The sequence below is a fragment of the Urocampus carinirostris genome, chromosome 7 (assembly GCF_059441175.1).
Source record: "Urocampus carinirostris isolate Australia breed hairy pipefish chromosome 7, RoL_Ucar_1.0, whole genome shotgun sequence".
NCBI classification, from domain to species: Eukaryota; Metazoa; Chordata; class Actinopteri; order Syngnathiformes; family Syngnathidae; genus Urocampus; species Urocampus carinirostris.
This window is the reverse complement of record NC_142355.1, coordinates 37313403-37453698: the sequence shown is the minus strand read 5'-3', so window position 1 is coordinate 37453698 and position 140296 is coordinate 37313403. Positions and strand designations below refer to the sequence as shown.

Below are 140296 nucleotides of genomic sequence, written 5' to 3'. Positions count from 1 at the left end.
CCACGTCTTGCGGGGCAGAGGTTCGTTGACTGGCTGACAAAGGAAGAGTGAGAGCACTGAGCTTTAATAGAAGGGAAGCCAATCTGTTAAGGAGGGGGGGGGGGTAATTTGGCGCCATGGCAACCGTGACACTCCTTGTGATTAAGGGCCAAACGAATAAACGGGACTTGACTTAAAGCTTATGATTTCAAAAACAATTTAACGATCTGTATTCAATAAATTTATTCAGATTGCATAGGAGACCAGGGTTGTTTGTATTTTTGACGTTGATTGCTCACTGTTTGTATCATTGAGAATATTGGACAATCAGGTTGATCTTCTTTGATGTCCTCACCCTTTAGAAAAAAAAGAATGCGCTCCGGGGAGGACCTTTAGAACGGGTTGGAATTTGTGCATCTTCAAGGTTTTTTGTACAGTCCTCTCCTGTTCTCCTTGCAAGTTCAGAGTTCATTTTTGTCTCCCTATTTTAGTTGCCTACTAAACTATAAACTTATTAGATCTAGACACTGTATCAGCAGATCCTTAATATGCAAATATTGTTTCTCCTGGACCCTCTGCCAAATTTCAAAACCCAATGCGGTCCACCCGTCAAAAGTTTCCAGGCGTAAGAGAATGATGCTGCTCCTCCCGAATGTGTGAATAAAGCTTGAGTGTCTGTTGTCTTTGCTGTTCTGGATTGAAATTGGCCCTGCCGCCTTGCTCTGTTTTCAGACCCCGTTTCCCTGACGCGGTGTCGGTCCGTTCGCCAGCAGGGGTGAAATTAGCTGGCCGGGTTTATTTTGCAGTTATCTGTCAGCGCACATCATATCAGACCCACCGCCGGGGCCCATTTGCTTTAATGAAGTGAACTCATTCTGAAAATGTTGACAATCCCGGAGCCAACTTTGATCATTTTTTTTCGCTTCAAGAGACGCTGGTTGTGATTCTTGGCCCCCGCCGTGTTTTCTGTGTAAATGACACACAAAGAAAGCTTAAGAGGTGTTTCTCCACGATTGCTGTGGAAAAGCTGAACGCTGCTTCAAGTGCCGTATTAAGTGTGGTTTGTGGAGCGTGGAGTGCTGCATTCAGGAGCATCCCGGAGTTTTTCTTTTTTTTTCTTCACGCCGCAACGCGGCCTCAGACCGCTGTCGCCGCAACCGCACCGCACGGCTCAGCGAATGTCCCTCACCAAAGTTTCTCTGGCTCTTGTCTGTGGTTACGAGCACTCGAGTATGTTCGTTTGTTGCGTTCGATTGCGGGAATTCCCGTTCACGTCTCTTTTTGGGATCTGTAACGATAACAAAAAGTCAAATACGTTTTTGATTCACTTGCACGTCCGTGCAAAAATGTTCCATTGTTTCACAAATATCTGTCAGAACCAGAACAGACAGAGAACCCAGACGCGTAACATTTTCACACAAGTTTTATTTTACGGGAATGGGGCAGTCGTGCGCGTGAACACAAATGCCAGAGATTCGGCGATCGCTGGGCGGAAGAAGTGAGACAGAGAAGTCAGGCGGGGGAAAACAGGAAGTCAGAGGCAGACGAGATCGAAACCGGACAGGACAGAAGGGATCGATGCCGGACAGGACGGGGCAGATAGGATCGATACCGGATAATGGCTCAAGATATCGGACAGGAAAAGACAGGTGGGATCAATACCGGATACTGGAGACTTGAGCAAGATATCAGACAGGACGAGATAGATGGGATCGATACCAGATACTGGAGTTTGATATCAGACAGGATGAGACAGACGTGATCGATACTGGATACTGGAGCAAGATATCAGACAGGACGAGATAGACGGGATCGATACCGGATACTGGAGCAAGATACCGGACAGGACGAGACAGACGGGATCAATACCGGATACTGGAGAATGGCGCAAGATATCGGACGGGATGAGACAGGCGGGATCCATTCCGGATACTGGAGACTTGAGCAAGATATCAGACAGGACGAGATAGATGGGATCGATACCAGATACTGGAGTTTGATATCAGACAGGATGAGACAGACGTGATCGATACTGGATACTGGAGCAAGATATCAGACAGGACGAGATAGACGGGATCGATACCGGATACTGGAGCAAGATACCGGACAGGACGAGACAGACGGGATCAATACCGGATACTGGAGAATGGCGCAAGATATCGGACGGGATGAGACAGGCGGGATCGATTCCGGATACTGGAGACTTGAGCAAGATATCAGACAGGACGAGATAGATGGGATCGATACCAGATACTGGAGTTTGATATCAGACAGGATGAGACAGACGTGATCGATACCGGATACTGGAGCAAGATATCAGACAGGACGAGATAGACGGGATCAATACCAGATACTGGAGTCTGATATCGGACAGGATGAGACAGACGGGATCAATACCGGATACTGGAGACTGGCGCAAGATATCGGATAGGATGAGACAGGCGGGATCAATACCGGATACTGGAGAATGGCGCAAGATATCGGACGGGATGAGACAGGCGGGATCGATTCCGGATACTGGAGACTTGAGCAAGATATCAGACAGGACGAGATAGACGGGATCGATACCGGATACTGGAGCAAGATACCGGACAGGACGAGACAGACGGGATCAATACCGGATACTGGAGAATGGCGCAAGATATCGGACGGGATGAGACAGGCGGGATCCATTCCGGATACTGGAGACTTGAGCAAGATATCAGACAGGACGAGATAGATGGGATCGATACCAGATACTGGAGTTTGATATCAGACAGGATGAGACAGACGTGATCGATACTGGATACTGGAGCAAGATATCAGACAGGACGAGATAGACGGGATCGATACCGGATACTGGAGCAAGATACCGGACAGGACGAGACAGACGGGATCAATACCGGATACTGGAGAATGGCGCAAGATATCGGACGGGATGAGACAGGCGGGATCGATTCCGGATACTGGAGACTTGAGCAAGATATCAGACAGGACGAGATAGATGGGATCGATACCAGATACTGGAGTTTGATATCAGACAGGATGAGACAGACGTGATCGATACCGGATACTGGAGCAAGATATCAGACAGGACGAGATAGACGGGATCAATACCAGATACTGGAGTCTGATATCGGACAGGATGAGACAGACGGGATCGATACCGGATACTGGAGACTGGCGCAAGATATCGGATAGGATGAGACAGGCGGGATCAATACCGGATACTGGAGAATGGCGCAAGATATCGGACGGGATGAGACAGGCGGGATCGATTCCGGATACTGGAGACTTGAGCAAGATATCAGACAGGACGAGATAGATGGGATCAATACCAGATACTGGAGTCTGATATCGGACAGGATAAGACAGGCGGGATCGATACCGGATACTGGAGACTGGAGTCAGATATCAGACAGGACGAGACAGGTGGGATCGATACCAGATACGCGAGCTGATGCCGGACAGACAGGATCGATACCGGACAGGACAGACAGGATCGATACCGGACAGGATACACAGGCAGGAAACCGGACAGAGTCAAAATACACGTCTTGTGGGTGCAGAGGTTCGTTGACGGACTGACAAGGTGTGAATGAGAGCACTGAATTTAAAAAGGAGGGAAGCCAGTGAGGCAACGAACCGCAGCTGGCGCCAAACGGGCAGGCTAAGTAAGGGCAATGGGCAACCGTGAAAATATCGTCTCTAAAGCCCAAGTTTGTATCATATAATGACCGCCCAGTGGTGTAAAATATGTTTTCCCTTTAAATAAAACATGAATTAGACAATACGCAAAAACACATGTATGCTAGTTTTTCTAGTTTCCTTCTTTAGCCACTCATGTTAATCAGACTACTATACACAACTTGAAGCTAGCATGTTTGGTCACCATCTTTATTGTCCGAAAGCCTGTATGATCAGCGAAGCCAGCTAGTCCCACCGATGCTTTAGCATGCAACTGCCACTTGCCGCACATGGCCAAGGTCGCGTCATTCAGGCATCTTCCACTTTTTTCCACACCTTTTTATCCTCTAGCCACTCATGTTAGCCACTTGGCTACAAGCTATGGCTCACCGCTAGCCGTGATTGTTACGGTCAGCTCCACTTGCTTCGTCCTTTCGTGTTACTCGACTTTCACAGCGAATGTAGCCGAGTCCCGTGATTCAGGGATCTTCTACTTTTTTTCACTGTTGCCTTCTTTAGCCTCTTATGTTTGCCACTTGGCCTGCAGGCTATGACTAGATGCTATTGTTATGGTTAGCTGCTCCTGCTTCGTCCTACAGTGTCACTCAGCTTCCACAGATGTTTATGCATAAGAACTTCACTGACTTCTGTAATTCAGGCATCTCCCCCTTTTGCCGACGGTTTCCCTCTCTAGCCACTCGTTTTAGTCACTTTGTTTAACATTGAATTTTATTTTGGGCATATATTTACTTTTTATGCAAGAATGAATCCTCATTTCTATTAAAATACAACATCAACACAAAATACAAACTAAAATTGTAAAAACAATTTGAAAGAAATTTTGTCAACATTGATCAAACTAAAATGCAGAATTGCAGTTCAAGTTTAATTAATTTAAAAAATAAAATTGTATTTCATACATCTTAACACATGGGATGTAAAAGCAAGCGCGGCAGTCTCCGTGGAGGCGGCCATTTTGTTTAAAAGGGGACTCGTGCTGCCCTCTTAAGGTGAAAAGTCTGGACTGCAGCCATTCTCGTCGCATACTGTATACAAAAGAAAAGATGAAAAACGCTTCATGTATTCCAGCAGTGTTTTTATTTCCTCGTATTCGACGTCTGGAACCTTCGAGTTATCATCACGCTTTCGAAAAAAGATCACATTCGGACCGTGAACCGTTTTTTATTTTATTTTTTAAATGTTCACCTCTTTCTTTGTTGCTGTCCAGGCACGGAGCGTCGTATTCACGTCTACCCAATCACAGCCTCGCTTACTGGCTGCTTTCATCCAATGGCGTGGCGTCGTACTAGTCGGTGGGGCGGACAGACGAGAAGCGAGCGGGCCGATCTTAAGCTAACTGCTAACACCCCCTTTCATCTAAAATTAGCCTCAAACGGCCATTTTCTACCGTGAAAAACAGACTGAGCCCGATTTGAAAAATCTGGACCGACTTTCAACACGGAACAGAAGTGGCTAAGAGGTGAAGACGAGGGCATATTTGTTCATTAGCGCGGTTCCTGCTAGCATTAGCGGCTAGACGCCAGAAAACAACAGCGCGGTTCCGTTATTTCAAAAAAATCTTTCGAACTCTTCGAAAAACATGGCCGAATTTCTTGAAGACCCGTCACTGCTGACGAAAGAGAAATTAAAGTACGAGCTGGCCGCCAATAACGTGGCGCTGCCGAGTGGCGAGCACAAGAAAGAAGTTTACGTGCAGCTTTATTTGAAGAATTTGACGGCGCAGAACAGCAAGCGGAGCCTGCCGGGTCTCGGTACCGCCGACGGGTTCTCCAGCGATGATGAGACGCCCATTCCAGTCGTCTCCAATAAAAGCCGATCGGGAAGGGTGAGTGTGCGGCCGAGTCCTGTTGCATCACTTTGCATTGATTTCCTGACTGCGCAGAAAGCAACCAAGAAAACTGACAAACCCAGCGTGGAAGTGGAGGTGACGGAACTCACTGATGATGATCTGAGGGTGCAGCTCGCAAAGTATGGCGTGGAAGTGGGACCCGTCGTGGGTAGGTCGCAAAATGCCTCTTAACCTTATGTGTATTTAACTCGGAAGAAATCTCGCACCAGACCTGCAGGGAGATGAAACTCCTTTAGTTATATTAAATACAGTTGATTCTGGGCTACGACTTTCGTCCGTTGTGAGGTGGGGATAACAAAGTGGAATAGAAAAGGGTTTATTATCATTATAACACTTCAAATGCAAAAATACAATCCAGGTGTAGCTGGATAATCTACAATAAATGCAAGTTTAGGGTAAAAATATATAATATTCATCTATTTTCTGCGATACTGAACCGATTGCCAGAGTCACATGGTATACACAGACTCACTCGCTCATCCACACGATTAGGAATGGCCAACTCATTTGAAACCCACGGAGGCACTGGGAAAACATGCAAACTCCGTACGGAGAGGCTGCAGTAGCTGAAGTCGTACCCTGGACCGCCACACCGTGGTGCTGTGCGCTAACCATTAAGCTGCAGTGCCCCCAAAAATATATAAACAAATATTATTGAATCTTAAATAATGAACTGAATAATCCCTTGTCATGATTGCACAATCCACTTCTAATGCGTGGTTGACCAGTGTTTTATTTTGCAGCGTAAAGGGTTATTGCCTTTGAGTTGATGCTATTTTTAATTTGTTACTTCTTGACGTATCACTAGTCAAAGTCAGCTTTATAGTCAATTGTGCAGCTTAAACAGAGGATTAAAATTGCGTTTCAGCCCTTGGTGTAATAGTAATTAGCTAATGCCTTCTGTCCCAGATAAAAAATCAACAACATAGTATATTTTAGGTATTACCTACATGTAAGATACTTGCATATGAGTAAAAAACAACGTTATAAATAAATATACACGTGAAGGAGAATTGAAATTTGATTTACTTTCGGTTTGATGAGACTTGAGCTGCTAGCTTGCAGAAGGGGAGGAGAGTTATTGAAATTAAAACTATGATGATTGGCATGTCCTTAGAATACTACAGTATGTTGCTTCCTATCTCCTTATTCTCAATAGTTTAGTTTGAATTTTATTGACACTATTAACAGCAAATAAACAATGTGAGGTTTGAACAATTTTTCTCGCCAATTTAACAGCAATTAAGCATATTCACAATTTCGTTATATCTGACAATATGACGTTTTAACAACTTTTCCCGACATTTTTATCAGCAATTAAACACACAATTTCATTATATCATATCCCAACAATATGAGTTTTTAATCGAAACTTTTAACAGCAATTAAATACATTCACAATTTTATTATATCATAGTTAGTCTGATTGCCGAGTGATTACAGCCTTGGCGTGGGTAAATGTGTGTGCCTTCCTTGTATTTATTGATAATTGCTAGCTTCATTTCTATGGTTAGTATGTTTTTTCCTTCCCCTTTAGCATGACCTCAAGCTGGAGGTCCGTTAACCTATAAATACAGTAAAAAAAGACAGTGTTGTTTAGACTTTACAAACCACTCGTGATTCTAAACTGAATGAAAGGAGAAAGTGTTTGTGGGAAGTCTTTTAGCCAATGACTTATTGACATCTTCATGACACTGTGATACAAACCAATAGCAGAGCAGCATTTTACATAGTGTGGACCAAATACAGGCGGGCATCTTTGCGACATAACTAGTCATGCACAACAAGACAGCAATGTTTGAATTTTATAAAAGTTTTGGGGTATGCAAAATAAGTTGTTGATGTGGTAGTTGCAAAAACGCCAAAAAGTGGGACCTTTACAATCGTATGCAACACTGTAAAGTGAAAACTTCAAAAGGCGGGGGCGCTGTATCCCGGGTTCTTTTTTTTATTTACACTACTTGGGTGCAGTGTTTTGAAATGCTGTCAATGAAGTTTATATATTGTTGTTATTTAACTGCAATTATCTATGATTGTATTTCTTTTCTTGCAGCCTCGTCACGCAAAGTTTACGAGAAGAAGTTGCAGAAGCTTCTAGAAGAGCCCGTTGCTGAAATCCCAACTGATGTCACGGCGTTTCCCAAAGCCGACGCCAACCAGAACGGCAACACCAACTTGGATCAGTACAGCGACAAGGAAGATGGTGACTATTATTTATATTTCTGTGACTGTTCTTTTATATCAGGGTTCAGGAACCTTCTTGAACAATAGATCCATAAAAGTAAAAATATTTGGAATTTTTTTGTGTGTGTGTTTGTGTGTCTGTTGGTGGAGGTGGCTAAAGGGGCTGCTGTGTGCAGAAACCCGGCCACCTCTACCGCTGACCCAATCAAATTGCTCTAAATGGCTTCCTTGCTTTTTAGGGTGTTTACAGCTTTTTTTGTGGGTTTTCATCATAAATTATCTCAGCAATTAACATACATTGTCACATTAATTTCCATTCAATATATTTTATAGCAACCTACTGCGAGAATGGGGTATGTTGATGTGACACCCTGGCCGTAAACTGTAGTTAAGAATGTGTCTTTATATTTACTGGACTAAACCATGAGTCTCCTCTGTGGTTCTTTGGCCAAAGAGAAACGTGCAACAGGTCAATTTTATCTCTTGGTCAGATTTACCCCTGGTATATGAACTCAAAGGTCTCGCTTTGTTATTTCCCAGAGGAGATTACTGGCACCCAGCCAGAGCCGGTCCCTGTGGTGGAGAAGCCGGTGCGCAGCAGAGGAAAAACTCCAGTGACGGTGCGGACCAGCAGCAGACGGCAAACTAAGGTAAAGACTGGTTGAACGCATGCCATATGGTGGCGTTTTGCTGGCAAACGACATGTAAAGGATTTGAAATCCTTGCCAGCAGGTGGTGGAGGAGGTGGCGGTCGCTGAAGACAACCCAGTTAAGCTGAGTGAGAGCGTCGTGGAAGACATCCTGGCCAATGAGATCAGCACGCCCACAGGCATCAGGTAGATGGACATTTGATGACATAGGTATCAAGTCTTTGAAGAACACTTTTTTTCAATAACTATCAGTCGACGTGTTTGAGTGTTTACCAATTAGTAGATTCACTTTTTTACCATTTTATGTAGTTTGAGGTTTTTTTCCCTCCGCTTTTCCCTCGGATTTCTTTAAATCATCCATTTCTCTTTTTAGGTGTAGGGCGTCAAAGCTCGATTTATTTAAAAGCATTTTCAGGTTGTTGTTTTTAGATTTGTTCCATAAAATTAGATTTCAATTTGATTGAAATAATTGCAAAAGAGGCAATATAACTTTCTGTTTCAGCTGTTTACTTTACCGTCACGTTATTTTTCTTCTCCACTAGGTAGAGCTCTCTTTTTTCCTTTTCTCATTTCATCTTATTAGCTGCATCCTCAATAGGGTCGCGGGTTTTTTCCTTTTTTATTTATTTAATCTGTTAGGGTTTTTTTTTCCTTGTTTTTTAGATTTCTGACATTTTTTAGATTAGATCATTGGTTTCCTTCTCAGGTAAAAGACCAAAAGGCTGTCAATTTTTGCATACATTTGCGTATACTCTTGAAAATGTTCTCCTCAGATTGATTGCCTATATAGAAATATATGGGTTAAAGTCAACAAGTTAGTTTGAAAAAATTGCAAAGGAAGCAACAAGTCTGTTTCAGATTTTTAGTTTGCCTACACATTATTTGTCTTCTACCTTGGGTATAGTGATCCTTATTTTATTCTTATATACTTAAATACGCCCCATTTTACTTACCGTATTTTCCGCACTATAAGGCGCACCTAAAAGTCTTAATTTTTTTCAAAAGCTGACCATGCGCCTTATAACACAGTGCGCCTTATATATGGCTCAATATTAAATTCGCAAGGTCTCGCAACTTACTCAACAGCCGCCGACTCGATTTTACCCCGAACGTGGAGTAGTCCGCGGTGTATGCTGGGATTTATATACCGCCGTTTCATTGGCTAACCAATGTGTCAATCATCATTTGAATCGATCACTATTGACTGAAGTTATTCGGAGCCTCGGATTGGCTAGATGGCCAAAACAAACCCTGCAATCGGCCGAGTTTAGCAATGGCGTAGCAAGTCCGCGGTGTATGCTGGGATTTATATACCGGCGTTTCATTGGCTAACCAATGTGTCAATCATCCGTTAAATCGATCGCTATTGGCTGAAGTTATTCGGAGCCTCGGATTGGCTAGAGGGCCAAAACAAACCCTGCAATTGGCCGAAAAAGATGTGTCAATCATCCGTTAAATCGATCGCTATTGGCTTAAGTTATTCGGAGCCTCGGATTGGCTAGATGGCCAAAACAAACCCTGCAATCGGCCGGGTTTAGCAATGGCGTAGCAAGCTTGCTAAAGTACGCCATAAAGAAACATGTTTCATTAGTCTGTATTTGTAAATATTCTACTCTCTTGGATTTACTTCACTCACGGTTGTAAGAAGACCATGATTGCGTATCATTATTGAACGTGAGAACTTAGGTGAGTTTATGCGGCTTTATATTTTCCCGGTATCTTGTTTTAGAACGATCTTGATGTTGCTGTGATGAGTTGAGTGAATTAAACTCAATTCCAAGTGTTTGTCATATGCACAGTAAAGTTGTGAGCGAAAAAGAAAATAGAAACATAGAAATGTTTGGCATTTCTTGAATCCCAAGACTTCAACCTTCCGAATGATATTTGAAATGACGCATTTAAGTGACATCGTACGGACACCGCATCCGCACGTGTCTACGACACGTATTTAATTCTTTGCAAGCTTTGGGAATGTTAAGGGGGTAATCAGTTTGACTGAATCATCTGACTGTTTTGTCCACGTTCCCATTGTAGCGCCTTATAATCCGGTGCGCCTTATCTATGGAAGATATAGGACCTAAAACTATTTTTTGGGGGTGCGCCCTATAACCCGGTGCGCCCTATAGTGCGGAAAATACGGTACTTAAAATGTTTTTGTTTTCACTAACGTTTTTGGTTAAACTATTTGTATGTGTTCTGTGTATATATTTGTAGAATAATTTTGGTACAGTCGTATATTCTCAGTTGGTAATGGTGCCATCATGACGTAAGTTTGCCCCTTTGAGGGCTTTTATGAAAGTGTGATGTTACTTTGTGGACTTTCAATATTCGCGGTTGGTTCTGGTCCCCATTAACTGAGGGATCCCTTTATTTTTTTATGAGTGACCTGACTGTTATTGCTTGTGTTTCAGCGCCACCTGCAGACGTCCCATCCGAGGCGCGGCGGGAAGGCCGCTCCTCCCCAGCGACTACTGGCTGGACGAATCCCGCGTGCGCCTCAGCGTCCGCACCGAGAACCGCTCATACTCTGAGTCCTTCACCCGGGGACTCGGGGTGGCGCCCATCTCCCCCACTGGCAAAGCTCCGGCACGCCGTAGCATCCTCTCCTTCCTTTTCAAGTTCAGCCTCCTGGTGGTGCTGTTGGGTGGGGCCTCCTACCTGATCTACAACCACGAGGAGATGACGGGCCTCCTACCGGAGGGGCTGGTAGACACGTTACGGGACGCCGCCCAAAACGTCACCGCCTACCTGGGCCTCGGCAACAAGTGAACGGCGTGAGGTCTCCCTGGCCTTCCCTGCGACGCTCGACAGAATGAGTTCAAACCACACGGAGAAAAAAAACGGTCTCAAAAAGATTGTGACACAAACTGGATTCAAAGCACACGCTGTTAAAGCGGCTTTAAACTACATGGACTAAAACCGCACTTAAACCACGTCTAACAAAAGCGGATTCAAAGCAAAACCTGTCTCAAACCAATTTTGACAGAAACTGGATTGAACCCACATGATCTTAAACCGTACTCAAACCACTTTCAACAAAGTTGGATTCAAAGAAAAACTGGCTTCAAACCAATTGTGACAAGATCAGGATTCCAATCACATCCAAAAAAGTGCATTTTAAGCAAAACTAGCGTCAAAACAAAATTGACCCAAACTAGATTAAAACCACATGGACTAAAACCACATTTGAACTACATCCAACAAAAGTGGATTTAAAAAAAGAAAACTGGCATCAAACCAGTTGTGACAACAGCAGGATTTAAACCACATCCAACTCAAGTGGATGCAAAGCACAACTGTCCAAAAACCAATTGTGAAATAAACTGGATTGAAACCACGCGATTTAATACCGTACTCGAACCACATTAAACATAATTGGATTAAAAGAAAAAGTGGCTTCAAACCAATTTTGACATGAACAAGATTCCTTTCACATCCAACAAAAGTGGATTCAAATCAAAACTGGCGTCAAACCAATGGCGACATAAAGATGGATTCAAACAACATCAACTTAAACCACATTTGAACCGCGTCCAACAAAAGTGGATTCCAAGCAAAACTGGCTTCAAGCCAATTGTGACCCAAACTGGGTTAAACCACATAAACTAAACCCACTTTTCAATCACATCCAACAAAATTGGATTTCAGGCAAAACTGAACTCAAAACAATTGTGACACAAACTAGATTTAAACCACATAAACTCAAATCACACTTTGAACCATACAACTAAGTGGACTTAAACAAATTGTGACACCAACTGAATTCAAGGTACGGTAACTAAAACAGCACATAACCATATCCAACAAAAGTGGATTTTAAGCAGAACTGGACTCAAACCACTTTTGAATAAAGTGGGTTTAAAAGCACTTATTGCAACCCTCTAACAAAACTGGTTTCAAACTGTTTTTAACACAATTGGTTCCAAATCAATTCGGACAAAATTGGCTTTAAGAAAATTTAGACGTGAAAGTCTGATAAATGACGTCTTATTTGCAACGCCAATGTTGGAAGGATTCGCCGGAGTTTTCTTCAAAATGGCTTGAAATCAGTTTTACCATTTCAATGTAAACCGATTTCGAGCCACGCCTTCATCACCCGGGAAAGCAGAATAGCCGCTTTTGAGCCGTCAAGCAGAGCGCGGTAGCCGGAGACCCATTTTGATTGTTTTATTAAATCCTGTGGAGTGGAGAGGGCAAATTCGTCTCCGTGCACGGTTGTAGATGTATCGGCGGCCATCTTTTTAGTTTTTGTGACCATTTTGTCGATGAGCCTGCTGGCTACGAACGGCAACCGACCGGCGCTCTATTAGGGCCGACTTTTTTTCCGTGTGTGATCCTTTGTCTTGTTTTTTCTTCCATTTTATTTTGTGCTTTTATTTTTGTCTGCGTGGTTTTGAATTAGCTCTCAACTTCCGCCCACATCGCTCGTCACCTCGTTGTCGATTTTCGCCCCCAGGATTACAAAAACTTTGGGGGCCAATTGGCGTTCAAACACGTTCCAACACTCCAGCAAGAAGCTCACTTTGATATATTTTTTTCTAGCACCCTTGGGAGACAACGTTGAAAAAGCAATAGTAAGACTTTGAATCCTAATTGGACTTTTAACCCTTTCTGGCAGCTTCCCCACAATGGACACAAATCTTCATTAAATCATGTGGGTATGGAATTTTTATGCCTATTTATGATCAAGTAGCCTATGTCTTTTAGAATAAACCTCATCCTTAGCGATCTCTGTCTTGTATTTTTTTCCACGACTCTCGGGCATCAATTTGGAAAGTGATCCCGTTTTTGAAATGTGTGACTTTTTTTTTTAAATTAAGTTTGGAAATGCAGCTTTATGATCAAACAAACCAATTTGATGCCTTATTTTGAAGGTAAGATTTGGTCCACTGATAGCAAAGAGTTGGATTAAGATCAGAAAATTGCTGATACGGTTTTGTAAATTCAGCAAACGGCAGCACTAGTGGCGACCTGTCGCCTGTGACCAAGTGGCTAACGTGTGACTAGAGAAGAAAACGAAGTTGTATGAATCACAGAACATTCTCTTGTATCATCAGTTGTGAACAACTTTACATTGACGGACGATGCAAGAGCAATAACAATAGCGGCAAGCTATAGCTTTGAAGTCAGGGGGCGAGCATAAGTGACTAGAGAGGGGAAAGGTGGAAAAGTGATGAAGTTGTATGAGTCACAGCACTTAACATCCGCTTGCATAAACAATCCTGGAAGGCAAGTAGCACTGACAAAGCAGGCGCAGCTAACAATAACAATAGTGACTGGCAGTGAGCCATAGCTTGAGTGGCTAGAGAAGGGAACAGTAGAAAAGCGGATAATTCCTCAATGCCCAAAGAAAATGGCAACCATCACATGCCGTGCTCAGCTGTGTTAAGTGGAAAAATAATGTAATTAGCAAAATTGTCATTCTGGCCTGCGTAATGGTAAAATGGTGCCCAAAGTTTTCTGTTTCCTCAACAATATACCTAATCACGAATTCCTAAGCCCATGAGTCTGAAACATTTTACAACACGCGGCGAGTGTCACTATACTTTCACTATCGCTTTAAGAAAGTAGAAATCTAGTTATTGGTCAACTGCGCATGCGCAGTTTAGATGTACGCGCTTACGTCTTTACGTCATCCTCCACTAAAATGGCGGCGTCCTGACAATTGGTCTCGTATCTTGTTCTAAATAACCTTAACGTGGTTGTCACCAATCATTTGTTTGAATAAAATTAGGATACTATTATAAAGATAGTAATATATATGACCAAGAAGCGCCCTTAATCACGTAATCCCTTCCCGGTGGATTTATACTTTCTTGTCAAGTTTCTTTTGAACATTCCTTAAAAAAACATGTTATGATGAATTGATTCGGGAAATAATGTTTCAATACACTTTACATACATAATATTTTTTTCGCCCACAAAACATCTAATGTAACTACAACATACCCATCTGAGTTGGTATCTAAACTCCGGAACGATAGAGAGCGCACTAAACATTAACTATTTTATTTAAACCACGAAGAAAAAAAACGAACCAATCAGCGTCAATCTTTTTCCATGTTCTCTTGACACCCCCTTCGTGTCCACGTGCTACAACTGAAGGTAATTTCATAAAATTAAACCTTATTTCATCATTTTACGTCATTTAAGTTTGTCATCCTTTAACAATTAACGATTAATTTTGGTCCAGCGTTCGTGGTTTTAGGAGAAAATAGTGGAACTCACTCGTTCTCTCGGGCTAGCTCAAAAGCCGGTAGCCGGATGGACATTTGAAAGAAAAATTATTATTATGATCTACAGTTTACTCAGTTTTCTCTCCTTAGCTGAAAATAATCGTTGTGAATTGATGTTTACATTTCAGACATAGTAAAGTGCCTGAATTTCTGACTTATGTCTGTAATGACGTATGACTGAGCAAGAGAGGATAAAGATCCCAGGGTCTCCTGAGTGACGTCACACATATGATTCTACTGATAACGTCACAAAAACGCAAACAAGATTTTTGTTTTATCGCATAATTGAAATCAGTTTCAACTTTAGATGCGCTAAAATAAAATGAATTTGGGCCGAAACCGAACATGCAAAAACGATTGGCTGATAATGAAACTCCGATAACAATTGTATTATTTCTTTTGCAATGAATTGGTAAAAGCATGTGCAAAACAAAATACGTAACTTGCAGGGATATTTCTATGCTTATTTCAAGAGTTGCAGATATTGTATCCTCATGAAACATCAAATAAGCATTTATGTGCTTACACATCATCCATCTAAACGATATAGTGATAAATAAGGAGTGCCACGTTTGAGTGACCGAAAATGCTAATGGACGCTAATAATAAAAACAAATGTTTTATAGCTGCTACATTGTTAAATTTCTTCCTTTTTTTAATCCCATTTATTTTTAAAACATGTTTTTGGGGTATTTTAATGGACAGGAAAGTTAACAGTAAGGAAAAAACAATCAGGCCATTCATTAGGGCTGCAACAACGTACTGATTAAATTGACTAAAGCGTTGGCAACGACTAAGATAATCGATGTCTGTATGTCAATGCAGATAAAAACGCATGCTTATAGTACCCCCTTGTAATAGGCTTCAGATCAATTATGACGCATAGTTCAAATCCAGTCTATGTGGCTTAAAACCACATCCAACCGAAGTGGATTCAAGGCAAAACTAAACTCATACCGATCGCGACATAAACCGGATTAAAACCACATAGATAGATAGATAGATAGATAGATAGATAGATACTTTATTCATCCCCGAAGGGAAATTCACTTTTCCAGCAGCATCCCTAAGCTGAGAACAATCGAAAATAACTGAGAACAATCGAAAATAACACGGGAGCTGCTGGAGTGGCTGCCATTCGTGACGGCGCCGGAGAAACGATTCAATTTGAATCATGTACAAACAAACAAACAATTGAATCATGTACAAGAAACGAACAAATCTGCACTCGAACCACACCCAACCGAGGTTGATTCAAGCCAAAGTGGCTTAAAATAACTTTTGAAAAGAGTGCCTGCAAAAACACAAACTAGGTTCATGTTTGATTTTTAATTAAAATGACTCAACTAGAGTAAATTGGCTCTGCAGTGATAGCGATTAGAAATTAGCCAAATTCCGACTAACGGCTAACAAATACCTGGAAGCAGAGGGACACAAACTTTTTAGAAAATGTCATGTTGGTAAAAACTTGCTTTGACCTTTATCGCTTTCCTTTTTGTGTGAGAACTGAAACGTAAGCATCCTGGTCTTGCTCAATGAAGCCCCGCGAGTAAATGCCAGCTTCGCAGGACTCGCATCACTTGAAAAAATAATCTTGTTTCCGAGGTCTTGTTTCAGTGTTATTTATCTCCAGCCTTAATGATGCAATTTTTCGGTAGAAAATACTTCAGTGTCGAAAATGTTGTGTATGACCTATCTTAAACCACCACAAAGAAATATATGTTATAACCGTTTTCATTTATATCTCACAGCGATGACGTGGATGATGCATCATTCAATGAAAAGCACCAAGGGTCTTCTGAAGAATTACGTGTAATGTTTCCTGCCATGGACACGGAAAGCAAGAAATCCAAGCGAGGGACGAAGAGGAATAGGACTGACTGCCACAACGACAATCTGGCCAAAAAGTCCAAAGTCAGTGACGATCCCCCAAACAAAGATTCAACCCCGTGGGACACCTGGGAGGTGGACAGCGGCTTCTCAGAGAGCAGCCCGCCGGCCAGCGGGAGAAGTTCACCTTTCCCGGCTTCCTCCTTGCCAGTGGTGGCCCTTGACTGCGAGATGGTTGGCACGGGCACCAGGGGACGCTTCAGCGAGCTGGCCCGCTGCAGCATCCTGGATTATTACGGAAACGTTCTCTTCGACAAATATGTCCGACCGCAACGGCCCGTCACTGACTACAGGACGCCGTGGAGCGGCATTCGGCCCCATCACCTGAAGGACGCCACGCCCTACCGCCAAGCCAGGAAGGAGGTGAGGATCGAGCCACCTACAAACTAACAATGATAATGAAACGCTCCATGTAGACAAAACAAAAAAATAGGCTGTGATGGGACTTTTTAGGTAAAATGAGGGGATTCACTCACTGGGCATTGCTGTCATGTTTTTCGAAGGAACCATATTGAGTTGAGGAAGTTCATTTAAACCAGGGGTCACAGACACAATCCCTACTAGCTAAAATATACTTTAAACCGAATGATATTGTCTCATATGGTGGATAATTGTATTTAAATATTTGAAATAAGCTAGATTTTCTGTTTTTAGCCATATTTTTTCCATTTTGAGTATACTTCCTTATTTTGCTGGGGAATAAACAACTGGGAAATATGGCACAATATCAAGCAAGGTTATTTCCCAATTGGGTAGGAACTCTATATTGTATTTTTGTATTGAATCGTTATTTTCTTTGTGGTCATTTTCATAAAAAAATAGGATCGTGATACTTAAAAGCTTTGCTGTTTTATTGTTAAAACATCAGGGGTGAATTTCATGCGAATTGAAAAAACTGCAACATGACAAAACCTTGTGGCCTCATTATGCAACTCAAAGCATGTTTTTAGATAAATAATAAACGGGTTTCAGATCATGGCATGTAATGCTTGTTTGTGATTTAGAGCTTTCCAAATACATATGACCTGACTTCCTTTCTAGATCTTGGACATTGTGGAGGGCAAAGTGGTGGTGGGCCATGCGCTGTCCAACGACTTTAGCGTGCTGAATATGGTCCTTCCGCGTCATTTGGTGCGCGATACGGTATCCACGCCCCTTCTGCGTCAATTGGCCTGCAGCCCCGGCCGGCATTGCGTCTCCCTTAAAGGCCTGGCCGCCAAGCTCCTTAACAGGCATATACAGGTATGCTTCATATAAATATAACGTTTTTTTTTCCGATAACTGATGAATCTCTGCCTCTGGAGAACCTATGGATTTATGTACATATCTGGATTCTATATTTAAGACAAACCAAAAAACGCAAAATGCAATTGCTCTTATGTAAGGTCTTTATTTTTTTTGACAATTCCAACAAAGTCTTGCATACAACTTGCCTTAAGCTGTAGGAACTCTATACACATAAGAGATGAATAGGCATTCAATTTTATCTTCATCTCTACTCGCGGTGCTAGAGTTAAATGTCAAAAATGGAGTACCATGAGAAAGTAAATGAGAAAAAAACCTAATTCCTTTTTGTGTATGAAGTACATCACAGGTCGTCTAGTGATTAAGATTCAGCACTTTCACCACCGCAGCCCTGATTGGATTCCTATTACTTATGAATTTTTTTGATTGAATAATAACTGCACAAATAGGGTAGTATACTTTAAACCTTGTGTATTACCCCGAGGTTTCTTCATTTTCCTCTTGTTAAGGTTTTGAGTTTTTTCTCGTGTAGGTTTTCGATCAGGGGATGGTGTCATAATAATCTGTAGACTTAAAACACACTTCTATTCTATAGCATATGAATAACCTACAGTGCATCCGGAAAGTATTCACAGCGCTTCACTTTTTCCACATTTTGTTATGTTACAGCCTCATTCCAAATTGTATTAATTTAATCTCTTATCTCAAAATTCTGCACAAAATACTCCATTATGACAATGTGAAAAAGTTTTTTTTTTTTTTTTTTTTTTTTTTTTTTTTTACTTTTTTTGAATTTATTAAAAATAGAAAACTAAGAAATCACATTTACATAAGTATTTACAGCCTTTGCTTAATACTTTGTTGATCCACTTTTGGCAGCAAATACAGCCTCAAGTCTTTTTGAATATGATCCCATAAGTTTAGCACACCTATCTTTAGGCAGTTTTGCCCATTCTTCTTTGCAATAAGTCTCAAGCTCAATCAGGTTGGATGGGAGACGTCTGTGCACAGCCATTTTCAGATCTCTCCAGAGATGCTCGATCAAATTCAAGTCTGGACTCTGGCTGGGCCACTCCAGGACATTCACAGAGTGGTTCTGAAGCCAATCTTTTGAGATTTTGGCTGTGTGCTTTGGGTCGTTATCCTGCTGAAAAATGAACTTTCGCCCCAGCCTGAGGTCAAGAGGGCTCTGGAGCAGGTTTTCATCAAGGATATCTCTATATATTGCTGCATTCATTTTTCCTTCTATCCTGACTAGTATGCAAGTTCCTGCTGCTGAAAAACATCCCCACAGCATGATGCTGCCACCACCATGCTTCACTGTAGGGATGGTATTGGCCTGGTGATGAGCGGTGCCTGGTTTCCTCCAAACATGGCGCCTGGCATTCACACCAAAGAGTTCAATCTTTGTCTCATCAGCCCAGAGAATTTTGTTTCTCATGGTCTGAGAGTCATTCAGGTGCTTTCTGGCAAATTCCAGTCGGGCTTCCATGTTTCTTTTTATTAAGGAGTGGCTTTCGTCTGGCCACTCTACCATACAGGCCTGATTGGTGGATTGCTGCAGAGATGGTTGTCCTTGTGGAAGGCTCTCCTCTCTCCACAGAGGAACGCTGGAGCTCTGACAGAGTGACCATCGGGTTCTTGGTCACCTCCCTGACTAAGGCCCTTCTTCCCCGATCGTTCAGTTTAGAAGGCCGGCCAGCTCTCGGAAGAGTCCTGGTGGTTCCAAATGTCTTCCATTTACGAATAATGGAGGCCATTGTGCTCATTGGGATCTTCAAAGCAGCAGAATTTTTTCTGTATCCTTCCCCAGATTTGTGCCTCAAGACAATCCTGTCTCGCAGGTCTACATACAGTTCTTTTGACTTCATGCTTGGTGTTTGTGCTCTGACATGCACACTCAACTGTGGGACCTTATATAGACAGGTGTGTGCCTTTCCAAATCATGTCCAACCAACTGAATTTACTGCAGGTGGACTCCAATTAAGCTGTAGAAAGATCTCAAGGATGATCAGTGGAAAAAAAGATGCACCTGAGCTCAATTTTGAGCTTCATGGCAAAGGCTGTGAATACTTATGTAAATGTGATTTCTTAGTTTTCTATTTTTAACAAATTCAAAAAAAGTAAAAAAAAAAAAAAAAACCTTTTTCACATTGTCATAATGGAGTATTTTGTTTAGAATTTTGAGATAAGAGATTAAATTAATACAATTTGGAATGAGGCTGTAACATAACAAAATGTGGAAAAAGTGAAGCGCTGTGAATAATTTCCGGATGCACTGTATATTTTATGTTGACAATATCTGTGTATTATCTGTTATTGCAACATCCGTTGCAGCTTGGTCATCCTGGAAGGGGGATTAACCTCATGTGCGGTCCCTTCTCAAGGTTTCTTCATTTTCCTCATGTTGAGTTTTTTCCTTGCCCTCATGGGGGTTTTAGATCAGGGGATCGTGTCATAATAGTCTGTTGTTTGCAATAATCTATGGTCTGTGCAGCCCTTTGAGACTCTTTGTGATTAAGGGCGTGACAAATATGCTCATATTTTCAAAAAGTTGTTTCATCTGATCCAATAACATTGCATGGCTCCCAGCGACTAATAATTTGTCTGTGATGGAGGGCTGCACGCCAGACCAGTTGTGCAATTCCGATGCCATTTTCGATTTTATAAAAAATGTGCGCTTTTTTTTTTTGAGTATTAAACCTTCCTAATTTCCCTATTGTGCTGTTAAAATCCTCTTAAATTATATTTTATTCAACTTGAAATGTTATGACATTTTAGATTAGTCCCAACGGTAGAAACATTTGGTTTTTATTCACGTTTCCAGTACATAAGTGGTCCTTAAAATGAAGACAATGCGAGGGTTAATCATATTGACATCCTTTAACCTCAATAAACAGTGCCCTCTTCTGGGGAGCGTTGTTATGGTCGCAGTCTTCTCACACGAGGCTCACTTGTGGATGTGTAGCATAGTGTGGCGTTAAAACTTGCCTCTGATTGGCCGGTGCTGTTAGAACCCGCTCTTTGACAATTCTGGTTGGTCAAACAAGATGGAACTGTAAATGCTCAAAAAAACCCGCAGTGTCTTGCGATCACACAATCACACGACGTGACATCGCGGTATCAATCCGATTTCGGTTAATCACGCAGCTCTCCTGTGATATCATACTTGACTGTTTTTGATATATTTGGTCATAATCTTGCATCTCTAATAAGTATATTGTCTGATACTGTATTCTTTCAAGGTGGGGAGGAAGGGTCACTGCTCAGTGCAGGACGCCCGTGCAGCGCTAGACCTCTACAAGCTGGTCGAGTTTGAGTGGGAACACAAACTTAAGAGCCCGCTGTCAGGAAACTTCTCGGAGGCAAGATACATGGAAGACCAGTACTGGCCCGACGAAGACCAGTCCGATGCCGAGGAAAACCATTCCTAATTAATTCTTCTCGAGTTGCTCGTTCGCCACCTTTTGTGTACTTCCGGATGGAGATTTTTCAGATTGGGGATCCTTGGGCCATTTGAGGACTCGGTGCCACATCCGGAAGTACCCCCGTGAACGTTACGAGTTGTTCTGGTGTCAGAAACGGGAAGTCGCCTCTGCGCTTCCTATCGGGCTTTCGCTCGCTGTTCTGCTGCTCGTTGACGTTTTCATTAAAAAACTGTAACGGTATTTGACAAAGTCTGTTTTATTAATTGTCATCGCTCGTATGTACTGGACTGTCTCAGAAAATTAGAATATTGTGATAAAGTTCTTTATTTTCTGTAATGCAATTAAAAAAAACAAAAATGTCATACATTCTGGATTCATTACACATCAACTGAACTATTTCAAGCCTTTTATTATTTTAATATTGCTGAATTTGGCTTACAGCTTAAGAAAACTCAAAAATCCTATCTCAAAATATTAGAATATCATGAAAAAGTATACAAGTAGGCTATTCAACTAATCACCTGAATCATCTAATTAACTCGAAACACCTTGCGAGGGTTTCCTGAGCCTTAAAAACACTCAGCTTGGTTCAGTAAACTAAATCACTGCTGATCTGACTGCTGTCCAGAGGACAATCATTGATACCCTCCTGATGGAGGGTAAGACACAAAAAGAAATTTCTCAAAGAGCAGGCTGTTCACAGAGTGCAGTTTCAAAGCATATCCACAAAAAGTCTGTTGGAAGGGAAAAATGTGGCCGGAAACGCTGCACAACCAAGAGAGATGACCGCAGTCTTAACAAAATTGTGAAGAAGAGCCGCTTCCAGAATTTGAGGGAGCTTCAAAGACAGTGGACTGAAGCTGGAGTCCAGGTATCAAAAGCCACAGTTCACAGACGTGTCCGGGAAATGGGCTACAATAGCCGTATTCCCATGGTCAAGCCACTTCTGAACTCAAGACAACGGAAGAAGCGTCTGACTTGGGCTTTGGAGAAGAAGCACTGGACAGTTGCAGAGTGGTCCAAAGTCCTCTTTTCAGACGAAAGCAAGTTTTGCATTTCATTTGGAAGTCAAGGCGCCAGAGTCTGGAGAAAGGCTGGAGAAGAGCAAAATCCAAGTTGCTTGAAATCCAGTGTGAAGTTCCCACAGTCAGCAATGGTTTGGGGAACCATGTCAGCTGCTGGTGTTAGTCCACTGTATTTCATCAAGTCCAGAGTAAATGCAACTGTGTACCAAGAGATTTTAGAGCACTACATGCTTCCATCTGCTGAAAAGCTCTATGGAGATGAGTATTTCATTTTCCAGCATGATCTGGCACCTGCCCACAGTGCCAAAACCACCAGTAACTGGTGCACTGACCATGGCATCACTGTCCTTGATTGGCCTGCTAATTCCCCTGACCTGAACCCCATCGAGAATTTGTGGGGTATAGTTAAGAAGAAGATGAAAGACACCAGACCTACAAATGCAAATGAGCTGAAGGCCGCTATCGAAGCATCCTGGGCATCAATAACACCTCAGCAATGCCACAGGCTGATTGCCTCCATGCCACGCCGGATTGATGCAGTAATCCGTGCAAAAGGATTCCCAACCAAGTACTGAGTGCATCAATGGACATTTTCAAATGTTTGATTTAGTTTTGCTGTTATAAAATTATTTTTTTTTACTTGGTCTGAGGAAGTATTCTAATATTTTGAGATAGGATTTTTGAGTTTTTTTCAGCTGTAAGCCAAAATCAGCAATATTCAAATAATAAAAGGCTTGAAATAGTTCAGTTGATGTGTAATGAATCCAGAATGTATGACATTTTTGTTTTTTTAATTGCATTACAGAAAATAAAGAACTTTATCACAATATTCTAATTTTCTGAGACAGTCCAGTATATTGTGTCGTTGTCAAATGATATCAGTTGTGCTTTTCAATATCTCTTTAACATTTTTTTCATTGATGTTTGAGTCAAAGTGGAAACATCATTAAATGACCCCAAGTATAAAATATTTGGCAGATAACGTGTCTAATTTTAAGGATACGTTTTCTTGATTTCTAATACTTGATTTCGTAAGTCATACTCTGCTCAATATTTCGATTCATCGCTGTTGATGTCTAAATTACCGGATAGCACTGAAAAGGGCTTTTGGTGTCAATGGCAGTGAATGTGTTAAGCATAGATTATTTTTCTGATCAAATATCTTCAAACAAGTTAGGATTTTTCTTAAAATGGGTACTTTTTTGCCATCATTTTATTACTTTAACTTATTCACTGCCATTGAAATCTAAAGTCGTCACAAAATTTGTGAAGTTTAGGATTTTGAGTTTTGCCTCGTCTTCTTGTAGGTTTTAGATCAGTGGATGCTGTCATAATAGTCTGTGTTCTGTGCAGCCCTTTGAGACTCCTTGTTGTTAAGGGCCAAATAAATAAACAGGACTTGTTCTAAGGATTTTTCTTAATTTAAAGTATTTCAACTTGTGAGTCATCTTCTGATCAATGGTCCTTATATTATCTTTTTCCCTCCCAGTGGGAAAGAGATGCTGCCAGTCACTTCAGAATTTTTTTTCTCATGATTTACAATATTTGATTTCAACTGGTTCCTTTTCACCGTTGTCTCCATTCGCCTATGGAACTAAAAAGTATTCATGCCAATGACATCTATAGCTGTCATAAAATGTGTCATCTTGAGGATTTTTCTTCATTTCAAACATTGTTTCTCTTAATAGAATGAGGCATTTTTTCTTCTTTTGACTCATTCACTGCTTCTGGAGTCGCTGATGGCACCGAAATGAGTGGATGCCAGTGACCTTTCTTGCCGTCAATGGCTTGGCTGTCAAATTCTGTTGGCCGCTGACTGTGTTAAGTGGTTTATTTTAACAGTTGAGTGAGTACGTTTTTACACCAGGACCAACTCACTGCGCTATACACGCTGATCACTGCCCTCTAGCGTCCAGAGAGAGAATTTGTTTTGGAATTTAGGAAATAAAGCACAAAGATTTATTTTTCAATACTCAGAAGTTTATGGTGGGCTGGATTAAGTCATCGAATGGTCCGAGGGCCGTTTCTTTGAGCCTGGTCTGTAGCCTAATGGCAAGTATGTGTCTGTAAAATGTCACCGGTCACTGAAATAAATCAGCCATATATCATTGGTAAGCTTTAAGACATGATGACCGTTTCAAAACATTCTCATCACAGAAACATCATCAATCTGAAGCAAGACAGCCGAAAACTATAAAGCCGGGTAGCTCATCAAAGACGTTGTCTTGCAGCCATCACATTCAATGGGAGTACGCAACCATGGAGTTGTTACTTAAAAGACTGTCCAGTGAAGCCAACCCTTCAAAATATTTCCTAACAAAACATGCGATAATGCTGGCAGATTTAAAAAAAAAAAAAAATCTGCCTAAAAGCATTTCTGCATCGTAGGGGGTTCCTCGTAATCCGTTCACCTCACCACATAACTTCCATTTACAAATAAAGTAGACTTGTAAAATTGTCCACAATATAGCTGTTCGCCTCCGTCCTTTTGATTGACACCACTCTCAACCAATAGCAGGCTTCTTTTCACTGTCCCTATCCCCCATTAGCTTACACAGGCCTGTATTGATAAAAACCGGATCAGATTGCCTTTTTTAACTTCAAATATCTTTAGCCAGTAGTAACCGGATGAAACGGTGGTTGACACATTGGTTAACCAATGACATTCCCAACATAAGTGTATGTCATTTTAGATGTGTTTTCAAATCAGTGCTGAAAATAAACGTGCATAAATGTATCTCAGGCTCCATTTTGACACACCATTATTACGCGGATGTGTGCACGATAGTGATAGAGACGCGGAAAGTGAATTCAAACATTTCACAACGTTTAAGAGTTCTACAAAGTCAAACACACGGTAGAAGAGGTTTTAAAGCTGTGCGCCTGTCGTCCCCAAACGGCCACTTTTGAGAACGCCTATACCTACTTTTAGAAAATGTGGAATATACAATGTTCAGTTTTTCAGATTGTGATCGGATTTGACAAGGTTCCAGGGAAGGCTTCAAGCTTTTGTCTCACCCGCTAAGATGCTCATACTACACTATTTCACAGGCAAATTATAAATGATTCTGTTTTTTTCTTTTTCCTCTAAATGCCGTTGCTTGAATGGCATACGAATATCGTTTTCCCGTCACCCAACTGTGTCCTTTAGATTGTATTCTTCACCAGGAGACTCCTGCTGATCCGCAGCTGATGTTGTGACCAGCAGGAAGGCACGAGTCCCGTGTACGGAGGCCCCCGCGACGGTTAAAACACAATGGTTGCATTGTGGTTCACAATCCGCATAACTTGGCTCCTCAAATCGCTTTCTTTCTTGAGCAGATTTGGCGGATTAGCGCTCGACAAGCGGCAAGGGAAAACGTGTGCAGTACCGTGAGTGGGGGACGGGATCAGGTTTTTTTTCAGAGCATAAAAAAGAAAGGGACCTTTTGGAAATCATTGATGGTTATTACATATATTGTCTTATGTGACCTGCAGTATAAAACTGAGAGAAGCACGGGAGAGAAATAAGCCAAACGATGACTTGCAGTTTCAAATATGTCCACTGTGTCACTACTTCCAAAGCTGTATTTGCTGACTACTATTAAACAACCAGAGAACATTAAGGAAACCCACCCTTGTATTGTTTTACTTAAAAGGTACATAGTGTATTAGCTGATCACTATTCGGCACTTTATTGTCTAATGCAAAGGAAAACCAGTCCCAAATGAGCTCAATGTAGCAGCAAGATGCCAGACAAACACGACAGCGACGACGGTATGGATTCTGCCATGTAAACAAAATTCTAATTTTTTTCACCTAGGAATTAACATTGACATGATAATTCATGTATTTTTTCCAAATGAATGTTTTATTTTTTACTGGATGAAGGTTTTTTTGTACTACTAGGAGGCACTTTTCTCTTTATTTTGCTTTCTTTCTTTTTCTCTTTCTCTCACTTTCTTCCTCTCTCTCTCTCGTTTGATCTCCCACTTTCTCTATTTTTTTTCTCCCTCTTTCTCTTTAACTAGTCTGGCCCAGTTTTTCTTCTACCATGTTGTCCCCAAGCTAAAATGAGTTGGACGCCCTTGCATTAAATTAAATCTTCTGTTTAAAAATGACGCCAACGCGCCTGCTCTGGTGGCTTCGCCTCATTTGACTATCGGCAGCTGGCAATAATTTGTTTTGCGTTGTCGTGTAATGTGCTATCGTCGCTCTGAAGGAGACAAGAATTGTTGAGTAGTGGAGAAAATGGAGAAACTGCTTTTGAAAGTACTTAAAAGTGCTTGAATGTGGCCATGAAAAAGTGTAAGAACCCACTTTATCTCATTTTTCATTAAAAAAATACATTTTGTAGCTTACTAAAAGCCTGTGCTTCTCAATTATTTTCCTTAGGCAGGGTTTGTACGGGTGCTCAAAATCCTTAAAAGGCTTGAACTTCAATGTTGTCTTTTCAAGGTTTGGAAAGTGCTTGAATTTTAGGTAAAGCGCTTGTAAATGATTATAATTCTTGCCATGTTTCTTTGGTTAGGTGTTGGGCTGGGGTTAGGAGCCATAGAGTTTGGGCTTTAAAAAAGGTTTAAAATACATTATGGTACCAAAATAGAATTGGAGCTAGGGTTAGAAATTAAGGTTTAGGCTCCTTTTTAGAGTATTGCACTGAATTTAGGGGTTCTGAAATAGGGTTGGGGTTAGGGTTTGAGCTCAGTATTAAGGTTCCAAACTGAATGTCCAGAATAGGTTTAGAGTTAGCATTACGGTTTGAAAGAGGGTTTAATGTAGAACAAGGGTTTGGGCTGAAATTTAAACCGATTTTAGGCTTCCAAAATAAGGTTGGGCTTAGAGTTGGGGTTTGAAACTAAGATTTAGGCTCCTGTTCTTTGGATCGACGTTGGATTTCTTTAATGGAACTGGAAAAAATGGTAAATGTGCTTGGAAAGGCCTCAAAGAGGACTTGAATTTGGCCATGAAAAAGCTTATGAAACATGGCCAGTCCAGGACACGTTGCAAAAGCTCCCTTTTCACAACTCTGTGGAGCCCTCGAACATTACATCACATTCGATGTCCATCGAATGAGGGGGGGGGGCGTAATCTGCGGTGACGCACTAATCCCATGCTACAAAAATCACGGCTGGATGCCCCAACCCGCACACGGACACCCGAAGCTTTCCTTTCCGGTAAGTTCGCCTGCTCCCATTCACAAAAAAAAAAAATCACTTTTTTATTTTTGCATACGTTTTCTTACAGGGTTCGTACGGGTGCTTGAAATCCCTAAAAAATGCTTGAATTTGACTGTTTCCAAAGTCAGGAAAATGCTTGAAATTGTTGCCATTGCCTTGTCTCTCGGCAGTCGGACATTATAGACCACGTAATAAACGAAGAAATTTGAATTTAAAAGTGCGTGAAAAAGATGCCGAAACGCCTGTTCTCACACATTTTGTCGTCGTCGTGTGAAGCGTCACCGCCCCCTCTTGGTCATACCCAAGAGGACAGCTCTATTTAGAAAACCGGCTCCGCAAAAGGGCTCTTTTGGCTCGACTCTTCAGATTTTGAAAACATTTTTTTTTCATGATATATTATCAATAATCATATAAATCACCAAATGATTTAGTAATTAGTCATTTCATGTTCTGCAGGGCTACGCATGAAATATAAAGTAAAATAATTTATCGGCAAAATACAAAACAATTATAGCATTTTGAACACTGAAGAGATTTAAACTGAAACAACACAAAAAAAATCTCAGAGAATGCAAACCAAAAACATTAAAAAATATTTACTATTCAGTGCTATAAGTGATCAAATGCAAAAAAACTAACGATTTACAATTTCAACCAGATTAGACACAGATCCTTTGAAAATAAAGTAAGTAAACCAAAAAGCAATAATAGATCAGCGGTCTCTGAGATTCAATATCATTAAAATGGGTCCAAATCTGGCTAATTTTTCCGCCTTTTATCCAAAAAGTACTTTTTTTGTCTTCCGTATGGAATTCCATTTTCACCCAACACCTATAGAGCCTTTTCCATCTTTGTGTGACATATGTCATGAACCAGAAGAGGATCAGGACCCAAACGCGTGACGTTCTCACACAAGCCTTTTATTTTACGGGAAATGGGGAGTCATGCACGTTAGGCAGCGGTCTGGCATGGAAGGACAGGAAGCCAGAGACAACTTCGATTCCAATTGCCAGAGTTGATATTGGACGGATGGGGTCGATACCAGACAGAAAGTGACAGACAGGATAGATAACGGATCAGGATATCGAAAATTAACTAGACGGTAACAAAAACTGGAGAAAATAATAAACAGGACAAAAACAGACGGAAACTAAACTGAAAACTGATATTAAACAGGACAAAATAAACGTTAACAAAACCAGACAGGAAATACCAACAGGAACAGAACCGTGTCGAAACCCACGTCTTGCGGGGCAGAAGTTCGTTGACAGACTGACAAAGTAAGAGAGAACACACTGAGCTTAAAAAGACGAAAAGCCAAATTGTTAATGAGCCGCAGCTGGCGTTACACGGGCGGGGCCAATTGGGCGCCATGGCAACCGTGACAGTGCAGTGTTGAGGTAGAAATGCAGAATTCATGTCAGTTTATAGCAGCTTATTGACACTAAAATATCATCGAAAGGAACAGTTTAAAATAGCACAAAGTATGTGCTAGCAGCAAGATAGCCGCTTTATTTTAGTCATCAAAGCCAACAACAGAAAAACGATTTCATTCTTTGAATGTACAGGAGAGAAAAAATGCAACATCGGCATTGAAAGTGCTTGATTTTGGCCTTGAAATCAAGTGTCGGAACCCTGTTATCAGTACTAGACCAAAAGGATGAAAATAGCTTTCCAGGATAGTGCTCATAGGTTGGCCTAAGGTTTTTAATTACTTAATCGGAGGCCGCAATTTATTCTCACGCTCAGTTTTAAAGTCGGTAATTCTCCGACCCCATTGTTTACAGCCCAAATCACGGAGCTTATGTCATTGTTGACCTGACAAATCTGCTTGAGCTAAATTTTAACTTTGGGGTCTTAAACTTGAGGTTGGCAAAAGAAAAAAAACATTGTTGTAATTCGATGGATGGATAGAGTTTATGCGTATTAAATGATTGAGGCAAAAGTAGCACACGACATATTTTCATTTTGTGGCAGGGGGGGGTCTTAAACTTCAGGTTAACAAATACAAAATGAAAACATAACCATCAATAAATGGTGGATGAAAAAACGATTGAATTTTACAATAACGATTGAGGCAAAGGTTGCACATGTTTTATACATATTTGAGGGGGTCTTAAACTTCAGGTTCCTAAAAGACAAAATTCAAAAAGCCTTGGATTGATGTTTGTACACAATAGCTGAGTTTATACAAACAACTGAGGCAAAGGGGGCCAAGGAGGTAGGGTGGGGTCTCGTCTTAAACTTGATTTAAGCAAAGATGACACATGATGGATTTGTCTTAAACTTTATTGATCCTTAACTTGGATGACAACAAAAACCATGATGGATAAAGTTTCTAGTAAACAAACGACTGAGGTCAAGATATTAAATGAAGGGGAATGACTTAAACTTTGGATCATAAAAGACCAAAGTCAAAAAGCAATATCAATAACTTGAAAGATAGAAAGGGAGGTTAAAAAATGACTGATGCAAAGCAGCACAAAATGATAGACTGTTTTAATTTCGAATTTTGGGGTCTTAAACTTAGGATCACAAACAACTAAATTCAAAAAGAATCATCAATAATTTGAATGATAGAAAGAGTGGTTATATTTAAAAAATGGCTGATGCAAAGTAGCACACAATAACAGATTTTTTAAATTTACATTTTGGGGTCTTAAACTTAGGATCACAAAGAACTAAATTCAAAAAGAATCATCAATCATTTGAATGCTGGATTAAGACAGTATTTCAGTTTTTATCAAGCAAACCACTGAGGCAATGGTGGCACCTGACTTTTTATTTTATTCATTTAGTCTGGGGTCTTAAACCTTTGGTTCCCAAAATATTCGAAAAGCATCTTCAATGACTAAATAAACAAATTAGGTAAAATGAGCAACAGATCTTTTATCTTTTTTTTTCATTTTTGACTTTCAGATTTGTATAACAACATGAATAATAATACAAAGGTTGAGCATAAAATAATGATATTTAATTTTTCTCTTTTGAAAAATGCAGCAGAAATTACAGAGAATATAGGGTAGCCTACCCCCAAATTATTGAATACAATTGAAAAATATATATTCCTAAATATAGATAATAGGGGTGGGGCAAAAAAATCCATTCATGTACCGGTGTCAGGAACCAGAACAGAAACAGGACCCAATCGCATGATGTTCTCACACAAGCCTTTTATTTTACGGGAAATGGGGAGTCATGCAGGTTAGGCAGCAGTCTGTCGTGGAGTGATAGGAAGCCAGAGGCCGACGAGTTCGATACCAATTGCCTGGACAGGACGGGACAGACAGGATTGATAATGAAACAGGATATCGAAAATAAACAGAAGAAACTAGACGGGAACGAAAACAGGAGAAAATAGTAAACAGGACAAAAACAGACGGAAACAAAACTGGAGACTGAAGGGAAGCCAATTTGTCAACGAGCTGCAGCTGGCGCCACATTGGCTGGGCCAATTGGGCGCCATGGCAACCATGACAACCAGTATATATTTTGATTTTATTTTTGGCGATATTTAAAATGGACATTTCTTCCCGGAATTTCGGGAGAAGTATTTTTTAAATATTGACAATAGTAGTATTGTTTTAGGACTTCAGTGGTATTTTTGTCATATTTTCATGGCAGTATTTTTGTATTATTACTGTAGTTGTATTTTCATAGTGTTTCAGTTGTGGTACTTCTGTGGTCGTATTTTTGTATTATTTTGATGGTATTTTTGAAATTTTCCGATTGAAAGCCAAATAAAACATTAGATCGCTGTTTCTTGACTTTCGAGGAATGGAAATGAAATCAGACCGTCACCGATATCGAATCGTAACACTTGTGGGAGCGCGATATAGAGAATGGCGATATCGATCGGCCTCGGTATCGTGATACCATTCAATTGTGACCAATGGTCTCACCCCTGATCAACATTGATAAAAATATGATCGAATAGGTTGAAATACTCTCAACGAAGAATATTGAAATGTATATGAAAGAAATGACCTATGGCAATGTTTTTTCTTTCAGACTTTCCACCCGAGAGTGAGCGGCCATGGCAGTCGTTGTGAGTAGCAGAAAACCAAATCGGCGACCCGGAGAAAAGACGATTGTTTGGGGGGGGGGCAATAATCGGCGTTCGCGGCCCTCGTGAGGCGGATTACGGCGACGCTCCGCTGCGGATTACGTTGCTTCGACCCAGAAATCGCACACGTGGCCGTCATACTTGTATACTTTGAAAAAAAATGGAGAAGCGGTTGCGTCTTTTGATTTTTGTGAACGTACGAAGCAGGAGTCGCCAAGCTTTTCCAAGCTGAGAGCTACTTTTTGGTGATTGATGAGCAGGGATGGAAATCACGCCCCTATAAATCACTTATTATTTCATATTATATATTGTCTGTGACAGGGACATCTAACTCGTTATTTTTTTATGCTGTTACAATGCCGTTACTGTACTAACGGTCATAAGCGGTGCGTTATATACGTTTTTGTACGTTTTTGTGCATGTTTAGTACGTTTTTATTTGGGATTACGTATGTTTTTGTCTGTTTTAGTGTGTTTTTGTGCGTACGCTTTTGTGCGTGATTATGTACATTTTGGTTCGTGTTTATGTACATTTTCGTTTGGGTTTAGGTACATTTTTTGTGTGGGTTTACGTACATTTTGTGTGTTTAGTACGTTTTTAATTGTGTTTAGTACTTTTTCATTTGTGAGTACGTATGTTTTTGTCTGTTTTCCAGTGTTCATTTTACCTCTGAAAAGTGATGGGTCCTGGGGACTCGCATGCTCAAAATTCTGTTGGTCCCAACAGAGATCTATGGGTCCCCAAAATTTAGTGCTATCGAGGTTGAAATTGTAAATCGGCGACAAATATATAATATAAATCTATATATTCAATCAGTTTTAATCATCACAGTTTATTGGTAATGCAAATCAGTTATCACTTCGAGTTTTTTCAGTTTACAACAATGTTGTACATTATACAAAAAATATTAAATTAATTATATTAATCTATATTTTTATTCAGTTTTAACCATCACAGTTAATTGGTAATACAAAGCAGGTATCACTTCAGATTTTTAAATTCACAATATTGTACATTATACATACTAATATTGCTGAAATATTAATCTCATTATTTCATTAGCTGCACTGCTTATCCTCAGTAGGGTCGCGGGGGTGCTGGAGCCCATTCCAGCAATCATCGGGCAGCGGGCAGGGGACACCCTGATCTGGTTGCCAGCCAATCGCAGGGCACACAGGGACAGACAACTCGCTCGCTCATTCACACCTAGGGACAATTTGGACCAGCCAATCCACCTGAAATGCATGTCTTTGGAATGTGGGAGGAAACCGGAGTGCCCGGAGGAAACCCACGCAAGCACGGGGAGAACATACAAACTCCGCACAGGAAGTCCGGTAGCTGGATTTGAACCCACACAGGAGGTTCCCAAGACCTTAGAACTGTGCCGCAAACACGCTAGCCGCTGTGCTGCCTGCTGAAATATCAATCTATATTTTCATTCAGTTCTAATCATCACAGGTAATTGGTAATACAAAGCAGTTATCACTTCAGATTTTTCAGTTCACAAAAATATTGTACATTATACAAAATAATATTGCTGAAATATTAGTCTATATATTCATGCAGTTTTAATCATCACAGTTAATTGGTAATACAAAGCAAGTTATCACTTCAGATTTTTCAGTTCATATATTCTTCGTGGTTTGCTGTCCCGCCACAGTTGTAATTCCTTCTCAAGGTCCAATCCATTATCATCCTCCTCATAGCGTAACCAGGAATATAATTTAGTCCATTTTGGCAGAAAAGTCCTTTTCTTGCTAGTAGCATTCTTTTGTTTATTTTCTTTCGTCGAGTCGTTCGCTTCAGCACGCGTGTTTTCCTAGTCTCCGCGATCTTCCGAAGAATTTCGCCGCCGTTTTTTCGTGCCGGAATTACTGCCGTTGTTATCACTTTCTGCATTATGTTTCGACTTATGACTGACACTGAAGAAATGACCAATTTCGTATTGATTTTCACCTTCCCTCGACGACAACCACCACAACAATGACGTAATCTCGAAGCAACGAGATCTCGTTTGCCGAGATCGGCGTGCAGACAAAAACTCGAACCGCGAGACCAAAACAACAATGGCGGATCTGCCTGACGAAAAGTTTGGAGTGCGGTAAATCTTTGTTTAAAAATAAAGTAATCGGTTAATAATGACAATTTTGTGTCAAAAGAGTTGCCTCCTGGGGACGCACGTTGATTTTACACTATGCGTCCCCGGAAAAAATGATGCGTCTAGGACGCAGGGACGCGGGCAAACGAGAACACTGGTTTTCACAAACACTTTTGTGTGTGTTTGGTACGTTTTTATCTGTGTTTAGTACGTTTTTATTTGTGATCATGTATGTTTTTGTGTGTGTTTGGTCTGTTTTCGTTTGTGTTTACGTTCATGTTTGTGTGTGTTTATTACGTTTTTTATTTGTTTTTAGTACGTTTTAATTTGTGATTACGTATGTTTTTGTCTGTTTTTGGTACGTTTTAGTGTATGTTTTAGTGTATGTTTATGTACATTTCTGTGCATGTTTATGTACATTTTCGTTGTGTTCACGCAAATTTTTGTTTGGGTTTAGTATGTTTTTATTTGAGTTTATGTACGTCTTGTGTGTGTTTTTGTACCTTTTTCATGCATGTTTTAATTTGGCAAATTTTTCTGCTTTTTTGTCTTATTACCCAACACCAATAGTCCTCTCCGTCTTTGTAAACAAGCGTGACGCATTGAAGCTGCGCGTGCACTGTTGAGGCAGAATTATGTCAGTTTATAGCAGCCCATTGACACAAAAAGATCGTAGATAGGAACAGATCAATGTGCTAACAGCAAGTTAGCAACTTTATTTTAGTTATCAACGCCAAAAAAAGAGCTTCTTTTTTATCGGGGTTGGTTTTCTTCCTTTGAAGGTACTGGAAAAAATGGCCTTGAAAGTGCTTGAAAAGTGCTTGAGTCAGGACTTTAAAAAAAGTGTACGTATCCTGAGCTGTGTCAATGGGAAATCAGCCGTTTTGAAACCTCCAAGTCACACATTTCCGGTCTGGATTTTTAATGCCGTTTAGATTTTGATCCAGAATCTGAGCATGATTCGATTCCTTCAATCTCTCCTTGGGTTTTTGGTGTGGAGCTTTACTCAATTCCTATTCCTTTCCCTGAATGTTTTAGAGCGGAACGTACCGGATGGTCTCCGAGGAGGAGCAGGCTCTCCGGGCCAAGCTGGAGCGCCTCACCGTCAAAGACCACGGAGCGGTTTTCGGACCCAGCTCCAGCCTGCCCGACCACACCCGCCAGAAGGTCCGGTTTTTCGGTTTCAATACAATAGAACCCCCGGGATACGGCATGATCTGTTCGGAGGGGGTAATCCGAAATGGAATTGCCGTATAGCGGGGAAGAGAAACCAATGCTAAATAGCCAAGACCTTCCAAACCTCAGTTACCCTGGATAAAAATCTCAACGTACCAAAGTAGTATAGAGTAAGTACTACACATGTGTAATATAGTTGCTGAGGATTCAACAACAAAAATGACATTTTATTTTTCTTAAGAGTTTGACGTTACTGAAGCTGGCACAGTAAAGTTACAGGGTGGATGCAGGTTCCAAATCAAACCGCAAGGATTTTCATGCCCTTAGAAGACTTGCTTTTATTGCCTCCTTATTCTTGATAGGCTTTGAGTTATGTATCTATCACTCGTCGATTGATTACGGCAGTACAACTTAGAGGGGTTAGCAAATCTTGTGCCTTCTCTGTTTTTCTCCATTTCAACGGTTATTGTTTTCTTCTGTTAGCATCACTGCAAGCATTGGGACCCATAGCCAATAAATACATTATTGGATAGTGTTTTTGAACTAAACGAAAAGCTAAAGGCATTGTGGGAGGTAGTTCAACCGCTAGCATATTACCATCTTAATAATGATGTGGAGAGAACCAATAGCAGACCTGCATCTTGTATGACATCGACCAATAGCAGACAGGGATCTTGGAGACGAAACTCTACATATGCACGAACACCACAAAGTTTGATTTTGTACGTTTTTGGGACCATGAAATAATTTGTTGATGTGTTTATGATGTTTTTGCTCCTCTCTTAAGCATGACTGCAAGCCTTAGTACCAGAGGCTAAACAAATTCAAGTTTGTTACACTCGATTCTGAACCGGATGAAGGGAGGCATTGTGGGAAGTAGTTCAGCTAACGATAGCTACCTAGTATCCTATATGATGTCGACCAATAGCAGACAGGCATCTACAAGATGTAACTCGTCATTGCACGGACACCGCAGTTTTAATGTCTTGCAGGGGGAAAATGACGTAACAAGGGGCCAAAAAATATCTTATTCCACACTGTAAAATAAAAGCCATGTAAACTGGGGGCGCTATATCCCGGGGTTATACAGTATTAAGGAAAAGCCACCTACAAGACCATGCTGAGAGAAACGCAAGACTAAAATGAGCTGCACTTTTAAATATGACCTTCTGATGTCGCCAAAGCCAGGCGCCACTCACAAAACAACCAGAGCTGTATTTTTGTCTCTCTTCCCCCTCTCTCTTTCTTTCTGTCTCTCTTTTCTTTTTTCTTTTCTGCTCTTTCTTTTTCTTACCCTGTCCTTTTCTTTCTCCAGCCCTTTTCCATTTCTCTCTCTCTCTCTCTCTCTTTCCCTCTTTCTCTTTTCTCACTTTCCTTGCCTTTCTCACACTCACTCTTTTTTTTCTCTTTTTTGTGTCTTTCTCTTTTTTCTCTTCTTTTATTCTTTGTCTTCCTCGCACGTGTCCTCCAAGCTAAAATCTGGCACGCCCGCTCCAGGCCAAAGACGAGCTGAACGAGACGGACGAGAAGCGAGTTTCCGCCGTCAAGGAGCTCCGCGGGATGATCAAGGAGAAGGCGGAGTCCGGAGACGAATTGGCCAAGGGGGTCCGGGACACTTTTGGGGAAAAACCGGACGCTCTCCTGGTCCGCTTCATCCGGGCCAGGAAATACGACGTTCCGAGATCCTTCGAGCTCATGAAAGGTACGTCCGAAACTCGGCAGGAGATCCGATCACGGGAAGGCCGGACGAGGTCTCGACCCGCACTGGGTCTCGACTTGGATGAGGTCTCGACCCAGACAAGGTCTGGACCAGGACGAGGTCTGGACTAGGACCTGCTCTTGACCCGGACTGGGTCTGGACCTGGACGAGGTTTCGACCCAGACGAGGTCTCGACCAGGATGAGGTCTTGACCCGGACTGGGTCTCGACCCGGACGAGGTCTCGACCCATACGAGGACTCGATCAGGACGAGATCTTGTACCCGACTGAGTCTCGACTCTGACGAGGTCTCGACCCAGACGAGGTCTCGATCAGGACGAGGTCTTGACCCGGACTGAGTCTCGACCAGGACGAGGTCTCGACACAGACAAGGTCTCGTCCCGGACGAGGTCTCGACCAGGACAAGGTCTTGACCCGCACTGGGTCTCGACTCGGACGAGGTCTCGACTCGGACGAGATCTCGATCCAGACGAGGTCTCGACCAGGATGAGGTCTCGATCCAGACAAGGTCTCAACCCGTACGAGGTCTCGACCTGGACGAGGTCTTGACCCGGACGTGATGTCGACCCGGACGAGGTCTCGACCCGGACGAGGTCTCGACCGGGACAAGGTATTGACCCGAACTGGGTCTCTGCCCGGATGTGGTCTCGACCCAGACAAGGTCTCGACCAGACGAAGTCTAGACCAGGACGAGGTCTCGACCCAGCCAAGGTCTCGTCCCGGACGAGGTCTCGACCAGGACGAGGTCTCGACCCGGACTGGGTCTTGACTCGGACGAGGTCTCTACTCGGACGAGGTCTCGATCCAGACGAGGTCTCGGCCAGGAAGAGGTCTCGCTCCAGACGAGGTCTCGTTCCGAACGGGAGATAAAACAGACTCGGACAAGGTCTTGACCCGGACGTGGCGTCGACCCGGACGAGGTCTCGACCATGACGAGGTCTGTACCCGGACGTGGTGTCGACCCGGACGAGGTCCTCGACCAGGACGAGGTCTTGACCCGGACTCCTTGCCCAAGGTTACGTGCGCTTCAGGAAGGAGTACCCTGAGTTGTTCGAGAACCTGACCCCCGAGGCGGTACGCAGCACCATCGAGGCCGGCTACCCGGGAATCCTCAAGAGCCGGGACAAGTACGGTCGTGTGGTTTTGCTCTTCAACATCGAGAACTGGGACTACGAGGAGATCACCTTCGACGAGGTGAGTTCGGCGAGCCGTCCGTCTTTCCCGACGGGTGACGGCTTTTTCTCTGTAGATCTTGCGGGCCTACTGCGTGATCCTGGAGAAGCTCCTGGAGAACGAGGAGACCCAGATCAACGGCTTCTGCATCATCGAGAACTTTAAAGGCTTCACCATGCAGCAGGCGTCGGGGATCAAACCCACCGAGCTCAAGAAGATGGTGGACATGCTGCAGGTGGGACTGCTTTGACTTGACTTTGATGCGGTGAAGTTTCAAAGCAGCTCTGAAATAACTCACGTTGAAGCAGATTTAAGTTGACTGTAGTTCAAGCTTTCTTTCTGCTTCAGCTTGACATTGACTTCTTTAAGTTATCTCGAATCACAGATGAATAAGCTTTGAGTTAACTCACATTAAAGCAGGTTCCAAATTTTTATGTTTAGGTTTCTCGTTGCTTCAGCTTGACATTGACTTATTTTTCGTTATCTCGCTTTAGAGTTTGAAATCAGCTTTGAGTTAACTCACATTAAAGTGGATTAACACTAACTCAAGTTTGAGGTTTCTTGCTGCTTTAACTTCACATTGATCTCTTTGAGTTATCCAGCAATAGAGCTTTAAATCAGGTTTGAGTGAACTCAAGTTCAAGCTTTCTTTCTGCTTTGGCTTAACATTGACCTCGTTGAATTATCTTGCTTTAGAGCTTTAAAGCAACTTTGAGTTCACTCGCGTTAAAGCGGATTCAAAAACACTCAAGTTTAAGGTATCTTGCTGCCTTAACTTTGCATTGATCTCTGCTTGAAAACAGAGTTGGGCTTGCACATGTAAAACTTTGTTCTCCCTAAAATAAAAGTAAAGGTTTTAAAAACCAACTCAATCACATGAAATAAAATCAAATTAAAGCTTTCTTGATGCTTTAACTTCACATTGGCCTCTTTGAATTAACTCAGATTAGAACTTTAAAGCAGTTTTGCGTTAACTCAGATTTAGAGTACGGTAGTTTTGATTGAACTTAGATTAGAGCTTTAAAGCATATTTGGGTTCACTCAGTGTAATACTTTTTGTAGTTCAAGCTTTCGTGCTGCTTCGACTTCAAATTGAGCTCTTTGAGTTAACTCTGATTAGAGATTTGAAGCAGCTGGAAGTTAACTCTGATTTTAGCTTTAAAGCAGCCTTCAGTCAACTCGCATCAGAGCTTTGAAAGAGTTTTTGTTTCACTCGAGTTAAAGCTTTAACTTGGATCTCCTGAAAATAAAATGTTATTAAAACCTACTCAATGAAATAATCGTTGTGATTGAAAATAAGTGAGCGCCCCGTCGTTGTTCCAGGACTCGTTCCCGGCCCGCTTCAAAGCAGTTCACTTCATCCACCAGCCCTGGTACTTCACCACCACCTACAACGTGGTCAAGCCCCTCATGAAGAGCAAGCTCCTGGAGAGGGTAACGTCCCCTCGCACTTAGCACAGGGGTGGGCAAACTACGGCACACGGGCCATGTGCGGCCCATCGGGCTTGTTCATCCAGTCTCCTAATCCAAAATAGTCAAAATATCATGAGAATATATATATATATATATATATATATATATATATATATATATATATATATATATATATATATAATAATGATAAATAAAGTACTACTAATATAGTTTTTGGGGTCCCAACGTCTTCCCCATTGTCCCTTTGTGTGTCTGTAACATAAATACTGCTACAAAAGTACTATAAAATATTATAAAATCACTACAAAACTAAATATATAATTGAGTGCTTGAAAACAGGGACCTAATACATGAAATTGTGTTTATTCTGGAAAGAAAGATGATAGAAAAACGACTACAGCAATACTATATTGCAAATACTACATAAATACAACCACAGTACTATTACAAAAATACTACATAATACGAGAAAATATGAAAATGCTACAAAAAATACTACTGTAGAAAGACTACAAAGTTACTACAGAAATACTACAATGGAATTATTCAGAAATACTTCTAAAGAAATACTACAGAAATACCACTACAATAATACTATAATACAAATATACTAATTCGGAAATACGACATAAATATAACGAAAATAATACTGCAGAATTACATAATTGCTACTACAGAAATATTATGTCAGAAACACTGCATAAATACAACTACGGTACTATTACAAAAATACTTAAGAAATACTATTGTAGGAATACTCCAAAAATATCCTAAAAATACAACTACAGTAACATTACAAAAATACGGAAACAGTACAAAAATACTACTACAATAATAGTACAGATTCTATTATTGAAATACGGCAAAAATACTGCTGCAGTAATACTAAAAAAATAAAACTACAATAAAACTAAAAAAATTCTACACAAACACTACAAAAATTCAACTGAAATCCTCAAAAAAATACTACAACGTCCACTCCTCTTTTTTCCCGTCCTTAGGTTTTCGTCCACGGTGACGAACTGGAAAACTACTACAAGGAGTTTGACGCCGACATCCTGCCCTCGGATTTTGACGGCAAAGCCGGAAAATACGACGGAAAAGCCACGGCCGCTAAATTGTTTGACTGAAACCATCGTTTTGCCAGACAAATCGGCCGCTTTTACCAAACAAAATGGCCGTCTTCCTGTACAATGCTCAGCCGTAAATTCGTCTTTTTTTTTTGTTTGTTTCACAATTTTGTGGATCTTAGGAACTGGGTTTGGATTTGATTTTGTGTGTGTGTGTTGTAGGGGGCGCTATTGCGTCATTTCAAAGAAACTGTCAATTTATTGTACAGTAAAATGTATATAAACATCAAGTTGTTTTATGATTATTTTTCTTCAACGTTCTTAAAATTGCTCGTATCGTAGAGTGGCAAACTCATTTAAGTTCAGGGGCCACATTGAAGGAAAAACACTCTCTCGGGGCCGGAACGCTTGAGAAGACAGAATGAGAGAGAGGGTGAGAGAGAGGGTGAGAGAGAAAGAAAAAGAGAAAGAAAACAAGAAAGAAAGGGAAAGGATATTAAATAGAAAGAGAAAGAGGGAGAAATGGGGAGATATACATAGAACATAGTAAAGAAAGAGGGAGGGGGGAAATAGCAAGAGAAAGTAGGAGAGAATGATGGGGGAGAGAGGGAAAGAAAAGAGAGAGGGAACAAAAGTCAAAAGGGAAAGAAAGGGGGAGAAAGCAGAAGGAAAAAAATAAGGAGAGAAAGAGAGAAATAAGCGAAAGAAAGAAAAGAGGGAGAGAAACAAAGACTGAATGAAAGAAAAAAAGAGAGAAAAGGTGAAAGAAAAAGAAAGAGAAAAGTGAAAGAAATCTGATAAACACAGTACCAAATTGTGCGCCCCTGTGGCCGATTTTTAGTATTTCAGAACAAAATTATATTCTGGTGAGAAAAAAAAGACAGTCTCGTCCCTGGGTGGGCTCGAACCACCAACCTTTCGGTTAACAGCCGAACGCGCTAACCGATTGCGCCACAGAGACCCGTCAATCCCACTTGAACGCGTACAATGACGTCACGTTCCCCACGGCAGGAATCGGGATATCTGCGTAACGGTCACTGCAACAAGACGATTTATCATCGTTGAGAAAAGTCCCAAAAAATATATTCTTATCCTTTAAAGTAAAGCTGATGAAAGCTCAAAAGGATTTATTGAACAAAACCACACAATTCCAAACACAATTCAAATAAAAATAACAAATTATTTACGAATATTCTTAGTTTTAATGGCTTTTGGTCGGGGGAAAGCTTGCTGGACAAATACCGTATATTGTATGATTTCACATTAAAGAGTGATTATATTTCTCTGCCATTTGAATATGCACTTTGAATGTAAAATGTAGATAAAATGGTAAAGTATTGCCAGTATATTGACCTGGCCTTGACTGACGTCATCTTCACGCGACAGCATTTGCCAATGGCCGACAGGAGACTTGGATCCTCATTTTACAACACCTTTTCATGCGGATGTCATTTTTTGTCAAGTCAAGTCATTTTTATTTGTATAGCCCTTAATCACTAAGAGTCTCAAAGGGCTTCACAGGTTATTACACAGACCATTTTTTCTGACTATTATTACACCATCCCCTGATCTGGAACCAACATGAGGGCAAGGAAAAACTCAAAAAACCTCAACGTGAGGAAAATGAAGAAACATTGAGAAGGGACCGCACATGTGGTAATCCCCCTTTCAGGATTACCAGACAACAAAGGATGTTGCAATCACAAATAATACACAGATATTGTCCACGAAAAGTATAGGTTATTCATATGCTATAGAGTAGAAGTGAGTTTTAAGCTTAGATTTAAACATTTCCACTGAGGTTGCAGATCGGATCTCAGGGGGAAGAGCATTCCACAGCACCGGTGCCCGGATGGAGAACGCTCTCGAACCTGCGGAACACTTCTTGGCTCTTGGGATCACCAGAAGACCGGCGCTCTCAGAACGAAGTCTTCGGACCGGAACATAAAGGGGAAATCAGATCTGAAAGATATGAGGGAGCAAGTCCATGTATAATTTTGTATAATACTAAGAGAACCTTGAAATCACATCTTAGGCTAACAGGGAGCCAATGCAGGTTAGCCAAAATCGGGGTGATGTGATCGTACTTTTTTGTCCTAGTTAAAAGCCTCGCTGCGGCATTTTGTACCAGCTGAAGAGACTTGATTCTAGACTTCGGGAGACCAGAGAGTAGTGCATTACAGTAATCGAGACGGGAGGTAACAAATGCATGAATTATAATTTCCGCATTAGACTGAGACAGTATTGAACGGATTTTAGCAATGTTACGAAGATGGAAGAAAGCGGTTCTAGTAATTTTCTTCATATGTGTTTGAAAGGACAAATCGGGGTCAAATATGACACCCAAATTTTTAACTGAGTCACTCTGTGTGATGTGACACGTGTCAATGTTCACAGCAGTTTTTGAGAATAAGTCGCGGCATTTGGATGGACCAATAACTAACATTTCGGTCTTTTCAGAGTTAAGACGCAAGAAATTGAGTGACATCCACTCTTTTATCTCACAATTTAGTGTGGCAGATTCCTCCAACGGAAGATATCGTTGAGTGTCACCTGCATAGCAGTAGAAACTGATATTATACTTGCGAATAATATCACCTAATGGAAGCATGTAAATGTTGAAAAGAAGGGGGCCAAGCACTGAACCCTGCAGAACACCACAGGTAACACTAAACACAATGCGTCCTATCTGAGAGGTAGGATCTGAACCATGAGAAGACGGTTCCTGAGAGACCAATCCATTTTTCCAACCGTTCTTATAAGATATTGTGGTCCACTGTGTCAAAAGCAGCACTAAGGTCCAGCAGCAGCAAAAGTGATGAAGCGCCAGAGTCCATTGCCAGTAGGAGGTCATTGGTTACCTTAATCAGGGCTGTCTCAGTAGAGTGGTTAGCCCTGAATCCTGATTGCATTGATTCAAAAAGATTGTTCTCGGATATGAAATCATTCAGCTGCTGTGCCACTACTTTTTCAAGTACTTTAGAAAGAAACGGTAGGTTGGACACAGGTCTATAATTACATAAGCTTTCTGGATCAAGGTTGGGTCGTTTCAGTGTGGCTTTAATAACAGCGGACTTAAAAGCCGCTGGAACTACACCTGAGGAGAGTGATATGTTTATAATATTTAGAACTGAAGGTCAAGGACGCCAAAAAGACCTTTAATAAGAGAACCTGGAAGCGGGTCGAACTGGCAAGTCGTCGGTTTGGCCGCATTCACCACCTGTTTAAGATTATCGAGTGACAGTTCACTAGATCGGGACCAATTCCCTGGACAGCCACCATGTTGTGCATCTATAGATTTCAGCCCTTTAGTATGTGTTTTATTAATACTGTCTTTAGCGATTTTTTTCCTGTATGCATTGAATTTTCTTAGTAAAGAAGACCATTAAGTCATGGGCTGAATGGGTGGAACTATCTGGGATAGTCTGTTGCCTTGTAAGCGATGCTACAGTGTCAAAAAGGACTTTGGGGTTGTTCTTTTGTGACGCAATCACCTTCGAAAGGTAGGCTGATTTTGCAGAGGCAAGGGCCGTTTTATACTTTAACAAGCTGTCACACCAGGTTTGATGGAAAACCTCAAGCTTAGTAACGCGCCATTTTCTTTCAGATTTCCTGCATTCTTGTTTAAGGGATCTAGTTTCATCATTAAACCAAGGCGTGCGTCTTTTAGGTCGTGATTTAAGCCGTATGGGCGCTACTGCATCCAGGACACTAGCCAGGGTAGCATTAAACTCATTCATGAGTGAGTCGATAGAGCCTTTGTATTCTTTAATTACAAAAGATAAAATTGGCGTTTTACATGTATCAGTTGCCTTGGACATACAGTGGGACCTCGCTACTTTGCGGTTCGACGTTCGCGGATTTAGAGCTTCGCGGTCTGTAATGTTAAAAAATAATAATAATAATAATAATAATAATATATATATATATATATATATATATATATATATATATATATATATATATATATATATATATATATATATATATATATATATATATATATATATATATATTCAGCACCTCTAGTACCTCACATGCTGACCACTTTTCGATGGTTTTTGATCTGTAAGTGAGTGCCAGTTCCTTGCATGGGCAGTTCCTAATAAACATGCGAGTAACCTCTATTTCAGGGTTGTCAAATGTTTTGCCCTGCTCACTCAAGCACTCAGAGGCAAGGTCAGCTGCTCTGTTTAGTCTCAGCCAGTAGTCATAGGGGTCTTCCTGGTCTTTGGGCAAAGTTGAATAAAAGTCAGCTAAAGGGACAGCAGAGTACTTGGTACAGCTAAAGTATTTCCTGAGAAGACTATAAATCATGTCAGGGCGGGTATAGACGTCTATATTACTGTTTCTAACGCCAAACCTAACTACATCTTTAGCTTTTCCTCTCAAATGTATAAGGATTTCCTCTGCTTGCTCTTCAAGTCTCACATTACTCCTTTTAATAAATGTCCTCATTAGATCTTCCCACTCATGTATTGTTATTGAGTCTGAGCCATCCCCAATAAATGACGGCGGTTCCTTAACCTTTCTCTGCGTAACCACCTGACTCAATCTGTTTGCTACATCTTGTGTGGCAGCAGCGTTAGGAGCTACTATATTATGTGACTGAATATTTGAGAATATGCTATCAGCCAATTTATGTCCTATCTCCTGAATAATATTTTTCATCTGATCAGCTACACCCTCAGAAATGTCACTCGTGCTCTGAGTAAACATGTTTCGAATATGTAAATGAGTCAAAATCACAAAATAAATCAGTAGCCTGAGTAACACGTCACTGTATAGCAATTTTAAATACTGTGAGCTGATGACTTCATGAAACGATGTGGCAGGTAGGACAGTCCTCGGTTCGGAGAGTTTGAATGAAGTCACGGGTCACGGCACCAATGTAACCGCGGTGTACGTGTCCCACCAAAGATCCACATTCACGCTGGACTGGATGATGAGGTTTTTATTATTACAGTTTCTGCAAATGGATGAGTCACAACATTAGCTTTTTCTGCTGGGTTTGATCTCTTTGATCTCTTTGTAGTACTCTGGTAAAAACTGACAACAAACCCCGCCTCCTGGTCACATGTTAGAAGCCAAAACCAAACCCCACCCCATACCAGCAGATGGCACTGTTGGACTCAGCATTGCAGGACATTTACCAAAAACTATACACATATTTTAGCAGGAATTTCAATAAACTAAAAGTTATTATTACACCCGTTACATACACCCCCCTGAAATTCTGCTAAATATGGGAGTGCTACACTAAACAGAAAAAAAAATCACATGCCAAAAAGGCAAATACTGATGAAAAAGAGGACACGAAAACTGGTACAGTATTACAAGGAACAAACTGAAGTGCATGTCAGTTCTAAAACTCTCCCAAAAAGGAGTGTGAAAAGAAAGGAGGCGATCAAACTCCTAACTAAGCACAGACTCAAAGATGCCTGTTACATCTCTGAAATATCAAACATTGTTCCTGTAGTTGTAAGTGCTCACATAGGCACAATTCTTGTTTCTTACTCAAGCTTTGTTACTCAAACTGAAAGTGCATCTCTACTGAACTTAAACTAGGAACTTGCAGATATTGCGGACAGAGGATTGTCACCTACCACATGGTCATTCATCTGACAAATAAGACGACTAGGAGGCCTGATGGACTGGCGGACCCTAAGACCATAACGGTTAGGTTGAGCACAAATAACCTGAGCTTGAAGGTCTGGGGCAGTCAAGTCTAAACAGTCAGTATCAGGGGAGTCTGCGTCCAGATGGTCAGTGTTCTTTTTTATATATATATATATATATATATATATATATATATATATATATATATATATATATATATATATATATATATATATATATATATATATATATATATATATATATATATATATTTTTTTTTTTTTTTTTTTTTTTTAATATATATTTTTTTGAAGGTGCGCCGCTACTTCGCGGATTTTCACTTATCGCGGGTGGTTTTGGTCCCCATTAACCGCGATAGCCCAGGTCTTACTGAAATCTGAAAGGACATTGAGAAGTTCGTAATTTTTTTCTACCAATGATACACACATCAGTACATGTCTCTGTGGCGCAATCGGTTAGCGCGTTCGGCTGTTAACCGAAAGGTTGGTGGTTCGAGCCCACCCAGGGACGGATTATTGTTTTAAGATCGTGACTAATTGATAAGATTAAAAGCTTTCCTCCTGGTGGCTATTTTATATCTTTCTTGTCATCTCAACGTCTTTTACGTTCGGTTCAATTGTCTAAATGTATCACTGCGTCATGCTAAACCGGCATTTAACCAACTAATTGGCTATTGACTCTTTTTTTTGAATTGATAATTATTATTTATATATCTTTTAAATGTGGTAATTTTTGTATTGTATTTTTGTATTTTTATATTTTTTTTGTGGTTGCTTTTGTTTTAAACTTCCCAGCCACCGTCTTCCGGGAGTGGGTAAAAGTAGTCCGCTTTCTCCTTTGCCGATTAAAAGTTTTGTTAGTCATAAAACATTATTATAACAATCTTATTTCTACTAAAATTACGTCATTAAAACATCTTTTGTGTTTTTAAATTTCACAAATTCTCAGTTTTGTAAGCATTATGATATCGCAGCTGCGGAAGGATACACGTGTAAAAATATATGTTGAACCTCTTCCGCTAGTGACACGGCTTGTGGCGCGATCTACGAAAATGCCCGACACAAACAAATGTGTTGGTCGTGTTTTGTTTCTCTTTTGGACGTAAAAGAAAGGAAGCAGCCACGCGTTTTACATTTCATTTTGTTTTTGTAATTTTCCGAAAGGAATACAAATGTTGCTCTCCAAATTTGGCTCTACGGCGTGTAGCTTGGAGCTGCCGCCGGTTAAAACACAACAAGGTAAATGGCCTCATTTTACATATTTTTGTGTTATAACTTCCGGAAGGGACTCAATTTCAGAATAGTATCACGCGAATGTATGTTTTTCTTCTTCTTCTTGTTTTGTTTTATTGTATTATTATGTATGTTGTTTGCCCTTTTATTTGTATGACGTCATGCTTCACAATAAAATAACTCTACGTGTTTTCCTCCGTCCATCCCCAGATAAAGACGAGCAGCCGCCGTTCGAAAATTTGTACCGACTGGACTCGGTTCTGGGCAGTGGCGGGTTCGGTACCGTTTATTCGGCGGTCCGAACCGCAGATGGCTCGCCGGTAAGCAGGAAGCGGCGCAATATTGCTTTTGTTTTGCTTGCTAGCACGTGGATTCAGTTTGAAAATCAGGTTGAGGGGGTAATTTCCGGTAAGGGATTTTCAGAATAAACTTAAAATATAGCATCCAAAAAGATCTTTCATTTAAATTACACATGTTTAATGTCGTAATGATTAGAACATGTCCCTTGTAAAGTTTTAAAGAATAACTAGCTCTTTTCACTGAATTAACCAAAATAGTTCTTTTGATGTTTTAATAAATGGCCGTTCTATTTCCGGTTAGGTCATACGTATGAAAACTTTATTAAACTAGCCCTTTGTTTAGACACTGAATTCGGATTTATACGACCATGGTTTTACAATGTAATGCAAAATTGAAAAAAAATCAGTGTCTTGCCAAAAGACATTTCAACATTGAACACGGAGGCGTCGGGAATCGAACCTACAACCTCTTGATCCTGAGACGAGTGCTCTACCTCCTGACCTACTAGTCTGATACTGTCCTCATGGATGCAACACTATGTGAAAACAGTACATGAAAACTCGATAACGAGGACTGGGGCCACCATTGGCGTCATTTTTACGCACTTTTAAAATTATTCTTTATTTTAACGTTTGGTCTGTCGATGTCAGACTGCCGGGCACGCAATAGAACAAACATTCTCTCGAGGGCTGGGATAGTAGAGGTGAGAGAGAGACGCAGAAATACAGGGAGAGACTCAGAGAAAGAAGTACAGCGTCTTTGTGAGAGGCACCTGGCTTTGGCAACATGAAGTTGACATATTTCTACCTGCACCTTGTTTTTCTCTTGCGCTTCTCTGAGCGTTGTCTCGCAGGCCTGATCTGTTCTGCGGGCTGCCTGTTTGACATCCCTGTCTTTAAAGAAGTGTTCTGCTGGTTCGAGAGCGTTCTCCATCCGGGCACCAGTGCTGTGGAATGCTCTTCCCCCTGAGATCCGATCTGCAACCTCAGTGGAAATGTTTAAATCTAAACTTAAAACTCACTTCTACTCCATAGCACAGGGGTCGGGAACCTATGGCTCGCGAGCCATATATGGCTCTTTCTATGAGTATCTGTGGCTCAGAGACCAATTTGATTGCATGCAAAATTTCTCCATCTTGTTCAAAACCGGAGTTGTCAATCCTATTCAGGTATACGTAAAGCCAAACAAAGCTAAATGCAAAAGTAACACTTCGCAGTATATATAGGGCGCGTTTTTCACTACAATTTACAGTCAAGGTGTCACACAAAAAAGGGGGGAAAAAAACTTGTTTTGGCTGTACAACGCTAAAGAATCCTTTATTTAAAAGTTCACTATATAATCTGTGTTCGGTGTTCAGATACTTTATGATGAATCCACAGAACTGTAAATACGCCAAAACACCGGAAGAGAACTTAGTCATTTGATTGGGTGAGTGGGAGGGATGGGTGGAGCTATGCAAAAAGTACAAGCATTCCCTCCCATCTCTCGCCAAAGGTAAGCACATAAGGCTCCCTATTCTCAGAATGTTGTGACGTTTTTACAAAATAAATGCTTGCATCTGGTTTTGAAACTAATATGTATAAAAAAAAAGGTTTAACCGATCTTGAGTCATTGCAAGAAAGAGACAAGTTTAAAGTGGTCTGTTTGTTGAATTTGGGACAGGGGCTCTGGCATTATTCTCTTTTCATAATTTTTATCAAATCATCAAAAATAAATGTGCTGAAGACTAAGCTTTTGTCTGGAGGGCGCGTTTAGCAATTTAGTAAATTTGTCTCATAATATATGGTGTGGCTCTTTCCCAAAATAAAATTAATATTTTTTGCTTTTATGGCTCTTTGAGTCAAAAAGGTTCCCGACCCCTGCCATAGCATATGAATAACCTACTCTTCTCGTCGTCTGAAAAATAGTCTGTGTAATATAGCGTAATAATCTGTGAAGCCCTTTGAGACTCTTGATTTAGGGCTATACAAATAAAAATGACTTGACTAGGCAGAGAGCAGGCCATGATTTTCTGGGCTGTGTTCATTACCTAAACAAGAAATTATTAGACAAAATGAATGATGTGTGATTTGATTTTTTTTTTTGCATTTGTTGTCCCCGTAGGTGGCTGTGAAACACGTGTGCAGAGACCGAGTGACGGAGTGGGGTTCCTTGGTAAGTTTGTGTCAACTGATGCATACCTGCCAAGTACTACGGTTCTGCCGTAATAAGTACGGTTTTCTTGAACCCACTACGGTATTACGGTTGCGTCCCAAAAAATACGGTTTTCAGATTAAAACAAATTTAAAAATAAAATCGTAAATAATCGACGGGCAAGAACATTTTTAAGATCGATCGGCCCCAGGAAAGTGTGACATCATCACTACTCGACACCAATAGATAGGAGTACGTCAATCCATTCTAGTCAATTTTTATCGTGCTATCATTGAATCCGTTTTAATGAGGTCAATCACAGTCTGGTTTGGTCGCGTCAATCAGAAAGAATTGTCAAAGATGGAATCAGTAGTGAGGACGGCAGAGGAAATAATAGGTACTGGCCTCCCGTCCCTGCAAAGTATCTACATCGATCGAACTAGAAAACGGACACTAAAAATGATAGACGATCCCAGTCACCCTGCTCGCAGGTACTTTGATTACCTGCCGTCAGGTTGCCGTCTTCGCTCCATTGTGAGCAAGACTACACGTCTTAAAGAGTTTTTACCCTTCCGCTATTCGTATGTTCAACGGGAATTGATATAGGTTATCATTTATTATGCCAACGGCGTTCCTCTGACCTATTCTATTCTACTCTAGTCTTGTTTTTTACTCTTTACTCTTGTTTTTTATGTATTATTTCATTTTAAACTTGTTATTGTATCAAATATTGAAAATAAATCTATGAGGGTTTTCTATGACTTGGTTATATTAAATACATTATTGAGCTTTTAAAGAACTTTCTTTGGATTATTTCCATCAGTACAGTTAAGGTAAATTGACAATAAACATGTGATTGTGAAAAAATAATGTAAAATTTGTTACTTCTTAGCTGCATTTTAAGTCCCGCAGCCAAAAGTTCGACGTCCCTGCAGCAGATGGAAATCTTTGTGCCCAGGGTTACACAACCTCGTGTTCATGTGGATAGCGAGTCCACCTCCTCTCCGTTTCCTGCAGGCTTTTGTGTCTCTGTCCCTGACAGGACTGAAGTAGCTCCACGTTAGCGTCCGGGATGCTAGACCTGAGCCACATTTCCGTAAAACATAGCAAACTCCCTGTACGCTTTGATGTTTTTCACCAGCACAGCCAGTTCATCTGTCTTATTTGGTAGAGAGTTCACATTTACCATGATTACGGACAGTACCGAAGGCTTGTATTGCTGCTAGCCGCTTATTCTTCACCTTAACTCTGGCTCTGCAGCCACGATAGGGCCCTTTCATCACGCCGGCACGAGAGTTCTTCAGGGCAAGGAGTTGATTCCTCGAATAAACGCATTTTTGTGCGTTAAAACCCATGTCCATAGGATAGAAGGTAATCCAAAGTGTAGTTGTCAAACGGGACGAAAAGCACCGGAGATAGCAGAGAATAAATACAATAAATCACAAAAAGAGCAAAATAACATGGAGGCTGCTGCTCGCGGCGGCGCCTATGATGTTGTATATATCTGTATTTTTTTAGCGACATCAAAAAAACATTACAACCTTGACCCCAACGTGATTGGCACACCGTGAGAAAAAAAGGGGGGGGGGACTGTTTAGCAAATGAGAATGCACAACTAGCGAAAGTAAACCGCGATACAGCCAGGGATTTTGTCGTAAATACTATTATAGTCGTACACCAGAATACAATAGGAGGCAGCCAAAAGATTCAACTGAGTTTCTATTTTTGTTGGTAAATATTTCCTTCCAGTGCGGCGCCGTGGTCCCATTGGAGATCGTCCTCCTGCAGAAGGTGGGCGGGGCTTTTGGGGGTGTGGCCCGCCTGCTGGACTGGCGAGAGCGCCCCGACGGTTGGCTTTTGGTCCTGGAGCGACCCGAATGGGGGCAAGACCTCTTTGATTACATCACTGAGCGCGGCGCCTTGGAGGAGGTGGTCGCTTGCGGCTTCTTCCGGCAAGTTCTGGAGGCGGTGCGCCATTGCTACGACTGCGGCGTCCTCCACCGCGACATCAAAGACGAAAACCTCGTGGTGGACCTGCGCACCGGACGGATCCAACTCATCGATTTTGGATCAGGTGCTTTGCTCCGGGAAGGCTTTTATACTGATTTTGATGGTGAGTTGTGCTTCTGATTGAACTAAGTATTTATAAAAAAATTATGCGACCTTTAGATGGAACAAAAAAGTGATTGATATGGTCTTGAAGCATTTAAACTGTAGCCATGTTTCTTAGGGAGGGTAACGATGGATGTGCCTTGTTCGTATTTCTCTATTATTTCAAGTTTTTATTGTTTCCATGGTTGTCATGTTTTTGCTTTTCCCTTTTTATCACTGCAAGTCTAGGGGCTCGTAGCTAAAGAAATTCAAATTTGATACACGTTTTTTTTCCTCTTTTTATTCTTCCCTTTTCTCCCTTATCCCTTTTTGTCACATTTTCCTTTTTTTTCTTTTTGTCATTTTCCCCTTTACTCTTTCCTTTTCCCCTTTATTCCTTTCCTTTTTTTGTTTTTCTCACCCTTTTTAGTATTTTTTTTGTTTTTCCCACTTTATTTTTTCCTTATTTGCTTTTTTCCCTTTGTCCTATTTTCCTTTTCATTTTTTTCCCCGCTTCTTGTCTTCCTCTTTCGTGTTTTTTCTTTCAGCTATTTTCCCTTTTGTTTTGTTTTCTTTTGTTTTTTTCTCATTTGTCCTTATTTTTTTCTTTTACCTCCCTTTTCATTTTTTCCTTTCCCCCCTTTTCTTGGTATTTTTCCTCTTCTGATTTTTTTTCTTTTTTCCCTCCAATTTTTCCATTTCTTTATTTTTTATTTTCATCTTTCCCCCTTTTTACTTTTCCCTTGGTTTTGCCTTTGTTTTCCTTATTCTTCTTGTATCCCTTTCTTTTTCCTTTTTTTTTCTTTGTCTCCTTTTCCTTTATTTTCCTCTGTAATTTTGAACTTGGTCACCCCTCTCGAGGAATTTGAACAGGGTAGATGGATAGAATTTTAAACTTTAATGCATTTTTCCTTTTTCTCTTTCTCCTTTTGGTCCAATTTTTTTCCCCCCTATTTTTTTCCTTGTTGCTGCATTTGTCCTTTTTTCTTTGGTTTTCATCTTTGTTTTTCCTTTTTGTCCCTTTTTTCTTTTTCTTCACTTTCTCCTTCCTTTTTTAGACAATTTTGTGACCTGAACTTAGAAACGAAAAGGCATTGTTTGAATTCAGTGTTTTTGGGCGTGCAAATGAATTTGTCATTGACGTTTTATACTGGAACGAGGGACCAAAAAACCCCCATCTTATTCCTTATCGTAACTCAAAATGTCATTTGACAGGGTTGTACAGTAATATATTGTTTTGTTTTTTGGTTTCCCAGGTACTCGAGTGTACAGCCCTCCAGAATGGATCAGTTTACGCCGCTACCACGGCCGCTCCGCCACAGTGTGGTCCCTCGGGGTACTGCTGTACGACATGGTGTGCGGAGACATCCCTTTCGAGCACGATCACGACATCCTCAGTCGGAGATTGTGCTTCCCCGCTGGAATATCTGCAGGTTCGGGAAACTTCCTTAATCCCACACAATCCCCGCTTGCAAGGTTTGGTTGTAGTACTATTAAGTTTAGACTTAAGTAGTGTTGGGAATTAAATGTATCGTTTACCAAATTGTTCGAATTAGTTATGACTCCATAAACCAAACACAACCTACATTCATCCAACAATTTATGCGCGGTCGTTTCTTGAGAGAAAAATGAACCGGAAAGCAGACATTTGCACAGCAGGGGCGGATTTATTTCCCCTAACAGAAGAACTAAGTGAACTCAATCGAAGACGGCCGAAGTGGCGTTAGAGTCTGTGTGAAGCCCTCTTCTGAAGTCCTTTAGCTTTTTCTTATTGGCCATCTTCTCCCTGCATAATGGTGTGCTGGCTCCTCCCATGGCCGTGCCAAGGAAGCACCCTGGGCTTCACAATCTCATCCATGAGTGCCTTGATGTCTGGCTTCTCAAAACAAGGCCTGCCCCCCTGCGTCAGCAAATGTTAACCTATAGCTGGGGTGGCAAACACGTTTGACACAAAGAGCAGACATTTTTAACTGTTGGAGTCAAAGAGCCACACCACGCACTGACCTTCCATGACAGACACACACAATTATAAACATATTATTTCCCATAACACATAATACGATTTTCGTTTCGCTTTGCATTTTGCCATTTTGACCATGAGTCTGCATGCTCATGAAATGTTTACTTAATTTCCCGGCATTACACGTAACCTACGCAGCTGATTGGCAGTCAGTTATGGGTCCGTAGCAGCACAAAAACAACAAATCTGCCAAATTAATTTCAAAATATTATTTGTTATTAACTCTGATAGATCCAATTGTGTTTTAACAGGGGGGGACATGAAATGAGGCAAAAAGCCACAGTATATAGAAAATATAATGAGGCAAAGAGCCGCATGCGGCTCTAGAGCCGCGTGCTCGCCACCCCTGTCCTAGACAAAATATTATGCATTTCGAACAGCCTGCCCTGACCTTGTACATTGAACTAAAACCCACTTAGTGAAATTCTTCATTGCATTATGAGTTAATCGCATAAAATCCTTTATAGTCAAATGTGTAAAATCCTTTAGTAGACATTCAAAATAGGGAGAGAGGACATCAATGAATTTTAAACTTGAAAGGAGACGAGGAAGGGAAGATTAGCCCTACAGGGTGTGGATTTCAAAGAACTGGAATGTGGCTGGCAGTCAGTGACAATGATGTAATAGTCAAAACCATGAAGAACAGAGCGCAGCGATGGTCAAAATAAGAAACTGGAATTCGAAAAGTCTTTGTATTTGTCCAATATTGAAATCCGAAGATCCAGTGGCCTACGAGGCCTGGTGTGAAGTGTGTTGCTTTTAAGAAGATTGTTATTCTTTAAAAAAAAATGGTCTGTGTTATAAATATAGCTCAAAGCTAAAAACAAAAGTAAGTTTAAAAGGAAGAGTTTGACATAAATCTTTTGTTTTGAAAATAATACTACTTCCAGGTCTCCAGCGTTATTCCGATTCTACAATCTCATAGTAAACAGAAGAATTGGCCGATACTTAGAGTATTGGATCCGATCCGAGGAAATACTGGGTGGCATGGATCGATACTGATACCATACCAATACATTTTGTTTGGAAATGTCATGATCAATGAACCTTTCCCACTTGAGTTTGTTGGTAATTTCGCTAGACGCAGCGCCGAGATTCTAGTCACTAAAAATGTTTTATTTTCATAACTACAACTTAAACTTGAATGGTATGCATTGTTTTTTTTAATATTTCTATTACAACTGTTGCAGAACAAAAGTTAAGAGTCAAATAAAAAAACAGTAATGTAACAGAAATGCACATACAACAGCATCAGCTGTACCTTCAATTGCACAATATTTTGAAAATAAATCCAGAAAGTTCTAACGGTCTAAACAACAAAATCTCTGAAAACATTTGGCAGTGTGAAAAAATCCTATACGTTAAGTACAACAGCTGTCACAGAGCAAAAGTCAAGATAGTCAAACCAAACAAACAAGCCCTTTTTACTCTGTTGCCATAGTGACCACAGATTTGCACGTTTTTGTTCAGGAACAGTAAGATCTTTACATCTTGGTTACAGAGCATTGCTCTGCAGAGTGAGCATTTTCATGTGTTCATGTCAATCTGTGGTGTTGACACGGTAGCAGACCCATTTAGCTCGCGAATGACCTGGCGCTGTCCTTTTCTGTAGTTGAAGAAAATTCCACATTACGCTGTATTTTCTGTTTGCTCATGTCATTTTTAGCCTCTGTGCAGATAGGTTTGGCCCTTTCTTTAGCCTGGTGGGTAGGATGCAGAAGCAGACCAGGTAGTAAGAGGTTCTAAGGGTGTGCCTGTCAGTCACAGTTCAGGAATAAACTTGCCGGAGGTGCTGGGTGAAAAAGAAAAGGTTTAACCAGGCATTGAGGAAATTAGAAGTGGAGGAAAGTATTGATTCCAGGACAATAGTATCAATATGATCGAAGTGCTTGCTTAGTATCATTAATATTTGAATCAATCTGCCCACGCGTCGTAAACGTATTGGCACATGCTCTCAATGCACTGTGTTGTACTGTTGCAGTTTTCACCATCCAGAGTAAGAAGTTTAAGCTTCAATAACATGGTCCTTCTTTGGTTGTTTCATTTTGTGTCTCATTGATAATTACACATCCTAGTGCCGGTTCTGACTTTTTTTATTTTTGTGTTCCAGAATGCCAGCACCTGATTGGCTGGTGCCTCAGCCTGGAGCCAAGCGAGCGTCCAACCCTGGAACAGATTTTCTTGCACCCTTGGGTGACGTCCAATGAAGTGGACGAGGACGGGGGTGTCTCACTGCACACGTCCTCTCAAGAAAGCGTCCGATAGGGCGAAAACATTTTAGAGGCGGGCGCAAATGATCTCAGGTTTCTCGTTGCTTTTGTCTCAATTTCTATGCACCAGCAATGCAATGATACTGTTTTTATTTTTGTCATATTTTTGTTTTTTTATGAGAATGGAACTTTATTTATAGGCTGAACATTCCATTTTATTTATACACGTTGTCATTCCGTCATTTTCTCTTTTCATTGTTGTGTTTTTGCAATGCTGTTTTTTTTTTTTTAATACTTAGACTACTGAAGTATATTGCAGCCAGTAAATAAAAAGTTGCCTACAGGGAACTCAAGGGAAATTTCATACGGAAATGACGACAGTGTTCTATATTGAGTCTCGATTTGACTTTATTTTTGTACTGTTTTTTATTAATTAAATATCTTGTATGAAAATTAATTTGTCTTCTTGGTTTTTACATTATTTAGCATTAAAACATATAAAAATTGCAAATACAATAGGAGATAAATGAAACCTAAAGACGTGAAATCCCTTAACATATTTCGACGTCATTATCATTTTGAACAGGCGGAATGGGACAATTTCTTGGGTAGGGGTCCTTATACTCGAAATCAAGTGGAGTTACTCACAGCTATAGCTCAGCGCGCCACGAAAGCCCACAATCTCGCGTGCTAACGTGGCGGCCACATTGGTGGAGTCAACAACCCTTTTAAAGCAATGTATGTAAATTATAAACAAATCAAAACTTGCTTATTTTACAACTGATTTTTCTGCATGTAACTTCTTTTGTCATGCGTGCTGTAATTATGGAAATTTAATCAAAATTAGCCACTGAATAATAATAATAAATAGAATTTAAAACATTTTTACCTGTGAAAGGTTATTCCAGCTTTCCGGGACGCTATGATATAGAAGTGAGTGCATCCACAGACAGCACATTCAGTTGTGTCTTTCCCCTCCGTGCTCATGTCCTGGAAGTTTCTGACAGTTTGACCTGACTAGTTTGGGCTCGCACTCGGCACGCCGCTCAGAGAGGTGCGCCCCAGCTCGTCTTCTGTCCATATTTGTGGAGTTACTTTTATCACCCGTATGTAACGTTATAAAAAGTGGTGGTTGGGCGAGAATACAACTAATGCAATATTTAGTCGAACTCATTGTTTTAAATAGTACATTCAAATGTTTTTGGATTTTCTACATCTCATAAATTCGACGTCATGATACATTTTAAACGGGCGGATTGGGGCGCACCTTCTGGTCCTAATACCGGAAATCATACAAAAGCTCTTTCAGCCGTAAGTATAACATTTTACTATTTATTTTTCCTCTTGAAACAAGGTATTATATAAAATACATTTATCCTAATACTTATATCTGCATCATCCTGTATTTTTAATTCGTATTTATTATTTAGTCACGTGAGGGGGAATCGAAGAAATATATTTCGTGTGCACACACGCACAGTACAATTTGATAAACGACAACAAACTGACGTCTTATGGAAATCGGATTTTGGACTTAAATTTGACCTGGCCCGTTTTAGACACTATACAAGAAAAAAATAAACTTCTGAAATCGGGTTGTGTTTATCCCATACAACGTGGACCAAATGCAGGGATGTGATTTTTCCGCTAATTCGCGGAATTCCGCTTTTTTTTATCTCCAAAAATAAAATTTTAAAATTTCCGGTGTTTTAATTGGTAAAAAAAAACGATTTCGTCTCGACAGCATGCCATTTGAGTGTTTCCGTAACTGAAATGAAACGTACTTGCGATTGGTTGAAGTCTCGTGTTGACCAATAAACGCGCTTGTTATAGGAGTGTGCCATTGTTCATTTCTCACACGTTTTTGCCGGGTGTTTAAAGAAAGATGTCCGTGATCGAACGCAAAGATGCTCCGCGAGCTAAAGAAATTGATAAGATTGTAAAAAACAAGTTTCGATGGGACTGGTTGGAGAAGGAATTATCTACGAATGTTGGAAAGAAGACTGTGACGAATTTGTTCAATGACTTTATTCGGAAGATCGATCGTGCCGGGAAAGCACTTTGCATTTGGTGTCATGATACCATCGACTATGGTGGGAGAGGTTTCAAAGCTCTTGAAAGTCACGCAAAGAGCAAAAAACACGTGAAAGAACTCCAGTCAAGAACGACAAATTATTCCATCGCTGGAAGTTTCGGTGCCCAAACGAAAACTCCAAAACTTTACGGCCTCCATCCCTTATTGACATCACAATCGGAAGCGGTAATAAAGAGACGTGATCCACCCCAACAACCTGTACCAGTTGCTGATAGAGTCGTGAATTTTGAGGTAGGTGGTAAACTTTTCAAATTTATTGATCCCAAAAGCTGGTGGCGGCACGCTTTGAGGCGGTTTCCTACAGACCTGGATCCCGTTAGCCGCCTGCAGTTGTAGAAAGATGCCGGTCGTCTAGGGTCTCCCTTGCCACTGGAACCATCTTCTTTACAATTAAGATAGTGGCGTTGGGGAAATGTTTTTTAATGTGACTGATTTTGAGTTGACTTAAACTGTAATTTTATATGGGATAGTTCAATATACATTGAAAATTTATGCTGTTGTCCTGTCTATTTCTTTGTCATCTGAGTGCATTGAAAGTACTTAAAAAAACCCATGAGCTCCGGGGGGGGGCTTCGCCCCACTTTTCCCCCCACCAGGGCACTGCCCTGGTCCTACCTGGTTCCCCCCCCCCCCCCCCAGCTAGCAATCACCCCCCCCCCCCCCCCCCCCGCTAATTTTCAGATAATTTCACTTTGGTCAAATCACATCCCTGCAAATGTCCCAAAATGATTTTGAATTCCTTCCTCACGTAAGAAATAAAGGTCAACTCATAAATTCGTTCTGGTCCAAATGAAAAGTCAATTTTTTGGGGATAAAAACTCTGACCAGCAATTTGGTCTGAAACTTGTACATTATTAGAACACTGATTGTTATATTTATTTGTAACAATAATAAAACCTTGATAGAACTCCATCTGCACCGCTTATCCTCAGTAGGGTCGCGGGGGTGCTGGAGCCCATCCCAGCTATCCTCGGGCAGTGAGCAGCAGACACCCTGAACTGTTTGCCAGCCAATGTAGGGCACACAGGGACAGACAATTCACTCGCTCATTCACACCTAGGGAAAATTTGGACTGGCCGATTAACATGAGATGCATGTTTTTCACGTGGGGGGAAAACTGGAGTGCCCGGAGGAAACCCATGCAAGCACGGGGAGAACCTGCAAACTCCACACTGGAGGTTCGATCTCATGACCTCAGAACTGTGCCGCTCACGCGCATACCACTGCACGCCGTGCTGCCTTCTGATCTAACGCTTTTGGTACGATTGACATACCTCTTAAGGTGACTTGTGATTGTATGTTTTTTCCTTCAGGGTAATGCATTTTCCTCCCAAAAAGACTGGCCTTGTCGCAATTAAATCATTTGTTTCATTCTACCCACTGGCATACTGCAGAACGAATACAATAAACTTCTTTTTCACTTTCAAGCACTTTATTGAAATAATTTGCAGTTCTCTGATAACTTCTCTCTCTATCCTTGTGTTTGTGTGTTTTCTTATTTTTTCTAGATAAAAACAACATATAGGTGGAACACTACCATGTTTTTCACAGATACAAGTTCTCGGATTTAACTTTTCAAAGCAGCCGCGACTGGCTCTAAAAGTAAACCCCTTTTAAACACATTCGATTGTTGCCCGTATCTGGACTTTTTATTTACCCGCTGACAACTACACTTTGGATTACCTTCTATCCTATGGACATATGGTTTTAACGCACAAAACGACATATGGTTTTAATGCACAAAAATGCGTTTATTTGAGGAATCAGCTCCTTGCCCTGAAGAATTCTCGTGCTGGCGTGATGAGGGGGCCCTATCGTGGATGCAGAGCCGGAGCTAAGGCTAAGCGGCTAGCGGCGTTATAAGTCTTCGGTACTGTCCGTAATCATGGTAAATGTGAACTCTCTACCAAATAAGACAAAAAACAGAAAAGCGTACAAGGAGTGCAGTTTGCTGTGTTTTACGGAAACGTGGCTCACATCTAGCATCCTCTGACGCTAACGTGGAGCTACCCGGCTTCTGCGCTGTTAGTCAGAGACACAAAAGCCCCCGGGCAGCGGAGAGGAGGCGGACTCGCTATCTTCGTGAACACGAGGTGGTGTAACCCTGGGCACAAAGATTTCCATCTGCTTCAGGGACGTTGAAAACACAGAACCCCGAGCCCATCCTGTTGATCTGTTAATAAACAACTAAAGGATAATGCTGGAAGTGTGAATTTCCCTACGGGGATGAATAAAGTATCTATGTTCAAAAGCTGAAATTTTGTTGAAAGTGAAGGCACTTTCTTCTAGAACATACTGGTCGGGGGCTGAACGTTCGAAAGCTACGTTACCACTGCACTTTTTCCCAGTTGTTGCCAGGTGGTACAATACATCAAATATTTGCCTTTCCATTCACTATCATGTCCATAAAGATCTTGATCTTGTAATGCGATTTTGTCCAAAAGAGGCCGATCAAGATGGGGCGCTCGTCCAAAGACAAACGGGACATTTACTATCGTCTGGCCAAGGAGGAAGGCTGGAGAGCAAGGAGCGCCTTCAAGCTTCTGCAACTGGACGAGGAGTTCAATCTCTTTGCTGGTATGTCAAACTGTGCATCTGTCTATCAAAGCATGTATCCTTAAATGTACTAACTTGGCTTTGCCTTTTTATTCTATTTTGTTTTTAATTATTGTAATATCAGGTGTAAACAGAGCTGTGGATCTTTGTGCAGCACCAGGAAGCTGGAGTCAAGTTCTCAGTCGGAAACTCAGGTGCAACTAAAGATACAATAGAGCCCCGAGATACAACATTAACCAGTTCCAAGGTGGGGATTACAAAGTGAAATAACTATAGTGGGGAATAGAAACCTCTGGTTGTTTGCTCCCAATCCCTGGAACTCCAGATAAGAACGTTAAAATAACAAAATTAAATAGAACAGAAGGGGTTATAGACACTGCCCTTCTTACGAACGAGATAGGTTCCCGACGATTATTCGTAAGTTGAATTCGTTAGTAAGTTGCTTCAGTGCTATATTTTGTCTGTTTAAGGTTTATAAGAGTAACCTGTGTTGTTTTGTACAAAAAATAAACATTTCATAAAATATTATGCTCTTTAAAGATAAATAAAGTTACGTTGAACTTATTTTTGGAAGATGAGCTTCAAGGGTTAGACGACTTCCTCCTCCGTGGTAGAAACTGGCCCAAAAAAAAGCAATTCAACCATTTTTCAACCGCATCAAGCTTTCTTATTCCACTTTCATTTAAAAATAAAATAAAGTCTCGCCTCTTCTTGACACTTTACACCAACCATATTGAATGGATGCACGAGATATTACACAATAAATATGTCAAAGTTCTTAGCGCGCTGGAGATACTGTATAGTATGTTTACACACTAGGAAGTGGAAGCCGGATTTCTTTTTCGGGGTGGATGCTGGGTGAGCTCTCACAGCGCCACACGCCTTTAGCGGCGGAAAGAAGCGCGACATACTGTGCTGTACTCGGAAAAAGGAGCACACAATACAAAATCTAATTTACAGCGATGTCCGGATATTTTTCCGCATCCGGAAAATAATTTTGTATCTACCGTTTATCCTAAGTCAAATGGTCCTAAGTAGGGGAGCGTCTGTGCTATGTATCCCGGTTTACTTCCTGCTGTTTCCCTACTTCTCGAATATTCATCATGCATTGTATTTTCATTGGCTAATCGATCACCCCACCCCTATTCTGCCTGTGTTTGCATGTGCGTCGACGGCATTGCGGTCTAAATGGTTCACGTATGTAAAACAGCTTGACAAACCTACTTTCCACGAACGCAAAAAACTTTCCCTGGAGTCGCAAGATGTCTGTTTGATGCTCTCTAGTGGCCCCCTTTTGTAAATGTTTGATCATTAAAAAACAATATTTTGTTTCTGTAGGAGAACAAACAGGACACATTCTTAACATTTTCCAATGACCATAAATGGATATAGTATGTGTTTCCTTCTCTATAAGGCTTTCATGTAATTTTTTGCGGCTCTACACCTATATATTTTTTTGGGCTAGTATTTTACATGATGTCAACAGATTTCAGACAGGCACCTTAAAGATGTAACTTGTCATATATACAAACACTGCAAAATTTTTGTTGTTGTATGGTTGGGAAATTGCTGTAATGAGAGGCCGAGAAAGCCTCTTATGTCACACTGTAAGGCGGGTGTCTCAAACTCACAGCCAATTGATAGTTTAAGGCTTTTGCCTTAATATGAAAGTTTAAAGGGACATTGTGTATTATTTAGCGCAGTTAAGTGGTAAAAAAAACATTTATTTTATGCATTATATTGATTAAAAAAATAAGCAAAATATTTAGACTATTATATAAATATGCATTTTAAGCACTATTTATCCTTTTTCATCTGTCATTTTTTTTTCTTGCTTCTTTTTTTCCCTTCCCTTTTTTTCTTCTGCCCTTTTTTCACGGGTTTCTATTTTCCTTAATTTTTCCTTGCTTTTCTGTCTGTCTTTTTACCCCTTTTTTACTTTCTCCTTTCCTATTTTCTTGTTTATTTTCTTTAGTTTTCTACTGTTCGTTTTTTTATCTCTTTTTTTCTTACTTTTGTTTTATTCTTTATTTAAAAAAATATTATTTTTTTTGTTTTCAGCTGGGCAAAAAAAAAACAAAGTTGTTACAAGTTTGTCACTTTGAGCTTCCATAGTTGATCGAGCTTTTTGGTTGCACTACACAATACAGCGACATCTAGTGGTCAAATATGACACACTACCCCATTAATGTACCTGCAGATCACACACCTTTTGGATTAATTTCTTACCGATTGGTTTTGCTTGCATATGAGTACGCCATATTTTTTTATATTTTGAACTTTTTTGAGAATTGCGTGATGTTTTAGGGAACACAGGATTTTTTTTTTTTTTAGACCTCAAGGAGAGAAGTCTGAAAGCGGCGAGGAGGTTAAAATCGTGGCGGTGGACCTCCAGGCCATGGCCCCTCTTCCAGGAGTGACTCAAATTCAAGGAGACATCACCAAGGTGAGGATGAATTCCTTTTTATTTTTTTTCCTAAGCGATCGAGAATCACGCCACCGATTCGCAGGTTTCCACGGCAGAGGAGATCGTCCGCCACTTCGAGGGCCGGCCGGCCGACTTGGTGGTGTGTGACGGCGCCCCCGATGGTGGGAAACTTACTTGACGATCTCCCCTTCGCCGCTAAACCTGACCTTAAACGCGTGTTGTTGTTGTCGCCACAGTAACGGGCCTCCACGACGTGGACGAGTACATTCAGGCTCAGCTCCTCTTGGCTGTGAGTTGCTAGAAGCGTGAGGTCATTTGTTCAGGATTTATTCCTTCGTATTTTTCTTCAGGCACTGAACATCACCACTCACGTGCTTAAACCAGGAGGAACGTTTGTTGCTAAGGTCAGTTCATTTTTTTCTGGATTTTATGGCAACAATAGGGTCAAGTCAAGTCATGTTTATTTGCGATGTCCTTAATCACAAGGAGTCTTAAAGGGCTGCACAGATCAAAGGCCATTGCAAACTACAGACTATTATGACACAATCCCCTGATCTAAAACCTACATGAGGGCAAATAATACACAGACATACCTGCCAAGTACTACGGTTCTGCCGTAATAAGTACGGTTTTCTTGAACCCACTACGGTATTACGGTTGCATCCCAAAAATAAGTTTTTCCGATTAAAAAAAATTAAAATCGTAAATAATCGACGGGCGAGAACATTTTTAAGATTGATCGGCCCCAGGAAAGCGTGACGTGACATCATCACTACGCAACTCCCATAGATAGGAGTCCGTCAATCCATTCTAGTCAATTTTTATCGTGCTATCATTGAATCCGTTTTAACGAGGTCCATCACAGTCTGGTTTGGTCGCCTCAATCAGAAAAAATGGTCAAAGACTGAATCAGTAGTGAGGACAGCAGAGGAAATAATAGGTACTGGCCTCCCGTCCCTGCAAAGTATCTACAGTACATCGATTGAACTAGAAAGCGAACACTAAAAATTGTAGACTATCCCAGTCACCCTGCTCGCAGGTACCGTATTTTCTGCACTATAAGGCGCACCTAAAAGCCTTTATTTTTTTCAACAGCTGACCATGCGCCTTATAATACAGTGCGCCTTATTTATGGATCAATATTAAGTCGCAAAGTCTTCCAACTAACTTGCAGCCGCCGACTAGATTTTCCCCCGAACGCCAAGTAGTCCGCGGTGTATGCTGGGATTTTTTTACCGGCGTTTCATTGGCTAACCAATGTGTCAATCATCATTTGAATCGATCACTATTGGCTAAAGTTATTCGGAGGTCAAGGGGCGGATCCTTTTTATCATTTACAGGCTAGCATAGGCTTAAGCTGCAAAACAAAGCCTGCAATTGGCCGAAAAAGATGTGTCAATCATCAGTTGAATCGATCACTATTGGCTTAAGTTATTCGGAGGTCAAGGGGCGGATCCTTTTTATCATTTACAGGCTGGCATAGGCTGAAGCGGCAAAACAAAGCCTGCAATTGGCCGAAAAAGATGAATGTGTATAGCACGTGGTTGACTGCATACAGAAAGCGTTTTTTACTATTCTGTATTTGTAAATATTTTATTCTCCTGGATTTACTACACTCACGGATATAAGAGCAGCATGGCTGCACATTATTATTGAACACAACGACTTCGGTGAGCTACTCTGGCTATATATTTTCCCTGTATCTTGTTTCAGTCTGAACTCGATGTTTCTGTGATAAGCGGTGCAGATAATGGATGGAATGGAGTGTCTATTTTTAAATTCAACTCAATTCCAAGTGTTTATTGTCATATGCACAGTAAAGTTGCGAGCGAAAAAGAAAATAGAAACTAAGGAATGGTTGGCATTTCTTGAATCCCAAGACTTTAACCTTCCGAATGATATTTGGAACGATGCATTTCAGTGACATCGTACGGACACCGCATCCGCACGTGTCTACGACACGTATTTGCTTCTTTGCAAGCTTTCGGAATGTGACTGTTTGTCGACGTTCCCATTGTAGCACCTTATAATCCTGTGCGTCTCATGTACCGTATTTTCTGCACTATATGGCGCACCGTGTTATAAGGCGCACCTTCAATGAATGATATATTTTAAAACTTTTGCCACACATAAGACGCATTATAAGGCGCTATAAGTGCATGCTGGTTTAAGATCAGGTAATTGTGCAATTTTGTAATTGTAATCCTGTGCAGTCCTTCGAGACATTTTTGTGATTAAGGGCTATTTACGGTAAATAAATGTGACTTGACTTGACTACAGTAGAGAATGTAGTTACGTTATGCAACCTCTAGATGTTGCCACGCTAAAGGGAATGGCAACAAAACATTCAAAATGGTCAAACTTTATTGTTAACAAACAAGCTTTCCACAACTCCATTCACTCCCAAAATAAATAAACAGCCATTTTATTATTTTCTCTGGGGTAAAGCATTTTCGTGACACATCTTTAACATCTTTGAACAACATCAAGGCATATCATTTTACTTTTATTCCATTTAGTCAACACGCAAAAAAAAAACCGTCTGATACTGTTATTTTAAATGAAACGTTAGTGCAATCGCAATAAAGTGACACTCGTAATGTGCAAAAACAACAAGTGCAAAACAATAACAATAAAGCAATAACATAATAACTGTAAAATGTAAAACGTAAACACACAAAAGAAAAACAAAGATCACTCTATAAGCTCCTCATCGACGAATCCCTCGAATTCTTCTTCTGCAGTGTTCGAATTGACCATCTCAGTGAATGGGCCATCCAACACGTCCGGCTCCGTTTCATCAAGGTCGTCATTAATTGAGTCAGTGTCGCTGATGTTGTCTGGCTGTTCGGGGACAATTCCCGTCTTCTTGAAAGCTCGGACCACAGTTGAGACTGATATATCAGCCCATGCATTTACGATCCACTGACAGATGGTGGCGTATGTCGCCCGGCGCTGTCTCCCCGCACGTATGAAAGAGAATCGTTGTTTAATATTTCCCAGTATGCACAGCGCGAAAAATGGAGTCGGCGGCTGTTTCTCGTAGTTGCGAGACCTTGCGAATTTAATATTGAGCCATATATAAGGCGCACTGTGTTATAAGGCGCTCGGTCACCTTTTGAAAAAAAATTAGACTTTTAGGTGCGCCTTATAGTGCGGAAAATACGGTATGTCAAATATAGGACCAAAAACTATTTTTTTCGGGGTGCGCCCTATAACCCGGTGCGCCTTATAGTGCGGAAAATACGGTACTTTGATTACCTGCCGTAAGGTCGCCGTCTTCGCTCCATTGTGAGCAAGACTTCACGTCTTAAAGAGAGTTTTTACCCTTCCGCTCTTCGTATGTTCAACGGGAATTGATTTAGGTTATCATTTATAGTATTATTATGCCAATGGCGTTCCTCTGACCTATTCTACTCTAGTCTTGTTTTTTACTCTTAACTATTGTTTTTTATATATTCTTTCTTTTTAAACTAGTTATTGTATCAAATATTGAAAAGAAAACTATGAAGGTTTTCTATGACTTTGTTATATTAAATACATTATTGAGCTTTTAAAGAACTCTTTTGATTATTTCCATCAGTACAGTTAAGGTAAATTGACAATAGACATGAAGTTGTGATTGAGAAAAAAAAAATGTAAAATTTGTTACTTCTTAGCTGCATTTGTGTTGGTGGGCCTGGTTTGGCCCGCAGGCTGCATGTTCAAGACCTATGATGTAAACAGAACACTGCCAAGTAAGCTCCACTGCTCCCCTAGTGTAGTGGAGGTGCAATTGCACTCTGAATAGATAAAAGAAGTTAAAAAAGAAATCGAAGTTCCCTGATGTCAAACGTGCCCACCCCCTCCCCTGACGGACCCTTGCGTTCCCCCTGGACTCTTTGAGGACCCCTGCTGTAATGCATTAATCTTAATGTTATCTAAACTTGGTAGAAAATGCTTCAAATTGGGTTTATGTTTTGATTCTAGATAGATAGATACTTTATTCATCCCCGTAGGGAAATTCACACTTCCAGCAGTATCCTTGTGTTGAAAATAAAACAATGATAAAGTAAAAGGAATATAATACATAAATACCCAATATAACGTTTTGCTATAGAGTATTTAAATAGTGCCACGGAAAATACACACTGTAATCAAAATAGGGTAATATGCAAATGTGGGGGTGGGGTTTAATGTGGGCTTTTACTCCCCCGGGTGGGGTTAAAGAGCCTCATGGCATGAGGAAGAAATAATCTCCTCAGTCTGTCCGTAGAACAAGACTGTGACAATTAATTGTTCATTTTTTCGTTTTTCCTCTTTTTCCCCATAACAGATTTTCCGAGGCAAAGACGTGACGTTATTGTACTCTCAGCTGAAGATCTTTTTCGGGAGCGTGACCTGCGCCAAACCTCGCAGCAGCCGAAATTCCAGCATTGGTCGGTCCTCGCCTTTGCTGACATTTTGGATCGCTTTTATTTGATTTTTAATATTCTCGTCTGCTGCTATCAGAAGCATTTGTGGTGTGCCAGAACTACTGTCCTCCTGAAGGTTACGTGCCCAACATGTCAAACCCTCTTCTGGATCACTCCTATGGTGAGATTTTCTATTTTTTTGTTTTTGTTGCTCTGGCCGATGAATGAAACTGGTAAAAACCCCAGTGTGTATTATATAGCGACCCCAAGTGGTGTAAAAAACCTCATTTGACCCGATTGATTCAAATAATAAATGAAAACACATGTATTAGCTCATAAACATGATGTTAGGTTTATAAATGGGTCATTTATATTCCACCACCTAAAGAAGCTGACACTTAACTTGTGCCTGTGGTGTTTTTAGCACTTCACAACCACTTACCCCAAATCTAATGGGCCCTGTCATTCAGGCATCTTTCACTTTTTTTTCACCGTTTCCTTCTCTAGACCCTCAACTTTCAAGCCCCGTTATGTATTCTATAATAATTCCTAGTTGTTATTTTTTTTTTAAATACAATGATTAAAATGAAAAGTAAAAACACATGGATTCAAAGAAATTTACGTTTAAAAATTTGTAAATTTTATTACCATCTTGAAAAGCTGAAATGTTTGTCCGTCATCTCACTTCACCAGTAGCCTGAATGACAATTTTGTGAAGCTAGCCTGTTCAGATGATGCTTTTAGCACTTATCACAGCTGAGCCCCGAATGTTATGGTTGATGGCTGAGTCTCCTCATTTAGGCATTTCCGATTTTGCTTTTATTATTTTCTTCTCTAGCCACTCACGTCAATCCCTTGGCTGGTGACTATGGCTTACTGCTATGATATTTGTATTTTTAGCCGCTCGCTGTAAAACAATTTCCAGAGTTCTCCATGAAAGAAAATGTTGCTTAGTTCCGTGATTCGAGCATCTTCCGCTTTGTTTTTTTTTTTCTTTTACTGTTTTTTCTCTAGCCACCTTTGTTTGTCACTTGGCTGCAGGTTTCGGCTCACCGCTAGCCACTATTGGTTTCGTTAGCTGATCCAGCTTCCTCTTTTAGTGTCACTCACTCCGCAATACTGGTCATGCAATCGAACGTTCCATGACTCCTTTTTTTTGACATCTTTTTTTTTTTTTTTTCAAAAATGACCGCTGTTTCTTCTCCAGCCACTCATGTTAGACACTTGGCTGCATGATATGGCTGACTGCAAGCTTGCTTTTGTTATTATTGGCTTTTTTAAATAAAGCTTGCTAATTCCTTCAATGTCATTCGTCTCCCATAGCTGCTCATATAAGCAAACAGCACTGATTCGGACATCTCTGATTTTTTTTTTTTTTTTTTCCTTCTTTAGCCGTTAAAGTCTCTGAATTCCGTGATTCTGAGTCCTAAGGTTTCTCTTTTACAATCGCTACTTTGCTTTTTTAGTAGTTCGCCCCGGTAGCCTCTACATTAAGCCCCTGTCCGACCAACTCCAGGTATCGGCTCACCGGGTGTGTCGTTTTCCCATTCTTTTGTCGTTGCTGGCGTTGAATCGCAGCTACTTTTATGTACTGTCGCACGCAAGATTTTACGCGGAAAAATACATCATTAGGCTCAGGAAATTTGGGTAGTAAGTCTCCTTCCAATGCACACCTTTCAGTTCCATCCATCCATCCATTATCTCACCGTTTATCCTCAATAGGGTCGCGGGGGTGCTGGAGCCCATCCCAGCTATCCTCGGGCAGTGAGCAGGGGACACCCTGAACTGGTTTCAGCCAATCGCAGGGCACACAGAGACAGACAACTCACTCACTCTTTCACACCTTGGGACATTTTGTACCGGCCAATTAACATGCATGTTTTTAGAGTCTGGGAGGAAACCAGAGTGCCCGGAGGAAACCCACGCAAGCACGGGGAGAACATGCAAACTCCACACAGGAGGTTCGATCTCATGACCTCAGAACTGTGCCGCACACGCGCTAACCACTGCGCCGCCGTGCTGCCCCCTTTCAGTTCCATTCTATGCTATAACTGCCTCTATGGGTGATTTTATTAGACCTTTTTACTTTAATTCATCTTAAGTACTTTGATTTAGAGTTACATTTTAAAGAATTCAGCAAACATCGTCTCCGTGGGAGCTTTTTTAAGTTGATTTTTTTTTTTTAACAGATGTCGACTTCAACCAACTCGATGGTCCGAACCGCATCATCGTCCCCTTTCTGGCCTGCGGAGATCTCAGCGCTTACGATTCCGACAGAACCTACCCACTACAGGTGAAGCCGCACTCGATCCAAATGCGTATTTATATGGATTCAACTTTGAATTGGTCATGTCTGTCTCCAGCTGGACCCCAGTAAGGAATACCAGTACACCCCTCCCACCCAGCCGCCCATCAGACCCCCTTACCAGCGGGCGTGCCACCTCCGCAAGAACAACTTGCTCTCTAAAGAGGATTCTCTTTCAGAACCAGGACCGATCGACCCAGCGGTTTGATTGACGTTTATTTCGATGGTGGTGTTTTTCATTCGGGTACAAATTTCTGAGGATTATTTTTTAAATCCAAAGCTTTCTTGTGCTCATGTAGTTTTTCCCCCAAAACACGTTAAAGATTCTAAACTGTGTTTGAAATGTATTTTAAACGACCAAGGTTTTTACTAAAGGCCATTTTTTTCTACTAGAGCTTTTTAATTGTTGATTGGTGACTGTTCATGTATTTCAACTACTGGCAACTAGTCAGGCCCAAAACATGTTATAATCATGGTTACATTGTGATTCCTTTTCATGTAACCGCTGTGAAATAAATACATTTTGTATTTAATGCTTCAGAACTAGTTTCGCTACAAAATGGATCACCAATGTGGTGCCCAGAGATCCCAAGGAGCTCTTTAATAACACCTTAGTAGCCTGAAGACAACATTTTAAAATAGCTTCCAAGTGATGGGTCGTTGTGATTTTCTAGGAAAGGGTATTTCAAACTGGCATGATGTTTGACATGTTGACAAACCCTTTTAAACTGTATTTCTAATAATTACAATATGGTAATAATATAATGAACAATATACGTTTTTTTTTTTATAATCCCACTTCAAACTAAAAGCCCACAAAAACAAAAAGTATAGCCCTCAGCTTCAAAAAGCTTGGTGACGCCTGTGCTAAAATACTGTTTTCATTTGGTAATTATTGTATTTTTTCGAACTATAAGGCGCACTTAAAAAACAGAAAATGCCAGAAATTTGAAAGCATGCTTTAATATCTGATGAGCCTTATTGTCCAGGAAATATGGTAAAGTTTTAACAAGAATACAAAAGAAAAAATATTAACATTTATCTAGTTTATGTATTTTCCAGATTTGAAGGCACGCGTAGAAAACTGAAAGTTTGCCAGAAATTGAAAAGTGTGCCTTGGTAATCCAGCACACCTCATAATTTGGAAAATACTGTGAATTCTAAGTGTTTAGTTAAAGTATATCTTCCAACCTAAGTGTCCCCGTTACCGTCAAGCCACTTCCCTTTTTTTGGGGTGGGGGGAAATGGTTTATTCAACAAAAGCTGCAGTTAAGACATCTTCTTGCTGCTGTTAAACTTTTTGCTTTTATTTGATTTTGGCTTACTATGTTATTACTTTACCAAAGGGGGTCAGGAACCTTTTTGACATAAAGAGCCAAAAAAGCAACTAATGTTTTCAAAAGAAATTGAGAGAGCCACATCATATATTTTCAGACAAAATTGAAAAAACTGCCAAACACACTCTCTAGACAAAAGCTAATTCTTCAGCACATTTTATTTCACTGTGTGCCATTTGATGATTTAATGAAATGACAATAATGCCAAATCCTGTGTCCCAAATCAATGTAAATATACCATTTACAATTTGTCTTCCACCTTCAGTTAAGAGTGTTGAGGCAATTTTTTTTCAATTAAAAATATTCACTTTCGGTGTAGATTGCACTGAGCGAGCGAGAGAGAGAGAGAAGGAAGTGTCTTACGCTGCACCTGTACTGCTCACCCAATCAATGTCGTTTGCCAGCGTTTTTATTTATCAGTTTAAATGGTTTCTTATCAAACTTCTGCATTAAGTTGCTTCGGCTTTATATGGACCAAAATCGGGATGAAATCACTTGACTTTGGAACGCTACAGAGGGATGTGCAATAGTTGCATTTTATTTCGGAGCCATATGTACTCATGAAAAGAGCCATAGATGGCTCCCGAGCCATCGGTTCCCTACCCCTGCTTCACCAGATCATAGTATCTGGAATTAGGGTTGAAATTGGTTCAGTCCTCATGCCAGTTAGAAATCCAATTTCCTTGGAAATCACAATGGCTGATGAGATATTCTCAGAACAAGCCTACTGGCTCCTCTGGTGTTCTTATGGGGACAGTGGGCACTGCCTTGATGACCCCTGCATATTGACATATCATAAACAGGCAACCAAATTACGTTCGATTAATAAACACTTTTGTTTTTTCTTCAATTCAACGTGATGACACAAATACATAAAGATGTGGAAATTATGGCTTTGTATAAATTAAATCCCCCCCAAAAAATCTGAGTGACTTCCGGGTTTGTGTCGCTACGTACGCACGACGTCATGACGCCAAGAACTCCGCCGCATTGTTGTTGGGGGAAGAGAACCGAAGCAGCACAACTCGTCAGACCGAAGACCGACATTCGAGTCTCTCACTACCGGAACAGAAACTTTGGGTCGCCCTGGATACTTGGCACCTACCATTTGGGCTCGTTCGGTTCGGACCCAAACTCCGTCTCGATGCGGATTTAACCCAACTGCCGCTCGGGCTTCGAAGGCCTCGCCGTCGCCATTGCCAGTCGTCTTCCTCTCTTACAGCGGAATTCTTGACAAAACCACGGTTAGTCAGACCTAAAACTTTCCGGTACCGCTCTTGAAAATTCACCTGAAACGTTGAACTCAGTTTGTCGTGAAAAGCAAATAATAAGGGCTGTTAGAACACGACAACTTTTTTTTAAAGACCCTGTGGGTGTTCTTGTTGTATTGGTCGCCATATTTGCTAATGTTAGCATGCTAGCCCTGGATCTTGACTCGTTACGAAAGACTATGTCAATAAAAGTCTCCGAATAAACATAGTTACGCGTTTGATTTGAACTTATTCCATTCCAACGAATGTTTTAGTCGCCGTTGTCCAGTCGCAAAAGTAACCCTGGTGGGTTTCTCGGTAGCTAAGCGGACGTTAGCTGCAGCGGCTAACTGTTGCTAACAGTTGCCTATGCACATTCAATCGGGGGGGTTGGGTAGACTTCGCTGCTCCCTTGCTGAGTACTAGAGCTCTTTCATTCATTGCTTTCTGCCCAGGACGTCAGCACAAACACAAAAGTCTTTATGCATCACTTTAAACAAAATCGTCACCGTAAAGGTCCTTTTCCTCGCATGGTTAGTTTGATACACATCTTTGTGTTTATAGAACTCAATGAGTTGCATTTTTATTTGAGAAGGGTTGTTCAAACCTCACATTGTGTTTGCTGTTAAACGTCATATTGAAATATAATATTGTGAATGTGCTTGATTGCTGTTGAGATTGTCAAGATTTTCTGTTATTAGTGTCAATAAATGTGTTCAAACCAAAAAAAAATGTGAGTCTATACAAATACGTCCTAATTAAAAACATGTACCCCAACATGTTACTGTGATACACTCCTATCTGATGAAGAGATGCTGTACACTAGACTCCCACATGCGTCATCTGTATTTGTATATCCCTTAATCACAAAGAGTCTCAAATGGGCTGCACAGATCAAAGACTATTGCAAACTATTATAACAATTATGACACCATCCCCTGATATTGTCAACATAAAATATAAGTTATTCATATTCTATAGTATAGAAGTGTGTTTTAAACTTAGATGTAAACATTTCCACTGAGGTTGCAGATCGAATCTCAGGGGGAGAGCATTCCACAGCACCGGTGCCCGGATGGAGAACGCTCTCCATCCTGCAGATCTCTTCTTGGCTCTTGGGATCACTAGTAGACCAGCGTTTTCAGAGCGAAGGCTCCTGACCGGAGCATAGGCGGAAATTAAATCTGTAAGATATGAGGGAGCAAGTCCATGCATGATTTTGTATGATACTAACAGTACCCTAAATCACATCTTAAGCTAACAGGGAGCCAATGCAGGTTAGCTAAAATCAGGGTCATGTGATCAAACTTTCTTGTTTTAGTCAAAAGCCACGCTGCAGCATTTTGTACTAGGTGAATGCTCTTGATTTTGGACTTCGGGGACCGGAGAATAGTGCATTACAGTAATCGAGACGGGAGGTAACAAACGCATTAATTATAGGGTGGGAATGCAAAGATAACTGCTTTGTAGAGGAGGATAGAAACTTATGAGTAGCTCCAAACCCATGGTACCTAAGCTAAAAATATTAAAATCACCCAAATTGTATGTGTGCTATACGTCCATATCAAGCATGGCAAATTCAATTGGCAACTGCTGACAAATTTGTTAAAAATTCAGAACCATGGAAATTGTCTTGGGCAAACATTATTTAAAACTGAAGATACGGTTTGTGTTATAGCAGTCTGACCCCACACAACAATGCACAACTGACTTGAGATAACAAACGCACCATGTGACTGACCCAGTGAACTTGTAATCACCTTACCATTGCCCCCTGGTCTTTCAACTTGTTTTTTTCTATGCTGAGGCTGAACATTCACTTGGCAGAAAGAGTGTGTGAACACTTGAGCGTTTGTTGAAAAAGTGAACACAGTTTTCCTTTTGTGTATAAACCCACATAGTTAGAACAATCTCAACATACACTTAGTTGTGCTAAATGTCATTTTCTTTTATTAACCTGTAATTAAAATCTAAACGAAAATAATTTGGCCCATTTCAACACCTGCGTTTTTGAAGTTTATGTGTTGTGACATGTCTTAAAAAAATATTTTCGTATGCTTCCCTTTTTGTCAGAAAAACTTGCAAGAGGGGATAGCCTATTGGCTTTTTGGGTGTTGTAATTTTCAGAGGAAACAAGTTTGAGTGTACAAGAACACGATCGGATCAGGATGGGAGAACCTCAAGACAATATAAACCAGCCTAGTAGGAGGATCGGGTTACGGGTTCAGTCAGGATTTCCTGCTCCTCCACAGTAAAAGAGTGTTAGGAATTTATGGTCATTGTCCTCCAGGTGTCACAAGCAGACTTGAAGGTTAACAACTGTCTTTACTGGGACACCCTTGACTTCTTTTTTTCCAAGTCCATAGCCTTTTTGGACTTCTAACTGGGCGGAAATCATGGCAACATCAGATATTTTAAGCATTTTTTGTATTAGTAGGACTCTTCACTTTAGAAATAGTCTTGTGTGAAGAAGTATATTCAAAGTAGTGGTTTAGTGGTCTTTTGAAGGCTGCACAGTGATACTTCCGTCAATAAATTTTAATGTACAGTATTCCCTCAGTGTTGTTAAGCCAATTTCTGCAATATAGAAACAAGGTATCTGTTTACATGTAGATGTAGTTTCCCTCATCCGAGATATTTTGGTTCCCTAAAGTACTGTGCGACTCGTAGTACAGAAAAGAATGATCCATGCAAACCCTGGCTTCCTTGCTTAGAAAGCCTCATGCGTCTTGGACATTTTTGTTTTATTTTCTGACCCAAGGTAAAAAAGCAAAATGTCCAGATATAGTCGATGCAACAGTTATATCTGTCAATTTGTAGTGTAAATCCGGAAAGCCATGCACAGGCTCAACTTAAAAACAGATGTGATGCAGCAATGGAGCCCACATTTGGAATGAGAGCAAACAAGCACCCTACTTGGTTGCTTTTGGCGAGTGACCTGAAAGAAATCATCCTTTCATTATTTTCAAAAGTTAAATATGGAAACATCTTTTTGTCACTCTCACTCTGCCCATGTAATAGTAATATATACAAATGACCTGTAATCAGGGTATTTTTTTACAATAAGCACCCAGGAAACCGAAGGCAGTTCTCTGATTTGTTTGAGTGAACTGCTGCTCTCTAAAATGAGGCCGAAACTCTGCGATGCACGCTAAAGCTGCAAAAGTAATAGAAAACTGCCATCGTGCACCGAGGACGCAGAAGTTGAACTGTGATATAGTGAGGGAACACTATCCGCACTTAAAAGTGTGTGTAAGCGTTTTACTGATTACCTGTGTATAAAAAAAAAAAGATGAATTAGGCGTGTGGTTTTTCAGCCCTGAATCTGCTCACTGGTTTGCCACTCTTTTCTCTCACAGTAACCGACGGCATGAAGAAAAAATCCCGGTATCAGCGACCGGCGGCGCTGAAGAGGGACTCTTCGCCCATCAAGCCGTCGCCCAACCGCGAGACGCTGACGTACGCGCAAGCCCAACGCATGGTAGAGCTGGAGGTGGACGGCCGCGTCCACCGCCTAAGCATTTATGACAAGCTGGAGGTTATTGGCGATGACGATCCAACGGCGCAGGAGATCCTGGAGTGCAACAGCAACAAGGAGAACAGCGAGAAGCCCCAGCAGGTTCTGGTGCGCTCTGTGCGCCTGAAAAACAGCCAGCGCAAGAAAAACGCCGGCTTGCCACCCCCGCAGGTTGAACCCCAGCCCACACCAACGCTGTTGGAGCCCAAAGTCTTGACGGTGGAGTACAACTTGCCAGTGGTGCCCAAAAGGCCGGCGGCGTATTACACGTACGCTGAGCGCACGGCGGAGGAGCTGGACGATGAGGTAGAATACGACATGGACGAAGAGGACTTTGCTTGGCTGGAGCTGCTCAACGAGAAGCGCAGGAGCGAAGGCGCCAGCATGGTGTCTAGCAATCTCTTTGAGTTCCTCATGGACCGCTTGGAGAAGGAGTCGTTCGCCGACATGCAGGGCCAGGGCGAGCCGCCGGTAGATGAGGACGCCGTGTGCTGCGTCTGCATGGATGGCGACGGCGCCGACAGCAACGTCATCCTCTTCTGCGATGAGTGCAACATCGCCGTGCACCAGGAATGCTACGGCGTGCCGTACGTCCCCGAGGGACGCTGGCTGTGCAGGCACTGCCTGCAGCGGCCGGGCCGACCCGCCGACTGTGTCTTCTGCCCCAATCGGGGCGGTGCTCTCAAGAAGACAGACGACGGCCGTTGGGGTCACGTGGCTTGCGGCCTATGGGTGCCCGAGGTCGGCTTCTCGGACACTGTCTTTGTCGAGCCCATCGTCGGGATGCGCAACATCCCGCCGGCTCGCTGGAAGTTGACCTGCTACCTGTGCAAGGAGAAAGGGACCGGTGCCTGCATCCAGTGCGACCGGGTCAACTGTTACTCTGCCTTCCACGTCAGCTGCGCGCAAAAGGCCGGCCTCTTCATGAAGATGGAGCCCGTTAAGGAGGAGGCGGCGGCACCCGGTGCCTTCTCCGTCAAGAAGACGGCTTACTGCTGCAGCCACTCGCCACACGGCTGCGAGCGACGCCCACTTAAGGTCTACGAAGAGCCACATCGCAAGAACGGTGCCTGCCACAAACGCGGTAGGGCACGCGCAAAGCCGTGGTACAAAAAGCGAAGCAAGAGGCCTGAGCCCCCACCCGAGCCTCCTGCAGAACCCGAGGTCCCCTGCACCTCTGGTCCCAGCATCACTGCCTCCAGGTAGGCCAGAGTGCTACAACGGAGATTTCAAGCCATTTGATTTGAGACGATTCCTGCTCTGCTCTAAGCCAGGACTGTTTTGTCTCCATAGACTTGAGATTCTTGCACAAACGTACTCAGTATTTACAATTTGAAATAGGCAATAATTACTCTCAACAGGATTATGTCTCCAATATCTAAATCCAAATTATTTAGATTCCATATGTAGAGCTGCAACAGAGGATCGGTAAATAAAACAGATTATTAAATCTGTTTTAAGATCCATTTTATCCATTGATTCGTTGTGTCGCATGATTTATGCGGCAAGTAAGAGGGTGCATGGACTTTCCGCTTGATCCGGCGATGAACTTGTAGCACTTTGGTTCGGAAGAAAGCGCCTCAAGACTGTTTTTTAAATGCACGAGGTTAACATGATCCTAATCGTAATTAAATCTATAGCAATTTTCATATACTGAATTGCAACTCAAAAGTGCTTTATAAAAACATTCAATGTACAATGGAATGACATCAAAAGAAGTACGCTCATTCTCCGATGTTGCCTCTTTATAAAAGAGTACCTCACATATTTTCAGTTGTATTTTTGTTCGTTGTTGGGCTGTTCGACAAACACTTGGAATGTTGTTATCAGTTTATATTAAAAAACACTCTGTTTGCTACAACATTGCTGAGTTAAAAAATATTCAACAGAAAACCAGAAACCAAGTCAGTGGATAACTAGTGCACTCAGATTTGTTGTTTAGAAGCTTTCAAACTGCTAACTTTGATAGCACTAGCAGTAAAATGCCACTGTGATGTGAAAAAAAACGAGAAGCGGGAATTCTACGCACATTAAATATTGATAGCAAATAAATAAATCAGACCATACTTTTAGTTGGTATTCCAGAAATGATGATGTCAATAACTGCTTTTGCCGAGCCTTTTATTTTATTGTTTTTAATTGACTTTTGCAAACTGGCCGTCAGGGTTCAGAATAGTCCACATCATGGCCATGCAAGTAACCTTGACTTGCCTATTTTCTTAGAAAAACAATAATTAAGAAATATTGAATTGTTGAAATGAGCTGATAGCTGATTTCAAAATGCACGCCCTTGTCTGTGATCTTTGCATGGACTCAGAAAAATTCTCTCAACCTCTTTCTCTCTTGTGGTCAGTCTGGAAGGCATCCTGAACCAGGTGGCCATCCAGAGGAAGAGGCCGTTTGTAGAGCGTGTTCTCGGCTACTGGGTCCTCAAAAGGCAGTCCAGGAACAACGTGCCGCTCATCCGCCGCCTGCAGACAAATCCAGCCCAGTCGCTCAAGTCCACTTCCGCCGTGAGTGTCCCGCAACATCGGAGCTTTTCCCGTCGACTTTGATTTTGAACGTCCTCTTACCCCCCTCGCCCCCAAGGATCGCGCCGAAAGCAACCGGGCGCTGAAGGAACAACTCAAGGAGTGGCACAGGCTGCGGCACGACCTAGAGCGAGCCCGACTCTTGTTGGAGCTTATCAGGAAGAGGGAGAAGCTCAAGAAGGAAGAGGTAGTCCAACTCAATCTTCACATTATGACTGAAATAGTTGAATAGTTAATTAATATAAATTGTCTTTGATTGGGTTTTATTGCTGTTTCGTTAAACAGTTTGAAGGTTTTTTGTCTCCAGCCAATCATGTTAGCTGCCCGCAGGCTGGCTTGCCGCTACCAGGCATTGTTAGCTGCTCCTGATTTGTGTTTCAGTGTCACTCGCCATTTACAACTGGTCATGCAAGCGAACACTGCTGAGTCCCGTTATTAAGCATTTCCCCTTTTTATCGCTGTTTGCTTCTCTAGCCACTTATGTCCGTGAGTCCAGTGATCAGTGACCTGATCAGCAAGTAGCTTCTCTTGCTAGTAACTAAAATCATTTGCCCCGGCCAGCCCTGACCAACTCCTGCTTTTGGCTTTTTTCAGCCAGTGCGGGGAATCAAGGTCGGTCTGTCTTTTGTTGTTGGAATTAACAAAAGCTTTCATGTCTTGTCGCTGAATGAAATTCAGAGAATCAGGATGTAGGCTTCACACATTTTATGAGTGGTATCCTCCGGGTTTCAATTGTTTGTCTTCTCTGATTGCACACACTTCAGCTCAATTCTAAGAAACAACGACCTTTTGCAGGGATTTTTTTTCACACTTAAATGCATATTTTTGCGTCTGTTTACCAGATGAAACTGCAGCAGTCGGTGCTGGAGGTCCAGCTGACACCTTTTAACATCTTGCTGAGGGCGGTGCTCAGTCAAATGCAGCAAAGGGACCAATACAATGTCTTTGCTCAGCCCGTCAACACTGATGAGGTCTGTAAATGTGAACTGCTACACTTCAATCTAGAACATTTTTGAGAAGATTCTCTTCCCTCACTTGAAACATGATCTTCCTTCCCAACAGGTCCCAGACTACTTGGACCACATCAAGGAGCCCATGGACTTCTCCACCATGAGGTCCCGCATCGACGACCACGCGTACCGCAGCCTGGAGGACTTTGAGGCCGACTTCGACCTTATGATCTCCAACTGCATGAAGTACAATGCTAAGGAGTCCTTTTTCTACAAGGTGGCTCAGAGGATGCAAGACCACGGCGGTAGCATCCTGCGCAATGCCCGGAAGGAGGCCGAGCGGATCGGTTTTGACTTCCCGGGCGGTCTGATGTTGCCCGAGGCCCCTGAAGTGGAGGCACCCCCTCCCTTCACCTGGGACAAAGGTGAGTCCTTGCTCGGGGTTTAGCTGGGTGAATCAAAAGGTGAAGAAGATTGACTTTGCTGTTTTCCATCCGTCCCCACCCTTTTGCCCAAAATCCATTTCATTGGTCGCATGGACGTATAAATGACCCCAAGGATACCACATCTGTTAAGTGTGGGGGATCGCAAAGTGAAATGGCTGAATAGCAGGGGATACAAACCCATGCCTAATGGTTAAAACCCATGAAAATAACTTAAGAGCTATAGGTAAGATGTTGGACTTAAAATGTCAATCATTAAGACGGGCCAATGCACTGCTTGCACTGCACACTTTATTTGGGGGGCTCGGTCCCAAGTTAACCCTAACCTGCGTAGTTCAGCTGAAACGCACAGTTAAGCGCTGAACAGCGCACGGCCGAAGTAAAGTTTCATGTTCAGTTTGGCGGCAACTCAAAGCTTCGGGGTTTTTTCGAGCTTGGTTATCAAATCAAGTTAGTCTGCCGGTTTGGGGCGGGTTCATTTCATGTACCCGCAACTCGTGTCGGGTCGGCCTGGATTTTTTTAGGCCCGATCTTACTTCTATAATGAGCTTACAGTATGGGGATATTAGTTTGTCGTTAGGCATGTAAATGAATTATTCGGATTGCTCGCTGTAGCGCGGTTGACTTTTCAGCTTCGCTACTTTACGGATTTGCATTGTGTTCTGCATTCTGATTGGTTTAACAGTGTCCCCGCTTATTATTATTAGATTTTTATTATTAGCTTATTATTATTATTATCCAACAGTACAGTAGTATTAAAAAAAAGAATTGATAAAAAACATTATCACAGTACTTTTTTTGTTAAGCAAATTTGAGCCCATAAAAGTGTTTGTTTTTTGTGCATAATAAAGTATTCAATTGCATAATAATTGTTTAAAAAATAAACTCACGGGTTCTTTTTGGAATGTACCCCCTCTTAAAAAAAGCGTTGCAGTAGTCCTTTCACAATCAGATAATTGTCTGCTTGTAAACGTCGTTGGTGCCTTTTTGTCTATGAACTTATTGGAACTCGTCTGTGTGGCCTTCAGTGGAGCGCATCCTGAAGCCGGCGTACCGTTGTCTGATGCCACTGGAGGACCAGCTGAAGGAGCTTCTGGAGAAGCTGGACTTGAGCAAGGCCATGAAGAACGGTCCGACTCGCAGCAGGAGGCTCAAGCAGCTCAAGAAGACCATCATGGAAGTCCGCAGTGAGATGAGGCTCAAGAAATCTCTTTCGGCCGCCCCTCAACCGTTTGAGCAGCCCGCACTGCAACTCCCGGAGCGTCCCTGCACTCCAGAGAAAGACTCTGCCCTTCCGCCAAAGCTCGAGGCACCGCCGGCTGTGATACCGTCAGATACGCCTTCATCACCGCCCGATTTAGGACCACCCACACTGAAGCGGGCGGATAGTGAGGCCGGTGATACGACTTGCAACTCTCCTACCTCAGCCGCCCCCGCCAAGTTCAACGGGCACCTCAGAGACCATCAACAGACTAACGTCCTGTTCCACAAATCCAAGAGCGTCAGTCCGCAGAAGCCACCCGGAGAGCAAGAGTGTCCTGCCACCCCCTTGCCATCCCCACTGCTGCCACTAGGTGCCAAAACCTTCCTGTCAGTGGTCATCCCGCGACTGGAGACGCTCCTTCTCCCTAAGAAACGGCCGAGGAGCAGCAGCGAGGACGGCGAGGAAGAAGAGGAGTCCCCCATTAAACGTCTAGACACGGGTAGGTCTTCTTTTTGCTTGTCTGACATTTGGCTTTTTTAGTAAGTGAGAATTTGATAAGCAACTTACCTTATAAGGAATGGAAAACTTATGTTTAATAGCCAGGAAAAACAAAATATCATAAAAGACAGAAATTAATAATTCAGTAAAGCCCCAGGATATGAAATTTATCTTTTCTGAGGTGGGGATCGCAAGGGAAATTGCTATATTGCGGGGGGATAGAAACATGGTCGTCGGCTAATATATTTTAAACACCCCAGTACACCAGATAAAAACGCTAAGATAACATAGTAGTATTCAACAAATACTACTAATGTGTTATATATGTTTTATTTATATATATATATATATATATATATATATATATATACACATTTTTACATTGGTTGGTATGACTTGAGCTGGTTGAGTGGAATTGCAGGTGGATGCAGAAAGGGAGAGGAGATGGCAGAACAAAATTCAAAATTATTTTTAATAATGGGGGCACTTTTTCATGCCCGGGGAAGATTTCATTTAATCGCATCCTTAATTTTAATATGTAGTTTGAGTCGTCGATAGGGTATGCCCGTGCTACTTGGTGAGGGTTGCATTCTTTGTATTTCTGGATCATGGCAAGCTTTGTTTCCATGGTTGTCGTGTATTTGCTTTTCTCTTTAGCGTCAATGTAAGCCTATGGACCCCTAGCATATACAGGTCCTTCTCTAAAAAAAATTTCATATTGTGATTTAGTAAATATAGCAGTTAAATATTAAAGAAATTGCATAGAAAAACAAGATTGCATTTATCATGCCATAATTTACATACAGAGTACGGTAGACGTGCATACTGGTTGTAATGCCAAAGACGAGTCCTTTATGTAGACATTATTGAACTGAAAAGCTGTTGTAATAATTTTAACAAAAATGGACGGCAGTTTGTAGTTGCCTAAGAGGCAAGTGCATCCGTTATTTTCTCATCTGAATACTTAGTAAGCGTTCCACCTCTTTCACCGAACTGATATAAAGAAAATGGGATATGAGGGAAATACTGTGTTTAAAACTATGGTTAACTTGTTGTTATTGTTGCTATTATTGTATCAGAACTGTTTATATATTATAAATATTATGTTTATTTTTATTGTTGTTATTATCATTGGTGCCGCAGTGACATTTGGTAACTAGGCGCATTATGACGTTGAGGGATGGGTATTACGAAGATTAGTGTATAATATATGTGATTATTGTAATTATTATAATTATTGATATCTGACCTATGTAATAAGTATATCCCTGAGATTTTGTTATATTAGACATAAAAGGAAAGGAGGATTTGTAAAATGTATTTAATAGGGAAGATAAAGGGGTAGGAAAAATAAGCATCTGCTTCTGACTACCCCTTTTCGAACATGTTATGTGACATTATTTTGTTGTTGACTAATTGTTTTTGTCCTGTTTTTGTTTTAATGTTCGAAATAAAAGTTTTCATTCATTTATTTATTCAAAAAGTTGTGTGTCGATATTAAGTTTCTGACTCCAATGAGCAAGTATTCAAAAGCAAGTTTGTCCGTTCAGGCATCGCCAACGGTTTTGTGGTGGAGGACGTGGCAGACGAGGAAGAGGCCCCCTCGCCACCCCGATTGCTGGAGCCACGACGCCGCTGCGCATCCGAATCCAGCATCTCGTCGAGCGGCAGCGCCCTTTCCGGTGCCAGGTGAGTCTTTTTAGCATTACCCGATTCGTGTTGCACTTCTCCCAGTTATAATTGGAGTGTGTGTGATTTTCCTTCCCTCTAGCGGCATTGTGTTTTTTGAAAGCAGTAAAGGGAGACCGGCGTCGGTGACCGCCACTCGACGCAACACGCTAGACGAGAAAAGCAGTTCCGCGTCCTGCGCAGAGAACGGGGAGTTCAGTCAGCCTGTCAGGGTCCCCGCAGGTAATTGCTTTGATCCTTTGCTCTGTTTACCTGACGCACTTGGTTTGGAAGTCGGACTCCCAGACTTTTGATTAGACTGGAAAACGGCATATAGTATTATAACATAAAAAAACGCGTCAACATGAGACATTGAAAATGTAGTTCTCTGATTCTTAATATTTTTGGATTTGTTACAGTGCATCTATCTTTTTGAGTAAAAATTGTAACCTTAATAGACAGAGTAAATGCGTCCCTTACCAAAAAAGAAAGCAAGCTAAGACTTTAATTGCAATTAAATTGGAGACGGGCCTGATGTCCCCTTGACGCCCGATTTAGACGAACCTCTTTCTATTTGATCTCCTTCGCCAGCCAATCAGGGTTGCGTGGGCCGTTATTCCTGGAGCGATAGGGATTTTTACTTAAAAGTGGTGTGGTGGAATCGTCGTTTTTATGGTACTATTTGTGCACAAATGCGTGTTGTGAATGCGTGCATGCTTGCTTGCCAGGAAAGTTATGTCCCAGGCGGCTTTGGGTGCTTGGTAAACTCTTGAACTTGTTTTTTTATCAAAAGGAAAGGATCCCATGATGTGTTTAGAATCTAAATACATTTTATCTTAATCCAGACCTGCCCTGGTTAGTTACCAAAACCTTTTCATCTATGATGTATTTATGATTTGAAACTGGCGCCCCCTGTGCTTTTTTTCGTAATCGACTTGTGTTGTTCCTGTAGAGGTGTGGAAGCCCTCGGCCGCCTTCCCCTTTGTCGCCGAGCCCTTTAAGCTAGTTTGGGCTAAATGTAGTGGATATCCCTCCTACCCCGCCCTGGTGAGTGACTTGCCAAGCTAGCCAACCGCCCGCCATGTCTCATCCCTCATCAGCCCGCCCCCGAGTGCCATTGTGCTTGTGATAGGTCACCCGCGGCCCTCGTGGAGGGAGGCGGCGCCGCTATAGCTTCAGTCTTTGCATGCTCCAGAAGTGTCCGAACTTTCGGCTTTCCGGACAAATTTTCACCGTTTTATTTTCCCTGCAGATAGTGGACCCGCGGACGACACGGCAGCCGGCACGGCACCTTCGCAACGGGGGAACGGTGGGGGAGATTCCCCGCCCGCCGCGGGATGTGCTCCGAGCCGGCGAGCAGATGCAGTTCAGGTCCGCCGAGAAACTCTTCCTCGTCCACTTCTTCGACAGCAAGCGCAGCTGGTGAGGTGCAAAAACAGCTGACCACAAGTTGTTGGAGTTGCACTAAAATTCACATTTTTTTGCCCAAAATGAAACACTGCAAAATGAAATACATCGGTTTTATATCCGTGTTTTCCGGAACATAAAGCGCACCTAAAACCTCTTAATGATATGCTGCAAAATACGGTGGATAAGATCAGAAATGCTTATAGTATTTATTCATGTGCATTAAAACACGAAATGTTATTGTCTAATATTGTATTTGTGTAATTATTAATTGAAAAACATGACCAACAACATTTTGTGCAGAGGGAACTGAGTCTGGGTCGCAGTGGTGAAAGTGATCAAACTTTACCACTTGGCCGGGCATGTCAAATTCATTTTACCTCAGAGGCCACATGGTAGTAAAAACATTCACACGGTGGTTGGACTATTTGTTTAAAGGAAGAGAAGGGGAGAAAAGGAAAGAAAGAGATGGGGAGAAAACAAAAGAGAGAGAAAAGGATAATTACAGAGAAGGAAAAAAACAGATAGAGGGAGGAAAAGAGAGAAAAAATGTGTGAGAAAGAGAAAAGGGTAAAGAGGACTGAGAGAGAAATCGTTAATAGACGGAGAGGAAAAAGAGGCCAAGAGGTGGAAAAAAAGAAGAGAAAGAATAAAGAAATATAAAAGAGAAGTAAAAAGGGTAAACAACAAAAAAGGAGAGAAGAAAAAGAGCGAGACATGGAGAAAAAAAGATTTGAAGACAAATAGCCAGCTCCAGCTGTTTTGTGAGTGGCTCCTGGCTTTGTCAACATTTAAGTGGACAGATTTGTAACTGCAGGTCACTCGTCTCTTGCGCTTCTCCAAGGTTGCGTTGGCTGGCTTGATCTAGCGTCACATGTTTGACACCCGTGCACTAGACCCATAGTGGCACAAATGACCTGTGAAAAAGCATTCAATTTTATCTCATTATCCATTATCTTTTTTTACTCGCGGTGCAAGAAATGAATGTTAGAAATCTGAGAAAATCAAAATTTTGTCCTGAAAGATATAAAGAAACGCAAAGTCTGATTCATCATCGGATACACCAAAGTGTTGATTTCCTTGTCGTGCTTTTTTACCTTTGTTTTTCCGGATAAAATCTCAGTTTTCTCCATTATTTCTGGCACCTTGAGTAAAAATGTTGTAATGAGGTCAAATTTAATGCCTTTTCATATGTGATCTATACCACTAGTGGTCTAATGGTTAGGTTTCGGCATTCTCCCTGTTGCGACCTGGGTTTGATTCCCGTCGCATACAATATTTTAAGATTTTGGTCAGCGACATTTTTCAACTGATCAGTCATTGCATTCATATATATATCGTTAGCAGTGGTTATATATAAATTAATAAGGTAGCTCTTACTGTTTGTTTTTTTTACTTTGGTGGCCAAATCTAAAATACACTTTTGCACACTTTCGGTAGAATTTTTTTGTGGTTGAAACTTTATTGCTTCCAGTCACGTGACAAGTCATGTCCACCTTTATTTGTATAGCCCATAATCACGCAGTGTCTCAAAGGACTGCACAGGCCACAGTGGCACCATCCCCTGATCTTAAACCAGAATGCATGCAAGGAAGAACTCAAAAACCTCAGTGCGAAGGAAAAAAAACATTTGAGAAGGGGCCACACAAAGATGTTGCATTTGGTAACAATACACAGTATGTAGTCGACATCAATAAACAATACAAAACGGGTGATATGTAAGATTGTTCAAGTAGTCCATGACAGCAACGATGCAGCATCCCGTGTCAGCCGGCTGGTGGATGTAGATCTCAACATGATGAAACACTTTCACTAAGGCTACAGATTTTATCCCAGGGGGCCGAATATTCCACAGCAGCGGGGCCGAGATGGAGAACGCTCTCGAGCCTGTACATTTCTTCTTGGCCCTTGGAGTCACAAGTAGACCAGCATTTTCAGAGCGGAGGTTCCATGCAGGAACATCGGGGAAATCAAATCAGAGAGATAAGGCAGGGGGCAAATCCATGCAAACCTTTGTATGTTAGTAACAGAACCTTAAAGTCAGATTTTAAATTGACCGGTTAGCTAAAATTGCTGCATTTTGTACCTGTCTCACTAACTGCTTCTCTGTCTCCCCCTTCAGGCAATGGCTTCCTAAATCCAAGATGTCCCCGTTTGGCGTGGACCGCATCCTAGACCGCGGCAAGCTGCTGGAGTCTCGCCGTTCTCACCTGCAAAAGTCGGTGCGGCGAGCGTTCGAGCGCGCCATGAAGCATCGTGACCTTGCCGGCACTGCCGGAAGAGCCGCGCCCGGCCCACATTGACGCATACTGTAGCGTGTGGCGGCCATCTTGTTTCCGACCTATGCAACGCCGACACTTGGGAAAGATGGACGGACGAATGTGCCCTCCGGCGTGATCGCCTCACATGCTGCAACTGTCTTATTGTCACCGAGATGGTGCCTGTCTCATTTTGGGTGTATGTGTGTCTCACTACCCTTTTCTCTCCACTTTCTCCCCCTTTCTCCCTGTCTCTCTCAACTTTCTCCTCGCTCTACCCCCCTTTCTCTTTCCCCTCCCTCCGTCCTTTTCTACATCTCTCCGTCTCTCTACCGCTCGATCCCTACACCTCCCTTTACCCTATTCTACCTTACTCTCTACCACTCTTTTTCTTTATTCCCCTCTTGTGACCCCATTTTCTTTCTACATCTATCCCTCGCTCTCTCTAGCTCTTTCTAGCCCCTATGTCTCTCTCTCCCTCTTTCTCTATACCTCTTTACACCTCTTTTTCATCATATCTCCCTCTGCCATTTTCTCTTATCTTTTGCTCTCTACCACCTTCTCTTCCCCTCTCTAGCTACCTTTCTCTCTATCCCCTTTCTCCCCTCTTTCCTTCCGTACCTCTCATTCCCTCTCTCTCTCTCTCTCTCTCGCTCTCGCTCTCCTTCACCTCGCTCTTTAGGGCAGACACATACACACGCCCGTTTGTGTTTTCTTTTCACATGCATGTGCGAGATTGTTTACACATGTCTTGTGCGCATGCGTGTGTGTTTTTCTGTTAGCGCATTGGGGTCTTGACCGGAAAAGGACAAGTAAGGCTTGTAGCGGCCATCTTGTGTTGTCACTCGCTCCTCTGTTGTATTTGTTTCTTTTTCTGGAGCCGTTTCCTGTGTCTATGCCACCCTGTTTTGGCATGCACTTGTACCCATTAATTATAAAATTATATTTAATTTTCTTTTCTTTTTTTTGAAACTTGGAATAATCTGTTTGATTCTTGTTAAAGGTATTGGATGGAATCAAAAACAGGTATTGGATGATTCTAGCAATAAGTACACAGATGTCAAAAGTAACCTTGATATCAGAGTTGTGACAATTGAGAAAATTAATACTTAATGAAAACAATGGAGCAGCACTAAACAAGCACCCCTAAAAAAAAAGAAAGAAAGAAACGTGGCAATGCAAGATGGCTGCTCTCTCCATTTGTTTCAATGGACCAGTCCATTATTTTCTAATACTGCATTAAAGGAAGCTGGATACGTGGGATTATTCTGACTTGATGAATTTTTACAATCTGGATGATTAAACCACGTTTTGTTTGTATTGCTGAAGCAGGACAAAACTCTTCTAAACACTATCACTATCATTTTATTGTTGATAATCAGCTCGAACCCTTCAATGATAGAATAATCCGATATCCCACTTTCTTTGAATGCATCATACAGCCTGACTTAATTTATTCACTTCCTCATACATGACGTCACGGGGCGCGAAAGGCCGCGGTCATCTTTGGTGCTATCGTTCATACTGTATCTGTTAGTTTAAGTTATTGACCATTTTGGCATTACGTTTGTACCTTTTTACTCGTTTGTACATATTTATATTGAAAGGAGCTCCCCACCCTTAATCTCCCACAGCCACCACCACCAAAAGCATCAGCCACCTCTTCCATTTATTTGTCTTCTTTTGACATTTATTTAGATTGCTTTTTATTGGGCCTTATCGCGTCAGCGGAGCAAGCGGAACGTGCCTGCGCTTATTTATTGTAAAGCAGATCATATATAAATGGCAAATGTATATGGATATATATGACTGATATGGGCACATTTCCAACAAGGTGCAAGCTCCCTAAAGCAAGGAAGCTTTTATTTTGACAGGGTAGAGTGCTGGCCGGGTCGACTTCCTTTTTTCTTATACTCTGCGCGCGCGTGTGTGTATAGTTTTGGTACTTTAGATCTGGGAATTCAACAAAAGTCATAGCGAATGGAAGTGTAACGTTTGTTTATTGTTCTTTTATACTAAAACACTGAAAGATTAAAATCTGTGTTAAATTACAGTCTCATGTTTTTTCCCTTGTGATAATGTCTAAAGTTATTCATTAATATTATGATTTTTTTTTGTTTATTCTAATCAGTAAGTAAAAATCTGACGGTTTAGGCATCCTTTTCGCCCCAGAAGTTGTAGTCCAATAAAGCAGATATTGTAGTTCTCCGGTTGGGTAGCGCTAGCGTGAAGAACTAACATGAGCGACCGGAGAAAACATTAAAAAAAAAATGTTCTTATGCTCGTCAAATGTGCCCGAGGTAAATTCATTTTCTGAAGTTTTATTACCATTAAATCTACATTGGCTGTAAATACGTCATCTTAATAGGAAAAGTTAACTTTTCAAGCTGTATTTAGATAACTTTTTTGGGGAGGGGGTTGAACAAATTTATTGACACTAATAACAGAAAACAATCATGACAATCTCAACAGCAATTAAGCACATTCACATTATTATATTTCAACTAACTTAGTCATTAGCGCTATTGCCTGTTAACTGTTGAGTTGTAGTCCGTATGATGTATTTCTACCGTAAGGTTGCGCGAGCTGGTTAAGACATCTCGTTTTTAACCATAAACATTCTTTAAGTAGTCTAAAGTCATCACAGCATACCTGTCAACCTCCACGTCTCCATGCCCGTACAAACTCGTATTTTCCCGCACAAAATACAAAATAATGGTACACAATTTTTTTTCCGGAATGATGCATGATGGGAAATCCCCAGGCGGCAGACGCATGCGCACAGTAGCATCAAACCGCTCGCTTCGGTTGCAACGAAAAAAAACCGATACAGAGATAAAGGATTCTGCGGCAAACTCCTTTGACTTGATTGATTTGCCGTTTCGTGATAGTCGGTGTATACCGGATGGTACCCATCATTGACAAATTTGCATTTTCAGTATAGATTTCTTTGTACGCCGTACTCGTCTTAAAATGCATAAAAAACATACTTACGCTACAGGTTGACAGGTATGTCACAGTATATTTATTTTTAAGTTTTAAGAACATTACCCTGTCAGTTTGTTGTAAAATTTCATAGGAAAATTATTTTGGAAGATAGCTATCTTAGTTATTAGCAACTTAGCATGTGCTATATTTGACTTATTTGCCAGCTTAGCAGTTTAAAGTGTTTTTTTCCTATAACATATACCGTATAATACCCATGTATACGTTTAACATATATTTGAAGAAGCAAATAATATGAAACACCCTTTAATGGCGTGAATTGCTGTTTATTATTATTAAAATTTTTCGACAATACAATATAAAACACTTGAAAATCAATCCAAAGAGTTTACATTTTTCAAAAATATTTGATCATTTTCTGGAATTGGGCCATATTGTTGGTAGCACAAACACTACCTTCACGACAAAATATTGCGTTTATGGCTAGTTTTGTTTCAGAGGCTCACTTTAGCAGTTTGTGCTAATCAATCTCAACAGTTTTGAAATTTTAGAGGTATTTTTGTGAAGAATGTTGCCGTCATTTTTAACTAAATTTTTAACATCAAGTGTTATTTTTTTCGGGCAGCACGGTGGGACAGTGGTTAGCGCGTGGCGGCACAGTTCTGAGGTCGTGAGATCGAAACTTTCTGTGTGGAGTTTGCATGTTGTCTTTGCGCTTGCATGGGTTTCAAACTGTCCCGAGGTGTGAATGGGCGAGTGAGTTGTCAACAAATTGTTAAAAATGAAATCAACACAGGGCAGCACGGCGGCACAGTGGTTAGCGTGTGTTTCTGAGGTCATGAGATCGAACTTCCTGTGGAGTTTGCAAGTTCTCCGCGTGCTTGCGTGGGTTTCCTCCGCGCACTCCGGTTTCCTCCCACATTCCAAAAACATGCATGTCAGGTTAATTGGCCGATCCAAATTGTCCCTAGGTGTTAATGAGTGAGTGAATGGTTGTCTGTCTCTGTGTGCCCTGCAACTGGCTGGCAACCAGTTGGGGGTGTCCCCTGCCCACTGCCCAAAGATAGCTGGGATGGGCTCCAGCACCCCCGCGACCCTACTGAGGATAAGCGGTGCAGATAATGGATGGATGCTATTTTTGTTTTTATCTATTTTCTGTATATAGGAAAATGACAAAATGATATTCAAAACGAGAAAAAATGTATTTACAAGGTGAACAGAGAATGTTTTATCACAACCTGACCTTTTTTTCCTAAGATAAGAAAATTGTTTAAATATTAAAATTATGTGCACGATTTTAACTTCTTTTAATTGATTTTATTATTGTTTCCAACACAATCCTAAACTGCTTTATCAAACAAAATCAGCCATTAAATAAACTGTATTTCCTCATTAGCAGTATTTTATTTCCCTTGTCGCTAACTTTCTTAGGACCCGTTATTACCACGACGAAAGGCAAAAAAATGCACGAAATGAGGATAAATAATCAACACGTGTGGTCAGACGCACAATAATTCTTGAAATGATGCTAGCCGACCGGGCTAGCATAGCCAAGATGGCCGCTCATCTCACCCAGTAACGCCTACTTTAGGCTGTGTTCGGGTTTGTGAAGGTTCCGAATATCGAATACCAAAATTTCACTAAATATTTGATTGAATTAAGATTTGTGTCGAAAACAAGGTATCACTATGTATCGTTACTTTTGAAATAGTTTATTTCTCGCTAACAGTTGACATTTGTCCAACAGCATGCGCAGTTCGGAGAAAAACTAAACCTACTTTGATGACGCGAGCGTGTTAAACTCACCAACCGTATGTTAGCATAGCGGCTATCCGTTTAAGAAACAAAAGCGCTATTACTGGCTTGCGAATAAACAATGTTTGTTCCGGCGCCCCCAAAAAACAATGGCCGTAACTAAATCATTCGAACTTTTTCCCAGTTTTGTTTGGCGGCGCCATCAGAATTGAACCTTTTATCTTTAGCCTCGTTTTTAGTAGTTGTTGTTTTGGTTTTTTGTCAACGTCACCCATCAGTTGGCCGATTCGATAGCGAAGTTCGCTTCATTGGGTGCCATGGCGGCGTTAATTGGACCCCCGGAGGAATAGCGAGGCGACCCCATTAAAGCGACGCGAGACTTTGGCCCCGTAAACCGACGATTCGTAGTTTTTTTTTCCTTTGTTGCGTTTTGCCTTCTCTCCGCGCCAATCGGACAAAGTATTCGCCCGTATTGGACGACGCCAACGTTTCCTTCTTGATCGTCAAACTTTGATCTTACCGTATGAAGCTAGCGACAGCGCTACGACATTTCCACGCTTAAAACATCGCATTAAAATGGAGACGGAAACATTTAGAAATGTGTTGATTTCCATCCATCCATCCATTATCTGCACTGCTTATCCTCAGTAGGGTCGCGGGGGGGTGCTGGAGCCCATCCCAGCTATTTTCGGGCAGTGGACAAGGGACACCCTCAACTGGTTGCCAGCCAGTCGCAGGGCACACAGAGACAGACAACCATTCACTCACTCATTAACACCTAGGGACAATTTGGATCGGCCAATTAACCTGACATGCATGTTTTTGGAATGTGGGAGGAAACCGGAGTGCGCGGAGGAAACCCACGCAAGCACGCGGAGAACTTGCAAACTCCACAGGAAGTTCGATCTCATGACCTCAGAAACACACGCTAACCACTGTGCCGCCGTGCTGCCCTGTGTTGATTTCATTTTTAACAATTTGTTACGTAGACTAGTGGTTAGCACACTTACCTTAACAGGTGAAAAGTCCTCAGTTCGAGAACATTTGTTGGCCTGGAGAGGCATGAGAGCCACCAGGCTGTACTTGCCCATGACACACCACAGGAAATGTTGCCCCTGCGACCCGTGTGGTTAATGAATCCAACCAACTAAACATCCCATTAAGGCAAAAACATTACGAAACAATAGAAAAAAAACCTAGACCTGTTTTTTTTACATGACAGCAATTTTCAGGCAAGGAAGTTAATTTTTTCCTAAACACGGAAACTCAACATGCATCAATCAACATTGAAATTAAAACTATTTCATTAAGTTTAAACGAAAATATCTCGAGCATATTTTGTCCCATTATGGACTTCTGATTTGTCTATTTCAAGAGAATTTACTGCCCAAAAGGAAAGTGCTAAGGTATGGAATTTTAATCAGATAAAAAAAAACATCTTTAGGATAAAAATGGCACCAAGTGGTCATCTTTAAGTGGTTCCAAATAGGAGAGAGGGATTTTTGCAACATAGGTGTTAAAAAAGACAATTTTGGGCATATTGAGTACCATTATAAAAATGAAAAGGTTTTAGCTGTTGGAAAGGATTATTGTGCTCAAGAAGTCTTTGAGTGTCTCTGTTCTTGACAAAATAAAACTTTTTAGTCGGATGTTTCCTGCGCCCCGCTCTCACCACCGTCCCGACACCTGCCAGACATAAGCAATCGATTGCGGATTTTGTAACAAAGATGAAAAACTTAATTAAAAAAAGTGCTTTGAGTGAGGCGATATGGACGATTCATTCATAAAGACGGCGGGAAAAAAATACGTTTTTAGTTCCTAACCGTGGTGGTCTTGATGCGGCCCCCCGGTTTTGTGCAGGTCCAACCCGATCGATTGGCGAGCAATCGGCATCCTTCGTCGTCCAAACACGGACTCATCCAGCACCATTGACGATTCCGCACGATGTCGGCTGAATGGAGGGGAATATGTTGGCTCCGTTAGCTAGGGAGATGCTAACCTTACACATTTTGTGCCGTTTTTTCCAGTCTTGTCTGTTGCTTTTATAAATTACCGGTGTTGCGGCGAAAAATAATTGCCTTTAACAGGTCGGCAAGGTCGAAGGGCTCATCACAGGCCTAGAGCGCCCTCTTTCATTTCAGAAGGAAAATAACATGTGAAATTATATATCCGGTAATAATCTGTTGATAATTTCACATTAAATCTATGCAAAAATCTGAGATTTATAGTCCGGAAAATATAGTACTTAAAGGTGAAAACATAAGGCTGCAATCATGACTCTAAGCCAGGAGATGGCGGCAGAGTAAGACATGTATGTGGCATTTTAAAGACACGCTCGAATAAACTTTTCTTTTTCATCTTTTTTGTTCCACCTCCTACAGGCCTGGTTAAAGTAAAATAAAAGCAGATGTGCCCAATGGAAAATAAAACATAAAGGCTTTTTGAACACAGTTGGGCATTGTTAACACATCCTTAACAGAGAAAATATTCAACTTTTTAGGGACACCTCAACAGTGTTGAGAATAACGCTGCTAAAAATAACGCCATTACATAACAACGTTATTTTTTTCAGTAACTGGGTAATCTAATTACTCTTTTCACTGTTACAATGTTGTTATTGTTTCTGGCAGTCAAAAGCGGTGTGTTTCTTTGGCTGCAGATCACCAACGCTGGCGTGTCCCCCTTGGCACACCTGAAGCGGTTCATGGCTCTCCTCAGAATTGTTTACGTGAAGTTACGTCGTATCATGTCATCATTCAAAATAGCGACTACCATAAAGTTAGATATCAATCACGGGTATAGGATCTACTAATGTGCCGAAAGAAAAGGCAAGTGAGGGCTGAGTTTTGACAGCACCCGACTCGTGTCATTGACGAACGAAATGTCTCTATGCGACGTTTTTTTTTTGGTAGCTTTATAAATATTTTAATTATATTTCATGTGTTTTTCAGTGTAATGTGTTTATATAAAAATGTAAAGCATTATTATTTTCTCTTCTTTTATCTCTCTTTTTCCTGTTGTTATTGTATAATTTTCTTTTGTTTCATTTTTCTCCTTTTTTGTTTGTTGTTCCCCTTTTTAAGTCATTCCGTGCATAATGTTACATTAAAATTGGTAACGAAGGGATTAAAGAAAAAAAAAAAACCTGAAAAGTCGCTTTGGCTTCCAAAAATAGTCAGATTTCCCATTCCTAAAAGTAAACGCTTAGTTTCGTATTTGCTAATAAAATTTCAAACCCTTTGACATACAACTTATTTTTAAAGTAACTGAAATAGTTTCTTTCCCTGGTAACTAGTTACTTTTACTTTGGAGTAATTTAGTCTCTACCTTTTTTGAAGAAGTAGTGAGTAAGTATAACTATATATCGTATTAATTTAAGTAACCTGCCCAACACTAGCGCTCGTCCTGGGATCAAGGGATCGTAGGTTCAAAATCCCTGCTCCTCTGTGTTATATGTCGAAGTGTCCTTGGGCAAAGACACTAAATCCCTAATGCCCCCAATAAGCAGGTCGACGCCTTGCATGGCTGCATGGCCGCTACTGGTGTGTGAGTGTGTGTGTGAATGTGTAAGTGTGAAGCACATTGTAAAGCGCTTTGGGAGGTCTTCATTGACTTGAAAAGCGCTAAATAAATGCAGACCATTTACCATTACCATTTACACCTCAAACTACGGACCCCACTTTTGAATAAAATAAAAAAAGATATTATACATCACTGCCAGCTCTGGCCAAAATCGGAACTGAAGCCTCATGTTAGCAAAAAAGCGAAACTCGGGTCCGGTGCCCCTCGCTGGTTGATACGGGGATCTCACCGTGTACGCAGGCAGGCTGCGTTCGGGTTGTTCCAGCGGCTCGTCCTGTCGCGCATGCGCAGCGATACGTTTGTTGGTGTCGGCCAGCTTCGCGCTCCTGCGTCAGAACCTCACAGATTCCCACGCGTCCGTTCCCTGAGCATGATATCCATTATTATTGTTTTTTATTTTGTCTGACATTCAACAAGATTTTACCATAACTTAGCTCATGGGCCAGATTTGGTCAACTGAAAATATGTGACGGCCGACTATTCAGCATGGCATTCTTTGAACATTCTTAAATGAATTCAAAGGTTTGCAGTGCCTCGTCGCTCGCCTTCGTAGTATTTTCATTTGACTCGCAGGCTCTCGTGGAAAAGCGATGCTGAGCCGTTAAAATAGCTTTCATTTGCTTCACCTTTTCATGTTTGTTTCCAGTTAGTTTTTGGGAGTCTGCATGTTTTGTCTGGCAGTGCCTCTTGATATTCTATTCTTTGAAAACAGCCACAAGGTCTTGGCAAATTAGGCAGGCGCAGTTGTTTCAGATTTCCAAAGAAATGACTCCAATTGCCACTTGTCCTCACGGTCAACTTTCCTTCTTTTATTGACAGTCACCGTGTCGGAACTGTGTTGGGCTAAATTTCTCATAGAAAGAAAAAGGCAAGGTGGCTAAAGGGCTACTGCCATCATCTGGTGAAAAGGTGATTGTTTTTTTTGGTACAAAGTTATTTTTTACTGCGGTCATCATTACTGGCAGGCCACATATTGTTAATTTTATGTCAGAGGCCGGTAAAAATTTGATCTTGGGCCGTAACTGCCCCCCCAGTCGGACTTTAAACTCGCCTGACTTAGTTTGTAAATTGTGTGCAAAGATGGACTTACCTTGGCCGAGGTGGTCCTGGTGGAGTGCGCACACAAGCAAGCAGCAGAGCCCCGCCACGCTCAGAGCGCTGCAGTGGGGGGCCCATCTGGGGCGGGCACGGACCCCTAAACCCCACGTCCGTAAGTTGGGGCTCACCTTCATGCCACGGCCAAAAAAAGAGAAAACTTTGACGATCCCGGTTCCGAAAGTCTCCGAAGGTTTTCATTCCACTCGGGTGAATTCGTGAAGCGAAGACGAGAAAACTGAGCGAGAGGAAAGCCCCAATTGACTTTCTCTCCACTATGTGTGAGTGACGTCTCCTCCAAGCCTGTGCGCATGTGCATAACTCCCATTCGTAGGAGTCTCCTTTAGGGCCGCACGGTTTTGGGAAAAAAAAAGGATTTGACATTTTTCAGACCTGTATTGCAATTTCGACACGATTCTCTATCTGAAAAGAAAAGTGCATTTGTGTGTTTTGTTTTTGGTCAGAACTTAACCTGATTGGCCTGTATGAAACCTGGTTGAGACGGCGTTACCGTATCCTAACGTTATTTCTGATCATTATATAGTTACTTCTGAGGTACTGGCTAAATGTTGTATCTAAGGAATAAAGGATTTAGCCGCCGCAACAAGATGACGCCATCTGGACCTCCAGAAACCTGCTGGTATGGAGGTGCAGGCAGATCCCCCCCGTGGCTGTGCTCCAAATGGCTGCAGATACCATACAATCTGCGAGCGGCGGGCCTAGGACGCAGCCATAAAGAAGACTCGTCTGCACCCACCCAGACGGGGGAGACGGAGCTACACTGTGGGAGTCCCGGCAGCAACGGCCTGGGTTGTGGAACCCAGAAGGGAGAGGACCCACGCAGAAGGGAAAGGACCCACACAGAGGACTGGAAGAATGCTGCTTGGGAGGGTGGGATGGCAGAGCTATGCCCTTGCACAATAGTATTGCCTTTTACACGCTGGTTAACTACTGTTAAAAGAAAATAACTCTGAAATTGTTTAATTGATGTTGAAAATGTCAGGAAAAAATGTTAAAACGTCATATCGTCACGTCATATTGTCAGATATAAAAAAATTGTGAATATGCTTGATGGCTGTGTTTTGCTGCTGTTGGTGTCAGTGGATTTGTTCAGACCGAGGACAATCGACTTTGGCCTGGACGGATCTATTGACACTAACAAAGATGTTATATAATGAAATTGTGAATATGTTTGATTTTCGAGAAGGTTTGTTCAAACCTCACTTTGTGTTTGCTGTTAAAAACGTAATATTGGAATATAATATTGTGAATGTGCTTAATTGCTGTTGAGATTGTCATGATTGTTTTCTGTTTTTAGTGTCAATAAATTTGTTCAAACCAAAAAAAAGATGACCTCATCTGCGGTTCCTTCTCAAGGTTTCTTCAGTTTCTTCATGTTGAGGTTTTAGAGTTTTTCCTTGCCCTCATGTAGGTTTTAGATCGGATGGTGCAATAATAATCTATGGTCTGTGCAGCTCTTTGAGACTTCTCGTGATTAATGCCATACAAATAAACAGGACCTGACATGTTTTTGAGTTTTTCCTTGCCCTCATGTAGGGTTAGATCAGGGGATGCTGTCATAATCATCTGTAGTTTGAGATAGTATATGGTCTGTGCAGCTATTTAAGACTCCTTGTGATCAAAGGCCATACAAATAAACAGGACCTGACATGTTTTTGAGTTTTTCCTTGCCCTCTTGTAGGTTTAGATCAGGGGATGCTGGCATAATCATCTGTAGTTTGCAATAGTATATGGTCTGTGCAGCTATTTAAGACTCCTTAAAGTGATTTAAGGCTATACAAATAAACATGACTTGACATGAGAACTTACCTTGAGATGACGTTATTACCAACTAAGAGCATATGACTGTAACAAAATAACATAGATCTACAAATAAAAACAGAATTGTTGTCTAATAAATGGTCTTTATGTCATTACACAAAAATACAATGAAATGGGTGGGTGAACCTTTCAGTGTAAGAAAGTGATTCAGAGTACGTCTGGCTAGCTATATGCCAGCGTCAGGTCATCGCGACTTCCGCAAGGTCAAGTCAAGTCGAGTCATTTTTATTTGTATAGCCCTTAATCACAAAGAGTCTCAAAGGGCTCTCAGTGATAATTTGAAATACAAGATTCCACAAATGAAGTGGTTTTTGAGGAGTACCCGGTAGTAGCCCCAAGTCGTTTGTTTTATGTGTAATGGAGCTGGCGTTGGTGACTAGCCACATTCGGCAGTGGTGGCTGAATTTAGAGTTGTTAGCCTAACTGTTAGCATTGCATTCCAATACCCCCTTAGTTAATTCCCTAATGTAATAACAATTCACGGAGCACCAACTGTAGATCAGCGTTTTTTTTGCGCTCTTCTGATTTTACTCAGAGTCACATATTATTGATTTCATTTAATGGATTCTTTCAACGTAACAAGCTGCTAAAGCTTTGAGCTGCTGCGTTTGTTTTGGTGGCCATTTGTGCAAGGGCTGCTTGACTGACAGTTGACACCAGCCTATCAAAGTTGGGAACACACATATTTCCAATTTTATTATGTATATATTTTCTAGTATGATGAACAAAAATAATACTTGAAATGAGCAAAGTTGATCTGCCAGTAGAACAAACCTTTTTCTATGTTCTAACTTTTTTTTTGCGAAATGAGAATATCAGGTTTAAAATTAAAAAATCTGCACAAGAGTTCCTCTTCATTTGTTTTATTTAATGATACATATTTATTTCATTGGCATTAATTTAATATCGCAGGTAAAACTATCAGATGACAACTTGACGCTTTTTGTAAAATGTAGGTCTATGTTGTCCATTACCCTCAACTTTTCCTTGTATCTAGAATTCGAAAACCTGACTAAACTTTGTAGTTTCATCTTCCATTTTCGCTTGTAATCCAATATGGCGGCCGCTTTAAAAAGTCACGTGACACACAAGAGCCTTTATTACAGAATGGATTGACGACTGTGATCCTAGTATTGTGTCCTAACGGATAATGCCGATTGTGGTTCTAGTATTGTGTACTATCTATTTAGTTACACCATCTTTGATTTTTGCATTTCGGAGATGGAATATGAGCTTGCTCTGTCCACTCCACGCATCGGCCCGGTATTGCAGTACCTCCGGGAACGGTGCATTCGCAATGATCGCAGCATGGCTTTAGGACTAGGACCTTAGCTTGGCCTTTTGGCTGAGAGTAAGTGTCCCGGCTCCTAGGCTTTGTAGCGTATTATGAACTGACCGATAACGGATAATGGATAATGAATAACGAAGATAGATCAATAACCCTTAAAAACCCCAAAAACCCCCCACAGAATGGATTGAGTTGCTCGTCTGTTAGCCATGTATGGAATCCTTCGGTTGTAGAAAAAGTAATGTGAAATAACTGATTCCTAAAAGAAAACGTTAAATTAATTGGCCGTTAACAGGTAAGGAAATTTCAAAATACAAAAAATACTGTATGGATTCAGGATCGAGTAGTCCGTCTGTTTGCCAACCGGAGATGCTTTCAGGCAATGTAGGAAAATATAATACTCACTACGTAGTACTTGTGTACGAACACGTGATACCCGTGGGCACCAGAAAATATTAAGGTATTTAAAAATAATGAAAATTTTAAAGTATCTGTTTCAAATTTGATAATCTCCAAATTAAAACTAAACGGGAAACTGTAAAAATAAATTAATTTACAATCACATGAACGCAACGTTTAACCACTCCTACTTCCGGTATTTGTCCGCTATCTCCGAGGAAAGATTTACCAAGCTGGACAGCACAATCCGCTACTCGGTGACCATTTAGCCTCCATTTTTCCATCTAAGCTTAAATGTTATTGTAGAGATGTCACACGGAGACAGTATGTTCCAGCGGAGGTAACCTTTAATTTGAACGGGCCTGAAGGGCAGACGGAACCGAAGCTGAGCGGTCCGGTCTGCTCGGATGGAGAGGCCGACGAAGTTGCTGCTCTCGTCCGAGTTGCGCGTTCGCAACGTCGGCTATCAAGTCAGCTTGTGCCGCTCCCTCCTCACCTGGAAGCGAAGCTCCGGTTTGGTGGTGTACCACCCCTTCAGACCCAGTAAGACTCCAGAATAACCGAACCGAATGGCGTTTTTTTTTTGTTTGTCGGCAGGGATTAATAATAGAGCAATTTGTGTAACGGGGGAAATCGCGCGAGGAAAAGCGAAAATTCAATTTACAGTATTTCTTTACTCCTTCTAGCTTCTTTTTTTATTGCTATTTAAACTTATGTATTCTATTTTTCAGCAGCATCCGCTTACGTAACAAGCCGCGTCGACCCGTAAAGAAAAGCGCCCTTGAAAATATAACGGTGTTTGACTGTCACGCGAATCTGGCCTCCGAGACAACGCTGGGGGAAGCTCAAGAGAAAAATGAGCTGTACTTTTTAATATGTCCGCTTGATGTCGCCAAAGCCAGGCACTACTTAAAGCAACTGGAGCAGTACTTTCTTTCTATGTTTGTTATTCTATTTAGCTCTATTTCTCTTTTCCTTCTCTTTCTTCTTTCTCCCCTTCTTCCTTCCTTTTTAATCCTCCTCTCTCATTTTCTTTCTCTCTATCTCAATATTTTTCTCCCATTCTCTTCTCTCTTTCTCTTCCCCTCTCTTTACTATTTTTCTTTTCCTCTCTTTCTGTATTACTTTATTTCTTTTTTCTCGTTCCTTTGGTCTATCACTCTCTCTCTTTTCTCACCCACTCTTTCTCTTTTTCTCTATCCCTCGTTTTCTTGCCACTTGTCTCTATTCCTCTCTTCTTATTTAATCGACAAGTTCCGGCCCCTGAGCTCAAATGAGATTGACATCCCTGCGTTAAAGGGATACTGTATATTGTTTATCGCCTCCTGGTGGGGGAAAAACATTAAAAAACATGAACCATATTCATTCAAACGCCAAGCAAAATTAATTGTAAACGTGCAGTTTTTAAAATGCTTGGCTGTTGAGGAATAGCATTTATTTATCTAATCTCGAGGAAGCTAAAATGATTAGCTGCCCACAAAACCTTTTTTTTTTTTGCTCATGATTTAAATGTCTTTCTTTTTTTTCACTAGAAAAGCCCTCAAAAATATAGAACATATTGAATACAATGTTTCCACTGTAGGATAATTGTTTCTCATTTTAAGTATTTTTTTTTTAGTTTTTCCTTTTTCTTTTTTCTTTTATTTATAGTTCCTACTTTCCTCTTCTGGACCTTTTTTCTTCTTTATTTCACTTTTTTTTCCATTTTCCAGGTTTCATTCTCTTTTAACTCTTTCATATTCACTATTTTTCCCCTTTTTCTTTTTTCATTTAATTTTTTTCCTTTTTTCTATTGCTCTTTTCTTTCTTCCACGTCTTCTTTTTTTCATATTTTTATACTTTCCCCCCCTTTTTTTCATTTTTCATGGCAAAAAAGTGAGGGGAAACATGTTGTGTTGTGGTCAATTTGTGTCTCTGTCGTTTGTGTTCTTCCTTGTGCTTTTTTAGCACTCATTTAAGGTTCCACAAACCCATATTTATCTTGTGGACAACTATTACTCACTGTGCCTTTAATGAAAGAAAAAGCAATAATAGTCTTTGTGACCCCGTCTGGCCTCTGTAAACCATTGTAACGATGCACTATTTTCTATTGCACTATTATTACAACTTGGGCCAGTTTCAAAGCACTACCTTATAAATATTTTTACCCATTTATCCTTTGGTCTTAGCCTACGGACGCTGCCCTACTTACAAACGAGATGCGTTTCAGACGATCGTACGTAAGTGTAATTTGTTCGTAAGTTGCTCCAGTGCTATATTTTGTATTTTTGAGGTTTATAGAAGTATGTTTAAGGCTCGTATAAGTAACCTGTATATTTTTGAAACTTAAAAATAAACGTTTAATAAAATAATATGCTCTATAACGTTAGAAAGCTGGCTGAATGATAAAGCATAGTACTGAAAAACCAAGCTACACATTAGGCGTTGACATTCTGTGGTCTCTGAAGCCATTTGAGTCTCCTTGTGATTAATAAGCATGACTTGACTTGACTATAAAGATAAATAAAGTTAAGTTCAATCTACTTTTGGAAGAGTTAGGCGACTTCCTCCTCCGTGGTAAAAAGTGGACAAAAAAAGTGATCCAACCATTTTCTCAACTGGATCAAGCTTTCTTATTCCACTATCATTTCAAAAGAAACGGCTCGCCTCTTCTTTAAGCTTTACACGAACATATCAAATGGATGCATGAGATATTAAACAATACAAACGTCAAAGTTCTTAGCGTGCTAGAAATACAGTGCAATGTGTATACACACAAACCAGGAAGCAGGAGCCAGATTTCTTCTTCGGGGTGAATGCCGGGTGACCTGTCACAGCGCCACACGCCTGTAGTGGCAAAAGGAGTACTACAGTACTGTCATCTACTCGGAAAAAAGGTGCACACAATACAACCTACTGCAATGTCTGGATATTTTTCGACATCCCGAAAAAAATGTTCGTATCTACCGTTGTTCGTAACACGAATGTTTGTAAGTCGGGGAGCGTGTGTATTTTATGCATTTATATAGCGCTTTTCAAGTCGATGACTTCCCCAAGCGCTTTATAATGTGCTTCACACTTACCCATTCACACACACTCACACACCAAGAGCGGCCGTGCAGCCATGCAAGGCGCCAACCTGCTTATTTGGGGCATTAGGGGTTCAGTGTCTTGCCCAAGGACACTTCGATATATAACACGGAAGAGCCGGGAATCGAACCTGCGATCTCTTGATCCCAAGACGAGCGCTCTGCCAATCTATTCTAAAGTACGCTGCTAGATTTTTGGCTGCATCTTTAAAATGTTAGCTGGTAATCTAGCCCATTGTTTTGAAATGCCTAAGTAAAGTACTGTAGTCATACATTTAAAAACAGAGCTAAAAGCCTTTTTAATTGCACAAAAGGGAAATAAGTTAAAAATCACTCATAGTCACTTACATTAACATTAAACTGCTAATCAAGAGTTTATTAAACTAAACTTAAAATGTTGCTAAGTAATGATGCGAAAACTTTAATGTACTTAAACAATTATTTATGCCATGTTGCCGTGACGACCGCAGAAAGAATCAATGCTCTCTTATGAATTTTTCATGATTGGTTGTCTCCTATTTCCTTTTCAGTTTCGCTCCATCAAGCCAATTCTGGACAACCCGTTTTGTACTGTTTCCATTTGAATGATTAAATAACACAAGAACACATTTACTTTAAACGTTTTTTAAATCCGGAATCAACATTTTTATTTAAATGGGGATTGTTTTGAATAAATCTTAAAGAAATAAACTCCTAATCATCGTGAATCAAAACAATCTTTAATCATGTTTTTTTCTATAACATTGCTCTGCTCTGCAGGGCCTCGTCATTCACGAATTGTTCCTTTTTCTTTCTCCTGCAATTCATGTTAGCCACTTGGCCGTAGGGTTTTGTTAATTGCTATTGTAATTGTTAGCTGCTCCTGCTTAGTCCTTCAGTGTCGCCCACCTTTTACAGCTGAACCTCGCTGAAATCTGATTCTGGCGCGTGTCACCTGGTGCTTTTCCCCACTGTTTCCTTGGCAGCAGGCTATGGCTTGCCGTTATTGTTAGCTGTTCCTGCTCCACCTTTTAATGTCACTCATCAGAACGTCATTTGGTTCTGTGATTCAGGCATGTGGCGCTTTCTTTCCCACTGTTTCCTTCTCTAGCCGCTCATGTCGCAGAGCTCTGCGATACGGGATCCGGATGCTTGGAAATAATTCTGCCATTTCTTTTTTGCTGGCCTTTTTTGTAGCTTTTCCCACTACCCGCCAAAGTTAACCAGTTCCATCAGATCTGACCAACTACAGCTATTGGCTCTTTTCAGCCGCTCCAGGAGTCTATAGCTTTCTCTGTTGTTTTTAATGCAGTCAAGGATTAAAAGGAGCTTCCATTTCCTGTCGCTGGTTGAAAATTTGGAAGTGTGCTTGGGAATGTTGTCAAGTGGTATCTTTTAGACCAGTGTTTTTCAACCAGTGTGCCCTGAGACCTTGTCTTGTGTGCCGCTGGAATTTTAACTCTCCAAAAAATCAGGCCATTATTCAGTATTTTCCTATCTTCAGATGAGGAACTGTAATAGTCATCCATATCGGCAGGTGGCAGTAGATTTTTATATACTAATTATCTGCTCATGGAGTAGCACAGTACATTTAATAACTTGATTAGTTTAACAAAGCGATTTAAGATTGCACTGTAAAAAATAAAAACATAAAGCACATCATTCTTTTTTATTAAAATTATTATTTTCTTCTTTTTATACAGTGGGACCTCGCTACTTCGCGCTTCGACGTTTGCGGATTCAGAGTTTCGCGGGCCTAATAAATAATGATAAGCATTTTTGAGGGTGCGTCGCTACTTCGAGGTTCCACGTTCGCGGGTTCAGAGCTTCGCAGGTCTAAAAAATAATGATAATAAAATAAGATAATTAATATATATATATATATATATATATATATATATATATATATATTTTTTTTTTTCAAGCATTTTTGAAGGGGCGTCGCTACTTCGCAGATTTTCACTTTTCGCCGGTGGTTTTGGTCCCCATTAACCGCGATAACCGAGGTCCCACTGTATACTAATTATCTGCTTATGAGGTAGTACAGTGAAATATTTAACATAACTTCATTTTCAAACATTTTCGACGAACGGTGTGCCTCGGAACTTTTTTTTTTTTTTTTTTTTTTAAAGTGTACCTTGGTTCAAAAAGGGTTGAAAAACACTGCTTTAGACTTGTGTAGTGTGTTCGTGCTTCAGCTCCATCCTGAGCTACAACCACCTCTGGTGGTGAATTATTACACACGGTCACTTTGAATTGAATAAAGTAAAACCATGAATATACTGGACTGTCTCAGAAAATTAGAATATTGTGATAAAGTTCTTTATTTTCTGTAATGCAATTAAAAAAACAAAAATGTCATACATTCTGGATTCATTACACATCAACTGAACTATTTCAAGCCTTTTATTATTTAAATATTGCTGATTTTGGCTTACAGCTGAAAAAAACTCAAAAATCCTATCTCAAAATATTAGAATACTTCCTCAGACCAAGTAAAAAAAATAATTTTATAACAGCAAAACTAAATCAAACATTTGAAAATGTCCATTGATGCACTCAGTACTTGGTTGGGAATTCTTTTGCACGGATTACTGCATCAATCCGGCGTGGCATGGAGGCAATCAGCCTGTGGCATTGCTGAGGTGTTATTGATGCCCAGGATGCTTCGATAGCGGCCTTCAGCTCATTTGCATTTGTAGGTCTGGTGTCTTTCATCTTCTTCTTAACTATACCCCACAAATTCTCGATGGGGTTCAGGTCAGGGGAATTAGCAGGCCAATCAAGGACAGTGATGCCATGGTCAGTGCACCAGTTACTGGTGGTTTTGGCACTGTGGGCAGGTGCTAGATCATGCTGGAAAATGAAATCCTCATCTCCATAGAGCTTTTCAGCAGATGGAAGTATGTAGTGCTCTAAAATCTCTTGGTACACAGTTGCATTTACTCTGGACTTGATGAAACACAGTGGACCAACACCAGCAGCTGACATGGCTCCCCAAACCATTGCTGACTGTGGGAACTTCACACTGGATTTCAAGCAACTTGGATTTTGCTCCTCTCCAGCCTTTCTCCAGACTCTGGCGCCTTGACTTCCAAATGAAATGCAAAACTTGCTTTCGTCTGAAAAGAGGACTTTGGACCACTCTGCAACTGTCCAGTGCTTCTTCTCCATAGCCCAAGTCAGACGCTTCTTCCGTTGTCTTGAGTTCAGAAGTGGCTTGACCATGGGAATACGGCTATTGTAGCCCATTTCCCGGACACGTCTGTGAACTGTGGCTTTTGATACCTGGACTCCAGCTTCAGCCCACTGTCTTTGAGGCTCCCTCAAATTCTGGAAGCGGCTCTTCTTCACAATTTTGTTAAGGCTGCGGTCATCTCTCTTGGTTGTGCAGCGTTTCCGGCCACATTTTTCCCTTCCAACAGACTTTTTGTGGATATGCTTTGAAACTGCACTCTGTGAACAGCCTGCTCTTTGAGAATTTTCTTTTTGTGTCTTACCCTCCTGATGGAGGGTATCAATGATGGTCCTCTGGACAGCAGTCAGATCAGCAGTGATTTAGTTTACTGAACCAAGCTGAGTGTTTTTAAGGCTCAGGAAACCCTCGCAAGGTGTTTCGAGTTAATTAGATGATTCAGGTGATTAGTTGAATAGCCTACTTGTATACTTTTTCATAATATTCTAATATTTTGAGATAGGATTTTTGCGTTTTCTTAAGCTGTAAGCCAAATTCAGCAATATTAAAATAATAAAAGGCTTGAAATAGTTCAGTTGATGTGTAATGAATCCAGAATGTATGACATTTTTGTTTTTTTAATTGCATTACAGAAAATAAAGAACTTTATCACAATATTCTAATTTTCTGAGACAGTCCAGTAAATGTGAAGGGTCACTTCAAGGGAAAAAGTCCAATTTTGTAAACCGTTACAATTCTTACGTTCGTGCAAATGCTAACAAAGAAACCTTTGTTATCATATAGGCATCCCATTTTCTGAACTTAGTAACCTTTTGACTCTTTACTGTGTTCCTTTTTTGTGCAATTCAGGTCACCATGTCATCAACACACTGGCTTCGTTCATTAATCACGTTATTGCAGGATCCGGAAAACCGTGAAGTCACCACCTCACATGAAGATCCTCCTGGGGGATGACATCAACAACCTGTCCATTTACTTTAGTGTTTGTTTACGGCAGGTGTTTGTCACAGCGTGAGCGTGTCGGAGATCATAAGCGTTCGTGAAGAGGAAGAGGAGGAGACGGAGGTGAAAAAGCAGAGCAAGAAGCAGCCTGGTAGCTGGAAGATCAGAGAGAGCCAAAACAAAGACTGCGGGCGCTCTTTCACAGGTGATAGGGGGTTAGAGTTAAGCTAGCAGGTGTCTTACCATGTCGGGTTAGTTGTGTCAAGGGTTGCCTTAAACTAAATCACATGAAATATGTGCCAGTTTATTAGTTTGACAGTCACTTATTCTCTTGTATTTGGAGTAACTTTCAAGCAATGGTTCCCAAACTTTTGCAGGCTGGCGCCCCCTTGGCTCCCCAGTGAATTCCTAGTGACTGTATTTTCCGGACCATAAGTTGCTGTCAAGTATAAGTTGGACCCGCCATTAAATGAATAGTAAAGAAGGAAAGAAACATCAGCCGCACTTGAGTATAAGTTGTACCTACCAGATATACATAATAAAGAAGGGAAAAAGCATATACTGTGTAGGTTGCACAAGCCAGAAAGTGCATGTACATAATGAAGATGGAAAAAAACGTAAGTCGCAATGGAGTATAATTCACTCTAGCCTTAGAATACATAATGAAGAAGGGAAAAAAAACTCGTATGAGTCGCATGAGAGTATATGTTGTGTCAACCATAAACATAACGAGGAAGGGAAAAAAAAACGCACTGGAATAAGTTGCACCAGCCTGAAAATACGTAAAACAGATAGTAAGATTAGCTACGGCTTTTTCCGGGCAGCCCTTTTATTCCATCCGTTTTGTCGATTGTTTATCAAAGCTGTTGATATTAAATGGATTATTACCTTGTATGTGAGGGATGGGCGCCACCAGGCTGTACTTGCCCAAGACACACCACAGGAAATGGTGCCCCTCCGACCCGTTTTCTTAAGGGATCCAACAAACTGGCCAAACATATGATGATCCATGGAATAGAATAAAATTGTCAATCATTCAAAACTTGTATATAAGTCGCGCTCCAGCCATAAAATGCACAATGAAGAAGCACTGGAGTATAAGTCGCACCAGCCATTAATTACATAATAAAGAAGTGGAGATAAAAAAACAAGTTGCATTAGAATATAAGTCATACCAGCCATAAAAATTATAAAGCAATAAAACCTACAAACAACCTATATAAGTTGCACTGGAGTATAAATTTGGGGGTTAATCTGATTAAATCTCACCTCATCTCATCTCATTAGCCGTACCGCTTATCCTCAGTAGGGTCGCGGGGGGCTGGAGCCCATCCCAGCAATCATCGGGCAGTGGGCAGGGGACACCCTGAAATAGGTTGCCAGCCAATCGCAGGGCACACAGGGACAGACAACTCATTCGCTCATTCACACCTAGGGACAATTTGGACCGGCCAATTCACCTGAAATGCATGTCTTTGGAATGTGGGAGGAAACCGGAGTGCCTGGAGGAAACCCACGCAAGCACGGGGAGAACATACAAACTCCGCACAGAAAGTCTGGAGCTGGATTTGAACCCACGACAGGTTCCCATGACATGAACTGTGCCGCACAAGCGCTAACCACTGCGCCGCCGTGCTGCCTGATTAAATCATACACCAAAAAAGAAATGTTATTTAAAATGTAAACGACTAACGATTTAAATAAAAACAATGTATTCCTTGTTTCTGTTTATTTTTCTCAAATAATGGAGAGGCAACAATGTAGCCTAATTTGACAATAAGTTTACATACAGTTTTGGTAAATAATTTATCTGTAATTTTCGATCCACTCTATCTTTGAATTATTTCAAATTTGCGATACATTTTTGTATTACATGATAATAGAAATTAGCAAAAGTATATGCTCATATAAGTTTTTACTACATTTCAGAGACAAATGAGGAAAATGTTACATAAAGTGAGCAAAATAAACTGCAGGTAGAACCTTCAGCTCAACTTTATTTATGAAACCATTTAAAACAGCCCCATCTGAAGACAAAGTGATGTCCTCAAATAAAACATACTTAATAAAAACCATGAATAAAATATGAATTTCTATCAAAAGTATAGAAAATAAAAAAAAGGAACAAAGTCTCAACAGAAAAGACTTCATCAAACAAAATCAGTCGTTATTTATTTATGGCACTAGACAATGGGTAAAAATGACATTTAAAAAAAATATATATTGCAGTTTTCTGTTACTTCCTGACACACATACATATTTCTTACTCTGCTGAAAACAGAATAATACACAAATTGACAAATTTAATGAAAATCATTTGAAATTAGTTGTTACCAATTAGGTATAATTGGGGGATTTCCTGCGGTACACCAGATAAGCTCTCACGACGCACTGTTTGAAAAATACTGCTTGTTAGTTGGTAATGAAATAAAGGTTAACTTAGAAAGTTGTTGTTTTGATGCAGTGTCCTATGTGGAGAGGTGTCGGCAGCATCGCTGGCGGTGCGCCAAAGTCACCTTCACGTGTCCCCAGGCGACGTTGTGCCGCCGCTGGGTCAAGACTATTCGAGAACTGCTGGCGGCCATTGGTTCGTATGGCCCAAAAAACGTAAAATTGTCGCAAATACAACCGTGAAGGTGATGTGGGTTGTTGTGCTGTTGCAGGAGACAGACCCGCTCAACTGCTAGTCTACATCAACCCCTACGGAGGAAAGCGCCAGGCCAAGCGCATCTACAAACAGAAGGTGGCGCCGCTCTTTGTACTCGCTGGCATCGAGACCACCGTTATCGGTAGGAGAGACATTCAGTAGTCCCCGCTTGATGACATTTTTACCTTACAGCATTGATTTTTTTTGGGGGGGGGGTCTTCTCTTCTATCCAACATCAACAACTCTTTATGTGATGTGCCCCCAAATGAAGCCTTAAAAGAGAAAGAAAAAAAAGTTGCTTTTACACTCTTTGGTAGACACTGCCTTATGGTTGGGATTATGTTGTCTATAGCCTAGTATACATCATCCACTACAAATTAGCTATGGCCAAAAAAGGATAAAATTCAAACTTTCTAGAGACTGCTATTTAGCAAAACAGCACAGACCTTTTAGCACTGATTATATTTACGATTGATTCCAAAGTGGTGATTCCAAAATGAAAAGCAAAAACATGATAACTATAAAAATAAAGCTTGCAGATATTCAGAAATACGAAAAAGACACACGAATGGCTAATCTTGCTACTTTACATTGGTGAAAGTGAGTATTTTAAAAACCAGAAGGCAATTACAGAAACAGCAATCATTGCAAGTTGAAGTTTTAGAATCAATTTCCTCTTTAATCCACATTGACATTTCCTTCCCACTCTGCATCCACCCACTAACTCCACTGTAACCGCTCAAGTCAAATCACATCAAGAATAAAACAAATTTAATATTTAAATTTACATGAATAGAAGCGGTCGACCAATTATCGGGTAGGCTGATATTTGAGAATTTGACTGATATCGGTATCGGTGTTTTTATTAATTTGACGATTCGATTACTTAGGTTCTCTAAAGGAGCACAGCATTCTCGTTGCTCGAACTTCTCTCTTCCTCTCCTCCTCTCCCCCCACCCTGTGCTGTCCGATTGGATAAGCAACAGGGGCAGAGCCACTGAAACAAAAACCTTATCCGACTCCAAACGCTGCAAACAGCTCTGCCAACCCCCCTGACGCGTCTTGAGTGTAAATCAAGCCCCTGGTAATATTGTAATGCTCCTACGTGTGGTCAAAGATGCACACAGTCACTGATGAGGTCTGATCACATATTTAATAAACAAATAACAAGCGGGAAATGAATATTGCCTCCAAATAGCAGTCATCGGCCTTATCTCAATACTAATAATCGGTATTCTTGTCGTCCCTAAAAAAACCATACTGGTTGACCCCTAATGAATATATCTCTATGCTGTTCATTCATATGCACATATATTAGACATACGTAGGACTTACTAGATACCATGTTGTTAATGTTTTCATCTGGGGTACTGAGAGTTCAGACCTCATTAGCACATTAGTTTCTTCCTCCACCATACAGCAATTTCGCTTTGCAATTCCTACCTCAGAACGGATTTAATTCGTATCCCGGGGGTCTTCTGTACACGCTACGCAACCAATTACTGTTTGAAACGTATGTATTTTGTTGTGTGTAACCATAGTGACGGAGTACGCCAACCACGCTCGAGACCACTTGAGGGAAGAGGCAGAGCTGAAGAAATATGACGGGTGAGTGAGGGAGCGAGCGAGCAAGTATCGTTTAGTGGAGCCACCCAATAGCACATATGCGATTTCTTTCTGATTTTGTCTAGCGTGGTGTGCGTGGGCGGCGACGGCATGTTCAGTGAGATGGTGCACGGCCTGGTGTGGCGAACGCAGAAGGACGCCGATGTGGACCTGGACGGGCCCGAGCAGGCGCTGGTTGCTTGCTCGCTACGCATCGGGATCATCCCGGCAGGTCGGCATGAGCTTCGCCTGGCTTTTTGCTCTTCTACACAGTGAGCGTTGATGGCTAGCTCACCGTATTTATTCGTGTATAACGCATGCTTTATCGTACCTGAAAAATAAGTTTGGGTTTGTCTTATTGATACACAAGGTTTTACGGTAGTACATTACCGTATTTGAGCAATGGTTGATCAGTCAAAAAATATCGACATTTGCTCAAAATTTGATGCAATGAGATTCGAACACGGATCACCGTTATCTATAACCCTAGTGATTAAGAATCGGCACTCGTACCGCCACAATCTGGGTCCGAATCACGTTAGAACAGTTCTCGACACAAGGTTCGTGACCTACAAAGTTTAGTTTGAGCTCAGAAAGATTGAAACTAATTTTTACAATGATATTTTATCCAAAACTAGAGGTGAATGTTAAACACAAATAAATAATGTAGCTTGACCAAATTTATAGTCTTGCGGTTCTTTATCTGACGCATTTCTTTGTTCGCAAGTGGGTTAAATGAACCAATATTCTTCTTGGGTCAAAATTTAACTGTTGTAGAGTTTAAGTTGTTTTCTTAGTAGGTAATCTCTAAGTTGGTAGGTGAGGCCCAATTAAAATTAAATTAAATCCAACGAATTTGTTAGTTTGCATGCGGCTTGGCTGTCGTTTGTCAGTTCTCTAGCCTTTAGTTGCTTGGTTAGCCCGTTATCTAGCAAATCTTTTTTTTTTTTATATTGTTACTGAACTTTGTATCAACCCGCCTGAATGATGGTCGAGCCTTTTAACTGATGCTTCACAGTGTTTGTTTGAACAACCGTTTCCGTCATACTGTTTAACAATGTATAAGCTGTAAGAAAAACAAATTAAAATGCATAGTGGTCCTTCTTATCACAATCTTAAAAAAAAATTACAGAATTAAATGAAATCTAACTAACACGAATGAAAAGAGCATTCTATCTGAACAAAAATCCTTGGAGCGCATTGTGACCATATTTAACAAAAATAAAAATTTTAGCTTTATACATGTACACGAAAAGGGCCTATTTAGTGCTAATAAGCACTCATGCTGGTGACACGCCACAACACCCATTGAAAAAATCTTTGATCAAACAAATGACTAGTGATGTTCTCCTCTGCTCAAATCCCTGAAGCCTGTGCCAAGTATTTTAGACGAGTGGTTCATGAACCGCGAGTCGAGTGGTCTAAAATAAAAGCAGCAAAGAAACACTCCCAGAGTTGAAAGTCCCATGCAGTACCGGGTATCGCAGAAATGTACACCGCCAATTCTTTACAATCCCTTGCACATCTATGCACCCCTAATTCATCTGTACCATGTGAAAGAGTTTTTCAAAAGCAGGTGAAATTCTCTGCAAAAAAAAAGGAACCGCCTGGGTCTAAAACCCTTGGAAAATATGTTTTTTGAATAAAAATGAATGAGCATTTTATTTACCTCGTTTTCTCTTGTTGAATATACACAGAACAAATCATGATACACTCTTAATAGACTCTTTAATTACATTATTTTTTATTCAGAGCATATTTTTACCCTAGCATGTATACATTTTTCTGTCCACACGATGGCGTAGCCGAGGTCATGAATCTTGAAGCATCTACGTGTATGTGGGGCATTTTCCTTGAGGGCTTCTCCGCTTTATGAAGCTTCATTTGGCCATCACTACAAATGACAAACAATAATCATACTTTATTTTGTCCTTTCCTGGTAAACTTACTTTTTTCTTTTTGTGAGGTTTGCTAAACCGTCTATGCTTTGTTTGCAGACTTTTTCCAATTACTGCCAAAAAATCTGAATTGAGCATGAAGCTCTAGAGCAGGGGTGGCGAACATGTGGCTCTTGAGCCGTATGCAGCTCTTGGCCAATAAGAATGCGGCTCTTTGCCTCATCATGTTTTCTATTTACTGTGGCTCTTTGCCTTGTTTCATGTTTAGTTTTTTTTTTTGGTTTATTGACGGTTGACACTTTCCTTAAAATCAACACAAGAACAATATTTGCTGTATTGTAAGGTGAGGAGTGTGTTATGGGAAATAATATGTTTTTAATTGTGTGTGTTTGTGTGTGTGCGTCTGTCATGGCAGGTCAGTGGGTGGTGTGGCTCTTTGACTCCCACAGTTAAAAATTTCGGCTCTTTGTGTCAAACTTGTTCCCCACCCCTGCTCTAGAGTGTGAACTCAGCCATTATCATATTTTTGGGGTTGCATGATGACTGGCTTGGTAGATATCAAGACAAGAATGAGCATTTGGTAGATTAATCAAACAGAATTCTTTTTTTTTTTTGCTTAGGATCGGTTTCCACCAACTCTTCCTAAATCCATTACAATGGTGACATATTCTGTGGAGATGGTGTCTATTTACTCTACTGATTCTTATGGGATATACTGTAACTGTGTGGGCTGGCTGCCATAATTGTCGTATGTGTTACTGGGCTGCTATGTGCAGTGGTGCCTTACATTGAATTTAAGAAAAAAAAAAGAGCATCTGTGCTGCTGCTGTTGCTTAGTGTGATTTTACTCGCGTGCATATGTTTTTCTTGGATGAAAATGGTGAATGTAAGAAAAAGACTGTTTAAAATACAGTCGTAATGCCAACCCAAACCCCCAAAAGATGAAAAATGAAGTTTATTCAAGCGCATTTAAGAAAGTCACGTCCTTGCACGTGCAAAACAGGCAGCTTGACAGAGGATGCAATGATTCCTGGCCGAAAATGGAATCAGCAACTAGAATACTTTGAAGTTAGACACCCCCTTTAAGTTACAAGGTTGAATTAGTATGTTGACTCAATTGTTTTTGTCCCTCAGGTTCCACAGATTGCATCTGCTTCGCTACGGTGGGCACCAATGACCCAGTTACCTCCGCCTTGCACATCATCGTGGGTGAGTCAAGCATGTTCAAGCATGTTCTTCTAGTTCTGTAAACAACTTTTTGATGAACACTTCAGGCGACAATCAGCCGATGGACGTGTGCTCGGTGCACCGAGACGACGCCTTTTTGCGTTTCTCGGTCTCACTTCTGGGATACGGTTTCTACGGCGATGTGCTGGCAGACAGCGAACGCAAGAGATGGATGGGTCCCGCCAGGTACGACCTGGCCGGCCTCAAGACCTTCCTGGCGCATCACCACTATGAAGGAACCGTGTCTTACTTGCCGGCTGGCGGCGAAGCGCCCAGGGACGCTTCCAAGTGTCGCTCCGGGTGAGGACGGAAAAAGAGGGCCATCGGCTAGAAAACCTATTAAGAAGAAACATTAAATTGTCTATTTTGTTTTCCCTGGCAGTTGCTCGGTCTGTCAAGACGACAGGAAGCTATCCGTGGAGAGAGCCGGTGTGTATCAGACGGACCAAAACGAATCCGGTGGTAAGGATCATTATGTCTCAAACTCCATCAGTTGCATTAAAAAAAAAACTCGGACATTGTCACTAACAAAGGGATGATTTTTCAGAATCTCGTTTTGTTTACGATTTTGGGGCCCAAACATATTCTTATGAACATGTATTTGATTGTTAAATCATTCACTGCCTATGGTAGCTATAGACGTAAATATTCATTTGAAATTTTGTGCCATTGACGGATTTAGATGTCAATCTTCCATTTTTCATAATAGTAGTTTACTAGACTGACATTGAATAAGTTGAAAACAAATCATTTTCTTCTGCAAAGAAAAAGAAAAAAATCTACGAAATATAACATCTTGTAACATTTTTTGTGGAGAAAATATCTTTGATTATATTGACTTGGTTTCCTTTTTTAGAATAAGAATTAAACTGCGTAATAATAGTCTGTAGTTTGCAATAGTGTGTGCAGCCCTTTGATTAATGGCTATACAAATAAACTTGACTCGAATTATTTATTTGAAAAAATATTAAACATCAAACTTGAAACTGTTTTAATCAAATAGTTAAGATCATTTTATTTTTAAGCACAAAATACTCAAGTATTTTAGTATTTAAAATAATATAATGTATTGGTCATATAATAGATTAACATAATTTGGGAAACTAAATCATGTTTTTATCAAAAAAACATGTGTAAAATTCCTAAAACTATTTTATATAGAGAACATGATTTTGTAGTGAATTAACAAAAAACATTTTTTTTAAAGTTGAAAGAATCTTTATACTAATAAACAGGCGGTTACCACATCATATGTGGTAAAATAGAAAGCTGTATACTTAACTAAGAGTGTGGTGCAATTTACTATAAATTCAGAGGCGTTGCACATTCTGTTTGGGATAACGAGTTACCTAAGTCATCCCATGGCTCATATTTTCTTTTTTTTGGGTGATTAAAAAAAATCCATATCTGTTAGTATGCAAAAATAAGCTAATGTTAGCGAGCAGGCGCGTTTGGTACTAGCAACGAGTGCTAACATGCAAACTGTGCCACAGAAAATGGAAGCTGGCGGAGCATCCGTGGCAAGTTCCTTGCCATCAACGCCGCTAGCATGAGCTGCGCCTGCCCTCGCAGCCCCAAAGGATTGTCACCTGCCGCCCACCTGGCCGACGGAACCGCAGACCTCATCCTGGTGCGCAAATGCTCCCGATTCAACTTCCTGCGTCATCTCTTGCGCCACACAAACAAGGACGACCAGGTGAGAAACAACTCGCCCCTCCATCTGTCAAGGGCTGAAGCTAACAACTCTGTAGCACAAGTTTTGTCCAAATGTTGGGTCCTATTTCTGTATATTACCGCTCGAAACAAAGACTAATGCGCATGAGCGATTCTCAGCAGAAATTATATTCATGAGAGACGCCACACTGGGAGACGGGTATCTGGTGACAATAATTGTCAACGGAAGTCCTTGTTGACTTTTTCTATTATTAATTTTGCAGCCCTAGTCATCACCCCGTTTCTCCTCTGCAGTTCGACCTGTCTTTTGTGGAGGTGCACCGCGTGCGGCGCTTCCGCTTTACGCCGCAACATTTCCGCAGCAACTCGGAATTGTGTCAGGAGCCGGCGGACGGGAAGCGGCGGCAGATTTTCGGCCACATCTGCCGTGACCACGCGGCCTGCGGCGGCTGCACGCCGGCCTTCAGCAGCTGGAACTGCGATGGCGAGATCTTGCCGCACGCCGCCGTCGACGTCAGGTGATCTCAAATATATTTAAGGCCTTTTTTGAATTATATTTTTCTGTGATATTTTCACACTGTTCATTTAAGAAAATCTTTTGACACTACCGCAATATAATACTTCAGAAGTTACAGCTGTATCGAATACAAGGAATCGATCACTGAAAAATCATACGGCTCTAATAGATCTCAATAGGTACAGATTGGCGACAGCAATTCAAGTCTTGCGAGCATTAGCTGTGGAGTCCTTCAAGGGTCTGTGTTTAGGACCCTTGTTTTTCTTCTTTTACCTCGCCTCTACCCCGATCAATAAGGGGTCGGCTCCCGTACACACACACATGGGACTGTGCACGGTAAATGATACGACGATAGTCCTACCCAACCGTTGTGTCGCAACATCTGTTGTTGGGAGTCATTAGGTGAGCAAACCCCCCAATTCCAACCCTTAATGCTGAGCTCCAGGCAGGGAGACAACAGGTACCAATGTTGTAAGTCTTAGGTATGACAGGTATAAGTATGAGGTATAAGCCGAGGCCCGAACCTGACCTTCTGCTCACCGAGTTGGTAGGACCTTTATTGTTTTTATTGTATATAAATGACTAGTATAACGTATCATTGGAATGAATATATATTGTAATTGCTGACGACGCCACAATATTGGGTCAGGTTACCAATTTACAGGAATTACAGGCAGAAAGAGATTTAGAACTTAAATGGAGTAGAATGATTTGGTAAAAAACAATTTTCATGAAATGTTTCGAAAAACAATGGTTACAGTATTTGGGAAATCTCAAAAAAGGCATTGAAATACAAATAAAGATAGTTAATTTTCAGATGGAAAATGTTAGAGATTAGTAGCTTACACTAGTTGGCAGCCATGGCTTTATGGTTCCCGCCATGGGTCTTCTATAAGTATTAGTCTAAAGGGTCAATTTAAGGCCAGCAACTATTTTTGACCACAATGCATATGTTAAACAAATATAACCTTACAAGAATGCTGGGAATAGGATTGTACTTAAGACCTTTTTAAACAGACTGGGTTAAACTAAGCTTTATAACCTGGTGGACTGAACAAAAATACGGATTATTTAATTCTAAAAAAGGTGCTACTAATAATTCGGTATAAAAGATCCCTCCCGATAACCCCAAAAAATTGTGATTCTGGAGACTGATACCAATAACTTTTAACTGCATACTATATTAAACACACACACACACTATAAATCCAATTACTTTTATGCATGTATTTTTGTTAAAGATTACAATAACATACAGCTCTAGTAAACATGTCTCCAAAAAGAGGTGTTTGAGGGACAAGAGTGTGAAATACTTGCTTAGTTTGTCAATAATGACTCCGATGGGCAAGCGCTCCTGTGCTTTGTGCACAGTGCAAAGAGGAAGCACGACCAAGTTGTGGTTCTACTTTCTTAAAAAAAAAATACTGAACATTCAATTTGTAGAGAGGAATAAATTACAGAGTTATGGTGTTACTTCTAATAGGTATCAACATTTTTTTCGAATCACAGAAAGGTACAAAGGAGACACGACCAAGTTGTGCTCCAATTAGTATAGAAAATGAAAATCTATTTGAGTTACTGAGAGATGAATGGTTATGACCAAGTTGTGCTTTTACTTTTCTAGAAAATCAAAATTTATTCTAGTTACATAGGTAGAGAGGAGACACGACCAGGTTATGCTCCTACTACTATGAGCGGGTGGGTGAATCCCTTAACCACATGGGTCATAGGGACACCATTTCTGTGGTGTGTCTTTGGCAACTACACTCTGGTGGCACCTCTACTTACAATGAGGCAGAGAGGAGACACGATAAAGTCTTGCTACGACTTCTACAGAAAATCTAACGGAGCGGTAGAGAGAAGAAACAACCAAATTAGGCTACCGCTATAATAGAAAATTCAAACAAATTCTAATGAGGAACATAAATGTTTCGAGTCTTTCGAACATGTAAAGTCTCTTGATTGAAAAAGCGTGAGGTCAAGTGACTAATAATTAGCTTTTTTTTCTATTGGGCCGATAACTGTCATATTTGGTCATTTTTCCATTTCCTCACTTAATTAGTCTGTGCCTTACCAAAATTTTATTATATTTATATATTTATATTTAGATGGACCAATAGCTAGCATTTCGGTCTTTTCAGAGTTGAGGCGCAAGAAGTTGAGTGACATCCATTCTTTTATCTCAGTGAGGCAGGCCTCCAAATTTCCACAGTTTGGTGTGGAAGATTCCTCTATCTGAAGATATAGTTGAGTGTCATCTGCGTAGCAATGAAAACTTATATTATATTAGAATAGAAGAATATAATTTACTTTTATTGTCATTCTTTGTAACAATGCACACAGAACGAAATGTCGATACACCCGTACAGTTAAACTGTAGCGAGCCGATGCAGCCGCAGCCAAACAGGGCGCAGCCATTTTAGTCATTAGGTGACCAAACCCCCCAATTCCAACCCTTAATGGTGAGCGCCAAGCAGGGAGGCAATGAGTACCAATGTTGTAAGTCTTAGGTATGACTCGGCCGAGGCTTGAACCAGCGACCTCCCAGTCCCAGAGCGGGCACCCTACCATCTAGGCTACCGAGCTGCGAATAATATCACCTAATGGAAGCATGTAAATGCTGAAAAGAAGGGGGCCAAGTACTGAACCCTGCGGAACTCCACAGGTAACACTAAAGGGCTCAGATATAATTTTACCATATTTAACACAGTGAGTCCTATCTGAGAGGTAGGATCTGAACCATAAGAGGCCGGTTCCTGAGAGACCAATCATTTTTTCCAACCGTTCTAGTAAGATATTATGGTCCACAGTGTCAAAGGCAGCACTAAGGTCCAGCAGCAGCAAGAGTGATGAAGCGCCGGAGTCCATTGCCAGTAGAAGATCATTGGTTACCTTAATCAGTGCTACCTATCGCAGTCAAAACTTTTGCTGAAACTCATCCTGAAAGCTTTAGTTATTATTTTCAATTGATGTATTGAATTTTTGTGGCAACAGCGCTAACGGTTGTGTGGTGGTCTCGGTCCAGGGTGCATCGCCAGCTGATCCGCCTGTTTGCTCGAGGCATTGAAGAGGTGGCCATCTTTGACGAGCTGGCGCCCGCATCCTCCGGCTAGGACGACCAATCATCTCATCGTCCCGGGCCTGGAACCGCCTCCCTTTCCTTTCATGCGCTTCCGTTCAGCGGGTCTGATCACGGTTGGGCTTATGAAAAATATCAGATAGACTGACATCACAGTTGATAGGTCAGGTCTGACTGTTGCATCAAATTCCTACTTATTGATAAGCCAACTCTACTCAATTCTTGTGTTTTTTCGGGTCTGAATCCGGAGTAGAGTTAGGTTTGTTAATGTCTTCACCTCAATGTCCTGCTCGAACCTATTACTCCAAAATATCTCCATCCCAAATCTAACGTTTTATCGGGTCCTTTTTTTAGAATAAGTGTGAATGACTAATCTAAATGAAGTCTTGACTCTTGAGTCCCAAATTTAGTTGTGTCTGAATCTGGGTTCAAGTTTGGTCTGTGTTGGGGTCCTACTGGCATCCAGTCTAGTTGAGAAGTCCAAATTTTATTCACGTCATGTCCCATGTTGCATCGGGTCTGAGTTAAAGACTCAATCCAGAGTGTGAAATCTCAATCAACTTTCGACTCACTCCGAGTCCCAACTTTATTTGGGTCTGTTATGTTTTCTCGTCAAGGTCTTGCTGGAATCCAGTCTTGTTGAGAAGCCCGATATATCTCAAAAGTTCCGTTTTCAATCAGGTCTGAAGTTGGATTAAGTCCATTGTAAGTGAGAAATCGAAATTCAGACTAATCTGGTGTAGTTAGGTTTGCTGGCTCTTGAAGAAAAATCTAACTCGTTCTGGTTTTGAGTCCTATTGTGTTCTCGTCAGTACTTCCAATTGAATTTTGCCAGTACAAACTAGGAATTCTAATCAAGTCTACGTCGTGTCGGGTCTGAAGCGTTGAATCGCTTATGTTGGCCTGGACTTTAGAAGAAAGCAAGGACTGTTTTTTGTCAAAAATCGAAGTCCAGTCTGCTTTTAATGAAGAAAAATACTTCAGGTCAAGTATCTAGGTCAACTTCTAGGTTTAGTTGGGTGTGAACTCGGGTCAGACTTTTAATCTGAGTTCGGATGCAAAGACTCTAGACACCGCTCGAGTCTATGAGTTACATGTGTAGTTGGGCTCGATTTCGGAGCTGACTGATGTCCGACTGCTGATTTTTTAATTATTATTATACATTTCCTGCTGTCTTCCAAATAGAATTTTGTCTGAATCTGCGTCAGGATCTGAAAGACTGTGGACTGTCGCGGGTTTTTAGTTTGTAACGAGTCACGAGTTTAGTCGGGTCTGATTTCAGAGCAGATTCATGTCCGATTGCTGAATCTCTATTGTACATTTCCTGGTTTTGTCAAACTCCAATCTTGTCTCAATTTAGTCGGGTCTGAATCTGAGTTAGGATGCAAAGTCCTTAAAACTCTAAACTGACGAGACCAACGAGTCCGTGGTGAGTCACTGCTTTAGTCGGGTCTGATTTTGGAGCCAAATGATGTCTGACTGCTGAATTTTATCTAAACATTTCCTAGTGACACATTTTAGTCTGTTTTGAATCGTTTCAGACCTCAAATCTGAGTTGAGATGCAAAGCCCTGAAAACCGACAAGGACTGATTGTGTATGAGTCAAATGCTTAGTCAGGTCTGATTTTGGAGCCGATTAATGTCTGCCTGCTGAATCTTTATCAGACATTTCCTGGTGTCGTCCAACTAGAACCCTGTCTCAATTTAGTCGTATCTGGTTTCCCGCTTAATCAGTCTTAAATTATTATTTTTTTTGTCTGTTACACCAGTATTCAATGGGACATTTGTGAATAGAATTTAACTTTTTTTAGTTGGACAATTTTTTTAGTTGGACAATTTTTTGATGCCCAAAAAATTGTAGCGTAAACAGATGAAAGTTAAAAGAATGGAATGAATTACGACGACAATCTTTCCACAGAAAGGAAATTTGACGCTTGGCGTTGATCCTAAATATTTGGTGATAGAACATAGCAAAAAAACAATCACATACATTCTTTAATTTTTTGGTGGGAAAAAATATTCCTCATAATAGAAGTTTTTTTCTTTTTTTTTCTGTCAGAATTTTTCAGCTAATATTCATTCTCCAAATATTGGATTTTTCTCCCATAGAATTTTCATTTTTCCACAAATATATTTTAAAATACTTTTTAATAATTTTTTCACCCGAAAGGTTGTTATTGTTATTATTATTATTTATATCATAGCTAGCTAAACGTTGACTCACTCATCTTCTCGAACAAAATATCCTTCGTTGTTTTGCTGAACTTATAACAAAATGATGCGCGTTTATTTTTTATTTTTTTGCTAGCCGCAGCTAATGTAGCGTTTTTTTGCTCTCGTCTGCACGCAACGATCATCAATTGCTGTCGATCGGCTGACCCGAGCTGGACTCGCGATGATAAGTAGCACTCGTAGCAACTTATTTAACCTGTTAGTATTCGTGTTCATGCAGGGCCGTCCTGTAGCAGGCAAGTTATTGAACAACAAATCTGGGAAAAAAATAAAACACCAAAACACTCCAGAGGTTCCAAGTTTTTCTGCTAGCGTTCATGTGACATCGCATGGAAATGAATTGTCATTAGCCTAGCATGCTCGTCTGTTAGCAATGTTTTTTTTTTTTTTTACCTCTATGCATTCTTACCAGCTGTACCTTCAAATGTGGAAGAAATAAAGTAAAACTTATAGAATATTCCGTTTTGGATTTGTTTATACTTGTTGCTGTTTTTCACAACGCTCGAATGTTCCCGGTTACAGTGGCGGAAAAAAAAATGAACCTGTTGTACAAACTGAATATTTATCTTTCCAATTTAGAGCCGGAGCAAAACTCAGTTTGGCTGACAATTCAAGATTTCAGTTACGTACGGTATGTTTGAGATCGCACACTGTTAAGTTTTCTGCGGATCCATATGGGAGAAATGTTGCACTCTATAAGAAAACAGTCAAGTCAAGTCATGTTTATCTGTGACGCCCTTAATCACAAGGAGCCTCAAAGGGCTGCACAGATTAAAGACTATTGCAAACTACAGACTATTATGACACCATCCCCTTATCAAAAAACCTACATGAGGGCAAATAATACACATATTATCAACATAAAATACAGGTTATTCATATGCTATTGAGTAGAAGTGTCTTTTAAGCTTAGATTTAAACATTTCCACTGAGGTTGCAGATCGAATCTCGGGAAGAGCATTCCACAAAGAGAGGCCCTGATGGAGAACGCTCTCGAACCTGTGGATCTCTTCTTGGCTGTTGGGTTCACTAGTAGACCAGCGTTTTCAGAGCAAAGGCTCCGGACCAGAACATAGGGGGAAATTAAATCTGAAAGATATGAGGGAGTAAGTCCATGCATAATTTTGTATAATACCACCAGAACCTTAAAATCACATCTTAAGCTAACAGGGAGCCAATGCAGGTTAGCTAAAATCGGGGTCATGTGATCAAACTTTCTTGTCTTAGTCAAAAGCCTCGCTGCAGCATTTTGTACCAGCTGAAGGCTCTTGATTTTGGACTTCAGGAGCCCGGAGAGTAGTGCATTACAGTCATCGAGACGGGAAGTAACAAACGCGTGAATTATAATCTCTGCATCTAACTGAGACGGCATAGGACGAATTTTAGCAATGTTGCGAAGATGGAAGGAAGCTGTTCTAGTAATATTCTTCATGTGTGTTTGAAAGGACAGATCGGGGTCAAAGATGACACCTACATTTTTGACTGAGCTTACCGATGAGAAGATACTACGGAGTAGTACTGGTGATGGTCTAAAATTGCATCATATTTGCACGAGGGTTAAATGGGTTCGCATTGAGATCCGTGGATAAAAAAACAACCACGATGTTCTGCATAACGCATATTTCTTATCTTTTTTTGTTCAATTCACATTTCCCCATTTATTATTTCATGGTGTCCTCTACTACGCTCGCCTTACAACACGGGGCACACTGCACAACTTGAAGAATATCTATTACTATTATACTACTATTATACTGTACCTCACCTACCATTCTTTCTCATTTCACTTTACTCTTCAAAATTGATAAATTGATGTGATATGATTAATGAAATTAATATTTAATGCACTACTGTCCAAAGCAGATGCAGAATGAGGAACACAGTTCTATGGCCTCATAGTAGAGGGAGACTGTGGTACCGAGGAATTATGATTTGGTGCACACCTCATACCCATGTAATAGAATTAGTGATTGTATTAGCAAGCTAACAGCAAGTCAAGACTGTATACAGATATTTTTCCTTTCAAAATGGAGGATAATTGATGCTTTGTTTAAAAGGAGAAGCCCATAGACTTCATTTATAAGTTCAGGTTAAACCGTTTTTTTATGCTACAGTTTATATCAAGGGTTGAACTTTTTTGTCATGAATAAGCGCAAAGGGCACCCACTTTGATACGAATTTTATACGAAAAAGGTAGCTTGATAGATAAGTAGAAAGGTAAACTGATAATAAACTAAAAGGCAGCTAGCTAGCTATAAAATATAAAGCCATCAGAATAGCCAGATAGAAAGCTAAAGACAAATTAGATAACTCGCCAGAATGGAGCCCAAAAATTGTGAAAAGCTAGCTAAATAGCTCGCTAAACAGTTAAAAAGGTAACATGATTGTTAGCTGTAAAAACTAAAACGGAGCTATATAGACATCCAAAAGAGTAAAAAGCAATCTAATAAAAGCTGAAACCAAAGCTAGATTGCGAGTTAGAAAGGAGCCCAAAATTTAGCTTGATAACTTCCCAAAAAGGTAAAATCGTATGCAGAAAATGTAATACGCTAACTAGATGCGTGCCAAGTAGCTAAAAAGGTAGGAAGATAGCTAGCTCTACAACTGTAACTTATTTTTCTCCTTTGCTTTGTAAAACCCATAAATTGGAATTTAGTTGGTTGTGTTTAATGTAAAATACATCAATAAAAAGATGAAGAAATACAGATGTCTATTACGCAACTATTCTCATTCTCCTCTCCTAAATAATTGCTTCATAATCATTATCAATACTGGAATAAATGTTTTTGTCCACGAAGCCCACAAACTGGAATTGATTTATTTGAATAATAGATAACAATTGATCATGTTATTACTATGTTGTTACTATGTGATTAGCCGGTTAATTATTTAAAATAAGGGTTTAAATAGACTCGGTCAACCAATAAAAAAATAATTTGACTTGAAAATCACAAATCCGCTGGAACCTCGACTATCCCTAGGGGGCACTCTGGTAGGAAACCCCTGGTTTATAGATTACTTGCTTTTTTGCTCAGTTAATTAAATTAAAAATAAGACTTGAGTTGACCGAACTCGAACCTCAACACAAGTCACTGGCTGTGACGATACGAAAATTCAAAACTGGCGTTTGTAAACAAGACTCTCCCTGTTTTAACACCCACCCCTCCAGCCCTTCACAATGTGACCCCTAGCTCAGTTCTTGTTGTCTATGTTTAGCCGCTCTATTTTAGCCGCCGGTCATAATGAAAGGGTTCCTCTCCGCCTCTTCGCAGGCAAAACTTAGGATTCTGCTGCTTTCATGTCATCGCAAGGCAACCAATCTGAAGACTCTGATGCGGTCGACCAACAGTGTCCCCGCCTCATTAGCGGCAGTCAGACAGTGGTGGTGGAGGACACCCGCTTCTGTGAGGACAAGACGTTGCTACTCCAGAGTTTCGACTACTTTGCCGCGCTCTACCGCTCGGGGATGAGGGAGTGTCGGCAGGAGGAAATCCACCTGCTGGGCGTGGGGGCTTTCGGTTTCTTCACAGCTTTGGCGGTCGTGCGAGGAGAGATACCCCATCTGGACGCCGGCCACCTGGTGGAGACCGTCCATTGCGCCGCTTACCTCCAAGCAGCGCCGCTCACCCGACACCTGGTCGAGCTGCTGGACTCGGACAACTGTTTACTCATGTTCCATTCCGCCGCCACTTTCGGGTTGCTGGAGCTCTACCATGCCGCCGCGTTGTACATCCGGAATATGTTTGAAGACTTGGAGGTTGAAATCAGGCGGACTTTGCCACCAGAGCTGGTTTCCATCGTGGAATCGCTTAGCCCTAGTGCTTTCGCGGCAGTGGGAGCTCACGTCACCTGCGGCGAGGGCGATAGCGTCCACGCTGCTTCCAGGACCGTTTGCTACCTGGATGAGACTGAAAACGTCTGGAAAAGGCTAACTGATCTCCCGTTGAAGGCTAGCACCTCCATGGCGGGCGTGACCGTCCTGGATAACAAGCTCTACGTGGTCTGCGGCGTTCGAGGCATCGGCAAAGACGTGGTGGATGCCAGTTTCTGCTACGACACTGAAAAGAATGTCTGGACCAGGTTGGCGGGTCCGGCCCAACTGCGCTTCAACTTCAGCCTGGTAGGACAAAACGGACACCTCTACGCCATCGGCGGCGAGTGCCAACAGACGGCGATGTCATCCGTGGAGATGTTTGAGGTCCGGACTGGGATTTGGCGGTTTGCGGCAGACCTACCCAGACCAGCGGCAGGGGCAGCCTCCACCAAAGCCACCGGCAGGATTTTTGTCTGTCTGTGGCAGCCTATGGAGACCACCGAGATCCACGAGTATGTCCCGATCGCCGACGAGTGGCGTCTGGTCACCAGCCTGGTCCGCCGGCAGAGTTACGGACACTGCATGGTGGGTCACCGGGATGATTTGTACGTGATGCGAAACGGGCCGTCCGACGACTTCCTCCGATGCCTGATGGACTGCTACAACCTGAGCACCGGTCAGTGGACTTCCCTGTCGGGACACTTTCCCAACAGCAGAGGCTCGCTCTTTACCGCCCTGGTTCGAGGTGACTCTGTTTTCACGCTCAACCGGAGCGCCACGTTGGAGTACCTGGTCCAGGGGAAAACCTGGAAACCACGACGCCAGATGAAGGGTTTTCCTCGGAGCGGATCGGTGTGGACCTTTTTACTCAGGCTGCCAGTGGTCCGGTTACAAGGAAACGAGACACGACCTCCTGAAGACTGACAAGGCCCTCGATTGTGTATTGAGTCACAATTTTAGTCGGGTCTGACTTTGGGGCACATTAATGACTTCTGATTTTCATTGTACATATCCTGCTGTCCTCCAATTAGAACCTTGGGGTGAATCTGGGTCAGACTTTGAATCAGAAATAAAAGGCAGCGTCCTGAATGCAGAAAGGCCCTTAAGTTGGCATAAGTCACAAGTTTAGTCTGGTCTAAATTTTGGAACTGATTACCGTCTCACGACTGAATTTTATTCTAACATTTCCTGGTGTTTTCCAAGTAGAATCTTGTCTCAATTTAGTCTGGTGTAAACCTTGGTTCGACTGTATCTAATTTCAGGTGTAAAGTCCTAAAGACTTTTGAGATACCCGTCGAGTCTATGAGTCATAAGTTTAGTCGGTTTTGACTTAAGAGCTGATTAATGTCTGACTGCTAAACTTTCATTGCTAGCGTCTTTCAAATCGAATCTTTTCTGAATTTAGTCGGGTCTAAATGTGGTTGAGTCTTTGGATCTGAATTAAGATCTGAATTAAGACACAACGTCCTAAAGACTGACTAGTTCATTGAGTGGGAATTGAGTCATAGGGTTAGTCGGATCTGATTTGGCTCCGATAAATGTCTGACTGCTGAATATTTGTTGGACATTTCCTGATGTTGTCCAAATAGAATCTTGTCTCGATTTAGTCGTCGTGTCTGATTTTAGGGCTTACTAAAGATTATTTCCGTTTTGTCAGTCTTGAAACGCTTTTACAACACAATTTTTGTGAAGTTAGGAATTTAACTTTTAAAATGACTATTGGACCCCAAGGACATGACATTTTAAACAAATTAGATTTAATTTCAACGTCAATGTAATGAAATTTCAGGCTACCATTGGTTTTAGGACCCAAGTGATCTGAAGCACAAATAGCTCAGCCCAGAACAAATCTTAAAACTGCGGTAATTCTACTACTCATATAAGATTTTCTTTTCTTATAAAAGAAGAGTTTGCTGGTCCTATTCAAGACAGACAACGTCAAGATCCTCCTCCTTTTTGAAATGGGTTGGTTGGGCCTGTTCTCGAGCTTTCAGCTCGACTACTTTTCCTGGACGTCGGTCACGCCCTACCTGTAGCCCCGCCTCTTGTAGTTTGAGTGACAGTTATTCTATTGTAAAACAGAATACGGTAAATACGTTTGAAAATGAAAACGGACTTGTTTTAATGACGGAAATTACATTAAAAGACACTATTTTATACAGTCCTTGTGTTGTTCATTTCAATTCATTTCGATTTTATTTAGGACATTTTGACAGTCTTGGGCTTCCATGGTGACTAAAAAAAATAAACGTTTTTTGAAGGAAGTCATAACTCTTTATTTTTCTTTTCCATTTTGTGACTATAACGTCCCTCTACTCTACTGTCATCTTGTGGCCATCATTTGAAACGACATAATCCGAAAAGTGTGGCTTGATCTTTTTTCAAAAGATCTTTTTTTATTTATGGTATTTTTACACTCTTGGGCTTCCAATAATGATAAAAAATAAGTGTTGATTTTTTTGATTCAAGGTAATTTCACGGGTTTTTTTTGTGAAGGTTTTTATTTTATTTTGCAACAATGTACCTCCCTCTACCGCTATCTTGTGGACATTATTTATATTAGAGTATAGTGTCGTTTATTCCAGAAAGTTGTTTTTATTGATTAAATCAACCTTTTTTATTTTTATTGGAAGTAAATAAAATCGTTTTATAAAGTTTGTCTCTCGTGTTCTCGAGTTTTTTTCTACTCCATTTTGTGACGATTCACATTTCTCTACCGCCATCTTGTGGACATCATCTTTTCACTTCCGGGGGCGGAGACATACGCGAGTCTGAGACGGACAGAGCGAAGGAAAGAAAAAACGGACACAAAACGTGACTAAACTGAAACCTGTGAGGTTTCTTGGGGAGCCCAAAAAGCATTTATATCGTTTTGGGGGTGATTTGGACGTTACCTTATGAAAACAAGACGACAAACAAAAGCTTTCCCAAAAAGTTTCTGACACTTCCGGTAAGTCTTGTTAACGTCACATCTTGCCGGAAGTTGGCGTCAAAACTAACTCGGGAAAATTTCGGACTTTATGGTAACGCTTTTAAAACGATGATAACATTTAAAGAATAATATATGTTTGAAAAGTATTTTTTTGTGTTATGAGTGGTGTTTTATTTTAAGGAATCTAATTAAATGTCATGACTCTTTTTTTGTCATCGTGTATGTGTTTGAATTAATAACGTTAAATACATATTTTAAGAACAATCCAATCCTCACAAAATTCTTTTTCTACAATTACCTTAAAAAATATTTTTTTTAAGATGAAGTGAAGAAAAAAATATATGTATGTAAATGAAGCTTTTAAATGGATCTTTATCGTTGTGGTATGATTGCGCAATCAATTTGACGTCACAAACTACGGTTAATGATAGTATAAATTATTACCGACGTAGATTAAGCAGTTATTTTAAATCATTTAAATCAAATTTTAAATAATTTAGATGAAATTTTTTTAAAATTAATATAACGCTCAAAACAGACTTTGACCCCCCCCCCCCCCCAACTAAAACAAACGTGAACTTCAGTCAGCGGCTATTAAACATCAACAAAAACTCCGAGTTTTATTCACCACGCCGAACAGTTTGTAACTTTTTTAACCTAGTAAATAATTTATGAACATTTTTATGGTTTTGCATTTGAAAACATCAAAGCTTCAAAGGACAAACTCCAAACCGATCAGAATAATCGAGTCAGGTGAGTCTTATTTTCTTCAAATGAAAAAAGAAATTTTGGTAATTCTAGAAAGACTTTTATAGTCCAAAATAAATAACAATGTCATTTTTAATCAATGATTTACTGAAATTTGACTTATTAAACCTCAATGTTGTAACTACTTTACTTTTTCAATTTGACTGCTCACTGTTAGAAGTAATATTAGCTTTTATGTGATTCCATTGCTCTTAGTATGTCACTGTGTCCTTAGAAAACGTTAACGGGCCAGTGTGAATGATCCAGAAACCCTTACTGGTTGAAAAATACTTCTTTTATTTAAATTTATATAACGTAAGAAACAGTCATGTTTCTCCAGTTTCCTTCTCTGGCCACGCACTTTAATCATTTGGCTGAAGGCTATGGCTCGCTGCTAGCAACTATTGCTAATGTTAGCTGCTCCCTCTTCGTTCTTCAGTGTCACTCACCATCCATAGATGACGTTCATGAATCATGTACCTTCTGCTTATATACACTGATTCCTTCTCTAGCTACTCACATTTGCCCCTAGTCTGCAGGCATATATTGCCTCACCGTTATTGTTCGCTTCTCCTGTTTTGCCTTTTAGTGTCACTTGCCTTTCTCAACTGAGTTTCCCCATTCACGACCCTTCATCTTTTTCCCCACTGTTTCCTTGTCTAGCCACCCCCATTAGCCCCTAGGTTGCAGGCTATGCCTCACCGCTACTGTTATTCTAAGCTGCTTCGTTATTCAGCGTCACTCCCCTTCCACACCTGCTCATGAAGTGAACTCTGCCGAGTGCCGTCATTCAGACATCCTGCGTTTTTTTTCCCACTGTTTTTACTGTCCTTTGGGCTAACTACTACCCAGCGCCAGAAAATGGCTTTTTCAGATTTTAACTTCGCAATGTGACTTTTTAAACATTGATTTCACAATGTTATAACTCACACTATATACATGAAGCTCCTCCTCCAAGAAGTCCAGATGTCCCCCCGGCAGCATAGCGTCCATCTGACCGTTCGTCCATCCCGTGGCCTGGTAGACGAGAAGTTTGTGGTCAAAGTGCAGGGGGCGCTCCCTGGTGCCCGGGTCACCCTGCGTGCCTTTCACCGCTGCCAAGACGGACATGGTTGGGAGGGCTTCGCTCACTACCTGACAGACTCTGCCGGATGCCTGGATGGTACAAGCTTGGGTCTTATACCAAATTAAATACAGTTGTTGCTGGATTTTGACAGAATTTTGTTGCTCCTTCTATTGCAGTGACCGAGGATTGCAGCCTAGGTGGTTCGTACACTGGAGTGCACCAGATGGGTCTTTTGTGGAGCATCAAACCAGTTCCAGGCAGCCAACCTGGACTCAGGTAGGTCTCCACTTGGTGGACAGCACCAAACCTGTAAGGGGGACTAACGGCGTCTCGTACACAGGATGAGGAAGATGGACGTCCTGACCCCGATGGAGATCAGCATCTCAGTCTATCAAGGCCACCTCACAGACTTCACTGATCAGGTTCCGCAGGCGTCCCAGCTGGTGGAGCGCTGGTATATTGCACCAGGAGTTCTGAGGACACCAGTTACGGACCGCCAACTGACAGCGACGCTCTTCCTGCCCGCAGGTAGTCTAGAACCAAAATATACTTTGTCTGAAGGTTCATTGGCAGTCTGGGTGGGTGGACCTTGACTCAAATTGATCACCAGGTCCCGGGCCATTCCCTGCCATCTTGGACCTATGGGGCGGCGGGGGCCAGCTGGTGGAGTACCGAGCAGCGCTTTTGGCCTCGCATGGTTTTGCCGCGCTGGCTTTGGACTACATGACTCCAAAGATTACTATGGAGACCAGCAAAATGGTGGACAACAGCTACTTTGAGGTACAGTCTGGTCCTTGGACTAATTACCATCCTTGTCATCATGTCGCCTGAGCTTTTCATATACTTTTCTTGGTTCAACTTCAATTCAACTTAATTCTGATCTGTGTCCTTGAATTAAGCTAGTAAAAATATATCTATATTCTCAAATGCTCTGATCCTAATTTCTCTTCCGGCTGGCTGTGGGCTGTTAGTGCACTAGTCCACATGTAGTTCTGGTCTTTCTTTTTTTCTGGTCCATGTCAAGAACTGGTTTTCCCGTGTTATGGTCCATGTCGAGCTCTGGTCTGGTTGTGGTCTGGTCCATGTCAAGATCTGGTCTGGCCGTGGTCTGTTCCATGTCAAAATTTGTTCTGGCTGTGTTCTGGTCCATGTCTAGGTCTGGTCTGGCCATGTTTTCGTCCAAGTCAAGATCTTGTCTGGCCGTGTTCTGGTCCATGTCAAGATTTTGTCTGGCCGTGTTCTGGTCCATATCTAGATCTGGTCTGGCCGTGTTGTGGTCCATGTCAAGATCTGGCCTGGCTGTGTTCTGGTCCATGTCAAGTTCTGGTCTGGCCATGTTGTGGTCCATGTCAAGATCTGGTCTGGCCGTGTTCTGGTCCATGTCAAGTTCTGGTCTGGCCATGTTGTGGTCCATGTCAAGATCTGGTCTGGCCGTGGTCTGGTCCATGTTAAGATTTGGTCTGGCCGTGTTCTGGTCCATGTCAAGATCTGGTCTGGCCGTGTTCTGGTCTATGTAAAGGTCTGGTCTGTCCGACTTTCGGTTCATGTAAATAACTGGTCAGTTCATGTTCCGGTCCATGTTCAGATCTAGTCTTTTCGTGTTCCGGTCCATGTCCAGATCTGGTCTGTACGTCTTATGGTCCATGTCAAGCTCTTGTCCGTCTGTGTTCTGTTCCATGTTTTAGTATTTTTGCTAACCAAAGCTAATTCTGACAGGAGGCCTTCAAGTTCCTGCAGGAGCACCCTGCTGTGCTGCAGGACCGCATAGCCATGTTGGGTCTGTCCTTCGGAGTCAGCATCACGCTCAAGATGGCCGCCTACTCGGACGTCGTCAAGGTTGTGCACCAAAGACATCATGGACGAATAAACGAAAAAGTCTATACTGGTACCTGTCCCTCCAGCCCAGGTGTGCAGTGTGCATCAGTGGAAGTCACGTGCAGCCCGTGGATGGGACACTCGCAGACATTTTGTCTTACTTTGACCGGTAACGTTCACTGTCTTGTTTATGACGAACACAAGACACTTCATGTTCTTGTTTTCGGTCCCATCAGGAACAGTCACAAGATTCAAGTGAACGAGCAGGACCAAGCCATCCTGAGAAATTTGCTGCTACCAATCCCGAGTGACCCTGCTTTCAAAGTGGACGTGAGTTCCTACTTCGGACTCCTGGTCTAAGCCTTGGGTCCGGTCAATTTTATGGTCTTGCTTCTAATCAGAGTTTATGTCATACTTCTGGTCTGTCGATAGGTCCTGAATATTATATATATATATATATATATATATATATATATATATATATATATTCCTGATTCTGTTTTGTACTTTTTACTTTCCTGGCCATGTCCTAGTCTTCTTCTATGTGTCCCCATTCTGTTTTTGTTTTCTGTCTTAGTTTACTTCTTGTCATCCATCCTATGTCTCAAATGTCGTCATTCTGTTACTTTGTCCAAGTGTTATTCCTTGTCATGAACTACTTCTATGTCTCGGTTTTGGTCCATACCTTTGTGATGCCGTTGTCCTTCTTAAACATGTTAGTGTTGTTGGGTTTGGTCCAAGTTGATGTCCTTGTCCTTGTTCCTGTCTTGGGCCATGATTTTTCCAGGCCTTAGTCCTGGTCCACATTCATTATGTCTCCATCTCTAATCAAGTCCAGATTTCGACTTCTATCCCCATGTTGTTGGTTATGAGGAGAGTATTTGTGTGTTTTGACAGGTAGGACGAGTCCAGTGTCCTCTTTTGGTGGTTGCAGGCGAGGACGACCAGAACTGGCCGGCCCGCGAGTCCGCTGAAGATGTGAGAGGCGCACTTTCAATGAGGTCATCGACAAATTACTGAAGCAAGGTTTTTTTCTGTGTTCCAGATGAGGGAAATGATGGAGAAGGCAGGAAACGCCCACCTGCTGACCGTCCTGTCCTACCCCGACGCCGGACACCTGCTGGAGCTGCCTTACTCGCCACACACCAGAGTCAGCTCCTTCCGATCCGTAGGCAGTCGGCAGAAGCGTACGTTTTTGTATCGTTTTTGTATCGTTGTTTTTGGTCATTTTTCATTTTTATGTTTTTTGGGTCCATTTTACAGTTTCTGGGTTGCGTCTCAATTGTTTTTTTTTAAGTTTTTGGGGTTGTTTTTAAGTCATATTTCAGGGTGTGTTTCTTGGGTAGTTTTTGTTTCTTCGTAGTTTTTCAGCTCTTTATTTGGGTCCGTTTTTATTCTTAGTTTTTTGGGGTGTTTTGGGTCGTTTTTTTTTTGTATCTTTTCCCTTTTTTGGGTTGTTTTTGGTCATTTTTCATTTTTATGCATTTTTTTCCGTAGTTTTTAAAATTTTTTTATTTATTTGAAAAAAAATATACATATATTTTTAATTGTATTTCAGGTCCTTTTTTCCCAGGTCGTTTTTATGTCTTTTTGGGGTGTTTTTTGTCTTTTTGTGTTTTTTGTTTTGTTTTAAATTCTTTGTTTTTTTTAATTGTTATTTTGGTTTTTGAGTCCTTTTTCGGTCCTTTTTTGGGTCTTTATTTTGGTTGTCTTCTTGTAGTTTTTCATATATTTGGGTCAATTTTGATTCTTCGATCTTTTTTTGTTTCTACAATGTCATCAGATAAAGGCTTGCTTTGGGGGGTGGTCTCGCTCCCCACGCGGGCCATTTTTTAAACAGACACTCATTTTGTGCGTTCGCAGTCACGGTTCTGTGGGGGGGCGAGTGCACGGCGCATTCGCTGGCTCAGGAAGACGCCTGGAAGAAGACCTTGGACTTCTTGCGCCGCCATTTGTTCGCCTGAAGACTCAAAACAACTGAAACGTTGACAAAAAAACAAGACGGTCCTTCCAAAAACATTGCGTGTATTCTTTATCCTCTGCAAAAACGGTCGTGCTTCTGAATTTAACAATAGGAAAGTTAAAAGATGGACAAGTGCTTACAATAACCTGCAGATTCTTTATCCCTTGCAAAAAAAATGACGATGCCCCCTGGTGGCCAAAGCGTATACTAGACACATGATTGCTGCGCAATTCATGACAAACCAATTAAGTCGATCTTTATTTGATTCGATTCTATAATTATTCTTATTTATTTCTATTTTTTTGAGTATGAAATGATTCTTTTTTTGTTGATTTTTGGCCAGTTGGATTTTTTTGTATGTTTTTTCAATCTTTAGAAAAATGATGATACCTCCTGGTGGCCAAATTGCACACGAGACACACGATTGCTGCACAGAAACATGACAAACCTGAGTCATTATTTGTTTGATTTAATGATTCTCTGCTGTCTGATTTCGTGTAAGAAAATGTGTGAAGTGAGAATAAAAATTTTAAAACTGTGACAACAGACTTGTGTTTTTTGTTTTTTTTCAACGAGAGGAGTTTGGAGCGTAAAGATGAGTCCAGCTTTCTCAAAATGGAAGTGGATCGGATCCAGATTTCAGGTGTGAAGGCCCCGCCCCGTCCAGGTTTTCCCGTTCGGCTAACGAGAGCTCGTTGGCGGGCGCGCCTTGGAACCTATAAGAGGCGGTGGATTTTAAAGCTTGACTCGAGGTTATCTGAAAAAGATAGCGATGGTGGATCGTCGGATTCGCCTGGAAGCGCTTTCGGCGCTTTGCGATGCCCCCGTGACGTCCCGCCAGGCAAGAATGGCGGGGCGTGGACCCCACCTGGTCTCTGCCCAACCCATGTCCGTCAGGACTTTCCTCTCTAAGACGACGGGACAAGTGTGAGTTTTTGGATGGACTCAAACGCCACACTTGGAAATGGAGCTTTTTTGTATTTCTTTTGTCTACTTTTGTATCATTTTTATGTGGGTTGGTGCTTGCGTGGGTTTCCTCCGGGCACTCCGGTTTCCCCCCACAATCCAAAAACATGCATGTCAGGTTAATTGGCCGGTTCAAATTGTCCCTAGGTGGGAATGAGCGAATGAGTTGTCTGTCCCTGTGTGCTCTGCGATTAGCTGGCAACAAGTTCAGGGTGTCCCTTGCCCACTGCCCGAAGATGGCTAGGATGGGCTACAGCACCCCCGCGACCCTACTGTGGATAAGCGGTGCAGATAATGGATGTTTATTTTATTTTTTTGGGTGTCTTTGCTTTCTTTTGTTTTTATGTAGTGCATCTGGTTCGTTTTATGGGTTTTGTCTTTATCGTATTTTTTTTCTGTTTTAGCTTTTTTGTGTGTTTTGTGTTTGTGCATTTTTTTTCAATCTTTTATTCTAGGTCTTTTGTTATAGTTTTTGTCTTTTATCTGCCAGTTTTTCTCCATTATTTTAATTTTTTATTTTTGAGTCTTTTTTTGCCTGTTTTGTCAGGTTTTTTTCATGTTAATTTGGGTTTCAACAGTTTTGGGTCTGCTTGTTGGTCCTTGTCCGTTTTGACTTTTTAAGAAGAAGACTTCTACGTGTTTTTAATGTTTTATTTTGACAGTGTATTTGGTTCATTTTATGGGTTTAGTCTTTTGTCATGTCAGTTTTTTCTGAGTCTTTTGTTCTTGTCTGTCAGTTTTGACGCAGTTTTTGTTGTCTTTTGAGGCTTTTTCTGTCTTGTTTCACAGGATTTCTGAAAGTCTCAGTTTTTGCTTTGGGCCTTTTTGGTGGTTTTGTTTTTGGCGGAAATTTTTCATGTATTCATGTCTTTTTAGGAGACACGTGGTAAAAATGTGTTGAATACACAAGTTTAATATACAGTAAGGACAAGACGCCAAATCCCTAATGGCCCCAATGAGCAGGTAGGCGCCTTGCATGGCTGACTCACTGTGTGTGTGTGAGTGGGTAAGTGTGAAGCACATTGTAATGCGCTTTGGGAAGTCTTTATTGACTTGAAAAGCTCCGTATAAATGCAGACCATTTACCATTTTTATTTTCGTTGGTAGGTTTTTCTTGTCAATTGGTTTTGTTTCGGCTTATTTGCACTTATATTCAAGTATTTGAAAAGCTTTTATTTTACTTTGAATAGTTTTGTCGTTTTTGTCGTGTTCATTTTGGGTGTTAATTTTTTTTCAGTTCTTTTGAATTTTTTCGTCATGGTTTTTTCAGGGACAAGGAAGGCCTCCTGATCGACGAAGACGAGTTCTTCGACAGCCGCTTTGATTTTGACTTCAGCGACCTGAAGGACACTTGCACTTTCTACCGGGGAGGCGAAATCTACCGCAGGCCCAACGGATGGATACGATTCGCTCTGAAGGTAACCCTGACGCCATCGGAAAATTCAGTCCCCCTTCATAATTGTCTAGGACGGTGACAATATGCGTGCCTTCTTCATATTTCTTGATCATCGCGAGCTTCGTTTCCATGGTTATGTTTTGCTTCTTCCTTCAGCATCGCTACAAGCTTAGGAATACACACTAACTCTCTTTACAAAGCTCATAGGATCCCAAAAACACCATAAGGCAGGGGTTTACTGTGTAACGTGTACTTTTTTGGGCTTTTCCAGGTGCAAGACAAATACCCAGACGGCAACGCGTGGCTGGGCGAGCGCGGATACGCCACCACCACCTACTCCAAAGCGGGCGAGTGGCCAGTTTCCTACCACGGGACCTCCAAGGACGGCGCGCGAGGCATCATCGTCGCCAATTATCAAGTCGGTGCTCGAAATCAGTCTTTGTGCAGTGCCTGTCGATGATCAATTGACCCAAAAGCTAGTCTTTTTGGTGCTAATTTTCGTTTTGTGGTTATTTTTCGTCTTTGGGTGGTGTTAACTCGTCTTCTTTCCAGGGTCATTTTTGGAGTCTGTGTTTTTTTTTTTTTGGTTGTGTTGTTGTTTATTTTTAGGGGGTGTGTTTTTTATTTAGCAGTATTTCCTGTTTTGTGGTTCGCTTTTGGGGTCCTTTGTTGGTTTTGGAGGTTTAGTTCTTTATAATTAAGGTCTGTTTTCGTTTTGGATGGCGTGGGAACCTTCTTCTTCTTCTTCTTTTTTTTTTTTTTTTTTTTTTTTGCCTTTCTGGATTGTCCATATTTCTACAGGTTTTTCTGGGGGGCTCTTTTGAGAGATGGATAGCAAATGTGGGGGTGGGGTTAAATGTGGGCTTTTACTCCCCCGGATGGGGTTAGAGCTTCATGGCATGGTAAATTTTGGGTGTTTTTTGGTCATTTTCAATTAACATGTTTTTTTTTTAACTGATGCTGAAAATGCGAATAGCATTTATTCTTTTTTCATGATGCTAACTATGCTAATAGCATTTTTTTTAGTGATCCTTATAATGGTAATACAATAGCATTTTTATTCATTTGATGGTAATGACATTAGCATTTTTTGTTTACTTATCCTAGCTAATAGCGTGAGTAACATTATCCTGTATTTTTGTCTAGTGTGAATATCATTATTGGTATGTACTGTATTGGCTAATGCTAGTTACATTTTTAGCATGTTTATTTGTTTAATGCTAATAGTGTGAACAGCTTTAACAGTCATACCGTTAGCATTCTTTGTCTTCTATGTCCTCTTTTGTCACCTAATCAGATTTTTTTTTTTTTTGTGTTCACGAGCTAGCCGGGTCCGGGCCAAAAATTCGGCCGCGGCGTTTACTCGACGCCTAACCTGGAGGACGCGGTGGAGTACACCAAAATCTTCCAGTCCAGGGCGGCAGGCCGCAAGTTCCGCGTGGTCATACAGAACCGAATCAACCCGACCTACCGCCAGAAGCACAACGCCGACAAGTACTGGCTGCTGCCGGTGCCAAAGGGCCTGACGCCCAAGAAGGAACAGGAACTGGTGGAGAAGGCCATCCGACCCTACGCTGTACTTGTCAAACCGCTTTAAAAGAACAAAATACAGACCGTGAATTCATGCAAACCTTGTTCCGTTGTGCTACTGTCCACAAAATGGCTGCCTCCTGAAATGGTTTAGGGCTAATTAGTGTAATGGTCCTACGCCAATTAGTGCTGAACCCCTGCTAGGCCAAGGTAAAAACTTTCAAATACTTGATAGTATTTTGGTAATGACTGTTTGAAAACTAGCAGCTAGCATGCTAAAGGCTATCACGTTTTAGTGCTAGCAGTTACAGCATGATTCTCGACATTTCCAGTGTCATTTATTTGTGCAGTCGACGCCGGGATACGACGTCACTCGGTCCTGAGGTGGGAAAGTGAAACTGCTGTATAGTGGAGGATATAAATCAATGTTATTTAACCAGTGCCTTTCATATTAAAAAAATAAAATAGTATAAAGTACATATGTGTGACATAAATACACATGTTTAAATAACATATGTACATGTAAAAGAAAACTTTTATTTTACTTGAGCTGGTACAGTGGAGGCAAAGAGGCAGGAGTGAAAGAATGACTTAAAAATATGAAACTTCTTGCCTCCTAAACTTCCTGATGTTGATTGTTTCCAATGTTTCTACCTTTTGCATTATAGCAGTTTTGTTACAAAAGCTGTACAATTTTTGTAATAGTCCTTACGAAACACACAATTCAAAATTGAATAAAGGCATTGTGGGTAGAACTTCAATGACTTGTGGGCAGTTTCGTGATGCAAACCAACAGCAGACCAAAATCTTATATGATACTGACCAATAACAGGCGTTTTTTGAGAATGTCGTTGGGCATTGCCCAAAAATATATGCAGAGAGGATATCTGGCAAAAAGGGAACGCTCTTTATTGAATTAATGTTCAAAGTTTGACATTCAACATCGGCCTTTATAGTGTCCTCGAATCAAGTGATCTCTCGTGAAGGTCGCCCGCCCCGGCTCACTCGGCATATCAGCTTGTGACTTCCTGTAACAACGTCATCCCATGACCTTCGCCAGATGCCTACATACTTATAGATAGATAGATAGATAGATACTTTATTCATCCCCGAAGGGAAATTCACTTTTCCAGCAGCATCCCTAAGCTGAGAACAATCGAAAATAGTTATTATTCAAATTCCACAACATTATCAAGTCGAAATTTTGTATGATTTTTGGCCAAAGAAATAACTTTTGATGCATGGAGGGGTAAATTAAGCTGAAAAACACATCAGACACAAACTAAAGTATCTAAAATCATTTCCATATTTAATAAAGCCAAATTCATTTTAAACTATGATGCATTGCATTTTTTATAATGTTCTCTAGTTCTGCCATACTTAACATATTGTGCAGAAGTCTGGGGCAATAACTACAAAAGTTCACTACAGCCCCTTTTTATCCTTCAAAAACGTGCAATTAGAACTATACACAGGGTAGGATATCTAGAGCATACTAATATTTTATTCCTCCAGTCCAAATTATTAAAATTAGATGATTTGGTCAACATTTTCACTGCACAACTGCTACTTAAGGTCAACAAAAACATAGTGCCGGAAAACATCCGTAAATTATTCAGTCGGAAAGAAGGAAATTATAACTCAAGGGGCTGTAGTAAATTCAAAATCCCAATGGTGAGAACCACCAGGAAAAGTATGTGTGTCTGTGTGGAGTCAAGCTCTGGAACGGTTTGCAAGACGAAATCAATGTTCAACAATTCACTTTTTCAAATTTAAATACAAAAAAACATTCCTGGCGGAATACAGAGATAAAGAAAATGTCGTCTGAGTGATACTAGAGATCGGAAATACTGCGTTTATAACTATAGTTAACTGTGTTGTTATTGTTACTATTATTATATAATAACTGTTATTAATAGTATTACAATTGTTATATAAATGGTGTATGCGATATTATTTTGTTGAGTTATTGTTTTTGTTGTGTTTTTATTTTAATGTTCAAATAAAGTTTTCATTCAGTAATTCATTCATTCAAATGCTGTATCGTGAGACCAAAAACATCTTAAGGTGCCATCATAGGGCGGGGTCGCTGTATCCCGGGGCTCTACTGTATTCTACTGTATTTTTGCTTCCTGGGTTACTGGGTTTACTGGGTATTTTATATATGTTTTTTTTTCCATGGAGCATTAGCTAGATCCTTTTTTAAATTAGATTTACATTGACTCATTGTGTGGATAGGCATGTTAGCGCCCACTAGTTGAGATTTTATGTAAACTATATATTTCTAAATATTTCTATATATTTCTAAACCCATGAATATTAAAAAACAAAAAGAAGATTTGATAGTTCACTTATTAACATCAATATTTTGCCTGTTTTTTTTCCCTTCCACTAGGGGGCGCTAAATAGTACACACACTTTGCCTTTAAATTCAATCATCTTGAATGTATCCTACACTAGTTTTAAATCCTCCAGCATTTACATTTCAATATCACGTAGAATTATAACTTAATTATCTCAAATATTTATTCGAAATGATAAAATAGCGGCAAAATAAACTC

The 140296-nt window shown here is 41.1% G+C and overlaps 11 protein-coding genes, 2 non-coding genes and 1 pseudogene across 23 annotated transcripts; 12 read left to right on the top strand and 2 right to left on the bottom strand.

Annotated features, from left to right (window-relative positions):
* Nucleotides 1-4796: 4796 nt before the first annotated feature.
* tmpob (thymopoietin b) lies at nt 4797-13077 on the top strand. Of its 2 annotated transcripts, none has more exons than XM_088340870.1 (6): nt 4797-5491; nt 5549-5663; nt 7569-7718; nt 8240-8349; nt 8432-8535; nt 10761-13077. In XM_088340870.1, exons 1-6 carry the CDS (start codon nt 5246-5248, stop codon nt 11116-11118), a joined length of 1083 nt encoding a protein of 360 aa, XP_088196996.1. In that variant the 5' UTR covers nt 4797-5245; the 3' UTR covers nt 11119-13077. The 2 variants fall into 2 exon arrangements, with proteins under 2 accessions (XP_088196996.1, XP_088196995.1); XM_088340869.1 differs by having other exon boundaries at nt 8429-8535.
* A 1213-nt stretch (nt 13078-14290) lies between these two features.
* isg20 (interferon stimulated exonuclease gene) lies at nt 14291-21388 on the top strand. Its single transcript, XM_088340871.1, has 4 exons — nt 14291-14454; nt 16337-16838; nt 17517-17717; nt 20966-21388. The coding sequence occupies exons 2-4, from the start codon at nt 16401-16403 to the stop codon at nt 21152-21154; spliced, it is 828 nt and encodes a 275-aa protein (XP_088196997.1). The 5' UTR covers nt 14291-14454; nt 16337-16400; the 3' UTR covers nt 21155-21388.
* Nucleotides 21389-27257: 5869 nt separating this feature from the next.
* Nucleotides 27258-40358, top strand: LOC148363247 (retinaldehyde-binding protein 1-like). Its single transcript, XM_088340868.1, has 8 exons — nt 27258-27329; nt 31344-31380; nt 34535-34663; nt 36170-36374; nt 37407-37585; nt 37641-37799; nt 38888-38998; nt 40000-40358. The coding sequence occupies exons 2-8, from the start codon at nt 31369-31371 to the stop codon at nt 40126-40128; spliced, it is 924 nt and encodes a 307-aa protein (XP_088196994.1). The 5' UTR covers nt 27258-27329; nt 31344-31368; the 3' UTR covers nt 40129-40358.
* Nucleotides 40359-40955: 597 nt separating this feature from the next.
* On the bottom strand, nt 40956-41029 carry trnan-guu (transfer RNA asparagine (anticodon GUU)). Its single transcript has one exon. It is a non-coding gene; the product is annotated as a tRNA-Asn (tRNA).
* A 5115-nt stretch (nt 41030-46144) lies between these two features.
* Nucleotides 46145-46218, top strand: trnan-guu (transfer RNA asparagine (anticodon GUU)). The gene has a single exon. It is a non-coding gene; the product is annotated as a tRNA-Asn (tRNA).
* Nucleotides 46219-46673: 455 nt separating this feature from the next.
* Nucleotides 46674-56151, top strand: LOC148363244 (serine/threonine-protein kinase pim-3-like). Its single transcript, XM_088340867.1, has 6 exons — nt 46674-46946; nt 47151-47260; nt 49344-49394; nt 51123-51486; nt 52721-52897; nt 55595-56151. Exons 1-6 carry the CDS (start codon nt 46880-46882, stop codon nt 55747-55749), a joined length of 924 nt encoding a protein of 307 aa, XP_088196993.1. The 5' UTR covers nt 46674-46879; the 3' UTR covers nt 55750-56151.
* A 145-nt stretch (nt 56152-56296) lies between these two features.
* On the top strand, nt 56297-70005 carry ftsj1 (FtsJ RNA 2'-O-methyltransferase 1). Of its 4 annotated transcripts, none has more exons than XM_088340864.1 (12): nt 56297-56432; nt 60234-60366; nt 60470-60539; nt 62680-62791; nt 62856-62934; nt 63010-63062; nt 63124-63177; nt 67089-67191; nt 67265-67348; nt 69054-69128; nt 69357-69460; nt 69531-70005. In XM_088340864.1, exons 2-12 carry the CDS (start codon nt 60246-60248, stop codon nt 69678-69680), a joined length of 1005 nt encoding a protein of 334 aa, XP_088196990.1. In that variant the 5' UTR covers nt 56297-56432; nt 60234-60245; the 3' UTR covers nt 69681-70005. The 4 variants fall into 4 exon arrangements, with proteins under 4 accessions (XP_088196990.1, XP_088196988.1, XP_088196989.1 ...); XM_088340862.1 differs by lacking the exon at nt 56297-56432 and adding an exon at nt 56714-57005; XM_088340865.1 differs by lacking the exon at nt 56297-56432 and adding an exon at nt 58508-60147.
* Nucleotides 70006-70151: 146 nt separating this feature from the next.
* On the top strand, nt 70152-88588 carry LOC148363242 (bromodomain-containing protein 1-like). Of its 2 annotated transcripts, XM_088340861.1 has the most exons (12): nt 70152-72053; nt 75419-76778; nt 77930-78089; nt 78166-78294; nt 78950-79078; nt 79170-79482; nt 80529-81203; nt 82753-82891; nt 82974-83113; nt 83823-83921; nt 84127-84292; nt 86400-88588. In XM_088340861.1, exons 2-12 carry the CDS (start codon nt 75430-75432, stop codon nt 86578-86580), a joined length of 3480 nt encoding a protein of 1159 aa, XP_088196987.1. In that variant the 5' UTR covers nt 70152-72053; nt 75419-75429; the 3' UTR covers nt 86581-88588. The 2 variants fall into 2 exon arrangements, with proteins under 2 accessions (XP_088196987.1, XP_088196986.1); XM_088340860.1 differs by lacking the exon at nt 83823-83921 and having other exon boundaries at nt 84123-84292; nt 86400-86558.
* Nucleotides 88589-92214: 3626 nt separating this feature from the next.
* Nucleotides 92215-96180, bottom strand: LOC148363241 (chemokine-like protein TAFA-5). 2 transcript variants are annotated; one of them, XM_088340859.1, is made up of 4 exons: nt 95909-96180; nt 95048-95182; nt 93044-93187; nt 92215-92922 (listed from the first exon to the last, which is right to left on the bottom strand). In XM_088340859.1, the coding sequence occupies exons 1-3, from the start codon at nt 96048-96050 to the stop codon at nt 93048-93050; spliced, it is 417 nt and encodes a 138-aa protein (XP_088196985.1). In that variant the 5' UTR covers nt 96051-96180; the 3' UTR covers nt 92215-92922; nt 93044-93047. The 2 variants fall into 2 exon arrangements, with proteins under 2 accessions (XP_088196985.1, XP_088196984.1); XM_088340858.1 differs by having other exon boundaries at nt 93060-93187.
* Nucleotides 96181-98897: 2717 nt separating this feature from the next.
* LOC148363240 (U2 spliceosomal RNA) lies at nt 98898-99052 on the top strand (annotated as a pseudogene).
* Nucleotides 99053-99646: 594 nt separating this feature from the next.
* Nucleotides 99647-121963, top strand: LOC148363239 (ceramide kinase-like). The gene is made up of 12 exons (XM_088340857.1): nt 99647-99985; nt 106683-106832; nt 109092-109214; nt 109291-109416; nt 110816-110882; nt 110966-111111; nt 113912-113986; nt 114052-114304; nt 114387-114466; nt 115498-115700; nt 115973-116196; nt 119221-121963. The coding sequence occupies exons 1-12, from the start codon at nt 99850-99852 to the stop codon at nt 119306-119308; spliced, it is 1671 nt and encodes a 556-aa protein (XP_088196983.1). The 5' UTR covers nt 99647-99849; the 3' UTR covers nt 119309-121963.
* Nucleotides 121964-124804: 2841 nt separating this feature from the next.
* LOC148363238 (kelch repeat and BTB domain-containing protein 13-like) lies at nt 124805-126628 on the top strand. Its single transcript, XM_088340658.1, has one exon. It carries the CDS (start codon nt 124805-124807, stop codon nt 126242-126244), a length of 1440 nt encoding a protein of 479 aa, XP_088196784.1. The 3' UTR covers nt 126245-126628.
* A 1440-nt stretch (nt 126629-128068) lies between these two features.
* On the top strand, nt 128069-134389 carry LOC148363237 (acyl-coenzyme A thioesterase 2, mitochondrial-like). 5 transcript variants are annotated; one of them, XM_088340854.1, is made up of 12 exons: nt 128069-128270; nt 128963-129005; nt 129945-130161; nt 130242-130341; nt 130406-130593; nt 130676-130845; nt 131782-131901; nt 131967-132049; nt 132117-132210; nt 132778-132858; nt 132926-133067; nt 133744-134389. In XM_088340854.1, the coding sequence occupies exons 3-12, from the start codon at nt 129966-129968 to the stop codon at nt 133842-133844; spliced, it is 1275 nt and encodes a 424-aa protein (XP_088196980.1). In that variant the 5' UTR covers nt 128069-128270; nt 128963-129005; nt 129945-129965; the 3' UTR covers nt 133845-134389. The 5 variants fall into 5 exon arrangements, with proteins under 5 accessions (XP_088196980.1, XP_088196979.1, XP_088196977.1 ...); XM_088340855.1 differs by lacking the exon at nt 128069-128270 and adding an exon at nt 128279-128343; XM_088340853.1 differs by lacking the exon at nt 128963-129005.
* Nucleotides 134390-134504: 115 nt separating this feature from the next.
* LOC148363236 (uncharacterized) lies at nt 134505-138496 on the top strand. The gene is made up of 4 exons (XM_088340856.1): nt 134505-134770; nt 136080-136227; nt 136477-136623; nt 137533-138496. Exons 1-4 carry the CDS (start codon nt 134616-134618, stop codon nt 137800-137802), a joined length of 720 nt encoding a protein of 239 aa, XP_088196982.1. The 5' UTR covers nt 134505-134615; the 3' UTR covers nt 137803-138496.
* The last annotated feature ends 1800 nt before the right edge of the window (nt 138497-140296 follow it).

Excerpts from the sequence above, each read along its gene's own strand:
- tmpob (XM_088340869.1), top strand. The coding sequence starts at position 5,246 with ATGGCCGAATTTCTTGAAGACCCGTCACTGCTGACGAAAGAGAAATTA. Across the intron at positions 8,350-8,428 it reads GCAGCAGACGGCAAACTAAG|CAGGTGGTGGAGGAGGTGGC; the intron begins GTAAAGACTGGT and ends AATCCTTGCCAG. Across the intron at positions 8,536-10,760 it reads AGCACGCCCACAGGCATCAG|CGCCACCTGCAGACGTCCCA; the intron begins GTAGATGGACAT and ends CTTGTGTTTCAG.
- isg20 (XM_088340871.1), top strand. The coding sequence starts at position 16,401 with ATGTTTCCTGCCATGGACACGGAAAGCAAGAAATCCAAGCGAGGGACG. Across the intron at positions 16,839-17,516 it reads ACCGCCAAGCCAGGAAGGAG|ATCTTGGACATTGTGGAGGG; the intron begins GTGAGGATCGAG and ends CTTCCTTTCTAG. Across the intron at positions 17,718-20,965 it reads TCCTTAACAGGCATATACAG|GTGGGGAGGAAGGGTCACTG; the intron begins GTATGCTTCATA and ends TATTCTTTCAAG.
- LOC148363247 (XM_088340868.1), top strand. Across the intron at positions 34,664-36,169 it reads CCGACCACACCCGCCAGAAG|GCCAAAGACGAGCTGAACGA; the intron begins GTCCGGTTTTTC and ends CGCCCGCTCCAG. Across the intron at positions 36,375-37,406 it reads ATCCTTCGAGCTCATGAAAG|GTTACGTGCGCTTCAGGAAG; the intron begins GTACGTCCGAAA and ends TCCTTGCCCAAG.
- LOC148363244 (XM_088340867.1), top strand. The coding sequence starts at position 46,880 with ATGTTGCTCTCCAAATTTGGCTCTACGGCGTGTAGCTTGGAGCTGCCG. Across the intron at positions 49,395-51,122 it reads TGACGGAGTGGGGTTCCTTG|TGCGGCGCCGTGGTCCCATT; the intron begins GTAAGTTTGTGT and ends ATTTCCTTCCAG. Across the intron at positions 51,487-52,720 it reads CTTTTATACTGATTTTGATG|GTACTCGAGTGTACAGCCCT; the intron begins GTGAGTTGTGCT and ends TTGGTTTCCCAG.
- ftsj1 (XM_088340862.1), top strand. The coding sequence starts at position 56,928 with ATGATACATTTTAAACGGGCGGATTGGGGCGCACCTTCTGGTCCTAAT. Across the intron at positions 63,178-67,088 it reads GAGGAACGTTTGTTGCTAAG|ATTTTCCGAGGCAAAGACGT; the intron begins GTCAGTTCATTT and ends TCCCCATAACAG. Across the intron at positions 69,461-69,530 it reads ACAGAACCTACCCACTACAG|CTGGACCCCAGTAAGGAATA; the intron begins GTGAAGCCGCAC and ends GTCTGTCTCCAG.
- LOC148363242 (XM_088340861.1), top strand. The coding sequence starts at position 75,430 with ATGAAGAAAAAATCCCGGTATCAGCGACCGGCGGCGCTGAAGAGGGAC. Across the intron at positions 81,204-82,752 it reads CATTAAACGTCTAGACACGG|GCATCGCCAACGGTTTTGTG; the intron begins GTAGGTCTTCTT and ends TTGTCCGTTCAG. Across the intron at positions 82,892-82,973 it reads AGCGCCCTTTCCGGTGCCAG|CGGCATTGTGTTTTTTGAAA; the intron begins GTGAGTCTTTTT and ends CCTTCCCTCTAG.
- LOC148363241 (XM_088340858.1), bottom strand. The coding sequence starts at position 96,050 with ATGAAGGTGAGCCCCAACTTACGGACGTGGGGTTTAGGGGTCCGTGCC. Across the intron at positions 95,183-95,908 it reads CCAGGACCACCTCGGCCAAG|GGAACGGACGCGTGGGAATC; the intron begins GTAAGTCCATCT and ends TATCATGCTCAG. Across the intron at positions 93,188-95,047 it reads GCAGCCTGCCTGCGTACACG|CCGACATCGTGCGGAATCGT; the intron begins GTGAGATCCCCG and ends CCCTCCATTCAG.
- LOC148363239 (XM_088340857.1), top strand. The coding sequence starts at position 99,850 with ATGGAGAGGCCGACGAAGTTGCTGCTCTCGTCCGAGTTGCGCGTTCGC. Across the intron at positions 99,986-106,682 it reads GTACCACCCCTTCAGACCCA|GTGTTTGTCACAGCGTGAGC; the intron begins GTAAGACTCCAG and ends TGTTTACGGCAG. Across the intron at positions 106,833-109,091 it reads CTGCGGGCGCTCTTTCACAG|TGTCCTATGTGGAGAGGTGT; the intron begins GTGATAGGGGGT and ends GTTTTGATGCAG.
- LOC148363238 (XM_088340658.1), top strand. The coding sequence starts at position 124,805 with ATGTCATCGCAAGGCAACCAATCTGAAGACTCTGATGCGGTCGACCAA.
- LOC148363237 (XM_088340851.1), top strand. Across the intron at positions 131,902-131,966 it reads CCTACTCGGACGTCGTCAAG|CCCAGGTGTGCAGTGTGCAT; the intron begins GTTGTGCACCAA and ends CTGTCCCTCCAG. Across the intron at positions 132,859-132,925 it reads CCCGCGAGTCCGCTGAAGAT|ATGAGGGAAATGATGGAGAA; the intron begins GTGAGAGGCGCA and ends TCTGTGTTCCAG.
- LOC148363236 (XM_088340856.1), top strand. The coding sequence starts at position 134,616 with ATGGTGGATCGTCGGATTCGCCTGGAAGCGCTTTCGGCGCTTTGCGAT. Across the intron at positions 134,771-136,079 it reads TCTAAGACGACGGGACAAGT|GGACAAGGAAGGCCTCCTGA; the intron begins GTGAGTTTTTGG and ends TGGTTTTTTCAG. Across the intron at positions 136,228-136,476 it reads GGATACGATTCGCTCTGAAG|GTGCAAGACAAATACCCAGA; the intron begins GTAACCCTGACG and ends GGGCTTTTCCAG.